Source organism: Vigna unguiculata, chromosome 8, assembly GCF_004118075.2.
Source record: "Vigna unguiculata cultivar IT97K-499-35 chromosome 8, ASM411807v1, whole genome shotgun sequence".
Classification (NCBI taxonomy): Eukaryota; Viridiplantae; Streptophyta; class Magnoliopsida; order Fabales; family Fabaceae; genus Vigna; species Vigna unguiculata.
The window spans coordinates 29,622,757-29,727,218 of NC_040286.1; the positions used below are offsets into that span (position 1 = coordinate 29,622,757).

Consider the following 104,462-nt stretch of genomic DNA (forward strand, 5'->3'; position numbering starts at 1 on the left):
CTTTTTTTAATTGAAAAAAAAAGTACAAGATATAAATTTTCTTATGTAAACACACGAAGTTCCACTAATATCATATACTGGATTTTTGTTATGTTTTGATACTTGTTCTAAGTCCTTATATTTTAGAATAATTGTTCAAAGTTCAGCATTGTTGGTAAGGATAACTACTTTTAATATATATATATATATATATATATATATATATATATATATATATTATTATAGAACCTTAGGATAAATTATAGGAAAAATGTTGTTTGACACTATTTGACGACCATTTGACAACTTGTATAAGGGTAAAAATACTATTAACAAAAGTTAACTTTTATATTTTTAGAAGAAAGAGAAAGTAAATAGTAGTGAGGGATAATGTCAAATGGTAGTAAAAAAAAAGAGTGATGTCAAAATACCAGTGTCCTAAATTATATGTCAAAGTAACTTGCTTATAGGATTTTAATTTATATGGTACAAAGATTGATTTGGAATAAGTAAAGAATGATATTTAAGCAAATTATGATTCGAAATAATCAATTAAGTTATTTATAAGTAGCATTATTAAATGTAGGTGAATATATGTGTTTTTTATAAAATCAAAATGAATATAAATTGTTCTCATATAGTCGAAATGCACACTCCTTATACATTACAAAAAGCTCCTATTCACACTCTTCGGTCTTCAAATCAAGATGTTCCTCCTTCGCTTTTAGGATATCCGAGATGTATCCAGACTTTAATGTCATCGACGTCTGAGATGGTGGTTTTCGTGCAAAAGGCACTTTGACGCTCAAGTTAGGTATATGTGTCAAACAATAATAAATGTTGCAATGAATGCATAGTATTTACTTTGTGAGCAGTGCTATTTATAGTGGGGTAATGAGTTTTTACCTAGTTGGACTTAACTGTCTAGATAATTACCTTTTTTGAGTTTTTTAGTGTTTCGCTAATCCATCCTATGCCTCTTGTTAGTTATGTTTTGATCCTCATTAACTTTTGTTGATATGTTAATCCTTACCAAACTTGGTCGAGATGGTGTCATACTATATTATTCGAGATGTTCTCAATCATATATGGTACATAAATAATTATATTTGATTAATTTTTTGTTTTATTTGAAGGAATTGTATTATATTGTTTTACGAGGCTTATTGAAAATTGATTGAACGTGTATGAATTTGAGGTCATAATTTAGGATGATGTTTGAATTGTTGTATTAAGTATTGACACCTACATTGTAACAAAAAATCCCTTATTTTTATTGTCAATCAAAGTCACGTAGATTATTATGTGATGAGAAATTGAGGAAAGTTCTTACCTACTACGACATGAGCAGTGTGTTGTATATGATTTGTAAGTTCATTTATAAGTGCTAGTATAAAATGAAATATACTTAATATGAATATTTCAAAATATATTAAAATATATTAGTAAATATCTTATTTATAAAATAATTTTTAACATAATATCTATATAACTTTTGCATGTTGTTAGTATTAGAAAATATATTATTTATGAAATTTTAATTAAGTTATTTTTTTTTATATTATTCTCTCGTATTAAAAATTTGTTTTCATTATATGTGAATAAGAGTATCACATAGAAGATACTAAAGACTTTTTTTGATATATATATATATATATATATATATATATATATATATATATATATATATATTATGTTATGTTATGGAATATTTGACACTATCATTTAAATTATGTTATTTTATATACTATTTTAACATGATACAATTGAATATGCAAATATTAAACACAAATGTATAATCATATAATGTTTTCGTTGACCCGCATTTAAAAAATAATATTTTTTCAATCCATCCTAATTTAAATTAAATTATAAGAATTTAAACTCATTTTTACATTCTGTCTGATTTTATTTGTATTCTCTTCAAGATGTTTCTTGAGAGGGTTTTAAATTTGTTATTTTATGACATGAAAAAGCATCATTCAATTAAAAATTATCACCATTATAATTTTATCCACTTAAAAGTAAATTTGAAAACCCACACTTATCTTTAAACACGAATAGTATTGTAAATACTTTTATGGTTTACATATTTATTTTTACACGTGCAAACACGGATGTCATTAAAAGAATGGTAGAATAATTATTGTTTTGTATGATAATAAAAACAAGGAAACATAGTTAAAAAGTCTGGTATAACTATTAAAATATGTAATAAAATTATAAAATATTTGACTTCTGTTAGATGGTTATAAACAAATGTGTAAGAGTAGGTTTTTTCACATAACTAACAAATTGGTTAACAAAGATAATAGGAAATTTTCCCTGTTATAAACATTTTTCAATTTTAATGATGTGGACTATTAAGAAATTATTTTTCTAAACAAAACCATTCTATTGTTCAAGTAAAATTTTCTTTTTTAATGACGAAATTCTCATCATATTTCTTCTTTTAATATGAGAAATTGTTTATTGTTGAAATTCTGTATCTAAATGGATATTTGATAACATATTTTTCTAGATGTATATTTATTTATAAAAAAATATTTTATTTAAAATTTATAATTTTTTAGTAATATATGTAAATATAAATTTAAAAATATATTTAATTTAATATTTATAAATTAGTTGGAAATAAAAATTTTAAAGAGTAATTGTAATAAATAAAATAATATAAGTATATTGTAATTATGTTAATAAAAAAATTATCATAATAAAATATAGTAATTATGATTGTCTTTTATAAAATTAATTTTAATAAATTTGTAGTTCTTTAAAATAATCTATGTAATATTTTTGTGTATTTTAGTTAGAACATAAAATTAAATAATAACATGAGATAAAACATTTAGGTTTATTTATAAAAAAAATATTTAAAGAACATATTAAAAAAGTATATAATTTTTATAAATTTATTTATATCTTTCTAATATTTTCTTTAACTTTCTTTTATAAATAAATTAAATATTTTATATTTATATTGCTCAATATTAACTTTACATCAATTTCATTTCAAAAATTTTCACCAATAACCATATTATTATGTAATTTTTTTTTCTAACTTATTAAAAAATTACTTAAATTATTTTAACCAAATAACTATACATTTATCTAATTTAATTTTAGAAAAAACAACCATAAATAAAATATTTTATTATGATAATATTTCTATTATTATAATTACAATATATTTAAATTATCTTATTTAGTATTTTTCCAAAATTTTAACTTCCAATTAATTTATGAATATTAAATTAAATTTATTTTTTAAATTTATATTCACATAACTTTATAAAAAGTTTTAAATGTTAAATAAATTAATTTATTATAAATAAATTTATTGCTATATATAAAATTAATAAGAAGTATTGCTAATAATTCAATCCACCAAAAATATAATTCCAATAGTAAACAATGCAAAATTATAAAAAGAAACCATTATCAGAACTTAGTCTATTGAAAAAGAAATTATCCTTAAATAGTAAAAAGATTTACTTTGATAAAAAAATTCTAATAATTTCCTTACATTAATTAAATCAAAAAATAATTTATAAGTCAAGATAATAGTACAAAGAGTTTCAAAAAAGGGAAAATATATAAAAATAAGTTATTAAAATCATTTATTACTATTAATCATTAGAAATGTTACATTTTCTTCTCATTATATGCCACTCAAATACATTATATATATCTTTTAAATATAATGGATTGATTTAGTTTGTTCGAAACTACATTTTTGTTTGATATTTGATTCGGGAAAACAATCAAAACACAAAGAATAAAATTATAAGAAACTAACAAATTGGTTAACAAAGATAATAGTACAAAAAGTTTTAAAAGAATAAAACAAAATATAAAAATTAGTTATTAAAATCATTTATTACTATTAATCATTAAAGACGTTAAATTTTCTTTTCATTAAATACCACTGAAATACAAATACATTATATATTTTTTAACATAATGGATTGATTTAGTTGTCAGAAATTACCTTGTAACATGTGATATTAGACACAACAATCAAAACATAAAGAATAAAATCATCATAAAATATATAAAAAAAAATTATACATTTTTTGACTTCTATTGATGGTTATAATTAAATCTAAATAATCGAACTAAAAATTGGTTAAAAAAGATAATAGTAAAAAAATGTTTTAAAAAAGGTAAAAAAAAAACAAGTTATTAAAATCATTTATTACTATTAATCATTAAAGGCGTTACATTTTTCTTTTCATTAAATATCACTCAAATACATTATATACATATTTTTAATTATAATGGATTGATTTAGTAGTTACATTGGTCGTAACCTTTATATTAGAAACAACATTCAAAACTTGAAGAAGAATAAAATCATAACTTGAAGAATAAAATAATAATAAAATATGTAACAAAATTATTAAATATTTTACTTATGTTGATGGTTATAATTAAATCTGTCTATGAGTAATTTATTTATACAAATAATCGAAACTAATAAACTGGTTATCAAATATAATAGTACAGAGAGTTTTAAAAAAGGTAAAAAAATATAAAAATAAGTGATTAAAATAATTTATTACTACTAATAATTAAAGACGTTATATTTTCTTTTCATTAAAAACCACTAAAATAAATTATATATTTTTTAAAATATAATGAATTGATTTAGTCGTTAGAAAGTACATTAATTGTAACATTTGATATTAGAATACGATTATAATAAAATATGTAACAAAATTATAAAATATTTTATTTTGTTGATGGTTATAATTAAATCTGTCTAGGAACAGCTTTTTTATATGAATAATCGAAACTAGCAAATTGATTAACAAAGGGTTTTAAAAAAGGTAAAAACAAATATAAAAATAAGTTATTAAAATCTTTTTTTACTATTAATCGTTAAACACGTTACATTTTATTTTTCATTAAATACCACTAAAATACATTATATATATATATATATATATATATATATATATATATATATATATATATATATATATATATATAATGGAATATTTAGTTGTCAGAAGCTTGATTGTAACATTTGATATTAGGACAAAAGAAAAATTATATATATCTTTATCATTCTCTTCAATTTATTCCTATCATGTTTTTTTGAGACATATATGTTAATGATAGCTACTAAATATGTAATAAACATTGTAAGATGATAAATTACGAAAATATTTTTCTCAAACAGGTGATGTTTTGTTATGAAAAGCTACACTAAGATGTTGTTGGAATCAACATTTTTAAAAATATTGTCATGATATTATAATTGATAATTAATAATTAATTTCCATAAATCAAAAGAACTTGGTTAAACATCTTGACCCAGGTATTGATAAGGAAGAACATGGGTGATTGAGTCATATGGTCGTGTTCTGTGTTCTTACTTGAAAATGGTCACTATTCTTGACCAATGGAGAGAGTGATGACTTGCCTCTGACCCATGGTAGAGTTAGTCAAGTTTTTTGTTTGTTTCTATGGTTTTATAGTTGCAGTAACTCGTGGATTAAACTAATCATACACACTTGGATTACGTTTGTCTTCAACATTGGAAGTGTAGTAGAAGCCTTAGACTAACCCATCTTGGTAATTTCAAACTCCAATAAAGAAACCAACACAGACACACTCTCTTGTGCTTCTCTACAACTTTTTCCCCCTCCTTTCCTCATGCATTCAGACCAAACAACACAACTCAAAGGATTCTAAACTCGTGGATCTGGCACAACAAAACTCGTATCAGTTTCTGACTCTGTCCTTCCTTTGACTGTGTTTTCTAAAACTTGAAACACAATGGGTTTTTCGGGTTACTCGTTTGTGGTAACATTTCAGTCTTGTGAGTTGTGAAAGCTTGTGTGAGTGTTGTTACTGTTTGTGGAAAGTTGGTTCTTGTTGTTTGTGGGATTCAGGAAGCAAATGGGTCCAAGTGGAACCATAGATTTTTCAAAGTGGTGGGTTAAGGAGAGTTCAAGTTCAAGAAAAGGGAACCCGGTTGTGGTGACCATGGAGAACCCCAATTACTCAGTGGTGGAAATTGATGCACCGGACTCAGCATTTCAGCCACTTGACAAGGAGAGAGGAAAGAATGCAAAACAGTTCACATGGCTTCTTCTTCTGAAGGCGCATAGAGTTGTCGGTGGCCTTGCTTGGCTTGGGAATTCCCTTTGTTCATTGCTCCATTCTGTGAAGAAAAGATTGTTCTTGGGGCACGTGGAGACTGAGATGTCTGCAAAGGCGAGGTTTTTGTTTCGGGTGATTCTCACTTTCCTCGTGATGGCTTTGGCATTCTTGTCCTTTGAGCTTGTTGCTCACTTCAAAGGGTGGCACTACTTTCAAAACCATAACTTGCACCTTCCAGAAGCTTCAGAGATCACAGGATGGTTTCACACTGCCTATGTTAGGTGGTTGGAGTTTCGAGCAGACTATGTTGCCCCCCCAATTCAATCTCTCTCAACCTTCTGCATTGTTCTGTTCTTGATTCAGTCTGTGGATCGAATACTTCTCTGCCTAGGTTGTTTCTGGATCAAATTCAAGAAGATTAAGCCTGTCATTGATGGAGACCCCCTCAGTTCACATGATTTGGAAGGATCCAACCAGGGATACCCTATGGTGCTCGTTCAAATTCCCATGTGCAATGAGAAAGAGGTGACACACTTCTCTTAATCCTACCCAATTAAATCTTGGTGCTTTCAAACAAAACAAAAAAAATTGTCGGTGCCAAAACAAATCAATTATGAAGTGGTTCCTTTGAACATACTATTATCATTATGATGATATGATTATTCGTCCCTCCCTCCTTAATTTTTCTTTTTGTTTTCATCATAAAGTTTGCTGTCTTGAGTTATAATACTAATGATGATGATGATGTTATTGTCCCGTTTTGATTATTTATCTGAAAGGTAGATTAGTGTGCTGATTTTAAGGATTGCAACTCTTGCTGATAATGATGTTGATGAGTTTGACATTAAGTGCATGTAGGTATATGAAGTATCGATTTCAGCAGCGAGCCAACTTGATTGGCCAAAAGATCGGTTGCTTATTCAAGTTCTGGATGACTCTGATGATGAGAGCATACAGTGGTTAATCAAGGGAGAAGTCTCTAAGTGGAGCCAAAGAGGTGTGAATATAATCTACCGTCACAGGAAGTTCAGAACTGGCTACAAAGCGGGTAATCTCAAGTCTGCAATGAGCTGTGATTACATCAAGGATTACGAGTTCGTTGCTATTTTTGATGCTGATTTCCAACCAAACCCAGATTTCCTCAAGCAAACTGTTCCACATTTTAAGGTGGTTAAATCTTTTCCCTGCTTCATTTCTTGTTATTCCAAATTATCTTTTTGTGCTTTAGTTTCCCATTTTTGATTCTTGTGTGTGTGTGTTCTGCAGGGTAATCCTGAGCTGGCATTGGTGCAGGCTCGGTGGGCTTTTGTGAACAAGGACGAGAATTTACTGACACGACTCCAAAATGTTAATCTATGCTTTCACTTTGAGGTTGAACAACAGGTGAATGGGGTCTTCCTTAATTTCTTTGGTTTTAATGGAACTGCTGGTGTTTGGAGAATAAAAGCACTTGAAGAATCTGGTGGCTGGCTTGAGCGAACAACTGTAGAAGACATGGATATAGCAGTTCGAGCCCATCTGAATGGTTGGAAATTTATCTTTCTCAATGACGTTAAGGTACATGTTCTGCTTTGTTTTATTTAGTTGTCTTTGGGGTTTTTAAATCAAGCTAATGCTATCAGTTTGAATCAATTTCTGTTTGCCTACAGCTGACAATAACACTTTTTGTATTTATTGATTTGGAAATGTGATATGAACTAGAATTGGATGAAGTAATTATCTGCAGTAACTCTTAAGACATGTTTCACTAATTTTTGGGGTGAAATAACAGTGAAAAACTGTTTATGTGAACAATTCAGTTGCAATTAGTCTAAATAACTTCTTTCAGGTGCTTTGTGAGCTTCCTGAATCATACGAAGCTTATAGGAAACAACAACATCGATGGCATTCTGGTCCTATGCAGCTCTTTCGTTTGTGCCTTCCAGCGATTATAACCTCAAAGGTGATGATGCATTTCCTGTTACTGTCCATGCACTGTTTTGTAGTAAAGTACAATCTAAACATGTTCTGATTTCTCAATTTCTCAACATTGCAGATTGCATTCTGGAAGAAAACCAACCTAATTTTTCTGTTCTTTCTTCTCAGAAAGCTAATCCTCCCATTCTATTCTTTCACATTGTTCTGCATCATTCTTCCTTTGACAATGTTTGTCCCAGAAGCCGAGCTTCCTATCTGGGTTATTTGTTACATTCCTGTATTCTTGTCCTTCTTGAACATTCTTCCTGCCCCAAAATCCTTTCCCTTCATTGTTCCTTACCTCCTCTTTGAGAACACAATGTCAGTAACCAAATTCAATGCCATGGTGTCCGGTTTGTTCCAGTTAGGAAGTTCATACGAATGGATCGTTACAAAAAAAGCCGGTCGGTCATCAGAGGCTGATCTATTAGCAGCTGAAGAAAGGGATTCAAAGGCCATGAGTCTCCAACTTCACAGAGGAGCTTCTGACAGTGGACTTTCTGAGCTTAACAAAATAAAGGAAAGCCAAGAAGCAGTTCCAAAACCCCCTGTGAAGAAAATGAACAAGATATATAAGAAAGAGCTTGCCCTTGCATTCTTACTGCTAACTGCTGCAGTTAGAAGCTTGTTATCAGCACAAGGCATGCACTTCTACTATTTACTGTTTCAAGGTGTTTCATTCCTCCTTGTAGGCCTGGATTTAATTGGAGAACAGATGAACTAGAGGATCAGAAAGGATGTGTAAAATAGAAAATTGATTGTTACAAACTTCAATAATTAAAGAAGCCAACCAATGTGGATTGCTACAAGACAAGTTGGTTTTCGCAGTTATATTCATGGTGCCTGAATAAGGCTCAGGTAACATGCTGAAAGCCACCGTGGGTCATATCATAAATAAGTGTTATTCTTCAAGGAATTTATAGATTTTTTTTTTCCTTTTTTTTTTCTTTCTCTTCCTCGTTTTACTTGTCCTTCTATTGTTATCTATCACAATACATTCATTTTTCTTTCCCTTTTCAGTTTTCTGTGACGTTGAGCTGATTCATTTTATGTCAGGATAACCCTGTTGCTTACATCACTTTTGATTCATATGTATGTATCTATCTGTTGAATGACACTGATATGTTACAACTCCCAACAAATACCTACTCCCTTCAATGCCAAGGTTTATATGTTTCTGGATCCATATTTCACTACATGAAATTAGTGTATTTGGTTTGTTGGTAAAAAACCACAAATCACCACAAAACTAGACATTTTATGCTTCAAAAAACATCAGGGAGTTTAACATACCTTACTCTACCAATATGCAACTTGTTTATTCATGCTATGAATGAAGTTATACTTTATTTACTTTCTGCTCTGGTGGCTATTTATTATCTCTATATCATGATTGTTTTTGTGAGATAAATGCTGAAAGTAGTTTAGAATGGTAAAAGAAAAGAAAATAGTGTCGGCAGGGGAATGTTTTCATTAGTAAGGATTTTGGACCTTGGATTTGGCCAGGGATGAGAATCGTGTGAGTGACCCACTTGGACCCATTTGTTTTAATTCAAGCTTTAACCATAACCAAAAAGATATTTTAGGTCATACTTAACTCCCAAATTGGACCCTTGTCAATCGCCATTTCAATAATTGTAGGGCACATGTGCACATACCTCTCAAGAAGGCTGGTGGACCCTGCTGTCTCAACAAAGCATTTTTTTTATGCTTTTGAAATACTTAAGTCTTGAATCCATCATAACAAACATGCTCTTTCTTCAGCACTTTACTAAGAGATTGTAGCCAAGATTCTAAACGAATTTAAAAGGGCAAATCTTTTTCCTCACAATAAAATTTTAAATAGTTCTACTGGTTTACATGATCTGGCCACTTTACCAACTAACACTGAATGTACTTTTACTTTCATCTTTCCATCTCTGACATAAGAAGTACATTTCATATTTGTTTTTATGTCATTCAATCTTTGATCTTAATGCTGTTGTTTTTAGATGCAAAAGAAAATAAAGATCCCCCACCTATCTTCTTCTGTGATTTTTATGACAAGAGAAAAAAACCATCGAAAGGTTTTAGTTACATCATACTTTTTTCAAGTAAAGAATCCTTTTTTTGGTATCAGTTTGATGTTTTTTAAGATTTGCACTTTTTTTTCAAGAAAGACTTGTGTGGGCAAACAATTTCTTCATTCTATATAGGTAGTAGGAAAGGAGTGCTAGATGTTTATTGACAGGACATTCAACAAAAAGCTAGTTACCATCTTTTGGTTCTGTGCTGTTGACCGTGTTCATCTATGGCACCTGATTCATAATCAACGCTCAAAGCGTACAATAATAGCGAAGGGAGTATCAGTGCTCGTGTGCTTCCTTCAACCTAATTGTAGTAAAGTGCAAATCTCAATTTTCTGATATTCAGAGGAGGAACAAAGAAGATAGCATATAAAACTAAGAAGGATGAACAAAAAATCAGTAACTTTCTTTACCAAACTATTTCTTTTATTATATTTAATGTCTAATACATTTATAACTCTTAAAAACGTGGACTTTATATCTAATTCAATTTTATAAAATCAACTTGTAAGAAGGAACAAGCTAAAAGGGATGAACAAAAATCGATAACTTTTATTGTCAAACTATTTTTTATTATATTTAATGTTTAACACAAATATAAATGTTAAAAAATAAATTTTAAATCTAACTTAATTTTACAAGATTTACTTGTAAGATTCAATTTGCATCGATTTATATATTTGTAAAATTAGATTTCTATCAATTTATATATTGTAAATTAGTCTTATCATAAGACTTTCAACAACATCAGTGATAAAACATTCCTCAACATTTCTTCGTTGTACTAAGATAAAGAGTGAAAATTACAAGTTGTTTTGGTTTATGCAGTGCTTAACACTGGACCTACAATACTTTACCGGCATATAATAATACCAGAGTAAGGTTGATAGAGAATTGGTTAAGGAAAAAGCTTGAATCTTGTAAGAATATGTTTTAAGAAACGTGTCTTTTTATGATTTAGGATTGAGTGGAATAGACGGCCATGTTGCCATACTGAAGGATCCTTGGACGTTACTGCTAATGCTGCCATAATCGTGCAATCTTTGGACCCTTCATTAAAGGTGACACCAAGCTTGGCCCGTATTGCCAAAAGCAATGTCCCTCTCCCTCTAACTCCAAGTGTCTTATGCACTCATTCTCCACCGACAATTCTGACCTTAAAAAAAACAAGGAAAAAAGACATTTCACCTTTTACGCATTTAATTTTACACCGTATGTTTGTGTTACTGGTTCATGTGAATCACGTTCGCTCGAGGTTTCTTGGAACAATTCGTAAAGCAGTCAAAAGTCATCTATCAACAGAGTTTTTAATTCATATGTTAGCTCATTCAACTCAAGGCAGACATAAAAAATTGTACAGTACCCTGTAATTAAAACTTTATAGTTGAGGAAAGGGAAATGCAATTTTTCTTCTACGCGACATCACCATGTGAGGATGTACTATGCTTGGATGTTACAAAAGAAAACAGTATTTCAACCGAAATATTTAATGTGTATGAAGTTCAAGCTATCTTGAGGTTGAATGAGGATATTAAACATTGCTCTGCTGAGAATGTAGCAGTAACTTCTCATTTCACCTTATCTCAGCTAAACATGTGACATTGCATCCAACGTACTATTCTCTTGACTACTTCTGCAATGAGTTCATCTATACAGAAACTGCAAACGTGGACACGAGTCATACTTCCGTCATATATGCCTTAGAAACTTGTCTGTTTGCACATCATTGATTTGGGCACAACTGTTAACCGAAGAGTCGTTTTAACTCTCTAAGGGAGCATAACCACTATCTTCATTGATCTTCTTGTAATGATGTGTAATCCTTCACCATTAAAATCTCCCCGCATAACTTTCGTGGGACTTGCTCCAGTTTTGTACCTTCTTGCCATGCTTGCCCTACTGAGACCCCAGGTCCTAGATGGCGAACATACACAACAATTTGATCGTTGAAAGGATAAGGATGCTTAGCTGCAAAAACAAAAGCCAATAAAATTGGGGTATACCGGGACTCTGAAAATTGACATGATCACCCAGCTTGATTCTAGTGTATTACAGAGAAAATAAATGAAGAGGTACAAATGTAACTAGAAAATAATGCAACAAGAATACACCATGCTGACATCTACCACAGAACTTAAATTTTAACATATACAAGTATAAATTCTTTAAACAATATAAGATGTGTACTTTCAGAACTGAGATTATCTCTTTACAAAAGAAATAAGTTGCTACCTGATCTTGGAAAGCCTGATGGGAGCTCTTTGATGTCATATAGTCCATCCCCGAATTCATATGCTAAATCGCATGGCTGTTCAGTTGACATCACTTCATTAAGTTGTCTCACCGCAAAATACAAAGGGGAGAAGGAGTCAGCAAATGCAGCCAAAAGTGATCCATCTGATAAGTTGTGGAATTAAAAATGTATAAGTTAATATTAAGGACAACCAGGATTTAAGCTTAAAACAATGAATCACAAAAACATAGAAGAAAAAAACCAAACCATGCAACAGAAATGAGTTCATAAAAAGTCCTTGATTAAATCACAATTATATCAACATATTAAGGAAAAACAGCAAGATTATACAACCAATTCATTCTTCTTGTATATCTCTATATAGGTTATCGAAGCATTAGGGCTCAGAAACCATGATTTAACAAATTACAGAGTGACTAAACAGGTAAAGATGTAAACAAACTATGAAAATGGACATGTACAGTATTTTTCGATCTACTGTTGGAAAACCATATATAAACTTATTTTCACGGTTTCATCCCTTGGTGAAAAGAAAAAGCGTACAAATTCAATGTTATGGATCAATTTGAAGAATTGTGTATGAGAAGAATAAATTACTTCTATTGCTAACCTTTTGCATGCAAAATGTGAGCGACTAAGTGTAGTCTATCTAAACAATATGAACAATCAAGTAACTATATAAACAATCAAGTAACTATATAAACATAATATTTGAATTTGGAGGTGATAAGAAATCATGGAGTTACATGCCCAACTGATGTATGTTTTATACATATGAAAAAGGGAACAGTACATTACAAGGAGAAGTTATATCCTATAAGGCTAGGTAGATACACCCAAAAAGCAGCTTTATAAATGTTGTACAATCCAATAACAATCATAATTTTAACACTTCCCTCAAAATGGAGGGTATAAATTATGTACCAATATATGTGTGTGTGAATTGCTATTAATACAACATGTGTGTAAATTGCTATTAATACAACATCTCAATTACATATTTCCAAAAGGGGACTAGTTACAGAAATTGTGAGCATAATAGTTCAGGACTCCTTAGAGATATTATCATTGTTCCGGAATATTAGGAATGATGAACCTTGCCCTCTAAAACTCACTATTATTTTGGGCATTTATACGGAAGTATTAGGAGCGACGAACCTTGCCCTCTAAAAGTCATTATTTTGGGCATTTATGCTCCATTATAGAACAGGGAACGTGACTTATATCAAGGCAGAGAACTATCCTATATATGGAGAAATTATCTATATATGTTTATGAAAAAAATTATCATTTTTATTATGAGAAACAATAAACATGAAATGAAGAGAGAACAAATATCATATAAATAAATTGAACAATACATAAGATAAATAAATACACACACATATCTCATGTATCCTTTGGTTTTCATGTAGTTATTTATGTTTTAAAACTTTAAATCATTTTTGTAGTAGCTAGTAGAGATAAGTGAGATTTACCAAGGAATACAAAATTATTTCGTCTAGTTCTTACTAATTTAAAAACCCATGGTCAAACCCCTACCTACAATTATTTAAATTCACATTATCCAAATAATGTTATGTTAAACATTCTTAATTATAAAATAAGGTTATACATATCTCAAATTACAATCCAACAACCAAGCACAATCTTCTACCGAGTCAGTCTTATCATTAACTTGCATTTCTCAAACCATGAAAAGTCAAACTTCATGGATTCTTGATTCAGATGCTTTTTCACATTTATGGTAATACTTCTATTTTCTCTTCTCTTTCTTCTTCCAAATTTTCCCATTTTATTATTACATTAGCCAATGAGCCCGAAGTGTGGCCAGACTAGTGATTATAACAAGAAGAACAAAATGCCCATCTTCCAATGTTGCAGAAATTTGAATTATGTGCTAGTATTCAGGTAAAGCATATAAGTATATAGTTGAATTTTTCTTTTACCCACATGTTATGTAATTGGAATTCACAGTGCATTCACAATTAGACTAACAATACAACCTTGATGTGCATATTTCACAAAGTGCCACTACATTTAAGATGAAAGAGCATATATTTCACTAAAATTATTAATTGTGTAAAGGTATGCATGCCATTCTATGCCAAAAACTGAGAAACTTACTTATGATTCGCCCGTAGGCCTCTCCATCCTTGCAGGTAAATATGGCCTTCAAAAGTATCAAAAGAGCCAATTCTTCAAATGAAAGTAGTAACTACTTAGTGTACAAGAGCAGAAAGGTAAAAAGGAGATGATGAATTTACCTTTCTAAAGGAATTTATCCAGGAAATTATCGTTGGTCCTATGTAACAAAAGTCGAATATTGACATTAGTTTTCAAACTTTAACATGCTAAAAGTGAGAAACTAATACATACGAAACCATGACAAATACTATCAACACAAAGACACGTTGAGGGCAGCAGAAGTATTGGAACATGAAAGAAAGTAGGTCAAATTTACAGGAAAATAAACATTTTCTAATTCAGATGAAAGGTATTTAAGAATCCAGTAAAATGAAGTAGGTCAAATTTACAGGAAAAAAAACATTTTCAGATGAAAGGTATTTAAGAATCCAGTAAAATGAAGTAGGAAAAATCATATACATATAAGAAGAGAGAAGGCACTTTGAGCACAAGGATTGAAACGTGCATGGTATTAGCAAGCAAAGTAGTCCATCCCTTCATGTGGGCGTGAGAAAAGAATGGGGCAATAGGAAACAGAACGCATTCATCATTGTATGATATGTAATGTAACCTAGACAACTCCCAAAGAACAACGATGAACAAATCAGTTCACCAACCTCCACTTGTTCTGCAGTTATAATATTCAACAACAACATCATCACTGTTGGAGCTGGACAACAGTGTAGATGCACTTTTCTTCACCAACTTGGGATCCTCATACCGTGTACCAGCTATCTGCCAAGCCATTGACACAAGTCTGCGCAAAAATTTCCAGTGCTAGGTAATGTAAATGCAGAACAAAAGCATTTAAAAGAAAGAAAAATAAGGAGTGAAAATACCTAGGTTTTAACAATCGCAGTAGTCGATGTCGCCTTTCCTCAGGAATATCTTCAATCTTTTTCCTGAACATAGAGAGTGGTTGTGTAACTGAGTGAGAATAAGAATTATAGTCGGAGCATGCATGCATGAGTTACCATAGGTATGCAGCAGCATTATAGGAAGATGGGTCCAAAGGAATCAAGTCCTTAGGAGGATCAATAAATGTCACCACGTCTTGTTCATCCAAGTAAGTCCTTTTACCACTTGGAAGAATTCGAAACGGTTTATCATCCCAAGGTGACACATTCAATCGATTGCTTCGAGAAGCAGCACCACAAGTAGCACCTAAAACCCCATTTCTGAACAATCCCGAACCTACAAAACCCAATCCAAATTAATTAATCACAATTCAATTTAGGGTTTAAGGTAAAACTGTCAAGTGATGCACCAACGCACCTCTCGACCGTGGAAGCATTCGGCAGGAAAAGGAACGAGGAATCGGACGGTGATGATGCCGCCACCGCCATCTCGGTGGTGTCAGTGTGAGTGTCGCCGCAGTTCCTGTCATCAAAGTCTAAACGCTAGCACGCTGCGTCTGGGTTTTGTGGATAAATAAAACGCACCAAAACGAAGTGTCGTTTAGTTACTGTGCTAGAAAAATGACATATTGCGGTCCTCTCTTCTTATCCTTCTTTTTACTTAGTTTTCTACTTGAGCACTGAGAGTGTCTGCGATCTATCTGAAGAAATGCTGCTTCAAATTCAAACGAGGCAATTCGGTGCAGCGTGTCCACGGGTGAAACTTGCACCCGCAAGCGCAACCAAGAGAAGTGGCTCTGTTTGGTTGAGAAGGAAGAACGGAGGACCGAAATGCTCGGTGGCGGCGGCGGCGTCGACGGCCCAATTGGAAGTGAAGAGTGAGAGCAAAACGAAGCCGTTTCCGGCGGAGGTATCGAGAACCCTAATGGAGTTGGCTAAGGTGGGGACGCTATGTACGTTGACCGAAGAGGGTTTGCCTCTGGGCACTGGGGTTCGATTCGCAGTTGAACCCGAACATGGCACTCCCTTGTTCTGCTTCAATTCCAGTGACAACAATAACATCCCTTCTTCTCTTCATGTTCAGGTACCTCATTTTCCCTCTCTTTCTCTGTCTGTCTCACTGCTAATTTATCTATTCGATAAGTTTTTTCATGTCTGTGTTTGTTTATCAGTTTGAACAATTCGGATTGCGCACTCCTCAATGCACTGTTCAAGGAACTCTTACCAAACCACAGGATCCAAAGGTAAGTGTAACTAGCTAGTTTTAGATAAGTTCCCTGTCAAATTAAATCAGGATCAGGATCATGATCATCAATCAAAGTTCACCATTGTGTGTGCATACGTGTATGCAGCGTTTTGTTTCTGTGTGGAGGAAGAGGTTTGGAGAAGACGTGGATCAAGATTCTATTTACATTATTGCAGTGGATCGGGTACTGCAATTGGAAGACATTCAGGAGGTAGACCTCATTACCTAACCCTGATCAAACATTGAAATGGAACTTAATTAGAGGGTGATTCTCTTCGTGAACACTTCTCGGAGAAGAAAATAAGATGAAAGATGAAATAAACTTCTCCATAAGTTAGATTAATTCATCCATAAGTTGAAATCATCTTCTACAGAAGTTATGAGATAGTTTTTACTAATTAACCTTTGCATAGGTTAATTCTAACTTATGGGAAGAAATCTTCCCATCAGCCCTTTAGTCTCTTATGCTCGTCAATGATGATTTGCATTGCAACTGTAGGATGGTGTTTGGGTAACCTCTTCAGATTACAGCAATGCTCAACCGGACCCTCTTCGAGACTCTGCACACAACTTAGTAACTGAGATCAACACCAACAACATGGAAGACATTACTCGCTTCTGCAATGTCTACGTTGATTTGGATTTCCTGGTTTGTCACCAACACTACTCTATCTATGTTTAATTTTCTTTTGAATAATGTCATCCAAAACCAAAACGCATTGCTTGTATTGACTTTGAATGTATGTGGAAGGTTTCGGAGGCAAAGATGATATGGGTTGATCGCTTGGGATTTGACATGCGGTTGTCATCCCCTCACAGAGGCGTGTTTGAGGTCCGCATTCCCTTCCCTAGAGAAGTCACGGATGAAAAAGGTGCCAAGTCTACGTTTAATTGTATGTCACAACTCGCTTGGGAGGTTGAAAAAAACTTCCAACATCCACACTTTCCAAAGGTTAAAGAGTTGAAGCCAGTCAGGTCCTCTTTGCTGTAACCCACGTACCAATTCTTCAATCTTTGTCAAACATCATCCATCCTAGCTTGTTTTTCAAAGAATAATATGACAATGTTTGTCGCACCTTCATTCAATAGCCTGCTCCATTGCATCTACCATTGTGTTTCAAAACTCAGGTTGAATACGCTCAATAGGCAATGATTTTGAGACTAAATCTGGGTCAAATGGACTAAAGTAGGCGTTTCCATATTCATTAATAAACTCATATATCTATAATTATGACATTTATTTTACCAGCAGTATACAGACATATACTAGCTAAATAAATTTATATATATATTTCCTTGAGAAGCATTTATTCATTTTAGGAAGTAAATAAGTCTTGTCTACCCTTTTTTTGAAAAAGATGGAACAGCCAAATTTGAAAAGCCAAAAGATAACATATTTACCAAAGTGAGTCATTTTTATTGAAAATAGTTAATTAAGCTGTAACAGTGATAACATACAAGTAACAGTGAAGGCCTACATCCAAATGGTTTGTAACTTTTTACACACACATCACCATAGAGTACATTAACATCCATTTTGGCAAGTACAAGAAAAAGAAATCATATAGCTGCTAGAGTTAAGCGAAACTGATGACTGAGACCTTTTATTTTACTAATCAAGTCTGCCTGTTTAATGCTACTACCCTTCCTCTGCTTGGTCTGAAACAGAGACCTAATCTTGTTCTCTAAACTCTCTGCTGAATATTTCATAAGTTTGTCAACCTTAGCATCATTTTCAGTTGTCAAACAATAGTTTTTGACATAGGCCCTGTAGATTGGTATAATACCTTTGGTCAAATGCTTGCATACATTTTCCCTAAGGATCTCGTCGGAGATTACCCAATCAGATTGCTTCTTGTATCTTTCCTCAAAAGCTAGATTAAAAGCAGTTAGTCTCTTTGCCAAGTCTTGGCATGTCACACTTGCACTGGAGGGTGAAAGTATGTCCTTTTGTACTACAAGAATAGACATTAGCTTTCCCCAGCTGTTCCTCAAATAAAGTGCTGCATAATAATCCCTATATTGTTCGTGTGCTCTTAACCAAGAATCTCCCATCATATTTCCCAGTACAGTACCCCTCAAATTGCAGAAATGACAGTGATTATTCATCATAAAAAGGTAGGACAGGGTGATATCTTCATAGGTCTTTGACCAAGCATCCAGATTAACCGCAACCTCCTTAATTGCGTTATACATTTGGCACAAAATAATACCCTCTTCGTAGGCTTCCTTTCTCCAACTAAGATGTATTCTCACAACCTGTGTCAAATGTGGCCTATAAGCATCCCCAAGCAGCTGATTGCAGTAATCCGTCACAAAGCTCACCAGCCTGGGAACGCTGCCATCAGGGGGAGGAGAAGTTGGCCTTTGCAACTTCACTTGTGCTGGAAGTTGCCAGAATATCTCATTGGCACCATTGACAACCTTTTTTATAAGATCCTCTATCACAGTTCTAATTTCTTTACAAGCTTTTGCACTGAAAAGTTGGTTGAATTTTAGCCTCAGATCATTTAAGACCCTGAATATGGACAGCAGGTTCAACAGCTTGAAGGGGTCATTTTTCCTCTCAGTAACAATCCTTCCAAATCGAATAAAAGAAAGAATTCCTGATTCAATGGCAATCTTTGCAAAACACCCCATGCCTGCTTCTGGACCAATTTTCTGAAAGACAGTAGTAGAAAACCTCCACTCAATGTCAAGAAGTTGCTTAGCAAACAACTCCAAATGGCAGCCCCATTGATCTATGTAACTCTCTATAGACTGGACACCCTCAATTTCAGTTGTTGGAATATCCAAGTAACTCAAATCTAAAGTCTTCAAACTTCTACGAGCATTCATGCCTCGAACTTCAACATATATGGATTGACACTTGTGTAGCCTGCCATTAGCATTTAATCTCTCTATGATGGAATGCAACTTCCCTGCCAAAGAACCTGTCAATGGCAAAATATGTTTGCCAATACTGGTTTGCTGGCCAGTGTGTGGTGATGTCAAAGAAACCAAAGAAAGAGGCACAGAGTTTGCTATCAGAAGCCTGTGGAACTCGAGCTCTAGTTTGTCAAAAGCAGTACTAAGAAGGCCTTCATCAAGACGAGCACCTTCCTCCTTGACCTGCAATTCTTGCAATATTCTGAGATATTTCTTCACCTTCAACACGCAAAGCTCATTGGTGATTGCTTTGTCTTGAAAGAGCTCATAAATGTCCTTCAGCCAGCCAACTGCTAACCTGCAATTGTCAGTGAGAAGCTTCAGTGCTTCCTCAAGCTTTTTTGTATCTGAGACATATGTGTCTAGATCAGAAGAGGGATCTGTTAAGAGAGATTGCTCCAACTGATGAACAGAGTCAAGAACCTTAAGGAGTGCCGCAGCAGAACATAGAACACTGTCTATACCGTGCTCAATGTTGACAAATGAGCACTTTTGCATTGAGATGGGTCTAAGGGAAGCTTGCAAACCCAGATATCTCTGGTTAAGTAGCTCCAATCTCGATCCAGATTCATCTAGTGCAGAGGCAATGGCGCTTGATGTTTCCAAACTAGCTGTCAAACACTTTCTGGCTGCTTCAAGATTCTCCTTGTTCTCCATATCAATGGAAAATCAAGTGCTGACCCGAAATGATTACTAGTTTGGCTTTTAGATTTACACTTCACATTAAGTTTGGTCCAACGAAAAAGATAATATTTGTTGGTTTCTTGTTCATCGTCCTACTCACATCCCTTCACCAAACTCAACAAACAAAGTAAAAGGGAGTTATGGCTAACTTCACTTACAATACAAAAAATGTCAGTAATGTCAACCACCAGGTGGTAGAACTTCCTTGAATTAGGGCACCATATGCACAACTAATTTCTCAAGCCATTGTTTATTATTCATTCCTCATCTTGTTTTGTGTTAGTCAATCCTAGCTTTGATGTTTCATTTGACGACCAATACCAGCTACTCTAAGTCTTCCTTCAACTGCCTCAACGATCAGTCTAAAACTTAAAACCGAATTCTTATTTTCGCTGCACTCAATTGCTATCGTCGAGTTTAAGTTCTCTTATAATAATCTTGAAGCAAATCTCGCAGTGATAAAGCAAATATGTGATGTGACCAAGTTGTTCTTATTTTGTCAAATTTGATCAACAAAGCCAACTCGGTTCAGGTCAAAAGTTTGATTACTTGTTTAACTTTAATTTTGGGTTAAGTCATTTTTTGTCCTTTAATTTATTTATTAGATTTAGTTCAGTTTCTTTATTTGGAAATATTTGACTAAATTGTTTGATTTTTAAAATGTCAATTTAGTCATTATTTTAATAGCGTTAATACAACAGGGAACTCATTTGATTTAAAAAAATATATTTGAAAGGATCAAATTGACTTTAATAAATACGTTGAAGAACATATAATTAAACCTAAAAGTTTATAATGGGTTTTTAACAAGTTCATCTAAATGACTAATTTGATTATAAAATGTGTGAAATGTTATCGAGTTAACTTTTGAAAAAAAGAAAATTGTTATTTAATCCTTGAATGTGTGTAAAAATTATATATATATATATATATATATGGGATTCATCTATTGTAAACAAACTAAGTTACTCTATATCTTAATCTTCCATTTTATTTCAAATTGACCACTAACATTAATTGATTACTTATTTTTAAAGGGACTAAAATGAAAAGATAACTTTTTTGTAATAATAAAAAAAAAAGTAAAAAATATTTATTGGACTAAAGTAAAAAAATAAATATATTTATTAAATCTTTAATGATATTTGCTTAAGTAGTATCTTCAACTAAAATTAAAAACTAATGATCAATAATATAAAATATAGTAAAGAATAAGAATCACCGATGATTTTTTAAGTATAAGAAAAACTAGGTATAACTGACTATTGTGACTTTTCAATAATAATAATAATTATTATTATTACATTTGACTGAGATAAGAAAGAGGAAAAGTATGTTAATAATAAATACCATTGTTTTCATAATTTTTTAAACTAGAGTTTGTAATTAACACGAATTCCTTCAAGTATTCAACAACCATAATTAATCTAGAAAAAATTAAATAAAAAAAAGTTCGAGCATGGGATACAATTGAAGTTAAATTGTCATTAATTTCCTAAAGAGTGGGTGATGAATAAGTGCTGCGTGAAAAATTATTAATGTTAATCAAAATTAACCATTTTCAAGTTATTTATCCTTATTTATCACTTAATTGATATATGATGCTTAAATATGTCTATGTAAATGTCACTTTTCGTTTTACTCTTTCCAGATACAATACCTTATGCTTTTTATTCTTGCAACGTTTTAAAGTCATAAAAATGTCACTTAAAATTTTAGCCATTACAAATACATCATTTGTTTAGACCTTGTAAATATGTTATTTTTTATTTTAGTTTCTACAATTATATTAATTTTCTTTTACTTATTACATTAGTAAATACGTTTAATTGATATAGTTAATGATGTAGACCTATATATAAAAGATTGAGAAAGAAAAATCAGACAATACGAAAAGCATGAATCAAAACAAAAACATCTTTATTGAGAAAAAGAAAAGTGTTAATTAAGTCAATCATAATAATATAGAGTGATCATAAAGGTCAAACTGAGATTCTTCAGATCCACAAGTAATCTATAAACCGACAAGATAAATGATGGTTTAATTTCAATAAAACAAAGTACATTAGTGATTTTTTATTTTTTCAAGCAGAGAAAATCAACGTCTGCATATCCTATTGATTTGTTCTGTATCCAGACAAGTAACAAAACGAAACAAAACACAATAACTAAATAAAAAGGGATTGAGCAGCAGCAGATTTGTGCTACAGTATCTCTCAAACTCTTGGTTCTTCTGGTCAAGGAGGGCAATGATAAAATAAGCATATGACATGGGAAGAAAATGTATGAAACAAAAAGAAAGGAAACCTCGGAAGAAGGGAAACCTAGAATGTAAAAGTATGAATGAAACTACAATTTATGATTATTATTATTCTAAGACATGCGCACATATGTATGTAAGGTCAAGCAGAAGAAACAGTTACTAGATTGATTCTCATATCAATATACGGTGTCCGTCCCCATGTGTAGAAAAATAAAAGATGGGAATATCCAAGGAAAGAATACAAACAAAATTGGAAATTCAAAGGGAAAAAAAAATTAATACTAACAAAGAGGGCAGCCACCAAAAGGTACATAATTTGGGTTGAAGTGAGAGCTGCCACCGGAAGCTACACAATGTTGATGGACATACAAGCTGGGAAACATTTGCTCCTATTAAGCGCTTCCCTTCTGTTTCAAAGTTATCTTATCCCCAAGACTCAGGGCAATTCCCTGAGTTTTACTTCTTATTCTGATGTATCCACTCAACTTCCCATCTGCTTGCTTCTCAATGCTCACATTCACCAAAGCATCTTCCCCAAAAACACTCTTAGCATATAGGTTTGCAGCAAGGAAACCACACTCCCCTTCCAAAGCAGATCTAAATAACACCAGATCATAATCAAATTATTATATGGAATCAGTCCCATCTAATCAAGATATAAATAACAATGTCGGATACTAATGACTAGTAAGAAACATGAATCGCTGAACCTTTTACTGTCTCACAATTATTGGTGTTTCAGATCTGAAGATACAGAGATAAGTAGCACAACAAAATGAAGATGCACAAAAATTCAGCATTTGAAAAAGAAAAAAAAATATGTCAAGCTTGAGTGTTTACACAATCAAACTATCAACTTCCACAAACACTTACTGAGAACTTTTTAATTGGATTTTTAGAAATTATAAAAAAATTCGGGATTCAAAAGATAATAAATCCAATTAATTATTTCTCATTCTAAAGGCCTCTATGGCAACTGATAGTTTGATATAACAGTCAAACTTGACAGAATTTTTTTTCAAATGCTGATCTTTTCGATGTTCGAATTTGTTTGGACTAATTTAGTCCTGTATCTTCCTTTTCGTTCTTAGAAAAATGTTGAAGAGCTAAAAAGTAAGGATGGAAAAGGATAAGGGCATTTGATGCGTCTAAAACATGTTCAGGGACAAAAATAGAAATCCTACAAGGTTTAGAGACTGAAAAAAAAAAATTTGAAGATTTCTAAGAAAAATGTTTTGAATTTTTTAGACATGCTTATTTATTTAATTTGAAAACATTCTTCATAGGAAAAGAAAAATTGTCAGAAGTTTTACCTCTTCGGGTATGTTAAAGTCGAGACAATATTTTATGCCTAAAATTATGTGTAAAAAAGGACCACAGCGGAGTCAGAGAACTTACGGTGGAGTCAGGCACTTCATATTTGTAGACTTGATAATGTGGGTCAGGAATTCCCTCTCATCTTGTAATACTGTATTTACAGCAACCTAAAACATAAAATTCATTAACATCGAATCATAAATATCTAGGTTAATACAGAAATACATTGCCTGAGTACATGAATCCCTATCACATTTGTGCTTCTGGATAAGTGATACCTTACCACCAACAGATATGCCAGTTTAGGCATCTTATCTGTATAATAAGTAAGTATATTTAGAAACATGAATGGGATCGGTGCAGCATGAACTCGTGATTATGTTTTTTTTTCTTCCACGCAGTTTTGCTGGATATGGCAACACGAGATAATCCAAAGTCATCCTTCCTTCACCCATGATTACAGCTTACATAGAAGACTCCAAAAATTACAGCGAGCAATGCTCAAATCTGTGATTTAGACATTTCAGGATGAATTGCATGACTGTTATCCCAATAGGTCACAAAATGACTGCCCTCCAGTCAGGTCAAGACAGATCCAAATTGGAAAGAAACTCGCCTAACTTTAAATTACAAATTTTAGGAAGCAGCTTCTGAAACTCTGTTCTCCATCTCCTTTTGTTCAATTTTTATAGTGTTAAGCATCACAGTACTTTTTTAACCTGCTTTATTGTATTTCCTTTAATATTTCATGTTTATGTTTACTTGAAATTAAGTTTTTTACATACATTTTTTTAGACATAATGTTTCAATGTCTAACTTCTGCTTCTTGTATGGTTACATTTCACTAAGCTGGCTTAAAGAAAATAGTTTTATTGTGTTATTATAGTGTCAGATATTGTTGTGTTGGATAGATATGTTTCACTAAGCTTGAAGTTATTATATTTTATTGGGTTAAACAATTTTAGATTATATTTTATTGAGTTAAAGAATTTTAGATCCCTATAAAATTTTAGAATTTTAGTTTCAGCCCTTCTTTTCATTTTGGACAATTTTAGTCTCACGTTTATTTTATCCATCAATTATTGTCCTAGTGTGTTTAAATGTTTGCTATTTTGTTGCCCACTTTTAGCCCCTATCAGGGACTAATAACCATAGCCATAAAGAAAAAATAAACATCGGACTAAAAATGGACAAAACAATTTTTAGGGACTAAAAATTTTACAGGGATAAAAAAATTACTTAACCCCAATCTATTTATTAATTGTGACTTTGAGAGTGATTACAGATTACTACAAGTTTTCCATGTATGAATATATTTTTTTAAAGAATTTATTTGATATTATAATATACCCCTTCATATCAATATCAATTTATACTAAATTGTGTAAATTATCCCAAATTAAATATCAAAGTGGGATATTCGACATAGCAGAATCATAGGTTATAGTTGCCACTCAAACTAAGAAACTAAAGAAAATTCAAAAATGGTGCCTAACTAAAATGAAATGGAAAGTACAAACCCCCAACCCCAGATCACCTACGAGAGCCGAACTACAGAAGAACCAACAGCCAGCATAAAGTATTCGTTGTTATCACCTGTCATCTATCATGCTAATTCATATTAAAATGGAACATAATGGAAGGGTAACACACTCATCAGAGAAATTAATATCATTATTCAGCATGTTACATTTAAGCACAATGAGAGGATGCGGAATCAAACATAGAAATTCTAATAAAGTATCCAAATCCTTCACAAATAGCCTACGTCTAGGAGCTTAATCAAATGGCGTGTTTCCTTATAAAGCATAATCTTATTATTACCAAATGTAAAGCAAAGAAAAGTTTTTATCAAACTTTCAACCTAACTACCATTGACAATAACCATGAAAGTATTAATATAAATAAATGAACTTCATCAAAAAATCATTATCTCAACATTCAAGATGCAAACCATGAATGAAAATTCTGTAGACAAGACATTTAAAACTAATTAAAAAGAGTATTCTATGACTATAACCGCAGAAGTACCAGAAAGTTTTCTCTCTCACAATTTGTTATAATGGAAGTGGGGTTGCTATGGGCAAAAAAAGTAGCCCCATGCTTTTTTACTGTTTGGTTAAAAGAAATTGGTATGAGAGAAAGAGAAAAGATACGTACCTTGTTTTCCCACTCAAACTCAGCCCACATAGTTCTGAATGCCACATCAGCACAAGATGCAGGAGAAATGTAATCCATGATATCAATGTGGATATCATTTAGAACAATAACTGTTCTCTCCAGAACATTAGAAGATGTCTCATAAACTATGTTACCAAATATAACTCCTGTTTCAGTTGATGAAACCTTAATGTTGGCCTTAATCTGTTTGCTTGATTCTGGAGCCAGAGTATAGTTTTGTGGACGCTCAACAAGTTTGAGATCACCCATGGTTGCCAACTCCAAACACAGATTCTGAAGAGTTTCCTTGGTTCGGTTGATGACAGTAACATCAAGTACGATGTCATAGTGATGCACTGTTACATATGCTTCAGCATAAACAGGATCACTGAATCCAGTCAGCTGAAGAATGCGATTGAGCTTATTTGCATCATCTCCATCCTTTGTAAACTCTCCAGTAGCACGTTTGAGATCATCTTGAACTTCATCTTCCAGCTCAAGTTGGCTCATACCCTGAAGAATTTAGAACAAAAGGATACAAAGAATGTACATTAGAGGAAACATCAGAAGAGCTAGTATATCCGCACATTAACAAATGTTGCAACGACGTTGATTAATAAATCACATCCAGGAATGACACCTTAGAGACACAAGAGCCGATTTAGCATCATGAATTCATGCAATGCATTTTGTCACAACTTAATATTTGCATAAATGTAACAATAATCACATCATGAAAAATGAAGAACTAAGCAATTATAATAAAAAAAGTAATTCAGTTAGAACCTTTTTAAAAGAAGAGAAAATAAAGGCAGCTACCATACCTTTCTGCTCTTCAAATGGTAAAAGTCAATAAGATCATCAGGCTGTGCATTAGAGATTTGAGCCTTAGCTTTAATCTCCTCAGTCTCGCGACGCTGCTTATCTGCAAGCATTTTCACAAAGCTCTGTCTGCAAGATTGCAGCCATATCTTCCTTATATCATCACCCGTATTGCACAGCAACCTAATGCAGAGAACAATCCTGTCATAAGAATCATTATCAATTGGATGGGGAAGAGCTGAAGACTGGCCCAGCTGCAGCATTGAAACAATGATCAACAAGGCCTGTGTAGTTGCCTTGTTAACTTCAACTTTTGAAGTCTGGACCTCTTCCAGCCTTAAGACAAGTTTTGTGAGTGTACACGCAACCACTGCCCCAAGAAAGAAATCACCCGAGAGAATGAGTGATCTCAAGTTTCCAACAGAAGACAGAGACCCCTGTACTAGGGTAGGTGGTGACATGGCAGTTTCCAGAGCAGCACTCTGGGTGGCATAGGTCCCATCCGCAAGGATGGCAGGCCTCCTAGAAGACACAGTGGTGGAGTTTACCTGCTGTATGGGTTTTGATGAGTCATGACCATCTCCTTCATCAGTAACCGTATAAAACGGAAGATCACCAAGACACTGCTTAATGGTTGCAATTCCACTCTCAACTTCCGAAAGTGACAGGCAATATTCCCCAATTATCCAGAGTGCACATGAACACACCCTGGCAGCACGGATTTGGTAGAAAGTGTCCAAAAGCCTGGTGATTATAGAAATCCTCAACTTGGGGTTGGTCTCGATGATCTCGCGCACAAAAACAACCACATCCATGGCAGAAGCCACATTGGTATCCCCCAAGAAGTCCATTAAGAGATGCACAACAGTGCTGGCCACCTCCGGGAACTTAATGGCACAAGTATGTATAGCCTGGACCAGCATCTGCCTATACTCCCCATTCTTCTCGTGCTCCCCACTCTGAGTCTTAACAACCTCTTTTTTAAGCATCATAACAACCTCATCAATGTTCCTGGGGGTTATCAGTTCGAGGGCAATATCGAGGGTCTTCCTCCTAATATCATGATTAGGAGTGGAAAGAGCCCGAAGGACATCCATGACCATCTCCACCATGATCTCCCTGTTGGAACTCTTGAGCTCGTTCAAACGATCAAGCACGATGAGCTTAACATTGTTGTCACTCTGAGAAAGCAAGAGCTGACAGTAAGTGCTAGCAGCAGCCCTAATGGCAGTGGGAGCAGAAGAGAGCGAAACAAGGGTGCTAGCACATTCATAGATAACAGCAGTTGAGGAAGCATTCAAAAGGGCTATAATAATCTTAATATACTTCCCCTTCTCCCCCTTGTTGCTCCGACAGACCTTTCTAATCAGCTCCAGCACCACCATCTGGAGCTGCTCCCCCCAGTCAATAATTCTATCTATGTTCGCAAACAGATAATTGATAGCACGGTCCTGCGCGCATGAGAAAAGCATAAGAAACGCGTTTCGCTTACTGGAAGGATCCTGTTCGGAGGAGAGGAATTTGTCGACGATCTCCGGTGCGCTGTCGAGCAGCTGCTCTCCCTGAGGAAGCTTGTAGACGGACATGACAGCGAGAACGGCGTTGCGGCGGACGAAGGGGTGGCGGTGCTCGAGGTTGGAGAGGATGGACGGGATGAGAGGCTCGATGATCTCAGACTCATTGAGGCGGCAGAGGAAACGGAGGGTGACGCCGCGGATGTACTCGTTGGGGTGCTGGAGGTTGTTGCGGAGGTTCTGGCAGATTAGGATCATCTCCGGGAGAACTTTGCCTCTGGAATCGGTCTTGTCAATGATCTCAAGGTAGAGGAGGAGGAGCTTCTGGATGGTGTGGTCCTCGGAGGGGAGAACGTAGCGAATGATGGTGATGAAGAGTTGTGGAATGGTTTCGCCGTTGAGGAGGAGCATGATCGCCTTCTTGAGCGCATCGATCTTCGCCGCCACGTCGTTTGCCTCGAGCGCCTCCTTGATCTCGTTGGCCAGCGCCGGCGTGCCCTTGTCGAAATGGACAATCAGAGTGCAGGACTTCTCCATTGCTCTGAAATGAAATGCAATTCTCTGAGACCAGATCTGATTTCGCAAATTCCAAATCACTCAGAAACTTCGCAATTGACCAAGATGAACAACACCAAGAAGACGAAGCGCAAGCAGATCTGTGGATCTGAGTGAGTGTAAGAAAGAACGAACACGCGAAAAAACACTCTCTTCAATGTCGTTGCTCGTTTTCAGTTTTTAAGACCATCCAATTAACTATCACTCGCTCCTTGGGCTTCCATGCCTTATGTGGGCCTCAACTTTTTTTTTTCTCTGGCTGCTTGTTCCTCCACCATTCTTTTATCTAACTGCACCCCATAAAACTCATAAATCTCAAATTATTTTTTATTAAAATTGTAATAAAATATAAAAATTATTCTGCACCTCTATGTTTTCAGCGTTACAATTCGAAAGGTAATTTCAAACTTAAAAATACAAATACATATTTCAGAATTTATTGCAATCTAAATCTAGAATACTTCTCGAATTATACAATTTAAGATACATTTAAAAAATTAATTTTACGATATACATAGAAATATATATGGGTTAGGTAGATAACCCCAATGTCACGAAGTTTCACTTAGGGATGTTAAAAAAAAATATATCTGCGAGTATTTACGGATAAAATCCACAATAGAAAACGAATATTAAAAATGGATATTCGTTATCTGTGGGTATGGGTATTTTTTATATCTGCATTTTAACGTGATGGATACGGATATCATAGTATCCGTATCCGTGGATACTCGTACCCGTTAAACTTTAATTCACAAAAATACCCTCATATATATATATATATATATATATATATATATATATATATATATATATATATATATATATATATATATATTAGTAAAAAAATATTATGACCTAATTTTTTCTTCTGTCTTCATTCTTCCACCTTCAAGTATTGTACATTGTCTTCTTCCAGGTATACTCGTTGACATTCTTCTCTTTCATTTCTTTGAAATTGGGCATATATATCAAACTGTATATAGATAGTGACTTTATGGTATGATTGTTGTCAAACGATGGAGTTAATAAAATAAAAATACTTGACACATGGCACGTCTAAGAATTGAAAAATATGGTTTCGTATGGGTTTTTCTTATTTAACTGATTTTCTGGTTTATTATTTTGATGTTTCATGAGTTTGTATGAATGAAAATTACTATCGTATGACTTCTATCATTTTAATAGCATCTTTATTTACTATTTTATTATTTCATGAGTTTCGTATGCATCGAAAACCACTAACGTATGAGTTTTATTATCATAATAATAGGGGACACAAATTTTGGTTTGTCAAGATTAATTACAGGTATAATTTATGTATACTCACTTTATACATCGTTTTTACAACCGATAAAATTTTTTATAGTAGAAACATTAAAAAGTCACAGGTTTTGTGTATTGGTAATATTTTAAATTAAAGATGTATACGAAATTATATAAGTTATCTAAATATGTATTAGTTTGTTGTTTAACATATTTACAAAAAAATATTATCTAATGTCGGTGAATCAAATGCAGGGGAATGAGATAATGTTCCTAGAGGTGATGAAGTTAGTAATTTTTTTAATATTTTATTCAAAAATAAACTACAATACAATTGTTAGTAATTTTGTTTTGTTTATTTTTTCAGAATAAACGTCATTTTATATATACTTTTATAATTATTTGGACATGTATGAACTTTATTTGAACTTTATTTAAAATTTATGACAATGATATATTTTATTTGAATTTATGATTAAATATTTATTTTTTAAATAGTTTATTAAATACCCGTGGATATCCACGGATATAAAAAAAGTAGACGAGTACCCGTATAACACATACCTGACAAATATAGGTATGGGTACAAAACAAATATTTATTCAACGGGAGGAATACTGGAGAGTTACTACGCCTACCCTACTCATCCTGTGACATCCCTAGTTCCACCTCAGTTGGAGATGCTCCGCTATTCTTGCCAGTACGATTGGGCGCAGGGACCGAAATAGAGGATACAATTGTATTTTCATCAAGTCCATTGGGGGTGTGAAAATAAAAAGGAAGTTGCAGGAAAAATAGCCTGTGTCACTACCACCACTAGGGGTGGCAATGCGGGCCGGCCCGCCCCGCCCCGCACATTTTATGCGGGCCGCATACTCTTGCCCGCCCCGCATAAAGGTTGGCCCGCGGGCCGGCCCACTTTTTATTTATTTATTTTTTTTATGATAAAATTTTCAATGTTTAAAAATTGGAAAACTTTAAGAAGTTCACAAAATTAAGTAAAGACTTTGGGGAATTAGATGATAAATTGATAATTCAACATTTTCATCATATTCATACTATGACATACACAATGTATTCTTTAAATTTTAGCACATTAAGAATTACATAATACTTGTCTTTTCCAGTTATACAAGAATTTGAAATGTTAATGCAAGAGTCCATAAAAGAAGTAATTAATATACATAAGTGCAAGTTTTTTTTCTTTTTTAAATTTTATGCAGGCTTGCGGGCCGGCCCGCGGGCCTATGCGGACCGAGCCCACGCGGGCCTGCGGGCTCACTATCCTGGCCCGCTCCGCGTTTTTTATGCGGACCTGCGGGCCGAGCCCGCGGGCCAGACCCTAATTGCCATCCCTAACCACCACCAAGAAATAAAGGCTTTTACGTCTTTCACTCTCACAATTTTTTCATTCATCTCCAATTTTTAAAATGATCATTTCACCTTCTGTAAAAGTGATTTTCGAAATATTCAAAAATTTATGGAACATGATTTATGAAACAAAGTTTTTGAAAAAAAAATTTCATAACAATGGTTAGAATACATGGAAATGGATTTCAAAATTCCAAAATAATCTTTTCAGAACAAAATTTCCGAAATAATTTTTTCAAAACATATATAATATCTTGTAAAATGAGTTTTTCAATAATACCCTTACATGAAATATATTTCACAAAGAGTTTCTAGGTAGAAGTTCTTTTCTGCATTTTTTTTGTCTTCTTCTTCCTTTTCTACAAGATGCAATCAGTAATTTTTGTGGTACAGAAAGTAATAGCTAGTAATAAAGAGATTTTGTTGCCCCTATTCGGCTTTTTGAAGGGCCTTTTGCTTCCCGCACCTCCAAGATTTATTAAGGAACTCCAAATTTTTAAATGACCAATTACCCTTATTATTTTATAATGATCATGACAATGGAGGTATCCGGTACTGATTTTTCAAAGTTTTTTCAAATTGTGAAATCACTAAATCTTTAGATTGAGCAATTTCAAATAATAATTTGAGTTGGTTATTAATTATAAATTATGTAACATTATAAATACTATAATCTTCCATTAAAACGAGATATGTTCCATGTATGAATTGTACAATATTTAATTAAAACCAGATATATTTTCAATTATGATTTGTACAGTTGGAACGATATACGTTTTATATTATGAATTATATAATCTTTACCGCTCTTGATTAAAACGATAATTATTTAAGTTATGAATCATATCTTCTTTAATTAAACTGAAATACGTTTCATAATGTTCAATGCAAACATTCAATTTTAAATTATACAATTTAGAATAATGATTTTTAAATATTAAATTAAGAAGTTTATAAATCATTTTCTTAATTTAGAAGTATAATTTTTGAATCAAGTGTTCCATAAACAACTTATAGATTTCTTAACCCTAAACCTAAAAGTATTATAGAAGATTACATAATTTAAAATTCATATTTTTTTCTCAGTCTAACTACTTGTTGCGAAGTTCACCTCTAATATTTCATAAACCATAATAATAATAATAATAATAATAATAATAATAATAATAATAATAATAATAAACCTCAAATCAATATTCCAAATTGTTGAATCGAAAGGAAAATGGTAAAATTTAAGAAACTTTCAATATCTTCATTGCAGGAATGTAAAATAATTTGTATATGCGATATTCATGGATAACTCGCAACATATCAAAAATTGATATTATAAATGGATATCTGCAAATAACGGATACAAATATTTTTTATACTCGTCGCATGTTAACGACGCCAGTACAAATATTATAGGAATATTATAGTATTTGTACATGTGGATACATGTACCCATTATACTCTACTTTAAATTAAAATAAAAAATAAAAAACAAAAAACATGATTAAAACATTAACTCATTGATTTTAACTGGATTATTTTGTATCAATTAGTTTTAAAAAATCTTCATTTATTTGTAAATTGTCATCCAACATTATTTTAATAAGTTATTTAAACGTTGTTTTTATTTGAAATTTATGAATGTTATACATTATATTTTTTATATAGGTACCCACATAACGGTTACCTGCACGAATGTGAATACGAATATGGAATGAAGATTTATTCAGTATATAGGGTACGGGGAAGGTATTACCCATACTCTATCAGTTGTTATAAAATAATAAAAGATATATATATATATATATATATATATATATATATATAGATAGATAGATACAAAAACTTAAAGCCTTTTCGGGGGAGATTTTTCCGTCCAATAACTATTTGTGTACAATTGCGGTCCAGTTCTGAAAAAGCCAACCCACTGTTGATAGAGATTGTTTGTTTCATTTCAGGGATTTAAAAGCGACCTTATAGAATATGAACATGAAAATATTACATTATTATAAACTTTCAAAAGTAATTGTTTCACACTGCGGTTGAAATAAAAGGACAAGGATTAATATTATGAACACATGTTAAAGTAAAAATCTAAATTTTTTATACTTTCTTCAATTATTTTTACTTAAATAGGAAAGTATAATGATTTCTTTTACATTTCTTGTAAAGTATATCAAAATTTTCAGATAGGTGAATTGCCCTCTCAAAATCATATGTACTAGACAATAGGGACGGATTGTCTAGCCTGTCTCTAGGCATGTAAGAAAAGTATGAAACGGGTATGGTTTTCAGGAAAATTATTTTTTAACAAATATTATTGATAATTTTTTTATAATGCATATGTGGTGACATTTTAATACATGAAAAAATGTTTAATATTATTTGAAAAGAAAAAAAAATGTTTAATGTGTATTGAAAAGTAAACATTGTTAAACTTAAAGAAAAGTTCATCAAAATATCATAGTCACAATTTTTAAGTTTGCTAACTCGCTTTAGTCCGTGTGGTATAATCTGCAACCCATGCAGATCAACAATGGAACGCAATAAGCTGACATGCATAATAATTTGCATAAATTTAAACTGCAAAAATGGTTGGATGTTTTTAATATTAAATGAAAAGAAAAATATTTCATTAAGAATGATTTATAATCATTAGGTGAATATAAATATAAAAGTTATTAATTAAACATTAAGTTAAATGTGTGAATCTAATTATTATGATTAATAATGTTCATAATTTTAATAAAAAAGTATTAATAGCAACAATCAAACAAATTAAGATTAAAAAATATAATTAGTATATTATTTTGAACGAATATTTTATTGATCACATCTAAACAACATTTTTTTGGATGTAATACATTAGGTTTGTTAATTCAAATTATAAAAATAAAAAATCTTTATTCGGGCCAACTCATAGACCCACAAAACAAATATTATATGTAAATGACTAGAAAAATGAGCTCACATATTTTTTTATGAGAGAGGCCAATCCAATTAACTTTTTGTAAACCAAATAGCAAATCGATCAAAAATATCATATTGATAAAAAATATCGTATTGTCACTCCTAAAATGCACTATAACTAATTAATTATTAGCTTTCCAAGATTGTTTATAAGAAAAATATATTTTAGTAACCATGAATTGATAAAATGTTTTAATAAATTGTGTAAATCTTAATAAACATTAATAAAACATAATTGTACCTTTTATTTATATCTATAATTTTGAATATGTTAATTAAAAAAATAATTCATATCGATCTCTTAAAATTTTCGTTTGGTATATTAAAAATATTACATCGAATGAAAATATGTCATATTATAATATGTAAATATAGTTAATGTCAAATTCGGCCCACTTCCTTGGCCCACACCTTTTTACGGTGTGCTTGAATAAAGAGTCCAAGCAGCTGTCCTGCCACTACACTACACGAACATCATCCAGGGGCTTCGTGAGAATAGAAGAGACTACCTCGTCTTAGGGTTCAGACACAAGAGCGCTTCCACCGTCACACTCCTCCTCTCTTTTCCACGGTCACACCGACAGCTAAGTTCTTCTCTTTCCACCTCTCTATTTTCTCACACGCGTATAACATACACACACACACACAATATGATATGGATGAAAACTGTAATTTTATTGACTCACTCAAATCGTTGTATGGGTACTCTTATATATAGGAGTACACCATTTTGTTCTGATACAAAAACAATTACAACTGAAACAAATTGAAAACAGAGTGTTATAGACTAGGGTTGGAATTAATTTCAACATCCTCCCTTAATTCCAACGCTGTAAACTCCTATTCGTTCTCTGAGCATCTTGAACCTCTCCTTCTTCAAAGGTTTGGTTAAGATATCAGCCATCTGTAGTTGTGTAGGGCAATGAATCAATTTCAGCTTTCCATTGTTCACCTGATCTCTTATGTAGTGAAATCGAGTCTCAATATGTTTACTTCTCCCATGTGAAACTGGGTTGTTGGCCAAATCTATTTCCGACTTGTTGTCTACCAAAAGCTCAATAGGTTTCTCCAATTCAATTCCCATTTCCTCCATAACCGAGTTCAGCCAAACAGCTTGGCAGGCTGCACTTGACCCTGCAATGTATTCAGCCTCACACGTAGATAGAGCCACCACTGACTGTTTCTTACTCCACCAAGAAATTGGTGCTCCCATGAACAAAAATATGCACCCAGTAGTACTCCTTCTATTTGTGCCATCTCCACACCAATCTGCATCTGAATAGCAGATCAACCTATTCTGTACTTGACTGGGTTTTGGGAATAAAATTCTAAAATCCAGAGTACCTTTAATGTATCTCATCACTCTTTTAGCTGCTAGCAAGTGTTTCTTATGCGGTTTCTGCATGAATCTGCTCAATACTCTAACTGCAAAACAAATATCAGGTCTGCTATTGCATAGATATCTAAGTGTTCCAATCACCTGTTTGTATAAGGTGCCATCCACACTCTTTTCACCTTCACCTTCTGCAGCGTCTGTAAACTTTCCCTCTGCTGGTGTAATAGCAGTGTTACATTCCTCCATGTCAAATCTGGCCAAAATCTCTGAAGTATACTTCTTTTGGTTTAGGATCAAGCCTTGTTCTGTTTCTACAAATTCCATTCCCAGAAAATATTTAAGTCTGCCTAGATTTGTCATCTCAAATTCTTTCATCAACAACTTCTTAAATTCTTCTATCTTATTGATATTGCTCCCAGTAATGAGCAAATCATCCACATATATGCACATCAACACCAATTCAGACTTCCTCCCATGTTTTACATAAACTCCATGCTCCACTAGACACTTCTTAAATTCATGACTCACCATAAACGAGTCAATTCTCTTATTCCAGGCCATGGGTGCCTGTTTAAGGCCATAAAGAGCCTTCCTTAGTCGATACACCTTATCCTCATCTCCTTTATTCTCAAAACCAGGTGGTTGAGAAACATACACTTCCTCCTCAAGTGGTCCATTTAGGAAAGCCGATTTGACATCCATTTGGAACATGGGCCACTTCCTCCCATTCGCCAATGCCACTACTGCTCGAATTGTTTCAATTCTTGCAACAGGAGCAAAGACTTCTGTATAATCCAATCCTTTCTTTTGTAAAAAACCTCTAACCACCAACCTTGCTTTCCTTTTATCTATACTGCCATTAGGATTCAATTTCAACTTGAACACCCACTTCAAATCTATACTTTTCTTGTTGTGTGGCAGATCTGTTAGCTCCCAGGTTTTTGTTCTTTCAATGGCACTCAACTTCTCTATCATAGCCTTCTTCCATTTCTCTTCTTTCATGGCTTCTTCATAACCAACTGGTTCAGCTTCTGCTATTAATGCAAAATGAACTAAATCTCCATCACTAGTTATTGCATCATCAGAATATACTTCAAAATCTACCAAGGATATTGGTTGCCTGCGCTGCCTAGTACCTCTGTGGGGTTGTGGCTCAATATGTTGATCTGCTTCATTTGTTACTACATCTGTAACTGTCCCCTCTTCTTCAAGATACTCCATTATCTTCTGTTTTGATCCTGTCTCATCCTCACTCCAGTTCCACGCTTCCTCTTCATCTACAACAACATCTCTGCTTATGCAGATTTGCTTTGTTACAAGATGATACAACCTGTATGCTCCAGTAGAATGATACCCAACTAGGATTATAGCTTCACTCTTATCTGCCAACTTTGTCCTCTTAATATCTGGCACATGTTTGTAACATTTCAACCCAAATATTTTTAGATGTTTAACCCCTGGCTTACTACCACTCCAAACCTCCTCTAGAACTTTGTTTTCTAGCTTCTGTGTAGGACACTTGTTCAACAAATAAACAACTGTTGAAATAGCTTTCCCCCATAACGAGTGAGGCAATTTCTTCTACTTTATCATACTTCTGACCATGTTCAGTATCATTCTATTTATTCTCTCTGCCATTCCATTATCTTGTGGAGTATATGGTGCTGTAACTTCATGTAGCACACCATTTTCACTGCAGTAAGCTTCAAACTCATTAGACAAATACTCCTTTCCCCATCTGTTCTTAAAATTTGCACCAATTTTCCACTCTGATTTTCTGTCATCAATTTAAACCTTTTGAAAACAGAAAACACCTCTAATTTTGCCTTTATTAGATACAACCAGATCATTCTGCTGTATTCATCAATAAATGTGACAAAATATTTATTTTGTCCAAGTGACAGTTCTTCAAATGGTCCGCAAACATTAGAATAAACCACTTGCAGCAAACCTTTGGCTCTCATGTGCATCTGCTTCTTAAAAGCATTCCTGGGTTGTTTACCCACCAAACAATCTTCACAAACCTTTCCTGGAACAGTTAGAGTTTCAGGCAGTCCAGTTACCATCCCTCTATCTGCTAATTTCTTCAAACTGGAGAAATTCAGATGACCATACCTCCTATGCCACAACCAACTCATATCCTCTGTTGTGGTTGCCTTTAAACATTGATTTTTTGGCAGAATAAGCCTTGTGTGAAATGTCCTGTTCTTCGCTAGGGGCGACTTCAGCACAAGTCATTTCCTTGCATCATAAACTTTCAACACTTCCTCCTTCATGGAGACTGAAAATCCTTTCTGCACCAGCTGTCCTACACTCAGCAGGTTACATTTCATTCCTGGTACATATAAAACATCCTCAATCACCATAGTTTCTTTTTCATCTTTCTTAATCACCACATTCCCGACTCCTTCAGCCTTAATCACATTATCATCTGTCAGTTTTATCTTGTTGGACCTGCTGATGTCTATGTTTGATAGCCATTCTTTATGACCAGTCATGTGATTCGAGCATCCAGTATCAAGAAACCAGTTTTCACATCCAAACTCCTCCTCACTGGTTGTCACCATTAGCACCACAGGTTCCTCTTCTGAATCATCTTGAGCCACATGAGCTTCAGCATCATCTGAGACCTTTTTCTGCTTCCCTCTTCCATGCCAACAATTTGCTGCATAATGGCCCCATTTTTCACAATTATAACACTGAATTTTCTTCATGTCAACATTCTTTCTTCCTCTTCTTCCTCTGTTCCTCCAAGATCTATGTCCACCCTGCACTTTCTATTCTGATTTCTCACCATAACCTGATTCTTGGACTGAGGAATGAGCACCTCTACCAAATTTGCCACCACCTCTATTACTTTTCCATTTGCCCCTGCCAGAACCTCTGTTCTTACTGATCTGGGCTTTTAAAGTCTGTTCTTCACCCTTTTTCTCTGAACTTCTTACTGAACGCTTCATCTCATGTGCTTCTAATGTGGCCTGCAGCTCCTCTATTGACAGAGTCTTCAAATCTCTGCCACACTCTTCAATGGTTGTAACCACGTTATCAAATTTATCACTCAGAGTGCGTAGAACCTTTTCCACCACACTGATCTCTGTGATAGCCTCCCCACAGCTCTTAATCTGATTCGCCAATAGTTGCAGTCTATTAAAATAGTCTGCTACCTTTTCTGAATCTTCCATTTCAGCCAACTCAAATTTCCTTCTTATACATTGCAGTCGTACTTTCTTGATTTTTTCAGCACCACCGTGAGCCCTCTGCAGGATTTCCCAACCTTCTTTTGCTGTCTTGGCCTTGGCAATCTTTTCAAAATTCACTGGATCTACACATTGATGCAAGAGACGTCGAGCCTTGCAATCTTTCTTCTTATTTGCGGCTTCGTCCTTCTCCTTAGCACCCTCCGTGACAACCTCCCACAATTCTTGATAACCAAGAATGGCCTCCATTCTTATGACCCAATGATCATAATTCTTTCCATCAAGAATAGGTAAGTTCGAAAAGAAACCCTCATTACCATTACCAGCAGCCATGCCTGCAGCTTCTCTTCCCAGAATTGAACCTTGCTCTTGATACCACTGTCAAATCCGGCCCAGTTCCTTGGCCCACACCTTTCTTCAGTAACCCACGTGCTTGAATAAAGAGTCCAAGCAGCTGTCCAACCACCACACTACACGAACATCATCCAGGGGCTTCGCGAGAATAGAAGAGACTACCTCGTCTTAGGGTTCAGACATAGGAGCGCTTCCACCGTCACACTCCTCTCTTTTCCACCATCACACTGACAACTAAGTTCTTCTCTTTCCACCTCTCTATTTTCTCACACGCGTATAACATACACACACCCACAGAGAGTATGATATGGATGAAAACTGTAATTTAATCGACTCACTCAAATCGTTGTATGGGTACTCTTATATATAGGAGTACACCATTTTGTTCTGATACAAAAACAGTTACAACTGAAACAAATCGAAAACAGAGTGTTATAGACTAGGGTTGGAATTAATTTCAACAATTAAATCATAAATAAGTTATGTAATGTTGAGTTAAGTTACACATAGCTCATTTATTAAGATAATGTAAAAATCAATTAAAATGTATCCTAATCAATTTTTTAAGACATGAACTCATTTATTTTTCTAGATAAAGTTTTTTTTTTCATATATCGAAAAAAAAAACGTTCCATTTGGTAAATTTAGAGAACTATAGCGAAAGTACAGAACAAAAAGAAAATTAATTAATTATGAAAAAAGTTGATTGGTTGAAAAAGAAATAAATAAAAAATGAGAAAAAATTATTTATTACTAATAAATTATTTTTCTTAATCTTCTTAAAAAATACATATTTAAACTAAATTTCGAACATGCATTGCAACATATTTCAGCTTGAAAAATCCTTTCTCTCTTATTTTCCTCTTTTCTTTATTCACATAGTCATCTTTCATATCTTTCCATTATCCATACCAAACCACACTCATGGCTATTTAAACGCCTTAACTACTTTCTAACACATAGCCAAATCACATATACTTCTTGTCTCTTCGTCTTTTTTTTTCCTTCACTTAAACAAAGAACTAAAATCTTCTTCACATACAAACAAATGACAACTGCTACACATGTCGTTTATTACTATCCACATTAAAATAATATTTCATTTGCATAATTTTATGCTATCCATGAATTTCATTTTGTATAAGCATACACCATTGTCTTTTATTGTCTTTTATTGTTACTGATGTACTTTTGTTCTTATATATATATATATATATATATATATATATATATATATATATATATATATATATATATATATATATATATATATATATATATATATATTGGCGGATTTTGATCAAGAGTTTTTGAGAGGCCAAGTAATATAATTCTTTGATTATTTGATTTTGATTTAAGCATTAGTATAATGCTTCAAAAAATGATTTCTCTAACTGAACAGTTGGATCATTAGTATAATGTTTCAAAATATGTGAAGAAGTAAAACTTATCTTATTTTTCATCTTCACATAGCTTCCTTTTATCACTTTTAAAAAATAAATTTATTATTTTTTTCTTAATCAATATACATTTTTTGAATATATTAAAAAATAATTTATTATAATCTAATAAAAGTTTGAGAGACGTAATTATTAAAAAAAAATTGTAGTCAAGTCACAATTAAAAATAAGTTATGAAAAAAATACATAATACATTATTTTTTACTTTTATAATCATAATAAATGAATATACAAGAGACTTATGGGATAAAAAATATAATCTTGATAACTATTAAAATAATATTTCATTATCAAGTGAGACAAGAGAGTTGCATCTTGTTCTTCAAGAAAGGAAGGAAACAAATAAGAAATAAGAACAAAAATAATGAGTATATGTCTAACTTTATTTTTCTTCAAAAAAAAAAAACAAAAACATGAGAGTGAAAAACTAAAAGGAAAATTATATTTTAACCCACCACTTCCATCACTCTTAGATCATTTATTTTAATTTTTTGTAGTGATGTGATGTGATGATCTAATGGTGATAAGAGTGGTGGGTTAAAAGTGAGTTAAAGTATGGCAATAAGAAAGAAAATAAAAAATATCTTAATAAATATTTGATTTAATTACTCTTTTGGTTACTGTTTCAAAATATGCAGGTCCTCCAATTCTTTTAGTTTCTTTGGTTCCAATTTTAGGTGAAAATGGAGATCAAAAGAGTAATTAAACATAAATATTTTATTCTTTGTTATATTTGATTTTACGTTTTATTATTTATCAACATTAAATATTGTGCTTTATACAAGAAATAAAAAGAACACAATTTAATTTCCATCAATTTCTATACTATATTATCTAGTTTAAAAATATTCAAAACTTTTACAAATTTCAAATATAAATATATATATATATATATATATATATATATATATATATATATATATATATATATATATATATGGAGTTTCTAAGGAGCTAGTTGGGGCATGATGACCCCTCTAGATATTTTTAATTTTTTTAAAATTATATATATATATATATATATATATATATATATATATATAAATTTTGATCGATGATTCTCGTAACAATCTTACATAAATAGAGAGTTCTATAAATAGGATATTAAATAAATTTAGAATTTGTTATCATTATTAAAAATAATATTAAAATGTCCAATAGTGAAAATAATATGTATCAATATTTTCCAGGTGATGAAACAAATGATAGGGAAAAACTTTAAGATTTTCTTTTTTCATATAGATTGAAGTCATGTGTAATAGTGTAACTTTCAATGAATTATAATTTATTTTTTTAACTAAATTATGTTTACAAATACAACTCAGTATTATATTAATAGGACTCTAAGAAGGAAAATATTTTTTTTTCGATCTCAAATGCAATGATAAAATTGTTGTTAATGTATATGAAATATTTTCCCTTTATAATTTGTGTTTAGTATTTTTCCATGAACTTTGACTAAGAACACCTAATAATGATCCAATCTATTTTAATCATATTTATTATCTTATTTAATATAATTAATTACTTAATTGGTTAATTTGGTTTGAACCATGGCTCGACAATCTCACCATTCGATATCATTTATATACTACTTTTTTCTTAATTTTATAATGAATTTACAAGCATTCCCACAATAAAAAAGCCTTAGAAAGATTTTCACAAAAGCAGAGTAGTTGTTAGAAGCAATATCTCCATAAATCAGATAGCTAGAAATCAAAATAAAGTAATAAGCTAGTACTTCTATATCTCTGAGTCATTATTTTTAACTTTTTTTTCCCATAAATATAAAAATTTCTCTCTCCATTAATAATCATCACAACTTACACAATCATGTGTACAAAATAAATAGCATTAATTGAGTGAAAGAAGAAGATATCATATATGACAAGTTCCACGCTTGATTCCTTTTTAATTTATTCGAGGTTGAATCTCTAATTTTTTATTCTCTCGTCTTAATATATATTTAGTCTCTTAGTTTTCTTTTATTTTTTTAAGAAAAAACAGCTAATTCTAAAACTGAATTGAATTAAAATTAAGAAAACCGTATAGAAAAAAAATAAAAATTAAACTAAGTTTTAGAGAAAATAGTAATAATAATAATAAGAAACACAAACGAGGATTTAGCGGGAGATTTTAAAGCCATGGTTTGAGGCGGATTAGTAGGGATTTGGAATATCTAATTCCTCTTATTCATTTAATTTTTGACTACAAACATTATAAATGAGGTCGTTTTTTAATCACATTCAAAAGATTTATGAAAAAGACACATAACTAATACTCAATGCAGCTTTGGTTGACCTCTCAAAACCATAACCCATTCTAAATTCTAATTACATTATACAATAATTAATTAATTAACAATTGCTTCTTTTAATGAACAGATAATGTTAAAAATGTTTTCCCAAATAATTTAATTGCAATTTCTTCTCTTCAGAGTTAGCAATGAACTAGTTTTTTTTTTAATTTTTTTTTATCATAATGGTATAAAGTAATGGACAAAATTGAGTTCAGCAGTGGATAAATATTTAGGATTATATGTATTTAAGTGTGAAAACAAATGTTTTTGAAAAACTACTGCACTAATTTAAAAGACCTGTAGTTTATAAAGTCTTTTGTAGTAATTAAATCCGTTTTGAAATTTTGGGAGTTACTGTTTAGTTTTTGTATTAATGATTTGCGTTTATCTCGGATAACAGGATCACCGTGTTTTTTGAAAAAATCATAATTTTTCTTTATTTAGGGCGCTGATTAGGTGGTTATAATTTTTTTTTTCCGATTTCATTTTTGAAATTAAACATGTTTTACGAAAATGGAATTATAGTTATTTCCATTATAATTTTAAAGTGTTCTTATATTGAATATTAAAAAAGGTAAGAAAAAAGAATTCGTGACATCGACCTATACTATAATACTATCACACGTGAGAACTACCATTAACATTTTTCTAATTAAGAAATTGTTTTGGTAACCTTTTCTTTTTTTTGATATAGTAATTATTTTCTACCATTTTATCCCATCGTTATACATTATTTTGGAATAATAATATTTTATATTAAGGTTGATAGTTTGTTAGTCTTGTGAGCGGAATAATGTTTGTTTATTTTCAACTATAAATACAATAATAATAAAAAAAAAATGCTCAAGTTGATTTTTATTATAGTTAGTTGGTTGGGTTGCTCCTCTCTCAACCAACAACCAATTGGCTACATAGTTTGAGTCTCTATATTATAAAATAATTTATATTTTATCTAATTAAGCTAGTATCGAGATTTAGTCAAACTTGATTAAGTTGGTTCGTCTAATTTTTAATTGAATTAATTATGAACAAATTTTTTTCGAGTCATTTCGGTCAAAATTCAGTCAAATTTGACCAAGTCAATCTCAACTAAAATTTAGCTGAATCAACCTTAATCGACCTTGAGTGCTTTTATTAAAAATCAAGACAAACATATTCAATCTGAAAGTTAAGACGAGTTGGCATAAGCCAAATATCTAATAATATATTTAAAAAAAAATAATATTTTTTCATGTTTAAAAAGGAAGTCTATGAGTTGATTCTGGTCCACAAATTTTTTGTCAACATTTTAACCTATAAACTTTTTTAACAGAGAATTTCTTGATTGTATGTGTTTTTTTTTACTCTAATTCACGTGGATCAGGATCAAATCCTATGGAATGAATCAAATTGACCTCTAATTATGAAAAGAAAAAAAATAATGAATCTAATCTAAAGATTAAAAATTATGAACAAATTTCATTTTTATACATAAATCATACTACATTGTTGATGAACCTTACCATAAACAATAATATATATATATATATATATATATATATATATATATATATTTTTTTTTTCATTTTCAATGTGAATAAAAAATAACTGAGAAAAATTTCCTAATAGAAAAACGAGCAGCCAACTTTTCTGACAGAATTAATCTTATAAAATGCTTCACATGAATAATAAAAGGATAAAAAAAAAGTTTATTTTGACAGGGTAACACATTTTGATTGGAATGATAAGTAGTTTTCAAAGTTGATATTTTACAATGTGTGGCCAATGACTTCGGATCTGGAGCTGAGACTGAACAACAACAATATAGAATTACATATTTGTTGTTATTAACGCCTCTTTCCTCAGCATGCTATGCCAAACTACTTCACCATCTCTGCGTTGGCATCAAGTATCATTCACATTTTTAAATACAATTCAATTTTTAAACACCTGTGTTCTTAAACTAACACCATCCTAAGGATCTTAATAATGCATATACTTTTGTGCTCACAGATCTCTTATATATCAAAATTATTGCATGTAATGATAATCATTAAAGCAAATATTACATTTAATTTGTTGCTAATAACCTTTTAAATTCATTACATCTTTTCATATCTAAAACATTTTAAAGTCTCATTCTTTCTTCTAAAAAATTTGAACTTGTGTGAACTTTATGATATGGGTTAATTTTGATATAGATAATTGAGCCACACCATAGGTAAATATATAAATCATTACAAAAAGATCTCCTTTCAACAGTCGATTTTTAATTTTTAAAAATATTAAATATGTATACTAATTTATAAAATAAAAAATAATTATTATTATATGAATAAAAAATTATAATTGTTACTATTTTAACAACTGATAATTTTTTATTTTGGAGAATAGTATCTACATTATCACATGACTAACAATTTGTTGTTATTAAAATTTATTGTTAACGAAGAGTTTTATAATATTAAATAATTTAACACAATTTTCTAAATAATTATTACTTTTTTATAACATCTAATTATACATAATTGACAGCTATATTTTTACGATTTAATTGTTGTGTTAAGTATATATATTAAAACGTATCTAAAAAATTAAAAGCATTTAATAGAATTTATTGAGTATTTTTTCATCAATACTTGATAGACGTTTGTCATAAATGGCTATGTTCCAAAAAGTTGATATTAATAAAATAACCCTAAAATATTATAACTCATAACACTAAATTATAAATTATATTTTTTTCTGTGAAAAAACGAAGTGAAAACATATATTGCAGTTTACACAAAAATATAGGAAAACAAAACACAAGTAAGATCTTAGGAAGAACATCATTGTCAGTAATAGTGTCGGTGATGAAGTGAGGGAAACACAAACTCTCACTCTCTCTCTCTCTTTCCCTCACTCATTAATATAATAGTTACTGCATCAACTTGGGTTTTTGTCTCAGTATCATACACTGTGTTCCCCACCTCCATGTGCTGCTAAAGCTGCTTCCTTTCTTCTGGGTCTTCATGTTTCACTTCCACTTTAAGTTCACTACTGATTCTCATTTCTGATCCTTCCCCATTTAGATATTTTTTCCAGATTCATTCAAAGACACCCTTTGCAGCACAAGAGCAGGTTCAGATCATGGGAGTGGATTTAAGGCAAGTGGTGGCGGGTGTGCTCACCCTCACAATGTTCGTCATGCTCATACACATGATCAAAAGGGACCATTTTGATGCTGTTGATGTAAGAATTTCTTGCTCCTTCTTTTTCATTGCTGTCTCTAGCATTACACACACCACTTCATTCCATAGGGTACTCTGAATTGTTATTGTCAAACAAGTACCCAGGGATCTGGGTTGGTACCACAATGAACTCAATGAAACTCAAGGATCAGGTGAAACCCATGTTGTGTTTGGTTTTGTAGAGATGATAGATCCTTAATTGTCAGGATTCATAAATTGAGAAAAAACATCTGTGGCCAGAGAGAGTGATTTCAGTTCAGTACATGTCCTAGTTCTTTTCTCATGCATATTTCTTTTGACTAATTATTCCTCTTGTGATTTCTCAGTATAATTACAATGAACTTATTTCAATGGTATTTTTTTTTACCTTTTGCTCTGTAGGATAAACAACCTGGAACAGAGGATTTCAGCTTTGAAAATACAAACTTTGAGACTACTCATGTTAGAAAGAACATAGGGATTTGGAAGGGAGATGGTGATGAGTTAAAGCCTTGTTGGGTTAAGCCATCTGAAGGTAAAGTTTGATTTTAAGGTCTTGCAAATATTCAAGGAACTTATGTCGTGTACTAGAAAGTGATACCTGTGAACCATCTTTTTGTCGGTATTAATTAATATTCTGGCAATGACTTTCAGACAGCAACAGCAACGTGGAGCAGACTGAGGGGTTTGTTACCTTTTCATTAACCAATGGCCCGGAGTACCATATATCTCAGGTAACATTCAACAATTGTTCTTGTCCCATTGAAGAGTTGCTTAATCTGTTGTTTAATCTTCAACAACTGTTCTTGTCTCATTGAAGAGTTGCTTAATCTGTTGTTTAATCTGCATATCATCTATAACTTTCCCTAAATGCCTAATATTGATTTCCATTTTTGATTTTGATTTTTCTTATTATCAACCTTCTTGCCTGCTGCTCTGTCAGTTCCCACAATATTGAGTGTTAGTTGTTAGTTCTATGCTATTGTTTCATAACTCTTAGTGAAGTTTGAAGTTTGATCATGAGCTATGTATGCGCGCTTCTTAATCCAAAATTTCAATTACTTCTTCCCACATTATGTAATTTTCTGTTAATTCCTTATTCAGATAGCAGATGCAGTGCTTGTTGCTCGTAGTCTTGGGGCAACACTTGTGATCCCTGACATCAGAGGAAGCCAACCTGGTGACAAGAGGTTAGTGCTGAGGAAATAAATGTTGATGCAAATTGCTTCTTCTATTTCAATTTCTACTATAGTTGGACAAATTAGTGAGTGAAAGGGGTGTGAGGAAATTTTGCATATTTTTTAAGAATAATCATAACAGTTTTTGTAGCTTGTTATGCTTTCTACTGTGATTGATGGTGATCTTATATTGCCAGATGATGGTAGAAAAGACCAGCCAAGTTTAAAGTTAAAAACTGGAAAAATGACTCAAGGTTCTATGCTTTTAACAGATGAAAAACACTTCTATACTTTGTTATTTTCATGCTCCATTCATATTCAAACTTGTTTTGGATGCAGCATAATTTGAAAATGCCACCTTCTGATGACATTGTGACATTGTTAGATACCTGTTCCACTCAATTTGAAATAAGTCTAACCTACTTTGCATATGGCTAATATAACTTATGTCTCAGGAACTTTGAGGACATTTATGATGTCGATGTGTTCATGAAGAGCATGGAAGGAGTGGTCAGAGTTGTGAAGGATCTTCCTTCTCGCGTGTCAAAGCATAAAATCGCAGCCGTGAAGGTTCCGAATCGGGTTACAGAAGACTACATAGCCAAACATGTTGAACCTATTTATAGATCAAAGGGGAGTGTGAGGCTTGCCACTTACTTTCCTTCAATAAACATGAGGAAGACAGGGGAAAAAAGCGATGCTGATTCTGTTGCATGCTTAGCAATGTACGGAAGCTTAGAGTTGCAGCAAGAAACACACGAGCTTGTTGACTCAATGGTCGAAAGACTTAAAACTTTAAGCCGAAAATTAGATGGCCAATTTATAGCTGTGGATTTGAGGGTTGAGATGTTGGATAAGAAGGGATGCCAAGGAAGTGATGGTGATAAAGAGAAGAGTTGCTTCAATGCACAAGAAGTTGCAATGTTTCTGAGAAAGATTGGTTTTGACAAGGATACTACTATCTATGTGACACAATCTAGGTGGGATGAGAGCCTTGATTCTCTTAAGGATTTGTTCCCTAGAACATATACAAAGGTGAGATTTTTGTTCTTACTTCACCTTCACATACACAAACTTTGTTTGTTTAATGTTCAGATATAAATTTCATAGTTTCTGTCAAATTGTTTCAGGAATCTATCATACCTGCAGATAAGAAGAAAAAGTTTCTGGATTCTGAAGATTCTGAGTTGGAGAAAGTGATTGACTTTTACATTAGTTCTGAGAGCAATGTTTTTGTACCAGCAATTTCAGGTCTATTCTATGCAAATGTAGCTGGTAAGAGAATTGGGTCTGGCAAATCACAGATACTGGTTCCAGCTTATATTCCAGATTCATCTGCTTCTGCCTCCAGTTTCTTGTCCCATTATGTCTCCAAGAAAAACCACTTTGCCTATTCTTGTTACTGTTAGTTCCAAGGGAAGACATTCTTAGTATCATGTAGCAAATGTTGTGTACCAATTCTCCTGAATGATGCTTTCCAAAATTTACCCTTTTGGGGAATTTCAGTGTTATGGCCTAAGGCTTTTTTGCTTGAGTTACTCTCATTTCACATGTACACAGGGCTTTCTCTGAACTGGTATTTAGTTTGTAAAATTATGGCTGCTACCATAGTTCATTTTCATAGCTGCTCAAACAATTGGTATTCCATTCATTGGATGTTTTAGGCACAGCATATAATATATTGTTTTGTTGGAGATTCACTGCAAATTAACTTGTTCAGTACCAAAAACAGAGAAACAAAGCATTTTTGTTCTGGTATGGTAAGAGTTCATTTTATTTTCTTCAAAAGATGGAGAAGAAAGATGTCTATTGAGATTAGATATTGAGTTATCAAGAGCTCTATCTATAATATTCTGTTGCAAGTTCCTACATTTTTTTACTATTCTCTGTTATAAATGGATTTATTCTAATTTTATAAGTCAATTTTACAAAATTGAGTTATAATTAAAATTCAATTCTTAACATCTTCTTATAACTTATATGAAAGGATAGATTTTATAGTAATAGCTGATATAGGGTCACAATTTATGTTCTTTGTTTGTTTTCCTTCTATCTTTATCTTCAGGTTGACAAATCTAGATATGTTTATGTTGCTGAAGTTTACATAAAACTCAAACCAAAAAGTTTTGTTTCAATAATTATTTGACTTTAAAGTATCTTTTTTAAGAAATAGTATGAAAGAGAAGACAAAACCACATATTGCATCAGCATTTAGGTAACTGAAATTCGATTTCGTGAATAATTTTGGAGTCATCATGATGTAAAGTATCCATTAATTACTTTTATATCAAGTCAATAATTAAGAAGGCTTTTCGCTAATAAATGTCCTAGAGATATTACTTAATCATAATTAATATAAATCGAATATCGTAAAATTTTATAGTTAATTGTGATAATAAATAATATTTGATTTAATAATTATTAATGCAGTTTTATTTTATTTAAAGGACAAAAATAAATTATGTGTTGCACAACTATATTTAATATCTTATTTATAGTTTATCCATAAAAATTAAAAAAACAAATTAAATAATAAAATAATTATATTTTAATATTGTTAAAAATTAAAATATAATTAAACATAAATAAAATTTAAATTAATATAAAAATCAACAAAAAATAATGTTAAACATTTTACAAGTTTATAAAAAAATAAATAAAATTAAAATATCAAGACTTTATTGAATTTCTTTTCTCTAACTTAATATTCTTTTGCTACATCATGTTAACTTAACAAATCCTTTGTATTAAACAAAAAATAATATTTTATGAAATTATTAATTATAAATATATAAATTTAGCAATATAAAAAAAATTAATTACCTAAATTTTTAATAAAAATTTTAAAAAGGACAATTTTATTTTTATAAAATTTATTATATGCATTTATATTATTTTAATTAATAAATTTAATTATTTTAACTTCACTGTAAAAATAATAAAATAAATTTACAGTAATTATTTCTTAACTAATGAGAATATCAATTTAAAAACTCTTAGGCGAAAGAGTATAATTGGGTCTATGTTATGCGTGTTTATTAATTTGTCCAGAATGTTTCATTAAAGCTACATGCACAAAGTTATTTGTGTTATTTAATATATTGATTTGTATAATATAATAAAATTAAAGCTATCCTCAGAATATAATACACCCTATTTGAAAAATAAGAATAGTATTTTTTTTTCTCAGTTCAAAGATCAATAATTTTGTTTTTAAAAAGAATAAATGATGACATAAATAACTATAATATATGGTAAAAAAAAATACAAAAATATCGGAGAAGTTGCCCAACAAATTACTAAAATCTCAAATTATCAAAAACCTTGATTATTCTATGGTCACACAAGGAAAACAATATTATGTCATACATAAATACAAATATAAAAGCCAAGGAAGGAATATGTTTTATGTACAACTATAATTGCTTAGTAATCATAATTTTTTACTCAATTTAGAGATTAAAAAAAAAAGATTAATTTCAATTTTAATTTCAATTTTATTATTAAATGTCTCAAAAGAAAAACATTACAAGCATTCAAATATAATATTAAAAACAAAATATTATTTTAAGTTGTTCAAATATAAGTTTTGATTAAGAAAAAATTTAAATATATTTTTTTTTTAAAAATTTGAATTATAAAAAATAATGATTCATATAAAAAAAATAAAACTAAAGATGAGTATGTTGATAAAGAAAAATAAAATGAAAACTTAGTCATTTTGTCTCAGATTCATAAAATTTTATAACTGACTCTGTGTACCTCAGTCAGGTCTTCTCCTCAAATCAATATTTACTGATTTTAATATTGTTCAATCTAATATAATATTACTTTTTTTTCTTATTTATTTTTTCCAAGATAACCCAAAGTGTGCACCTATAAAACATTATAGTAAACAAAGTTTTGTTGTTTTGACTTTTATGCTCAAATTTGACATTGAAACTGTTTTGTTAGAGTAAATCCTATTTTGGTCTTCTAAATTTATTCATGGATATATAATCACTTAATGTGATGATAACTCTTTTGAATATGCATTCATTTCTTTTTTTAATTTAAATTTAATGAAAATGTTTGTGAAAGCCACACGTTTTGTGTTTTAAAAAAAAAAACTGTGTATGTTTTCTACACTTCTTGACTTTTTTTAATTTCACAACCGTCATTATTGAAATAGTAAATGCACGCAATACTTTTGGACATTTATATAATGAGTGATTATGACTTAATTGATTTTTTTTTAATTCATTCAAAAGAGGAGAACTAAACGTATGTTGGATGATTGAACTTTCATGGAATACATTTCTTGTCCTTTGTCCTCATTTATTATTGTTTATTAGTGTTTAATTTTATTAAATGCTTGGTGACGTAAGCATCTAATGAGTCGTTATAGCTTAGCCGGTAGAGTGCATGCCTTTAAGCATGTGTTCGTGGGTTTAATTTTCAATGATTTATTTTGTGGAATTTTTATTATTATAATGTCTAACTTATATAAATAGAAAAATTAAGGTCTAATTATATGTTTGTCCTATTTTTTTAAAAATTTTAATTTAGTTTTTTTTTTTAGAAATCTCAATTAGGTATATAATGTTGTTAAAATCTATCATATATAAATGTCGTTAAGTAAATAGTGACCGGATATGGTTAGACAATGTTGAAATAGTTACAAAGGTCATAAATGTCAAAGTTATTAATGATGTGACAGACAAATAAAAATCTGATTTAATATTAAAAAGTAATTTTTGAAGTCATTAATTTATGAGTCTTTATCCTTATATAATACTCTACTTTCTCAACCCAAAACCTTAAGGCCATGAATTTATAGGTCTTTATCCTTATATAATACTCTACTTTCTCATTTCTAATCAATATGAGACTTGAACTCACACTTAAATTCCTAACAAGTAGTATGATATGTTTGGTGGAGGATTTAAGTGTTTGGTTCTTCCTCCCTTAACGGCTAGTTTTAAAGACCGGTTCCCCAAAATGTTTGGGTGCTTATCACAAGTCCAATCAAAAACACCAAAAAAATCTCCAGCAAGTTGTAATTGTATGCTAGAAAACATAAATGAAATAGTCACTTAACGTGAATATTGACATCATGAAAGCCTAATTTATAGCCTTGGGAAGATACATGTTTGAAGTAAAATTGCAAAGTCAAAACATGCTCCGGTTATTTATGATGATCTTCAAAATAAAAAAATGGTAAGTAATGTTTAATTACATAATAGAAGAGGCAACAAATTAAAGAAGACACAACTTGTCTCGCTCTAAAGGAATAATAGTAATTACAATTAATCCTTTTTCTCATCAACAACGACCTCCATGTGGAGAGTTATGTTGGTAAAAGAAAAAAACATTGTCTTGTGAAGTAACTACTTTCACATACTCAAATTCAACAATGCCCTTGCAGAATAAAAAAAACTATTAGAATAAATAAAAACAAAATTTTCATGAAGAAGATTTATTAGTAAAATTAAATTAGGCAACGGCATTTGAGTCCCTGAAAGTGTAATCTGCAAATCACTTTAGTCCATTATTAAAAAAGTTGTGACCTATATAGAAATATTACCTTATATGAGTAAGAACTGAAGTAATTATGGAGATCTATTTAACATTTTCAAGTCTCATTTGGGTGTGCTTAATTTGAGAGACTGTGGTATAGAATTTGAAAAATAATGTTTTACACAGACAGTGTAAACAAAAGGAAGAAACAAAAATCAAAATATCTTTTCTTTAACCCAAAATAATAAGATTTTAAATTATATATTTGTGCTTACTCGCTGGTGCTCATAAACCTTAATTTAAAAAATTATTTTTTAATATTAAATTAAATCACGTCATTAATAACTTTGACGTTTATGGTCCTTGTCACTGTTTTAGTATTGTCCAACCATGTCAGGTCACTATTAACTCAACAACGTTTACCACAAGGACATTTGTGATACATTTTAACAAAATTGGAGACCTAATTGAGACTTGTAAAAAAAGAGGGACCAAATTGAGATTTTAGAACGAAAATGGGAACCAAGGGCATAATTAAACAAAAAATTAACTATTTTATTTTATAGAAAATATCATTTTTTTAAAAATATCTATTTTCTTTCTTGTATATTCTTTTTAGGATTTTGATTGATTTACTCATTTGTTTAGAAATTTTGCATCCATGTGCTTGAGGGTCTTTGCATCTTGATGAAATGGCTTTAAAATGAATGTTTATGTAACAGTGGGCCGTCTTAGCTCAGTTGGTAGAGCGCATGGCTTTTAACCATGTGGTCGTGGGTTCGATTCCCACAGATGGCGTAATGATTTATTTTGTGGAATTTTTACTATTACAAGGTCTAACTTGTATAAATAGAAAAAATAACTATTTTATTTTATAGAAAATATCATTTTTAAAAAAAAATATCTATTTTCTTTCTTGTATGTTTATAATTTTTGCATGCATGTGCTCGGGGGCCTTTTCATCTCGATGAAATGGGTTTAAAATGAATATCTACTTAACTATGATTGATAAGATATGCTTATATTGTTTATCTAAATTTTTTATGTAGAGACAAAGTCTCGTGTAAATGTTAAAGTTATTTGAGCATAGTTGAGTACGAGACTTAGTCAAGGTAAGAGAAACTAACTTTTTTTTTATAGTATGCTAGGTTGGATGATTTAGTTGTAAAAATGATGTCGTATTCCTATTTATTTTGGTATAATTAATGAGCCGTCTTAGCTCAGTTGGTAGAGCGCATGGCTTTTAACCATGTGGTCGTGGGTTTGATTCCCATAGACGGTGTGATGGATTATCATTAATACCAATGATACCTATTGTGGATTTTTTCTATTACAAGGGCTCTCTTTATATAACTAGAGAAATTGAGTATTTTATTTTATAGAAAATACTATTTTTCTAAAAATATCTATTTTCTTTCTTGTATATTCTTTTTAGGATTTTGATTAATTTACTCATTTGTTTGAAGATCATAGGAGTATGAACATAAAATATTACAATCTCAGTTCATTAAAATTTATTTTGAGTAACTTTAATTTTACTCATTCTTTTGAGTCAATTTGTAGAAATTGTGCATGCATGTGCTAGAGGGCCTTTGCATCTCGATGAAATGGGTTCAAAATGAATATCTACTTAATTGTGATTGATAAGATATGTTTATAATGTTTATCTATTTTTTTTTATGTAGAGGCAAGGTCTCATGTGAATGTTAGAGTTCTTTGAGCATAGTTGAGTACGAAGCTTAGTCTAAGTAAGAGAAGCTAACTTATTTTGTTAATAGTACACTAGGTTGGATGATTTAGTTATGAAAATGATGGGGTATTCTTTTTTATTTTGGTATAATGAATGAGTCGTCTTACCTCAACTGGTAGAGCGCATGGCTTTTAACCATGTGGTCGTGTTCGATTCCCATAGATGGTGATTGATGACTATTCTAGATGCATGTCTACAATTTATAACCTAGGGAAATTTAGTCCTAGGTGATTCCTCTACTCTTGGTAGAATAAATTCAGCATCCCCTCTAGGTACCATTTAGGCACTAGTACATGTATGGCTTAACCAAGTTTTCTGGGCTCAACCACATGAACTTCTTTTCCGAGTTTCTCTGTTGTTTGTTGTCAGTCATATGAACTTCTTTTGTTATTATGATGCTTGAGGTATCACTTCACTTTCTATTCCATGTAATGCATTTCATAAATGGTTCAAGCTCATGTGTGTAGCTGAGCAACGCGTTTTAGGCCCAACCAAAGAATCCTTCTTATTGTTATGTATTTTCAACTATCATGGCTAAGCTCCTTCAATAGTGGCTTAGCTTAGTGTCTGATTCTCTCACTTTTCTCCTGCAAAACAATGTGATTTCATTAGTTTTCACATTTTTCATTCATCTAAGGATGATGTTCATTGATGTAAATAAAGAAGGATCTTTTTCCTTGATAAAAAAAGTTTAAGCCTTTAATAAGTGTCTAATTTAATATGTTTCTTGATGTTACGGAGACACTTATCGGTGATTGCAAAATTTTAGTTAAAGAATTTTACATGTTTTTCTCTAAATTATTTTATGGATTTATTATTTCGCGGCATACTTGTAATGGTCCCTTATATGGAATTTTTGTTTTACTTTGCTTCCATGTATATTTCTAATATGTTTAGATAAGATTTGATTATTTTACTATTAGGTCTAACTTATAAATAGAAAAATAAGTTAATTGGGCTTTATTTTATAGAAAATACTATTTTTCTAAAAATATCTATTTTCTTTCTTGTACACTCTTTTTAGGATTTTGATTGATCTACTCATTGTTTGAAGATTAGAGTCCATAAGAGGGGTATGGACATAAAATATTACAATCTTAGTTCATTAGAATTTTATTTTAAGTAAGTTTAATTTTACTCCTTCTTTTGAGTCAATTTTTAGAAATATGGCATGCCTGTGCTACAGGGCATTTGCATGTGGATGAAATGGGTTCAAAATGAATCTCTACTTAACCATGTTTCATATTGTTTATCTGAGTTTTTTTATGTAGAGGTAGAGTCTCATGTGAATGTTAGAGTTCTTGGAGCACAATTGAGTATGAGGATTAGTCTAGGTAAGAAAATGAGAGTACACTAGGTTGGACGATTTAGTTATGAAAATGATGTGGTGTTCTTATTTATTCTGGTACAATGAGATTTGTGGTGATGAATAGAGGTAACGTTGTTGTGTTTTAAATGTGAGAATGGTGTGATACCTGGGAAATGTATTTGTTTGTGTGAGTAGTGAAGTAAATTGATATATCATTCGACTCATGGTTTATTGAGAGGTTATTTTAATAAATATATCAATTTGGCAAGAGAAAGAATTTAAGGAGCTTAATTAAGACCAATTTGAGCTCTAATATATTCGCTGAGTATTTTTATTTATGCAAACTTGTTGGACGAATCATTATCTCGCTAAGTGAAATTAAATTCTTGAAAATGCTAAGAGTTCATATTTCATTTCTTGTTGGGTGAGCCAAACATTGGTTGGGTGAGCCTTTAATAACACTCTCAATGTTTTAGCTTGTTGGGTGAGCCAATATCTTGTTGGACAAAAAATAACTTTGTGAAAAACATGAGAGCTCAGATAGGATTGGTCTTTGGGAAAGTGAAGTTTTGGCGCAAGCCTATTCTAGTGGTTGGATCGTTGGACGAAACAATTTCCTCACTTGACGAGCTAGTTATGATAAGAACTTCTAAAGGTTGCTCGTTGGGTGAGTAGGGCCTCTAGCTAGGCAAGCAAGATTGAGGCCTAAGCTAAGCAGTGTTTCAAAATTTTGAAAATTTTGTTTTAAATGCTTTTAATTGTTAAAAGTTGTTGGTTTCCATTACATTGTTCTCTTTTGATAAATAATTGGGTTGAATTTTTTTCCAGGATGATTGGTGGTATTTGAAAATAAATTGAGATAAAAATGTATGATTTGTGTGAATGTATGTATGAATGTGTGTATGTATTTATATATGTATGTGTATGTGAAACTGAGTATATATATATATATATATATATATATATATATATATATATATATATATATATATATATATGTGTGTGTGTGTGTGTGTGTGTGTGTGTGTGTGAATGTATGTATGAATGTGTGTGCATGTATATGTGAAACTAATTATGTGTGTGTGTGTGTGTGAGAGAGAGAGAGAGAGTAGAGTTAGGGTAGTAGTCATAATCTATCGAGATATGCATTGAACTAAGATTTCTTGATGAAATTATCCTGATTCTAGTAATTATCAAATTCACATAAAGAAAGATATTAGATGGTGAAAGTCAATGGAGGTTCTAACCTAAATTGATGCAAAACAAAATACTTTCGAGTGTGTTATATTATATAAAATTTATCTTGTCATGAGTAGGAGGTAATATGGCACATGTACAAAATATTTTAGTAGAGGTTAATGTTTAATTTGAATGATATTTTAGTTGTTGGATTTGATGTGAAAAGATCTGATGTTTAAAGTTATTTGAATTATAAATAGTTGTATGTGTGTTTTCCAACTAGTATGTTACACAAAAAGAATAGAATGTTACATATAAAAGCACTCAAGAATGAGAAGGTAGACATATATATATATATATATATATATATATATATATATATATATATATATATATATATATTTGTTATTGAGATGTATAGTAATGATATAATTGCAAAAGTAGGGACGTTACAGCCAGATTCAATTAAATTGCTACGTTAGTTCGTCCGACAAAGGGCTGGTTTTTCTTCTTAATTTTTTGTCGTATAATTGCAGAGGTCATATTAATTTAAGTTTACGTGATATATATGAAACAAAAAACTACTTATATTATGAAAGTACTGAAAAAGAATGGGAATAATTGGAGGAACATTAACTCAATGAGTCAGTTTTTGCATTGTAAAATTTTGTATAGAAGAAATCATACTAACAACAAAATGTATATGAACAGGCTAAAAGCCTAAGTATGCTATTATTTCCTCTCGCTGTATGCGGAATCGAATCTTGCCACTGCTATAAAGTCAGGTTGAGAGCGTTTATAGCGGCAACTCTAACAGTATCTAGAGATGCTACAATGTACATTTGAACCAAAAACTTAAAAAAGTGAAATGAAGTTAAAAGTAAAAGGAATCACTTAATGATTGCTTTATGCTTAAACCCCTTCGGGATTTATTGAGTAAATATACATTACATTGGATTTGTAGAAGGTTGATTCAGCAATATGTAGTTATAATATACTGTATATTGTAGCTGGTGTGAAGTTAGCTTAATATGGTTATCCCCTGCAGGAAGCGGTGCCTATTGTGCAGCACGAGATCTAGACCTTCTTAATTTCATTAGTGGCTTCTTCAAGTAACGAGCCAATGGTGTTTTGGGAACTGGAATGAATTTTCCAGCTATGGCAAGGGGCCAGCTGGAAGATGCAAAAAGCAATAACTATGAGATAAGATTTGTTGCAAAATGCAGAAGCTTGTGTTTGAATCATACAGCGAAGCTAAAATATGTTTAAGCAAGAATTCAATAATATAGTGGTAGTGTTGTATGATGAATCATACAGAGGTCTTGAAATGTGAACAATGACCAAAGAGCGAGAATGCATGATTCATTGGCACTAACCTGACAAAGCCAATAACAAGGGAAGCAAGCCACAGCTTCCAATCAAGCCTCACTGTTGTGGTGAACTTTCCAAGGAACTCGATGATGATTATCTAACAATTTGAAGTAGAGTGAGAGAGCAAACAAATGTTAAGAAATAATAATAATAATAATAATAATTAAGAATACAATACAGCAGAGATGGTTATTCACCTGAAGTATAAAGGTTACTCCAACAATTCCCATGAAAAGTTTGTTCTTTGTCACTCCAAGGAAAACATTCATTTCCTCGGGTTTCCGAGCATTGAATTCATTGAATAACTGTAATTTGAAACAATTTAAATTGTTTCATAAGAATTGGCCGAATTAGTAAATTAAAAAGTCTTCCCATCAGTATAGTACTTTTAAACACATCACTCCACTGTTCTACACATTCAATAATTGAACATGGCCACTGTTCTACACATTCAATAATTGAACATGGCACTTGGTTTCTGCAAACGAACTGAAAGCTTAACACATTTATCTAAAATCATTATTGAAGTGCTTTTCAAATAGATTTGAAGTCCAGTTTAATCTAATTATTTTAATCAAGGGTATGCATGAAAAAAAATTACGAAACTTGAATTTTGTAAAACCTTAATCTTTTGAAAAGAAAAAATACTAGAACAACAATAGTTTTCTAGTACACCCTTCTTTTCAATATCGGACATTTGAGATTGTAATAAATTCAACAAGTAATTCATCTTTTGGCATGTCATCTATCTCTCTTGTTTATAACTAAATTTTACATAATATTTTTCTCTTTTCCTATAAGGACATAATTGAAAAAAATAGTATTTAATACCATCTTGAAATTCTAAAATCACAAATGAAAACAATCCTTTTCTTTGAAAGTAAAATTACAAGAGATCGCAGATTAACTAACGAGAATAAAGGGGTTCAGTCCATCGACAACGGAAAAATTCAACAAGCAAAGTATAAAAAATATATAAAAGGAAAAGAAAGGGGTAAAAGTAATTCTTCAGAGACAAAGACAAGCGTAATATCTCATTTTAAAATCACTTACTTGGCACAGGACGAACGCGTTGAATATTAAAGTATTCTTCACATTAAAGGAATCAGCTCTAGTATCTTGTTTGGGTAGAATACTTTCACCATGGAAATTAAGAACGAGAAGAACTGTGATTTGATAGGCAGCCTACGATGATAAATAAAAGCCATTAGAAAATAGGACCTAAATTAATAAATCTCTCCATAGAATGAACTAATTTAATTTACCTGTACAATCAGGTTTCTCCACATGATATTTGTTATAAGAGGTTCTCTGAAAGCCAAACATAAGTTCATAGTCAAAACGTGTATTTTAACTTAAAACCAACATCTACTACAGCACGCAAGAGCCTCAAACTTCTCCAATGCCACAAGTTTTACGAAATTATTCCCACACTTCCCAGTTCTGTTGAGTTAATCTATATCATTCTCGTCAATTTTGTATTTAATTTAAATTATGGCAATTGTAATTAGTTAGAATTGCACTTTATCCTCTGAAGTGCTACCCCGCACTTTATCCTCTTCCATTGTATCCTTATGTTACAGCAGAAAATAGATTTTTATGTGAAATTTAAATTAAGTTGAAAATGAAAACATCATCGTAAAAAAATTGTAGAACGTGACTCAAGCCAACAGTATGTTATGCCTTTCTCGTTGAAATTATGCATAAGAAAATCAGAAAACCTGTTCCTATAGACCGTGCCAGCATCAAGTGATAGAGTACTAAAATATTAAACTGCTGAATGAGAAAGCAAATAAATCCAAACCTTCGGCCAACTGGTGATCTGCGCATTAGGCTGTCTGTTGGCGGTTCAGTAGCCAGTGCAAGCGCCCCAAGTGTATCCATGATAAGGTTGACCCACAAAAGCTGCACCAAAGAGCATGTACATCAAAAACCAAAATTACAACATTTTTTCATTGACAACGATTTTAGGATATTTGGGATCTGCTTAGGGAACGTCAAACGTACATTTGGAGCAAAACTTTCGGTCAGAGACAACAAATGAGCTGCTTTTAAAGTAAAAATACTTTTAGTTTGTATATTTACAAAAGAAAGATAAGTAAAAGTATTTTTGATTGTTAGTATCCAATTAAATATTTTATCGACATACTTTTAATGCAAACTTATATTTACAAAGTTTAATTTAAACATGCATCTAATATGCTGCTCTCATCAGTCTTATTTCTTGATGACAAACACTAAACCCATGAGAAATATAATTCACCTAGGCGAACTAAACAAAAAGGAATAAGCTACTTCTACTCATCATCGTGGTTGGCAGCCCATCCAAAACAATAACTTTGAAGCAAGCTCAATCCGCTCGGTGTACATCTTACAAATATTATATTACAATAAATTAAAGAAAATCAGGAAGGCTTGTTTATATTTGATAAGATAAAGAAGGGCCCGCAATTTCATTGCCTCAAGATTTAGGCTGCGGTCCAAATCTTGATTGGATTGCGTATTATTTTTCACCTTCTTTCCGCTTTATTAGGTCTGCATTTTTTTAAACTGTTTAAAATATTTTTTTGACAAAAAGCAATGAATAATCTTATATTAAGAAAAAAAGAATAATAAAATTTACATTTTTAAGTAATATATAATTATTTTAATTAGTTTAAAAGAACCTTTTATACCATGCCTCTACTTTTTCACACTTTATCTTTCATTCAAACAAGCACAGAAATTTTTCTTCATTTCTTCTAATTTTTATGTTGTCCAAACAACATATCTTTTCTGTTTTATTTTCCTTCAATTTATACACCTGTATTATTTTCTTTTTCTTTTCCTCTCTGTTTGACACCTCATCCAAGCAGAGATTAGGGTGTAAATGTAGGTGACTGAAAAAGAGAGATGAGGAGATACGTACTTGTACTGCATTGAGAGGAACATCGCCAGAAGTTATGGCTGCCACAACATTTATTACAAGAGCAGCAACATTAACTGTAAGCTGGAACTGAATAAATTTTTGAATATTTGCATATACAGAGCGACCCCAGCGGACAACCTGTACAAAAAATGAAATAGACTCATACACAAAGTATAGGCTGACCAATCCATTGGACACCTGTATCTTGGTGAAATAAATCACTCCTTAAGTAACAAAATTGCTTGTTTCTCAGCCATGCTAAATTCATAGCCACTTGGTTTAAGTCAGAAGGGCCAAAAAGGAAAATGTCAAAATAAAAGCCTAACAAAACAAAACAATGGCAAACGAAAAAGAAATAACTTTCTCTAGAATATATTATGTAATTACTAGGCAAAGTCGCGGGAAAAATAAGACAGTACCATACCAAAGCCTGTGAATATATTAAAGAGAACACCTACCTTTACTACTGATGCAAAGTTATCATCTAGGATTATAATATCTGAGCTTTCTTTTGCAACTTCAGTTCCTTGGATGCCCATAGAAAGACCAATGTCTGCCTAAAAATACAAAATAGTAAAGCACGAGATTAACGATAACAAGGTTTTTTTTAGTTAACAGGAATTATTTTAATAATAAGAAATGGAGGCACAACAAGCACGAAGAAAACTACGGCACAGGAATTATCCAAGGCATCTCTATGTTAATTGTAACAAATATGTTGCTAGAAATGCATTAAATTTAAGGCCAAAAAACGAGAAAGAAATGCATTCAACTTAATGCTCTTGCGGAGAAAAACACTTCGCTGACAAATAATGGCATTCTTTCGGTTTTAGAAAACATTTTCTGTTTTTACTTCCTTTTTCATAAAATATTACAACAGTATCAACTTATTTTCACTTAGTAGTTAATTTTGTTTTCAAATATATGCAAAAAACTATTTGTGAAATCAAGAAATGAAAGAAGAAAACATTTTATTAAACCAAACAGCCCTTAATATTTCCTTAAAAAGCACACAATGAGACTGGCCTTTTCTCCATTCTCTCTTCATTTCTTCCTCCTCTCTCCAACTTTTCAAATGTTATTCAAGCACATTAAGCTGGTTTATTTTTAGAATGTACTATTAGAAGGCAGCAGCTATTGTTTTCATGATAGAAAAAGCTTTTTGTTCATAGAAAAAATATCTCAAATCACCACTGATTGCATTTGTATTCCAAAAGTTATATCGGAAGTAATTATTGTTACATCCGGAATGGTGTTGATAGCAGCAAACTTTTGACATTCATTAGGCTTTTGGCATTCAACTGCAACTACATAAATCCTACGTGAATACATTAGAAAAACTCCCTACTAAAGAATTTCATGTCTATCAGAAGAATTTTAACGAGAAAAGTTTATGCAAGTCATGCCAATCATATACGGATGCTCCATGACATAATGTTCAAATGTGTTCACAGTGAAATATATATGGTTTTCAGTCAAAGGGATGCATCCAAAGAAAGTGACAGACCTCATGAAGTGCAGGAGCATCATTGGTACCGTCTCCTGTGACAGCAACAACTTCCCCTCCTTTACGTAGGGCTTGCACAAGCAAAAGCTTGTCAGTAGGAGAAGACCTCCCCATGACCTATAATTATTCATTTTAATAGTCAGAAGAAAATTACATAATTAAGTCGGATGTAATCTGTGGCTAGAGTTCTTAACACAACAGCATTTCCTTGTACAAGATTAAAAATGGAGGACAAAAAAATCCATCTATCAATATCAGATAATGCATATAACAAAAAAAATCACAACATCCACCCAAAAAAGTGAATACACCAAAAACAGAAGTAGAAATCACAATGAAAGAAACATACAGTTATTTTCTTGGCATAATCTTCTCTTTCCTTTTCAGATAGTTCACGGAATTTCTTTCCTTCAATTATAGTTGGCTCAACGGCTTCTTCACTTGAAGCCAGTATTCCACACTCCAAAGCTATTGCCTTAGCTGTTTGGAGGTTGTCTCCGGTAACCATGCGTACCTGTAAAATCGAAACGACAGAATGTGTTGGGTTCCCATATTACATTTTGGGGTAACACCCTTGCCATAGTAAAGAAAAAAATTACAATCAATATGACACAGCACGCCTAAACCATAACCAACAAACATAAAACGCATTACCTTAACACCGGCATCAGAGCAAAGTCTTACAGCATCTTTGACACCAGGGCGACAAGGATCCTGAAGATACAGATTAGTTTTAACTTAATAAAGAATAAAGGATTGCAGGGTAATTTGAACGCGATAAGGACCAAGCCATCTCTAATCTCAGCAACAAATAGTAGGATTAGGGGTTTAAGAATATAACTATGAATATGCCAGAATGCAACTCATTTGTACATAAAATGGCAGTAATGAGACGTGTCAAGACAATGAACCAAGAAATCTACCCTTGCAGTTTACCTTTATTCCAACAATAGCAAGCAAAACAAGTTCATGTTCCGGTAAGGACCATTGGTCTAAGTCCTGTTCACTAGATGGAACTTTGTCTAGTTCATATGACCTGTATGCAATGGCTACACAACGCAAGCTGCGAGCAGCCATGTCATCAATAGATTGCTTGAAAAAAACCTGCAAAGGGATTTTAAAAAATATATCAAAATAGTTAGGAAATTGCCAAAAAAATGGTCACCTGCTCACTGTTGTGATAATTTTTCAGGTCAAGGGCTATATTACCATATTACATAATGGCTTTATTCTACATCAGAGTAATTTCAAATGACACTATAATCACATTGATAAGAAAAATAGATATGGTGGTAACCTTAGTCCATGTATTTTTCCTTCATTTCTGATCGTTTATAAACCAAAAGAAATTACATCTCCAATGTTTAACTTAATGAATTTCATTCCATCAGGAAAACTCTGTAGGACTTTTTTTTTTTTGAGAAAGTAAACTCTCTAGGACCTCAAACTACATTTACTAACCTTCTTCTCTTCAATGGATTGCAATTGACCATCTGAATCAAGATATTGAGTGCATGCTCCAAGAACTATCTCTGCAGCTCCTTTCCAATGTATATGTACTTCAGAACCCCCCTGACACGAAAATTACATAAGTATATCTGATTAGCGTAGAAAAGACCCTAGAAAATTAATGTAAATGAATGAAACATGCAACCATGCATGTTACGAATTGAAACACATGGATGAATAAATATCTTGAGCTAGTTCACAGATTGCTCCAAATGAGAAGGTGCATCATTAAATATTTTTGTCAAATGATTACCAGCTTCAAAGCAACACCACCTCGCTTTTTCTCAGAATTGAAGGGGAACACATGGAGAACTTTTGAATTTGATCTGGTAACATCAAAATTCATTCCCAGCTGCCAAATTCAAATTAGTTCATCATCAAAATCAACAGATTAGAAGGAGGGTGGGGGGGAGTGATCAAGAAAAACATAATACACAAAAAAAAAAAAAAAAAAAATCAGTATGGGCACTACCTTTAATGCCCATGAAAGAATTGCCTTTTCTGTAGGAGATCCAGTCACCTCTGTCTCTCCACCGTCCTACCAAATCAAATACAGCAGCAAATTTAATTCTTTGTAGGCACAAGAAATAGTAATCCGAAGTTTTCATAAAGTTAGAACGATGGTAGTGACATTTAAAGAGGAAGATAATAGGTTAATAAAGAATTTTCTATTAGTTTTTATGCCACTAACATTGACAACAAGACCAGCATAATCGCATACCCGTAAATAAAAAACCAATTAACAAAGTACTCTTCCTCCTAAATAAAAATCCAATCAAGACCATGAACAAATCCTTGAGTTAATTTAGCACTGCAAATCATAAAAGGGAATTCGAGTTACAATTGTTCAAATCATGTATAAAAGGTAAACCTTGGGAACAAAAACATTTCCGGTTGTATTCTGTGCAATGCCCTCATTTATCAGAGACAAAGCTTTTGTATGCAACTTTGATGAGTCGTCTGGTGGATTTGCTTTTGTGCTCCCAACATATGCCTCAACTACAGTCATCTGTAATGTCATAAAGTAAACATCATAGTAATTTAAGTATTCAAATTAAATGAAGATATTTTTTATACTTAACGGTTAAAGCATAAAATAATAGGCTAAAAAAATGTGAAAATCAAAATGGGATATTTTTTTATTCAGAGATTATACATAAATTAAAAGCTGTAGTCATAATTCCCTCTAGATTGTCCAAGCCTCATATAATGAAACTCACCTGATTTAAGGTCAATGTTCCAGTCTTATCACTGCAAATTGTTGTGGCAGAGCCCATAGTTTCACAGGCGGATAGCCGCCGTACCTGCACATTTTTTGGTTGCCAAAGATGATGCTTTACAACTAAAAATAACATAAAAGACTGATGCGTAAAATGGTACTTACCAAGGCCTTGTCAGCCATCATTTTCCGCATTGAGTATGCCAAGCTAGTGTGAAAGAGGCACAGGAATAACCCACATTAGAAGCAAATAATATCAGTGGCCCAGTTTTGGCCATATCTGTGTTGCATAACGAAAATATGAAATAAACTAGGCACTTGTACTTACGTTAAGGTAACTGCCAAAGGTAGACCTTCAGGCACTGCAACAACCACAATTGTGACCTGCACGGCATGTATTTGGTTATAAACTACTAAAATATATATATATATATATATATATGTGTGTGTGTGTGTGTGTGTGTGTAAAATACTTCAAAACTCGCACTTACTGCAATGGTAAAAATTTTGATGACCCCATCTACTGCATTGCTGGCACTAGTCTTTCCGGCAACAAATTCAACTTGTCCATCTACATCTTTGGTATGGCCGGAAAAGTATCTACAATTTCAGAGTCAAAATATAGCATTTCAAAAAGGTACAAAACCGGTTTCATGAGTTAAAACATAAAAAAGGAAAAGAAAATATAGAGCAATTCTAGATTACCTTCCCAATAGGACAGCAAGCACTAAAACAGCTACACTAAGCCCAACTACACCAATAAAAGTTGCTACTCCATTCAAGCGTACCTATTACATATCAAATAAAGCAATCGCACTTTTAACATATATGTTTCCATTAAGCTACAGCTAAAGTAACAGCCTTCCTTTTTTTTTGTTTTGGAGGGAATAGGGGGAACCTGTAACGGAGTTTCTTCTCCATTGTCCTCTGAGATACTTGCCATCAACAATCCCCATTCGGTATTTATACCAACGCCAGTTACCTACAACGAATGGCAGTCTAAAATGTGACTTCTAGTGGTGGCATTCTGTATACTTGATTTATTTCTTTAAAGATCACTACAAGCATAACAACACAGGAGTATTTTGGGCACTTTTGCATGGAGAAGAAGAACGCCAGTTAACGACAATGAAGACCAGAATGATAATAAAAATTCAACAAAAATAATTGTTGAAAGAATCAAATTCATAGCATTAGAAAGACACATGTAAATTATTATAATTAATAATTAAAAAGAATAACTCATCGAAAAAATAGTATAGTAAAGGCAGTTTATTATTACAAACGAAAAAATAATTTCACATTTCCAATCTGAAAAAGAGATAGGATTAAGCTATCCAGTTCAAAATATTTTAATTGATTGACAAGGGAATGGATCCCCTATGTACATGAACACCAATTCTAATTTTGTGCCTAGAACCATAATGCAACAAACTTCATAAGCCAGAGCTTTATGCACTAAAACAATTCAAAACCCTAAATAATTTTTTGTCAACAATAGTATCTATTTTATTAAGAAATTTCTTGTGAAAAACAGTTATAAATCCCAAATAACCAATCATAGTTGGGGGGGGGGGGGGGGAGAGAAGCAAGATTGAAAGGTAAATGTTCCAAAATGCAACTAACTGTTTTAATTTTTCTTTCTGTGAGTTGTTTCACAAAATACATTTATACACCATATAGCATTTTTCGTATTAACAAAAGCATAAGATGATAAAATATCATGCCATACCAGCATAACACCAACTCCATCCGCTACTTTGCAACCAGACATCAAAAATGGTGATTTGTGATCTTTATGAACCTACACAACACTAATTTCATTAAAAGTCATAAGAATTAATAACCAAAAATCTGATTAATAAAAGTAAATAAAACATACGATCTTGCTTTCACCAGTCATACTGGATTCATCAATTGCAAGTGAATGGCCCGTGATTAGTACTCCATCAGCAGGAACCTGAGTATGGCATATAGTATAATCAGTGAACAAAGAAAACTGCTCAATTTCCAGAAAAAACTCAAAAGTACCAGACAAGCTCACCTGATCTCCTATTTTAAGGGGTACAACATCACCAACAACAATATCAAATATCGACATTTTAATTGTTCTCCCACCTCTAATAACCTGTAACAAGTTCAATACAATAAAATATAGTTGCCCAATGTTAATTTCTAATAATAGAATCTTACACATTAAGTTCAACTAATACAATGTTACACACCTCCAATTGTATGTTTTGTTTTTCTGAATTCAAATTCTGAAACTGCAGAGATTGCCTATAATCGCTGACAGCTGATAGACAAAAAGGAAAAGCAATAGCATAAATTCAGTCTTCGAAATGAATTGATACAGCTTGTAGTAGAGTGACTAATATTCCAGAAAGAGTATATAACTTTGGTCACGGGCCAAGTTTCGACATATCTCCCCTATAGACATGGATAGATATTTTGATGGAAGGAAATTTCATTGATTATTTATCTAAAAAATTTATATAATATATGCAATATGAAATACCTGTAACTACAATGACAAGCAAAACTGCAAAAGCAATGCTTCCCCCATCATACCATCCTTCAGCCAAACCCTATCAATTACAAATAAAGGGAAGGATAAACTTTCGAGAAAGATGACTTTGCCAATTCATAGAAAATACCCAACAAATATATTCAACTAACATGAATAATCACAAGGGTCAGTACCAAGCACCATGTATCAACAGGCATATAAATAGAACAGAGGGGTCCCAAAATAAAACGCAAAGGGTAAACTGTTAAAATTTAGTAATGTCAGAAAACACCATAAGACATCATGAAGTGAATATTGACTGTATGTAAATGGGACATGGTGATTTCATTTTATTTTATCCTGTATGATGTACTCAAGTATCAATAATATAAAATTAATGATGCAGGCCAGCAATAGCTCTGAAATATATATTTCCAGAAAAACCTAGTATTACACTTCTATTTTAATTTTTGATTAAAACATCACATTTATGTTGTTACTGAAGAAATAGTAGATTGTTAAGAAATAATTCCCACAAGTTATTTTCTTAGTATTATCGAATCTCAGTGTTCCTGATCCTGTGAAACAATTCCTCGTCTGAAAGAAATTATTCAAATCAAATTCAACCCCGTAGGTTTATCTTAGTATTTTTTGAAATATATCTTCTATAAAGAAAGGCAAAAGCCAGCGGTTCAGTAAAACATAAGTATGAAATATATTAGCAATTATGAGAGCTGATTGCACCTCTGTTTTTATTCCGAGTACCAATGACACCGCAGCAGCTATTATCAATATTATGAGAGTCAAATCTTGCCAAGCTTCCCATAAAAACCTCTGAAACAATCACAGAGAATTCATGCTAGTATAACAATTAACTCACCAATTATGATTTTAGAAAAATATGTGGAGTGATAAGGTCATCAAGAACATACCCAGAAACTTCTTCCCTTTTTCCGAGGATATGTATTAGTTCCAAACGCATTTTTCCTTTTTGACAGATCAGCGTCATCTCCACTAATACCTTTATCCGGATTAGATTTTATTAAATTTGATAAGCCTCTAATCTGGATAAGATATCACTAGATTGTGTTAGCAAAGCACATAACTTCAACATTTCTATAAGCAACCAAACAAAACGTTTTTTAGACTTGCCCCTCCATATTGCTGAAAAGCAGAAATATTCTGATCCTTAGACATTGAAACAAGTTGTTCGAGCCCGATATCATAATCACCCGCTGGAGTTGGGGGCGACACTGCTGAACTTATCACTGGATGATTCAAAATATATATTGAAAGACCATGATAAGTAACTAGAAATGAAGTTTGCAATTCGAAATGTAATAATCTTTGAGCACGTGAAGTTTGCGCATTTGTTATTATAGTTCACAAAAAACAAAGGTTGTACATTCCAAAAGCCGATTATTAATTGAAGGCTTCAACCAGGATTCACGCTACAAAATACATATTGATTTATAAATAATGAATTAAGAAATCCAAGTTGGACTAGATATTGAAAGGCAATTTAGATTGGAACAGTTCTAGCCGAAAGTATTACTTTCCCCGGTTAAATTTTCTGTCTAAGTTTAGCAGATACACCAGAAAATTTAAATGATGGTACACAAAAACAAATATTTTAATGATTTTCCTAACCATTATCAATAATCTGCCACTAGCTCCGTGTGTAGTACTGTAACATCAATGCCAAACTGTTTCTCGTTTTCAGATTTTGTGCCAATAGTTTACCACTCTGATTACTTTCTATTGATATCTACATTTACATTATAAACTTACCATTGCCACAAATATGTGATATGTTGTTAATTATGTGTTAGTGGTGGTAGGATAATGACAAATCAAAAACTTTATTTCCTAAAGTTTATGTAAAGCAAAGATGACATTCATCAGAATCATTATAAGATGAAGAGGAAAAACTTAGTAAGTTTACCTAGTTCACGTTCACCGGCCAATCTGAAAAGCAGAGCTGCCTAATAAAACAATAACTCAGATTAGGAAAGTCAAAGATACATAGAAATAATGAACTAGTTCACGTTTGTCGTCTCGAATATTACTCTTATGACTTGTGCATGGGCTCTAATCAAGTGTTTCTTTTGCTCTTTCTCTTCTTCCTTTTTCAAGTCCAAAGTATATCTAAAACGCCTGGACGCATTGAGCACGAGCGCTGCTTGCTGTAAACGGATGACACTTCAGTTAGATGCCTGGCAAAAGCAGATACAATGCCACACTAATCCTCCTCGTCAAAATTAGACTAGCTTAAACCACAATCCAGATTTTAAAATAATTACATAAATGGCACCAATTGGTAAATTCTCCACAAATACGATTCAGAAACAAAAACTGCAATTTCTATGTTCATTTAAATATGACAAGAGAATAGCTTGATGCTGTCCACTATTGCTTAAAGAATACCTCAATTAGCCGTTCTGAATATGATCAATTAAATCTGAAAGCTAACCCTCCAGCATGCACCGAAGAAGAATCCTAGAGTTTTCATTCTTTCAATTTTTAATAATAATAATTAGTACACATTTTGTTTGGGTTTTCTTTTTCCATATTTTAAATTTTGGACAAAACATACATTACAATATTGAGTTTGATTTGAGAAGAGTGCCGACGAGTCTTGTTTAGATTGCAGTTAAAAGACTTTGAAAGTACTTTTATTCTAAAAAGAAACATTCCCCTCCTTCTTCTCTGAATTCAAAATTGATAAAAGTGTTTTTTCTAACTTCCAGTCAAACATAACATCAATCTCCTTCTGTATCCCCGTTAAAAACCACATTCCACACCAATCCACAAATTCCCTTCAGTCACATTGAGATGCATCGAACGCCGTGCATCCTGCTATTCAAACACTTCAACTACGCCAATGATACAAATTTCTCATTCTCGACTTGACGTGTATCTATACATACATTTACACATACTACTATATTAACTTAAATAAACATAAATGTACGTTGATTTATGCCGTGAATAAACGCGCACTATTGAATTGATTGATGATGCATGAGAAAACAGAGGCAAAAATGCAGAGCAGAATAACAGAGATTATGAAATAGAAAGAGAATGATTACTCTCCAACGGCGAAGCGTGTCGTGCGAGGCGTTCTTCGTTTGAGTAATGTCGAAAGGATCGTCGGGATCCACGAGTTCTTCGTCGTCATCTTCACGGTGGTTGTTGTTGTCGTCGCCGTCGGCGGAGGAGGAGGGAGGATGGAAGGCGTTGCTGTCGTCGCCGTCGTCGTTAGGGTTGTTGTTGCTGTTACCGATGTTTACGGTATGGTGGCCGTGGCCATTCATGGTGATGGTTGCTGCCTTTGCGTCCTCCAAACCACAACAGCGATTTCAAATGCTCACTGCGTGGGAAATGCAAAGGGCTGGGCCACAGACACGCATCAATTCCAACCAAAACGTCAACAAAAGGAAAAGGAAAATAATAATCCGTAATAATAATAAAATAATTCAAAACAAAATATATTATTCGTCAAAATAACAAAATTATGAGGGCATTCTGCGTCCAGTGTTATTGTGTGGCCATGCTACAGTGTCGCTACGGTTCGTTATCTTTTTGTGGACAATAATAATATCCTTCCTTGCTCTTCTCATTTTTTCTAAAAATAACAGAATTTCTAACCAGCTTCACCGGCACATGCATGTGTTCACTCTGTAACTGAGGTGTCATGTGGCAGGGTGCAAAATACAGAACAAATGAGTGAGAAAATTACAAGCGTCATACTTACGGTTAAGGTTTATTCAGTCGGATATTACTCGTTTTTGTTTAGATATGCCAGTTTGGTATCCGTTTTTAAAAATTTTAAAAATATGTCAATCTAATCTTAATTTTTGACAAAAATTACTAAAGTTATTAACTTAATTCATCACTTTTACTACTAAATTTTAATATAAATATCAATACTTAATTTTATAAATCATTTTAAATATGTGTTAATAATTTTGTTAAAAATGACCTAATTAAGACATCTTTTCAGAAGTTGAGACTCAATTAACACTTCTTTAAAAGCGAATACCAAACTAACACATCTAAATAAAAGTGGATATAATTCGACTAATTAAACCAGAATTAACCATTAAAGATATGTTTAGGTAAAGTTAGCGTGTTGATCATAAATTTGGAATAATATAACTTCATAAATTAGTTAATAAACTAATTAATAAATATGAAAGGACTTACAAGATATAACTATATAAGTTTCTTTACATAAATAAAATTTATATTTATATTTATATTTACAAACAAAAGTATATTATTATGTAATTGTAGTTTTATATTTTTTTTCAACAGTTAATTTTTTATTAAACTTTTTAATATTTTTAGTTATGTTTTATAATTATTTTATTTAGACAAATAAGTTTATTTAAATAAATTGATGTAAAAAATATTAACCAAAATAAACTTTTATTTTGTGTTTGAAGAATTTTTTTTTGTTCTCAAACCAAATTAAAGTTTTTTATAATGATTTTCATTATGAGTAATCAATAAAACGCCATTTACTTTAATTTGTAATGATAACTTTTTTAATTTAATTGCATAAAAAATTAAAAATTAATCTTATAAATATTTTAAAAAATTATTAAAATATAAGAGATATAAATAATAAATTTCATCTCAAATTTAAGAGACACAAAAATTTTCTATTTTGGAAAAAAAATGGACGAAATTGAATTAAAAACACATATATAGGAGGATAATGATATTTTAACCCACTTCTTTTGACCTATTTTTAACTCACTACTTTAATCACCTTTCAATTATCTATTTTGATTTTTTTTTTAGTGTTGTAATGTGATAATCTATTGAAATGAAATGAAAACATTAAAATAAAATGACACTCATTGGTGACGTTGACATCTAACACCACCTTGTCACATTACAATGACAATGTCGTGTGTCGCACCAAGGACTTGACACATGACAATATTTTTTACAAAAATTAAAAAAAATGAAAAAAAATCACATATTGACACATGGTATGCCATTAACATTGTTAACAAAAAATTGAAAATAACCTAATTGAAATATTTTTTAAAATCCCGATACGTAATTAATACATTTTTTAACAGTAGAGACCAAACTGACACATCAAACAAAAGTAGATATCAATAAACTCATTAAACCTTTCATTTATTTTACGATAATTGTAACCCTCCTCCCACTCACGTAATTTTCCCATAATTAATTTTTTATCTCTCTCTGCCAAGTTACAAAAAAAGCATTGATGAAGGGAAATAATAGTATTAAATAGGTTAAATGATCTCATCCGTTTCCATTTTGTAGGAAAATCTCACATCGGTATCTTTTTCTATGAAAGTCCAAATTCAGTTCTTAAGAAATTGAATATAATAAAATCATTTGAATTAATAACGTTAGAGAGGTATCATATATCACTTCATGATTTTATTTTTATTTAAAAAAAAGTTGACACGAGTCAAGCTGACAATATGATAGTGACAATATAACATGACACTGACATGTGTGAGTGTCATATAAGTGTCATGTGTGAGTGTCATATCAAGTGTCATATCAAATATCATTGTCTTAGTTTAGTTCTTGTATTTTTATTTTGTCTCAATTGAATACCAATTTATTTTAAATTTAAGCTATTTCATTACTTTCCAAATTAAAAACAAGTGTAATTTTTTTATAATTTTTATACAAATATTTTTATTAAATATTTTTAACAAAATTAAATTTATTTATATTTTATATTGAACTTTATTCAAAAATATTTTTTATTTTAAAATTTATTTGTTTTAAATTGTTATAAAATTATTTAAAATAATTTTCAAATTTTTATATTTTAATTTGTAAAAGTTTTATCTTTAAATCAACTCAACCGTTTCTATATAAATTATTAAGTTTTACGTATTTGAAAATATACAATTATTTAAAAGAATTAAAAATTTTGATAAATTTATTCTATTTTATGAAATGCAATGGATATAAAAAAGTTTATCATATTTTTGTTAGTTCAAATTAATTTTGAATTTTTTCTATTGACATTAATTTTTATTAATAATTTTAATAAAATTTATTGTAAAATATAAATTTAATCATGTTGAAAGTATTTAACAAAATATCAATTTAAAAAATTGTATGACATTTTAGAAAAAATAAATTTGATTTCAATTTCAAGAGGGACAAAATTGTTTAATTATAAAAATATTGCGACTGGTTCGAGACAAAATAAAAAACACAAAAACCAACTTGAGACTGAGGTAATGACACTTGACGTACTATCACATCACATTGTCATTGTCATGTGGCACATTAGTTTGACACGTGATAATTTTTAATTAATAAAAAATTTTAAAACAAAATGTGAACTAACATGTGACACTCATTTAATGTTGTTAGTGCAGTACTCACATAAACGACTTGATTGCAACAAATTTTTCAAAATAGAAAACAAATTGAGATGCATAAAAAAGGGATTGATTTGAAATTTTCCTACAAAAATAGGGACAAATTACATGATTTAACTTGTTAAGTTCAAAAGGAGACTAGGTGAGAGAGAAGGAAGAAAGAAACTTACGTCTCAGCATACGTTCTTTTTCTCAGTTTTAATTTTTTCTAGCCAAACCTTATCTTCCTTTCACTTTCAATTATCTTCCTAATCCACATCTATTCTAAATTATGATCGTACCATTTGAAATTGGGAAGTTAAGGACTATTTTAGATCGATTGGATTTCAAAATAGAGTAAGTTTAATTTCTATCATTTTTTCTTCAATCATTCTGGTTTTCGTCTTACATGTGGCTTTTTTTTCGTTGCATGTGGCTATTTTCTGTTGCGTGTGGATTTCCTACACTCCAAACAAAGTTTTATCTATTAGTGATCACAAAGTCATGCTTACATCGTTGATTGGCTTTTCTTTATGTAGATAGGGTTATTTTATGCTATGAAGCTATGTAGGAAAAACATAACATTAAGGGTCTAGCTTAAGATAATGGAAGCTAGAAGTAGAGTTGTCAAAACGGATAACCTCGCCCACCACGGGTTGGCCACTTAATGAGTCAATCCAACTCGGCTTACTTATTAGTGAGCCAAAAAATTTTGAACCCGACCCAACTTACCACGGGTTTGTAGGTGAAACGGGTTGACTCACTAGCTCACTTAATTAAAAAAAATACATTTTTTCTTCAGTCTGAAAAATACTAAATTATAATTATGATTAAAATCTAAATAAACTTCAATAAAATTCAAATACAATTCAAAAGGATGTTAAAGTTCAAATACAAACTAAAATCATAAAAATACAAATTACCAATGTGTTAGCTAAAAAAAGCAACCTAACCTGGCTCAAATGCAGAGTCCAACATAATAAAAAAGACTTGTGTGACCCTTTACTTGTGAATTGGTGAGTCAACTCGACTCACCACGAGTTTAACCCAAGCGAGTCGGGTTCTAAGTGAATCGGTTCAAGAATTAATTGTGTAATTTTATGAATCTTTTTGTGTCAAGATATCTTTATATTAAGATACTCCAAAGGTTCTGTTTAAAAAATATGGTTTGGGTTATAAACTTATGTTTTAGTATAAAAAGAATGGGAGCAATTAGACAAATCAATGGGAGTGTCTTGATGTACAAAAATCATCCCTTCTGATCCCCACCAAACCAATCTTATTTCTCCATATGAGGGATCGAACCCACGATTTCCCCCCTCTTCCCTTCTTTCTAACCATTAGTCTGCCTTATCACTCCAAATGTATTAAGACTATATTGACTCTACTAAGTGTTAAACTCATATAGAGAAAAATACTTAAAGTAAGAATTAAGAGGTCATCGCATGTGAAGTCATCTTCATGATTGAACTTACATACGGATGATTTACCCTCTTAGGCTATTTTGACTGAGGTATGACCATGGGATGCCAAAGAAAATCATGAAAATGGAATATGAGTATAACATTTGTATAGTCCTAAAGTTTAATTAATATATTAAGTCTCTGTAAGTTAGAATGTCTTTGAAAGGTTGAATATATGTGATGTGAAACAATGATATAGTCAAAAGAGGGGCGCAAATAGTAAAATATACTTATGTTAGATTCTTAATATTGCATTGAGTTGCTCTTTTAATTATTTTAGTATTTTCCTTTTTTTCATGTAAATTATTGAAGAATATTGCAATGCATGGAGCATATTTATGTAAATTTTCCGGTTAATCCAAATTATGTGATGCTTTAATTAGTAGAAAATATTTACCGATAGAGATGTTACAAATATAGACAAAAATTAAAAATGTTATTAAAGTTTATACTGAAATTATAAAATATTTTGTAATAATACTTACTATAAAACATTTTTTTAGTAATTTTTATAGTTAAAAATATATAACAAAAATATTTGTATCCTTTCATCAAAATAAAAAGTGTAAATATAATAATTCAATATTCATTATTAATTATTTTAGATGTTATGAATTAATTAATAAAGTAACTACTTTCGATATATTTGCACATTATTTCTTTATAAAAAAACATAGTAAATTTTTTCCTAAACTAAAGTTACCCATTGGACAAATTAAAAACGAGAATTTTGAAAAATACAATAGTACATATTTACAAATTATTTTAATTGTCTGTTTGGATAATTTTTTCCATAAAGCTCACTTTCTGTTTTTAAGTTTTGGGTCCAACTTGGTAAAAGGCCTTAAGTCAGCTCATTTGTTTCCACTTTATGACACCCCTTTCATCTTTCCCATTTAGCACTTTATTATTTTTTCATGCATCCAACTCTTTCCTCTCCTTTGAAGCAAAAAGTTAAGCTAGGGCACTGCAAAACTTCCCTCCGAGCTTACTGAACGTTCCTCCTCCATGTTCATTTTCCATGTAAGTTGAACAAAACCTTCGTTCCTTCTTATGTTTTGTTTCTGTTTCTAAGCTCTAGTTTCACGTGATCATTGTCAATGTCTCATTTTTTTTCATTCCCTTATGTTTTGTTTCTAGCTCCTTAAGTTGTTTCAGGGGCTTTTTCATATTTTGGGATTCATTTGATCTCAAATTTGTAAAAAAGGGTCCGTTGAATATTTTTTTGCAAAATAGGGTTAAGTCGTCAGAGTGGAGAAAGACATTACACATGAAGTCGTCCTCCACCCTGCCGGTTTGTTTTTTTTTAAAGAAAATAAAATAAGTGAAGTCGAACTATGAAAGGTCGGTTTCTATTCACATTAAAGTGAAGTCGTCATCGTACATAACGACTTCACTTTTCATGTTTTTTTTATTAAGTTTGTTTTTAACGTTAAAGTTTTATATTTTTTTATAACATTGTGGTTTTATGTTTTCTCTCTATGATGGAGTGTACTCACGGGAATGGTTTACAAAAATATCCAACCATAATGGCCTGGAAATTCATGAATGAAATTAAATTCATTTAGGAAACACAGTTCAGGTTTAGGGGCTTTATATATATATATATAAATTGTATTTAATTAAAAAAATAAAAAGTGAAGTCGTCATGTACGAAGACGACTTTACTTTTTTACGTGAATAGAAACTGGTCATTCATAATACGACTTCACTTTTTAAAAATAAAAAAAGGAAACCAATAGGGTGGAGGACGACTTCACCTGTTGACGACTTAACCCTATTTTGCAAAAAAATATTCAACGGACCCTTTTTACAAATTTGAGAACAAATGAACCCCAAAATACAAAAAATCATGTTTCAGGTTTAGGTGCTTTCCCACTAGGGCCTTTATCCTCCTTAAGTTTAGCTCCACTCAGGTAAGGGAAGCTAGTGTATTTCACATTTTTGAAGTATCTTATATGTTTTTGGGGTGTGAATCATGTTTATGATATTTGCTTGTTGTTCTGGTTGCCTGGAAATGTTTGAAATGTTGTTTGGTTTTGAATATCTTATGTTGCATACAAAAGCAGGGGGAGGAACCTGTTGTTTTCGCCTAAGCCAGTAACCCACGCCTAGGCGAGAATAACATAAACTCACTCAGGTTTCTACTTGAGTTGTCACTCGGGCGACGAGCTCCAGTTTTGAGCGAGAGTAATCTCGCTCAGGCAAGGAGGTCTCGCTTAAGCGAGAACTCGCCGTAGGAACCTTGCAGTACTCACTATTCGAGCTCTCACCCAAGCAAGAATGCCTAACTTAGGAGAGAACACTTTGTCGCCTAAGCGAGGGTTTTTAGCTTGAGCGAGACTGGTGCAAGGATGCATTTCCTAAATTGATTTTTGTTGTTATATGTTGTTTTGCTTTTTGAAATGTATTACGTATAGTGTCGTGCCTGTGTATGAGATATTTTGAACTAAAATTGTTGTGCTTAGTATGAAGTGAATCATGAATGGGTTGGTTGATTATGTATTGGCATGAGATTATGATGTTTTGAGATAACATGTGGATTTGGTGTGAGAAATATGGATATGGAATGAGTTAGACGTAATTTCATGAGACTCTTGGTGATATTTCATGGTGGTGTTGTAGTGTATATAATCATATAAGGATTCAAGCAAGGTTGCATCATGAAACTTTAAAAAATAAGTCAGACTCACATAGAGTATACTAGTTAAAGTGGTGAGAGTACAAAGAGATCCTAGTCTTTGGTAGGATAATGGCTCTAGATGATAATGTACTAACATTGTGTGTGATAGGGTGAAACCCATTGGCAATAGCTTTACAGAGCAGTAGAGACCACCACAAGTGTAAACATCTAGTGAATCCGATATCATTATATGTATCCAAATAATTGAGTCAGATGGCTTGCTCAATTATATGTTAAAAAATATTTTATTTCCTTTAGCTTACTCTTTCTCTTTGCCTTGTGTTCTGTTTGATTTTCCTTTTTGCGATGATCACCAATATTTGGTGTGAATAGATGTGGAAGTTCCTGGTGATTGTGCAGATAGTGGAGATGCAGTTGTTTAGTTTGGTTGTTGTAGCTCTTCGAGCACCTTTTAAGAACTGCTTTATTTTATTTTTCCTACTATGTGAGCATATCTTTTGAACAACTGTTCTAGTGTTTAAATTTTGTTCATGGCGTTGTTCTGTGCCATTGATTTTCCTTTCCAGTATAAGTTGGAATCCTTTATACTTTATGTCTTGTGTTCTAATTATTTATAATTATGTGATGTTTTGTTTATTAGAATTATTCTATTAAATTGAAATATCACAAATAACATATGTTACAATTCAATATTCTCTCTTTTCTCTTCTTCCCATTGATACATATTTATATAACTTATGTTAAAAAGAAATATGGAAAGCAACAAAATATTGAAAATATACAATTATGTAAGAAATACACTAAAAATTTTAGGCTCAATGAAGTTTAAGTTTATAATAAATATGAATACTTTCAATTGAACTCTATAAGTTTTGGTAGTTTATTGATAACTTAACAAAATTTATAAATTTATATTTTTCTACGATTACTACAATTCCTCCTTTTCTTTACAACCCAACGTCAATAATCCTCAATCTCACCTATAATTTTTTACCACAAATGTTCTAGATCACCTCTCATTAGACTGAGAATTGATAAAGAAATTTCTAGAAAGGTTAAGAGAATTTTCAACGAAATCGTCGCACATGTCAACCATGAGGAAAGCGTGAACAATGTGATTACTTTTAACATTCAAAGTCTTCAAAACATTCTCGCATTTCCTACTTCGAAGGATTAAATCTGAGCTTCATGATTCACATGTGTTGCATAACATGGATGTGGAGACAAAACTAGAAAGTTGGTTTCACAAAAGCACATGAAGTTTCAACATAGTTCTTATCTTATCGTGAAAAGAAGAACTTCAGTGATACTGGTATCCTCCACAATGAGGTATACCAGATAAGAACAATTTACAATAGCTTAAGGTAGGGTTACGTGAATGCACATGAAGTCTAACTAGAGAGATGCATATTTTGAAGTGTTTTCTACTAAAGTTGTTGTAAGATAGGTTGATGAGTTGAAACATGAGTTTTGGATTAAAAGTTTGGTTGAAATTCACCTTAAAAGGCGTTGTCAAAGATGTCTACAAAATGTAGAGAGGCAAAAAGGTGGTTGAAGATTTTTTTTTAAAAGATCGAGGATTTATTGACGATGGGTTAAAAAAAGAAAAGAAAGTCTGTAGGTGTTGAAATTGACCATCAAAATTGTAATATAACTCACAGTTATAATTTTATAAATTTATAAAATTATAACATTATAAAACTATAATATAAATTTTTAAATTAAACAAATTATAGAATAACATATGACGACAATTAAGTGACAAGGCTAGATAACACTACTCATGTCATGAGTTAACAGAAAAATTAAATGACAAGAATTCAATTTTTTGTATAAACATTCAATAAATTAAGAATTTAAGAGAACTTAAGTGAGCATACACAAAAATTATCAAGAATTTATAATTAATTAAGTCAATATTATATTACATAGAAAAATAAAAGGTTCAAGGAAGAAACATGTTAAATAATCTTCCTTTTCTTTACTTAGTAATTTTTTTTATATAATTTTTTTCATTCACATCTCACAAATTTTTCTGATATTTTTTGTTATCATTCTTTAATGAATAATTTACTTCACTCTTCTACTACTGAGTAATAACTCAAACAATACATGTAAACCTACCAAATTTCAATAATTAAGGAAAATATATATATATATATATATATATATATATATATATATATATATATATATATATATATATATATATATATATATATATATATATATTCTGTTTATATAACATACATAAACCATATTTTGTTATCCATAATTTTTTTTGAAGTTCTATTATTTTGACCATATTTTTCACATTTGTGACATATTTTTCATATTTTTTTACTGATAACTTATCGAGTGATATTTCAAAAATACTTTTAAATTTACCATTTTGAGTCACTTTTTCTTCATTGTATATTCTTCTCCTTCCCTTTATTTGTGATATACGTGGATCTTCAACACTTCAATGCGACTCTTCACCTACTTCTTTCAATGTGAATTTAGATACTCAACGTTTAGAGTCAAACTCTATTCCAACACATATTCAATGTTAAACAGGTTGCTCTATTAGTGGATATAACCTCTTAAAAGAAAATTTTTATTTTCTTACGTCTTCTAAAGTCTATTGGTATAAAATCAGAAAAAACTTCTAAACTTGTAACGGAAGTAAAAAATCTGCATATGTGACATAAAATTATAATATATGTTTATTCATAATTTTTTTTTTTAATTGAGGTGATATTTTTTAGATACTTTTTCATTTTTTTTTGTATATTTTAAAACTAATTAGATATTGTCAAAATTTAGTTTTCTAAAATAATATTATCCAAAATTACCGTATGTGTTTTCATACCTATTCTTTTTGGGTACATATTATATAATATAATATAATATAATATGTTATTTCTTTCGTTAAATAAAAATCCAATACACTAATTAATGTTAAGCAATCTAAACTATTAATTTAAAATTAAACTAAAAACTTAGACTAAGAGTAAGTCATTCTATTTACTTTATAACCACTTTTTCTCTATATATATAATTGAGTATGGTGTATTCCTATTCCTATGAGGCCCAAACATTGCTTACAATATAGAATCTACAAAGGGAGAAATAAATCACCATCAACAAGAAAAAACTCTTGAAATTTTATAACAGTTATAATTACCTGTGGGGTGAGAACGATGATGAATCTGGATAAGAGAAGGAGTTCATATATATTATCACTGCCAAAACCAGAAATAAACTTGTCTTGGCGTGGAAAACTGATGATTCTGCTGTAAAGGAAAATGCGTAGAAGAGCATCATAAACGATAACAGCAAAAGTCGAAAACAAAATCTTGAAAAGAAGAGTATAAGAAAGAAGATGATGTACTATTGTGCATGAAGGCAGATTCAGCAATGGATGTGGAATCTGCAGAGGAGATTTAGATCCCATTGAATGAGTTTGTGAAGTGTGAAGAAGGTGACAAGATGCAGTAGTTGTGTTTTGTTTGGTTTCATTGGAGATGAAAAAAAGGATGAGAAGATTGACCTGATAGAAAGAAGAAGACTTGTGAGGTTTGGAAAGAAGGTATACACGAAATTTCGTGGAAACTTCCTAAGGCATCATGGTGGGGGTACACTAATGCACCAACCAAACATGTTATTGTTATGTTCTCTATTATATAAAATTGACATGGATGCAAGTACAATTCTGCTGCAATAATTTTTTTTTTTATTTTGTAAAAAGAGAATTATTAATTTTTTTAAAGTTGTATTGATTTTGATTATACATATATATATATATATTTATGTATATTATCATGTATTGATTTAATGTAAAGTTTAGAATTCCACATAGAGGGATAGATGAATTGCAGTGGGATGGTTTATGATTTTATTGAATAAAAAAATATAATTACTCATTTGATACTCTGATTTTCTGATTTAATTTAATTTAATTCTTTTATTATTGGTTGATTTAATTTAGTACTTTAATTATTTAAAAAAGTTCAATTTGATATTTTTTGTTAAGTTAGAATTAACTCTAGATAGGACACAAATCAAGTTGTAGAATTTTTTTTATTTTTTATTTTTTTAAATTATAATCTGTCACATGTTAGGTTATTTTTATATCACGTGGCAGTTTACCGTCATGACACGTGAGAGTGGTAATAGTTGTTTTCAATTTAGTCATTTTAAATTTTTTAACAATTCTGCTACAATAATTTTATTTTTATTTTATAAAAGGAGAATTATTAATTGTTTATTAAATTGTATTGATTTTGATTGTATATATTTATGTATATTAGCATGTATTGATTTGATTTAATGTAAAGTTTAGAATTCCAGAGGGATAGATGAATTGCACCGGGAATGGTTTATGATTTTATTTTATTTAATAAAAAAAAATATAATTCCTGATTTGGTATCCTAATCTTTTGGTTTAGTTTAATTTAGTTTTCTTATTATTGATTGATTCAGTTTAGTAACTCAATTATTTAAAAGGGTTCAATTTGGTACTTTCCGTTAAGTTGGAGTTAATCTCGTGTCCGGATAGAATACATGTTAAGTCATGAAATTTTTTAATTTTTTAATTTTAAAAAAATTATAATCAACCAGATGTCAATTTACTGTCATGTTACATGACAATTCACCGTCACGTGAGAGTAATAATAGTTGTTTTCAATTTAGTCCTCTATTTAAATTTTTGGTTCAATTTAGTGTCCCTATTTTTTAAAATGATCAAATTTTGTTCTCTCCAATTTAAGACCAAATTAGTAAATTAACTTAATTACAACTTATATCTACATGATACAATAATTTTTTTTTTAATATATACATCAAATCATTTCACCTAAATACTCAAATAATTTAATTTTTTTATATTTTTACCTTTGTAACTTTTTACACTTGAAATTTTTTATAGTTATAAAAAATAAAATAATTTGAATATTTATGTGTAGTGATTAGATGTATAAATTCAAAACAATTATTTTCACATGTATATATAAGTTAAAATTAAACTTATATACTAATTTGGTCTCAAATTGTAAAGGAGGAGATTGGATCATTTTAAAGAATTGAGGTACTGAATTAAATAAAAAATTAAAATAGATGACTAAATTGAAAACAATTATTACCAGTGCCATGTGGCATAACGATAACTTAACACATGATAATTTATAATTAAAAAAACATTAAAAATTATATGATTTGACACGTGTCTTATACGGACACGATATTATCTCCAACTTAATATAGAATACCAAATTGAATCATTTTTAAAATTGAGATACTAAATTGAACCAACCAATAATATGAGATACTAAATTGAACCAACCAATAATAAGAGGATCAAATTGAACAAAACCAAAAAATTAGGTGACCAAATAATTATTTATACAAAAAAAATTATAATCATGAAACCTCTTTCGCAAGTTGGTTTTTTATGTTGGGTTTGTCCATCAATTTACTATTTAAGATAATACTTTCAGTGAGGATTTTTAAGTCTATCATCAGTCGATATCTTGTGTGTATGGATAAATTTTTATTTTTATTATATTATTTTATATGAAAATTATAAAAGAAATTCTTTCAGGTTTAAAACATAGAAATGTAATTATGTTTTTCCGATTATAACTTTTTTACTAATTTTTTGATTGCAATATTTTATTTTGTTTTGGATTCAATATTCACTTCATAAATTGTAAATGAATAGATAAAAAAAACTAACATATAAAAATACAATGTGTTTATATATAGATATGATTAAATATTTTTTTTCTAGAAAAAAAATTGTTGTTAAAAAGGAAATGAAATTATTATAATCAGATGATGGTCTATTAATAAAATTTAACTTAGTATACAAATAGGAAAGATTCGATTAAATAGAAAATTTTGTAGATAGCTATAAATAAAAATAAAAATAAAAATTAAGTCTACAAACATAATTTTTTCGACGTCCGCAGTTTACCAATTTATATTTTCATCAAATAACAAAAATATTTTTATTTACTAAATGTCATATTATTTGGTTAAAAATATATAAAAAAATAGTCTACAAAAAAGTAAACATTTTTCTGTATAATAAGGATGTTGATAAAAAAAAGTAGGTAAATTGAGTATTTTTAAAGAAGGAAAATACAAATTTTAAAATAAATAACGGAATCGAAAAGTAAGAAAACTTGCTATTTGTAACATGTATCACAAAAGTAATAAAAAAATTGTCTCAAAGACAAAAACCGGCACATATTTGGGCCTATTGGGGTGTCTAAAGGATTTCGGGCCTGATCCAACAGTGGGCTCATTTTCATGTGAGAAGCCCAGGACTGAACTACTACAAAACCCTACTTCTTCTCATTTTACATAGTTGTCAGCCTCTCGGAGAAAACCCTAATTCGCAGTCGCAGAGCCAAATCTGAGGTTTGTTGTCTCATTCCATTTTCATTCTTCGTTCTTCCATTGTTGATTCTTCCATAAACGTGACTTTGTTTTTCAACTTTTAGTCTCATGTGTGATTTTGCTTTGAAAAGGACAGAGATGGGTGAAGAAGCGAAGACAATTGTTCCAGAGTCCGTTCTGAAGAAGCGTAAGAGAGAAGAGGAGTGGGCTTTGGCAAAGAAACAGGCGCTCGAAGCTGCGAAGAAAAAGAGAGCCGAGAGCCGCAAACTCATCTACAACAGAGCCAAACAGTATGCGAAGGAGTACGATCAGCAGGTACACTCAGCTAATCTTCTCTTGACTTTGATGCACTAATTTTGTCTGGATTATTGCGTTTTGGTTTTCGTTCTATCTTGGTTTTGAACATTTTGTGTCTTGCGGTCCTTTTTAACAGGAGAAGGATTTGATTCGGTTGAAGCGTGAGGCAAAACTCAAAGGTGGATTTTATGTGGATCCAGAGGCTAAGCTCTTGTTTATCATTCGCATTCGTGGGTGTGTATTTGTTTTTTGTTTATTTTATCTAGTATTTTAGAATGTTCATGTTGGTCTAATGTATGCAATTGCATTTTTTAAGTATCAATGCGATGGACCCCAAGTCAAGGAAGATTCTGCAGCTGTTGCGATTGAGACAGGTATTATTTGTGTATATGTAGTTACATAATGAATCTATATGTGTATGATGCTTTGTTGTTTTCCATGCCTTGCTGTGTTTCTAAAGTGAACTTAATACTAGTAGTAGGATATTTTAGCCCAGAGGTTTTGAGTATGTTTTCTTGGAGAAGTAAGTGATCGAGAGCAATTTCAAATTAGTAGTAGTTATGGAAATCCTGTAGTTTGTGAGATTTCTTGTGTTCCAATGGTTTTATGTTTTATCATTGGACTTTGGTAGTTCTATGATATTTTGCTTATTATTTAATATTGGATTATCATAAAATAACTTTCTTTTGAGGGCAAGAAGTTGTAAAGCTTTAGATCCTCGAGTGCCTTTTATGATTGTTTTTTGTGTTGGTGCAAATTTGTTGCTACATGAGTTATATGTATTATATGACATACATTAGTGCGTTCTCAATTAGTTATACCTCATATCTTTATTCTCAATATTATGTATGAAATTCTGTGATACTTATATTTAGCTTATTGTGGAACAGATATTCAATGGTGTATTTCTCAAGGTTAACAAAGCCACCGTGAACATGCTGCACAGAGTTGAACCTTATGTTACTTATGGGTATGCGGGTTACCTTTTTATACTTTGAATATTAAGATTGGTTTTGTCTACCAACTAAATAGACTTTTGCTCTTGTTGTAGATACCCAAATCTTAAGAGTGTGAAAGAACTTATTTACAAGAGAGGGTATGGAAAACTCAACAAGCAGAGGACTGCTCTAACTGACAACGCCATCATTGAGCAGGTGTGTTGGTGTTAATTTACAATTTCGTCATTACTAATTTGTTTTAATCAATTAATTTCTGCTGACTTGTTTTGTTGACAGGCACTGGGCAAATACGGAATCATCTCAACTGAGGATCTTATCCACGAGATCATAACTGTTGGACCTCACTTTAAGGAGGCTAACAACTTCCTGTGGCCATTTAAGCTGAAGGCTCCTTTGGGTGGTTTGAAAAAGAAGAGAAACCACTATGTTGAAGGAGGTGATGCTGGAAACCGGGAGAATTACATCAATGAGCTAATCAGGAGAATGAATTGAGCTGTGGCACTGTTCAATCTTCACTAGTTGAATCATTGTTTTCTTGTTGGCTTAGATCAAGACAATTTTCGTATCTGAAATTTTGAGAATAGCACATTTTATGACTTTGGAAAATCTTTTTATAAGTTTGAATGTTTTTCGTTTTAAGTATGCTTGGTATTTTTAATTCTAAATATTCCTATTCATATGCACATGCGTACTTGAGATTTCTGTTCTGCTCTATCTATGATAGGCCGTGTTTGAATTTGAGATAGTAAGTTGAGCTCCTCATTCTTAGTTTTCTTAGTAGGTCTATTCACGTAACTCGATTAAACCGTGTTTGAATTTGAGATAGTAAGTTGAGTTCCTCATTCTTAGTTTTCTTAGTAGGTCTATTCACGTAACTCGACGTTAATTTGGATTTAACGTAACAAAACTATATTTAGTATTTTAACAGTTTTTTTTACTTGATTTTTTAGTTTTTATGTACTCTAAATATTCCGGTGTTTTGCGTTATATATTGTATTTTATATAAAATTATTTTTCATAGGACTTTATTTAATGTGTGAAGTTTTGAATGACAACTCCTTAGTATTTTTTTTCTTATTTTATTTACAGCGGATTAGAAATTTAATTAAAATATACTAACGCTTATTATAGCCTGGTGTTTGGGTGAAATAAGAGCTAATTATCCTTACATTTTCCCCATGATGTTGTAGCTAGTGTCAAAGGGGTGAAATCTAGCTACATGTCGAAATTGCAGCGACGAATGTATTATTATTTTATCTAAAATCTCTTGTCACTAAGACAAGATATGTGAAATGTCTAATTTTAAGGCAAAGATCAAGAAACGTGAAATGTCTAATTTTAAGGCAAAAATCAAGAAACTCTCACTATTTTTAAACAACTTTTTGGAATTAGATTGTCTTTTCACATTTTTTACGGATATAAAAACTCTTGAAAAAGTTATATTCGATTGTCACCTACCTTATAGGAGAAATTCGTAGTCTATGAAAATGTTGTAGACAAATTCGTAGTCTATGAAAATGTTGTAGACTTTGTAGTAAATTGCTTACTAATATTTTGATATTTTATGGTTAATATTGAAGTTACTAATTGATATTTTGAAGACTTCTTTTATCATGTTAGGTTTTGTTATGATGCCTAGTCGATGAAGGCATCTCAAATCAGTGTATTATATTAAGCATCTTGGTATCCTAAGATGATGTTTGATCTGATCACGCTAGTTTGCTAGTTGGCTTTATTTGTTGGTCTTCTGGTGACTTGAAGAATGGCCGTCTGATTTGACTAGCAATAGCTTTATTGTCCAAATTTGCAAATTCTGTTTTATTCTTTCTAAAGTTATTATTTTTGTAAATTCTAGGGTTTTAGGGACATTATTTTCGTATAGATAGTAAGTGCCATTTCGACTAAGATTAATCGAAGGTTTAAAAACACTGGTTCACCTTAAGTTGGACCTATAGATTATTCAGAAACTTATTTGATCGGATTAGCCCAAATAAAGGAGCACTTTCTTTTTTCATTGTTATCGTGTCGGTCTTGTAATAATTCAGTCTTATGGTGAACTACCTTACTAATAATTTCTCATAACCAAGAGATACATCGAAGTTCAGTTTGGCCCCCAACATGTGCTACCGAGATGGCAGTTGTATCCTATTCTTTTGTATTTATCCTAAGCAAGCAAACTACTCTCACCAGGCCAGCCAAGTGTCAAGCTGCCAGAAAGATCATCACAATACCTCGATGTAGTAATAGGAACACTCATGGTTTGTCTGTCTAAGGCAAAGGCTATGCTACCATTCAAATGAAATTTCATGCAACCAACTTTCTCCACCATCATTCTTACTACATTCTTAATTATTAACTAAAGACTCACCATATTATAACACTAATTGATTAAACAGTGGCATATATAATATTATGATATTGACATTAATTGATTAAACACTCGCCATATTATAACACAAAATAAATTTCAACTAATAATAAAGGGTCAAAAATAATATATTAAAGAATGCGTTAATAACATACCTCAATTACTTTTTACTAAGAACTATGAAACTTGCTGCGAGTGACAGAAACCGCGGAACACAAAAATGTTACCGTTTCTACTTACTCATTGAACACTAATGTATATTACATGCCTTGTGGTCTTTCAGATTCGAGGTTGCTTACTTGTGCACTAATGTATCAAGAGTTCTCCAACTTGAGGCATGTAACTCAGCAACATCCTTCAGAACTATTTGATAGAGCCAAATCAATTTTTCATAAATACTTTTTGATGATATAAATGAATAAGAATAGGGTGTCGAATTTATTGAATCTCTGTTGGAGGATTGTGGGCCTCGATATCAACATGCCGAATACCCGGCACAAGATTCTGGATCTCCTTCTCTAACCTATCTACTTCACTTCCTAAAGCTGTAACTACTTCCTCACCTGTCACATCTTACAACTGTAAGCATGCAATTACTTCATCAGTAAGACTATAAATATCAAGTTTACTGGTGCATACCATAATCTGACATAATATTCATCAGGGCAGTGTCATCCTTCTTCTTTGCAGCTTCACGAAACTGTCAATAAACTTGGCTGTTATGAAACTCATATATCTAAAGATTATAAACCACACAATGACAGGGAAACCGCACGATAGAACTATTGTTGAATGATTCAGAAAGCTGCAAGGGGGAGGTAACCTATACTAGTCATGCCCAAAGAGCCAGAACACATAATTGTTTTAAATGTGAACTAATGCCCTAGGATAGTTTTCTTTTCATGTAGGGTAAGAGCAAAAACATTCTTGTTTTGCTAGCATGTAATACAAAGCAGCAGAACACAGCAGTATATTCTCAGAGGTTTTATATGATCATTATAAAAGCATATCTACCTGTCTTGCCCACTCTCCACGTCCAGTCCGTTTAAGATAATTTTGCACCACCATCTCTCCGTTAAAATCTGTTTTAACAAGAATGATCAGATTAACATCATCATTCTTAATTATTAATATTAACTGAATTGACATGCTTATGATTTGAATTCATTATATAGAAATCTCCAATTTCAAGTCTGTTTGTTTGTGCTATTAATTTAAAAAGTAATATTTTTTCTAATTATAAATAGATAAATACTTGATTAAATTAGTTTTGGAAGTAAAGAAAAAAAATATCCTCAAAGGCAGTTTTAATGCCTTCGTCATAAATTATAAAGAGTAGCTTTCGAAAAAAGCTACACCATAAAAGCTTTTTTCCCCATCAAAGTGTAATCTTACCCTGCAGTTTTGACTTATAGATAGCAACAATAGAAACATTGAGAGCACATAAATAGCAGGATATATATGTTGAATCCGAGAAGGCTGAGATGAAATGGAGTAGAATAGAACATAATGGAATGAAAAATCCATTGCATTGTTGGGACTTCTGATATCTTACGATGGAATGAAACAAAATTTCCATTGCATCTCATTCTTCCCAAATTAAGAAGAAAAAGGAAGGTAAACAATGGGATAAAGTCCAAACTAATTTCTATTGTATTCCAATGTCATTTTACCAACCCAAACAAAGGACCATAATGCCACTATATTTCATTTCCCTCCTCTCCATCAACCCAAACATACATGTCAATAGCTGTCGAGTCGAGACCATGCATGGTAAATTTTCTTTGAAAAGTTAAATAAATATAATAAATTATTTTAACATATCATTCAATTAAAAAAGTGCCTTTTCATTTTACAAAAAAACACAAAGAGGCCATATTTTAAACATAGGATTTTTAGAATTATATCCCACAATTATTTTTTGATGCAAGAAATCACAACCTAAAACACAAAAAATAGCAACAAAGTTGAGAAAGGTAACCTATTTCTGCTTTAAATCTGAAGAATCCAGGTCCAATAACTTCACTTTTGCAATCATAGAGGGAATCCACAACCTGATGCACAAAAGTTAACTTAGTCAAATGAATGATATAAAGTTATTATGTGATTCCAGTAGAAACTAGGAAAAATCTTGTACCGGGTCATTTTTCAAGAAATGAAGTACTTTCTCCATATCATGGTCATCCATAGCTCTACCAATCAAAGCATGTCGGTTTCTCTGGATAAGAAATATGGCTACCTGCATGGTTAATGCAGCATGGAATTAAAATAAAACAGATACCACTCCTAATGCCTGTGGAATTTTTGCTGATTTCTGAGCCCTTTTTACCATTCCAAGTAAGTTGCCAACTACAATGGAACCTATGGGATCATAAATGGCATTTCCAGTAACATTAACTGCAACCAATGATGCCCCAGCAATTAAAAGGCCAGTGACTGCAGCACCATCCTGCATATTTTGCCACCATATATGAGAATGATAAACCAGACAAATTTTAAATTTTTTAATAGAGGGGTTTTAAGAGAGAAATATGCAACTCCTTTCAGGAATACAAGATTTAAGTCGCTCTTCCCAGTTTCTTTTTCTGATGCAAAAAGACAACAAAGATAGATACTCTTTAACATGACCCTTGGGTTGAATAAAAGTTGAAGTTCCATTTAATAAATAAAAACATACCAAGTTTCAAAATAGCTGTTTCTGAGCACAAATGCAGCCAAATATGTAAGGAAAAAAGCAATGCAATCTATCCAGAATCTTATTTCTAAAAGTGAGCCCCCTCCCCCCTTAAAACAAGATCCATCAGCCATTCTTGTTTAAACCAAATACACCTGAACATGCTTGGGAACTAAATATGAGTAAGTACAACATGTTATCACCTCTGTCATAACAGCTACCGATGTAGGATCATGGCCACGCCAAATATAGTCTCTTAATTTCATTCCTTCTGAGGCTGCACCTTTCTTAACAGCTTGTATGGCGACAACAAGTGAAGCACCTAACAAAAAATGCCCATTGAAAAAGGAAAGGACAGAAATAGACAAAGGAGAATAGTGCACCCAGATTGAATTGCAGACAGCATACCTTCAATGACAAATGAACCACATATAACCAAAGCTGCATATTGCATATTCTCAGGGGGCTGAAAAAGAAAGTCACAAAAGTCAATAACTTAAATAAGAGATAATTCACAGAAGAATAAAACAAGCAAACTGACTAGTACGTATAATGAAAGTTGAATTTTCTATTTTAAATATCCAATTTGGCTAAATACCTGTGCAATCCACAAGTTCTGAACTCCATTAACAACTGTGGCACCGGAACCAAGACAAAATATCCCGACAGCAGATATTAAGGACCAAACAAATCTTTCCTTGGAATAGCCATAACTACAGAAATAGAAGAGACAAACATCCATTTAACACACCGATAAAAATCCAAATCAAAGCCCATGAAATACAAATGAATGGCACAGTAAACTATCATATTTTCAGTCTAGCTAGATTTTGCACCATTAGTGATTGAAGGATTGTTCGCAGAAACCATATTAAACTGCTAACCAATAACCACAAACTCATATTTCATCAATTACATGCACAATAGTTCCTGAATCATAGAGCATGTATGTGAAGACAATGCATACTCAATATCAGAAATAATCTCCATATTGAGTACAAAACAAACAAATAAATAAGGAGGCAGTGGCGACAAATATAATCAACAGTATTTAACTCACGGATGAATAGCATCCGGTGCACGTCTTGAGCTACTCAGACCATAAGCAAGTAGCGCCTACAAAATAAGTTATTAAGAACACATCAGATTGTCGTTTTTTTAAGCATCACACACACTCCAATGTGAAACTCCCTTGGCCATGTTTCAATACGTTTCTCCATATGAAGAAAAAAAAAAACTGAACAAGTTTTTCTCGTAATCATCCATAGACTAATAAGCAAAAATGATGTTTATAACAAAAACCATACCTGGTTTGCAAAATCGGCAACTGAGTGGACGACTTCAGCTAACATAACATGACTAGAGGAAGCTAACCATACTCCAAACTTGAGTGAAAAAACAAGAAAGTTACACCACAATGCAGTTTTAACAGCTCGCTGACTGCAGTAACACAACGAACAGAATCAAGTGCGGCCAAATTAGGGAAGCATTACCGTGACAAACTAAATGAAATTAAAAACAATTAAATAAACCAAAGGAACCTGTGGCGATCGTTGAATTCGATCTTCTGAGCTGCTTTAGCTCTGGTGAAGAAACCTAGAAAAGCAGAAAAACGTGAACGAACGAAATAATTCATATAAGATAAGATAACGAAACTATGAAAAGTACAATGACAAGAGAAGTAAACATACTGCGATGACAGGGAAAGCGATGATCATTGAAGGCGAGAAGAACAAACTGTTTTGGTTTCGAAGGATGCGGAAATGAAGGAACGACAGGCGGCGGATGGTGGTCCGGTTTCGCGAATACGACGGAGAGGGAACGGTAGGCGGCGGCGTGGTAGTGGCAGCGGCGGAAGCGGGAGCGAAGGAGATTGTAGGATGTTCGCATTAATTCACAATGATTGATGGAACCCAGCGCAGTGGCAGTGAACGATGATCGAATTTCGAAACTAATTATGGCAAAATGAAAATGAAAATGAAACGAAACTAGGGCTTTAAGCTACTGTATCATTATCTAGTGTTGTTGCGTGTGAATGAGAAGTGAATTAGCACAATGAAGTGAAGGAGAAGAAGAAGGAACAAAAATGTTCTTGCGCCAATTATTTATAGCTCTTCTTCTTCTCTCCGTTTTCAACTACTGCAACTCTGAAACGAACACACCATCACACCCAAATCAGTGTTTTCTTCATAACAAGTTTTTTGGGGAAAGGTTTTTCAGTTCGGGTAAAGAGTAACTTTAATTCTGAAAAATATACAGCATTATCATTTAGGTTATTAGAATTAAAAAAACTATGTAATTTTTCTATGCTTAAATTTAGTTACTTACTATTACTATTTTAGTTTTAACCTTTTCTTTTTACATGACATTTTCATATCTACTCAATTTGAATTAATTTTATTTTAAATTGATTTTTTTAGTACGAGAAATTAAACTTAATAACTTTTATTTTTTAATTGAATAAAATGCAATAAGTAATAGTTAAACAGTAATAAAACAAATAATTGAAATATTAAATAATTATTAAAAAATAAAAATATTAGCATTGATAAAATTTTATGGTTATGTGCATAAATAACATTAATTGATATTGCTTTTTATTGAAGTTCATTACAATTATTTTACGTCGGATTAAGTAATTTTAGGACATTGATTCCAATAAAATATGTTTAATTAATAATTCGAATCAAGTGATTAATATTTCTAAATAAAGTAAATTGAATCTTTAATTGACGTTTTAGAAAAATATTTATCAGTTTACGAATTAATATAAAAGTAACAGCTAAAAATGAGAACGATAAATTCCGAAGACAAGGATAACAGTAGTCTTATCATGGAAAATGAGATTTTGACAAAAAAATGTTTTGACAAATTTGACAAACTTTTTATAAATAGGATTAAAATAATTTTATTTTAATTTTTTAATAAAAAATCATAATAAAAATAGTAATTTTTTTATCATATTTAATAGTTAGTCAAATTTTGTTACAAAAAAAGTTGTTAATGTGTTATTTTTCTCTTATCATAACATAAAAAAATTTGTAATAGGAGAATTATGTAAGGCCCATTAAAGTTTGGCTAGACATTTCTGTCCTAAAGTTAAGGGTTGTCCTCTTGTGTTTGGGCCTAGGGCTGACCCAATTGATAAAACTCTCTTCAGGTTGTCCTAACTCGCACTTCCGACTCTTGCAGAAAACTCAGCAGTCGTCACCTCTCCTTTCCGCACCAAACGCTCTGCTAGGGTTCGTCCTAAGGTTCACTTGAGCTAACTTCAAATCCAGTTCCTACTCCACGTAAGTCACTCCTCAGCTCATGCTTCTTATTTTCATGGTCTGTGTTCACTGTTACCGTTAGGGTTTGATAATAACCCGCCCCTTCCCTCTGTTTTACTGTTCGTTCCAGCCTGCTGACCATCCTAGGAACAGTTTTGCTTTCTGTGTGCGGGTCGAAGCGTTCCGCTAGCTTGATTTCCAGGTACGGGAAGTTAGGATTTCGAGTTTTGTTGCTTGTGGCTTGGTCTTGAGCTTGCTGATTGTGTGTATGGATAAATTACTGTTTTGGTGCGTGTGGTGCTTGATTTTTGCTTTGTTGAATTGGAAAAAACGCATATGTTGCAAGTGAATCAGGGCGAGGACTGTTAATCTCGCCCAGGCGAGTCGGACTCGCCTAAACGAGTCTGACGAAGGCTCTCCCACACCAGTTTGCGCAAAAGGTCGCCTAGGCGACCCACTCAAATTTTTGAGCGAGCAAACAACTCGCCCTGTTCCATTTTGAGCCCTCGCCTAGGCGGGTCCCCCTCCGCCTAGGCGAGGGCTCAAAATGGAACAGGACAGCAACGCGGGATCTCGCTTAGGCGAGACCCCTCTCGCCTAGGCGAGTTGTTTGCTCGCTCAAAAATTTGAGCGGGTCGCCTGGGCGACCTTTCGCGCAAACTGGTGTGGGAGAGCCTTCGTCAGACTCGCTTAGGCGAGTCCGACTCGCCTGGGCGAGATTAATAGTCCTCGCCCTGATTCACCTGCAACATATGCGTTTTTTCCAATTCAACAAAGCAAAAATCAAGCACCACACGCACCAGAACAGTAATTTATCCATACACACAATCAGCAAGCTCAAGACCAAGCCACAAGCAACAAAACTCGAAACCCTAACTTCCCGTACCTGGAAATCAAGCTAGCGGAACGCTCCGACCCGCAAACAGAAAGCAAAACTGTTCCTAGGATGGTCAGCAGGCTGGAATGAACGGTAAAACAGAGGGAAGGGGCGGGTTATTATCAAACCCTAACGGTAACAGTGAACACAAACCATGAAAATAAGAAGCATGAGCTGAGGAGTGACTTACGTGGAGTAGGAACTGGATTTGAAGTTAGCTCAAGTGAACCTTAGGACGAACCCTAGCAGAGCGTTTAGTGCGGAAAGGAGAGGTGACGGCTGCTGAGTTTTCTGCAAGAGTGGGAAGTGCGAGTTAGGGCAACCTGAAGAGTGTTTTATCAATTGGGCCAGCCTTAGGCCCAAACACAAGAGGGCAGCCCTTAACTTTAGGGCAGAAATGGCCAGCCAAACTTTAATGGGCCTTACATACTCCCCAACAACAAAAATTTTCGACCTCAAAAATAAAGACTCACCTAGTAAAAAGATGTGGATGTGATTTCCTCATATCCTCCTCTAACTCCCAAATTGAGTCACCCGTCCTCCACCTTGCTATCCTCTAAAGCGATGGGTGGTACTTCCACCGTGAGATCCTCTCTGATCTGTATATCCTCAGCTTCCAATACGTGGGCCGGATTGAATACATACTTCCTCAGCTGTGACACATGAAACACCAGATGAAGGTTCGCCAACTACGGGGGTAAAGCCATCTCATAAGCCACCGGTCCAATCCTTCTCGTGATCTGATATGGGCCAAGAAATTTAGGAGAAAGTTTCCTTGAGCGGAGAGCCCTTCCCACACCAGTGGTTCGGGTCACCCTCAAGAACACATGATCGCCGGCTGCGAACTCTAAGGGCCTCCTCCTACTGCCTGCATAGGCCTTCTGCCTACTCTAAGAAGCCTGCATCCTATCTCTCACCATTCTCACCTTCTCGGTGGTCTGCTCTAACAACTCCGGTCTAACCAACACCGTTTCTCCATCCTGATACCAGCAAAGAGGAGTCCTACACCTCCTGCCATAAAGAGCCTCGTATGGCGCCATGTCAATGCTCGCATGAAAGCTGTTGTTGTAGGTAAACTCGATCAAGGGCAACACCTCATCCCAAGCCCCCAGATGATCCAATATGAAAGTCCTAACCAAATCCTCTAATGACTGAATCGTTCTCTCAGACTGGCCATCGGTCTGATGGTGATAAGCCGAGCTCATAGTCAACTTGGTCCCTAAGGCTTCCTGCAAGGTTTGCCAGAACTGGGATGTAAACCGTGGGTCCCTGTCGGAAACTATGCTCGAAGGTACTCCATGCAACCTCACAATCTCCTTAACATATAGCTGGGCCAACTTGGCCATGGACATCCTTAAGTTCATTGCCAAGAAGTGGGCACTCTTGGTCAATCGATCCACTATCACCCACATGGTGTCATGTCCCCTAAAAGTTCATGGAAGATGAGTCAAAGTCCATGGAGATGTTGTCCCATTTACACACGGGTATCTCCAAAGGCTGTAGAATTCTCCCGGGTCTCTGGTGCTCCACCTTCGCCTTTTGACAAGTCAGACAGGCGGATACAAACTGTGCCACATCCTTCTTCATTCCCTGCCACCAGAAGTTTTCCTTGAGATCCTAGTACATCTTAGTCATGCCAGGGTGTAGACTAAGACGACTCTTGTGTCCTTCCTCCAGAATTAACTTCTTCACCTCAACATCATCAGGTACACATACCCTACCCTGAAACCGCAATATACCATCATCACCCAAAGTAAAATCTCTCACCTCATCTGACTCGAGCTGTTCTTTAACTCTGTTCAGACCGGCATCCAACAACTGCCTCTCTCTGATCGAGTCCAAGAAGTCACTAGATATAGTAAGGGTACTACACCTAATGGACTCGGACCCTAACTCCACCTATATCCTCATGTCTCTGAACTTCTCTAGTAGTTCTACCTCTTTTATCATGAGATGTGTCGTGTGCACCGTCTTCCTACTCAGAGCATCTGCCACCACATTTGCCTTCCCTGGATGATATAGAAGCTCAAAGTCATAATCCTTCAAAAATTCCATCCATCTTCTCTGTCTTATGTTCAGCTCCTTCTGGTCAAACAATTACTTGAGGCTCTTATGATCGCTGAACACTTGGAACTGAGCACCATAAAGATAGTGCCTCCAGATTTTCAAGGCAAAAACTATAGCCGCCAACTCCAGGTCATGAGTGGGATAGTTGCGCTCATGCACCTTAAGCTGTCTCGAGGCATACGCCACCGCCTTTTTTTCTTGCATCAAAACACAACCAAGTCCAAGATGAGAGGCGTCACAAAAGACCTCAAAAGGCTTCCCCACGTCTGGGATCACTAATATTGGGGCACTGGCCAGTCTCCTCTTCAGTTCCTGGAAACTCTCCTCACACTTATCCGTCCAGGTGAAGGGTTGGTCCTTCCGGGTAAGCAAGGTCAAAGGTGCCACTATCTTGGAGAATCCCTCTATGAACCTCCTATAGTAGCCTGCTAACCCCACAAAGCTCCTAATCTCTGTGGCCGACTTAGGGCTTTCCCACTTTATCACTACCTCGACCTTTGTTGGGTCCACCGCAATCCCCTGAGCAGATATTACATGCCCCAAGAACTGAACCTTATCCATCCAGAACTCACACTTAGACAACTTGGCGTACAACTGTTTCTCTCTCAAAACACCAAGCACCAACCTCAGGTGTTCTGCATGTTCCTTCTGAGTCCTAGAGTAGATAAGGATGTCGTATATGAAGACCACGACAAACTTATCTAGGAAGGACCGGAAGATCATGTTCATGTAGTCCATGAACACTGTCGGAGTGTTGGTCACGCCAAATGGCATAACCACATACTCATAGTGGCCATATCTGGATCTGAAGGCTGTCTTCTGCACATCATCAGCCTTCACTAAAATCTGGTGGTAACCCGATCTTAGATCTATCTTCGAGAATACCGATGACCCATGTAGCTGGTCCATCAAGTCGTCGATTCTCGGGAGCGGATACTTATTCTTGATCGTCATCTTGTTCAGTTGCCTATAGTCCACACACAAGCGCGAACTCCCATCTTTCTTCTTTACTAACAACACTGGTGCTCCCCACGGCGAAGTACTGGATCGAATAAACTGCTTCTCCATCAGCTCTTCTATCTGTTTCTTGAGTTCCACTAACTCTGCCGAAGCCATGCGTTATGGAGCCATCGATACCGGACCCGTCCCTAGTACCAGGTCGATAAAGAACTCCACTTCTCTACTGGGAGGCAACCCTGGTACTTCATCCAGAAATACGTCTTCAAACTCATGTACCACAGGTATGACTGATGGTCTCTCTCTCTCTCTCCCACCTCCATACGAGCGAAGATTATGAAGCACTGCGCGCCACTCTGAATCTCCCTCATCGCCCCCTGAGGGGACACCAACTCGAGCTCCTCTAAATCGGGAAACAACAACCTCTTCTCCCGGCAGTCTATAAGGACGCGATTGGCAGAGAGCCAATCCATCCCTAAGATCACTTCCAAGTCTTGCAGATTCACCTTGTACCTGCGTCCCTCTACCTCCACTGGACACCTAGCACACAAAGACGACGTCGTGACCAATCCCGACGCCGGAGTAGACACTGCAAGCTCGCACTGTAGCTCGCATACTGGCAAACCCAGACGTTTCACACAATTATCTGACACAAAGGAGTGTGTCGCTCCAGAGTCATATAACACACAGCAAGACACACTAGCTATCAAGCAACAACCCATAACCAAGTTACCAGAACCAGTCGCCTATGCTTCTATCTTAACATACACCCTGCCTGTCGCCTGAGGCCTGTTGCCTTTGTCCCTCCTTTGATGCTGATGGGGAGTCTGAACTGGAAGGCATGTTGCTGCCCTGGCAAGGTTGGGACAATCCTTCCCAAAGTGGCCTTCCTTGCCACAATTGTTGCACCGACGGTAACCCTCCATACGCGGGCAGGCACTCCTCAGATGAGGGCCCCCACATATATAGCACTGCACTCGACCCTGCTGGGGAGGAAGACCCCTAGACCCCTGAGGCTGATGAGGAGGTCTGTCATACGTTCTCCTCCGCTCATCTTGTCTGGGCTTGGACCCAGATGGTCCACCAATCTTCTGAGGCCGCTGACCCTCTACCTCATTCTTCATCTTCTCCATTACCCTGGTCTTCTCCACCAGAGCGGCAAAATCCTTGATGGACAAGGGTGCCACCATCAAGCGAATGTCACCGCGGAGTCCATTCTCGAACTTGCGACATCTCCACTCCTCATCGAGTGGCAAGGTGTAGAAACGGCTGAGATGCTTGAACTTCTCAGCATAATCAGCTACTGACTTCCCTCCCTGTGTGAGCTGGAGGAATTCCACCTCCTTGGCGTATCTGTCGCTGTCAGGGAAATACTCTGAGAGGAACTTTCCCTGGAAGGCCTCCCAAGTGACTGGCTCTCCCCTCTCCTCCATGATAGATTTGGTGCTGGTCCACCAATGTTCGACCTCCCTAATGAGCATGTACACTGTGAAAGCCAACCTGTTCTCCGCTGGACATGTTTTTGCATCAAAGATCCTCTCTAGATCCTTCAACCACTGATCTGTTGTGTCAGGGCTCGTCTTCTCGTTGAACTTCACGGGATGGTGTTTCAGGAAGTCTTCCAGACTCCACTCCCTGACTGGTGGTCGTGGCTCAGGGCCAAACACAGGGGCAGCCGCCCTGTTCTCCTCCAGCTGGCGGAGGGCTTCCATATGCTGCCGATGAGCATCCTCGGCAGCCACCCTTGCAGCTTCCATTTGCTGCATCACCAACTGCTGCTGCTCTAGCGACGCTGCATAGATGCCTCGTGCTGCTGCATCATCGTTGTACTTTGCTGCGTCATGGCAGCTACCATTGCCTCGATAGCCCTGGCGATATCGAGCACGTCACCCTGGGACGATTGCGAAGTCCTACGAGGAGGTGCCATAGTTCACTAGCACACAGAAAATCACTTGGTTAGGCTTGATAAAGGCAAGAATTTTAACTAAGTACTCAGAGACACACAGAGAAAGCTAAGCGGATACCCAAGTCCACAGACCTAAGGAATGACCGTTCTGATACCATAAATATAACGCCCCATTTAATTTAAAGCGCAAAATTAAAGGAAACGTCACACAGAGATAACAATGTAGCGTAGTCTTGGGGTCCTTAACACAACCTCTACAAACCGAGCACACCACGATGCCAAGGGAACACCAAATAAAGTCTAACAAAAGAGAAATGGGTAGCAAGGCGTAAACAATACATAGGCCATAGCCCTAACGAAAATCATGAAGGAAAGAAATATAAAATCCAGCCCCGATGGCTAAGCAGCGGAATCGCCATTTCCTTGTTGACCGTGGGAATCTCGCCCATCTGCTCCCATCAATTAGATTGATGATCATCGCAAGAAAGAACAGCCACATACAATACAACCATACAAAAAAACGGGTAAGCTAGAGCCAATAACATATGCATCATACAGTCAATTATATTTTCTTCATCCCATACCCACACAACAACCAAGAATGTCATGACTCTTCATTCAATACACTATGACTCAACTTGACTCATCCGGATACGTATAACCTGGTCGGATTCAGCGGATGCCCGCACTTGTGGTGGATACCTCTGCTCACCCCCGAGCTGCTCACCCCCGAGCAAAGTGTTACAAGTGTTACGATGGATCAATTTTCCCTCACCACAAGGTTAGCCCTTAATGAATTTCAGGCCTCCTGCTACTCTCACCACAGGAGTCAGTCCGCTCTAAGTGAGACTAACTGGCTCCTTAGAGTGTCGGGATGCAACCTTAACTTGAATCCTTACCTAGTTATACAGATGGGGCACCACCATGGACACCCACTAACAGGGGCCATGGAATTACGTCCCGACCACTAAAGCGCGAGCGAGACCCCTCAACTTGAGCGAGGTGCTGGGCGAGACAGTGCTATGATTGGATGGTTGTTTGTTTCTGGATGATCTGTTTTGGTTGGGTATGAATGTATGATGAGGGACATGTATATAATGGAGTATGATGTATACGTAGCATGATTCATGAATTATAAATGATGGGTTTGGTATGAAAGTTGGCATGTGAACTAAGTTAATTGGTCATTGTTAAAGTGGCATGAAAATGTGATGAATGGAAATCCTATGAAAATGGATGGTTTATGATGAGTTGAAACGGGTTGGGCCTAGAACATGAAAGACTTTGACTTTAAAGGTTGGTACAATTAATGTATGCTTATGCATGGTGAATATTCTTTGGTTGTGTGAATGTGGTTGGTAAGTGTCAGTGCATAATTCCTTGGAGTCTCTAGGTGAGACTTTCAGGGTCGCGCTTTAGTGGTCGGGACGTAATTCCATGGCCCCTGTTAGTGGGTGCCCATGGTGGTGCCCCATTGTATAACTAGGTAAGGATTCAAGTTAAGGTTGCATCCCGACACTCTAAGGAGCCAGTTAGTCTCACTTAGAGCGGACTGACTCTTGTGGTGAGAGTAGCAGGAGGCCTGAAATTCATTAAGGGCTAACCTTGTGGTGATGGAAAATTGATCCATCGTAACACTTGTAACACTTTGCTCGGGGGTGAGCAGCTCGGGGGTGAGCAGAGGTATCCACCACAAGTGCGGGCATCCGCTGAATCCGACCAGGTTATACGTATCCGGATGAGTCAAGTCGAGTCGTAGTGTATTGAATGAAGAGTCATGACATTCTTGGTTGTTGTGTGGGTATGGGATGAAGAAAATATAATTGACTGTATGATGCATATGTTATTGGCTCTAACTTACCCGTTTTGTTGTATGGTTGTATTGTATGTGGCTGTTCTTTCTTACGATGATCATCAATCTAATTGATGGGAGCAGATGGGTGAGATTCCCGCGGTCAACAAGGAAATGGCGATTTCGCTACTTAGCCATCGGGGCTGGATTTTATATTTCTTTCCTTCATGATTTTCGTTAGGGCTATGGCCCATGTATTGTTTACGCCTTGCTACCCATTTCTCTTTTGTTAGACTTTATTTGGTGTTCCCTTGGCATCGTGGTGCGCCCGGTTTGTAGGGATTGTGTTAAGGACCCCAAGACTACGCTACATTGTTATCTCTGTGTGACGTTTCCTTTAATTTTGCGCTTTAAATTAAATGGGGCGTTACAAATTACAATTTTGAGATGTCAAAAATATTGTATCTATTGCAAAATAGTTATTACTTTTAGATATTTATTTTAATATCTATTTATAAACAGAACAGTTGTGAGTATCATTATTGTTATTGTAAAAAAATAAAAAATATATATTTTTTATTAAATTAAATTTAATTAAAATTAAAAATATAATTTATATTTTATTAAATTAAATTAAATTAAATTTATATTATATTTTTTATGTTTTATAATTTTATTTAAAAAATTTATATTTTTTTAAATATTTATATGTATGCATGCATTTACGTGTATCTGCAAATTTTAAAAAAGTTCATTAATATTTTTCAAACAGATATTTAACCAATAAATGAATGGGTAGTAGATGAATTTTTTTTTCTTCACGGACATCAAGTTTCAAACAAATTTCTAACGAATAAACAGGTGAATAACAGATGAATTTTTTTTGTAAGTCAGGTAAGATAGCATGTAAAAAATACTTTTTTAGAACCCAACCCCATTGATATCCCTATCTACCGTCACGTACAAAATACACTAGTAATTTCTTTATAAGTTTTCACGCTTTGGTTAAGCTCAATTTTTAAACATTTTTCCCATTCACTTAAAAACTTCGTTCAAAATCTTATATTATTCTTCTTGAAGTAACCAAATACGCTCAACTTATATTTAAATTATGAAAAAAGTTATTGGACACCATTTAACAACTTTTATAAAATAAAAATTAATTTTTATATTAAAAAAAAAAAGAATGAATAGTAATAAAAAATAGTATCCAATAGTAGTAAAAAAGATATAATGTCAAAATATCAGGATGCTTAAATTAAAACGCCTCATAAACTAAACTCGTTTTCAAATCAAGGCTATAAATGTCCTTGCATTTCCATTTTCTACACTTCAGAAAAATAAATCTCAAAATAATTTCATTTTGTAATATTCCAAAATCTATATTATAAACTTAAAACTAACATTTGACAAAGTTATGGTATTGAAACATTATGTATGTATTGAAACATTTAAAATTATGGTACTTCTCACTTTGAATTATCAGTTGTTTTCGAATAGGGTTAAATATGATTTTGATTCTTTAATTTTCATTGAATTTTAGAATTAATCAATTTCAAAATTTTAAACCAATTTAATTTTTCATCTTTCAAAATACATGAATTTAATCAAATTTTGTTAAATTGATTTGATATTTCGTACGTATTTTAAGATTGTATTTATGTTATTTATACTGTTTGACACATTTTTACTTTAATGTTAAGTCAAATACTCTTATGAAACGTGCTTGAAATGTCAAATAAACTTAACAAAATTTGATTAAAAAGACTAAATTCACGTATTTCGAAAGATGAAGAACTAAATTAGTTTAAAGTTTTGAAATGGACTAATTCCAAAATTCACACAAAAAACATATTTAATCCTTAATTATATTATGCATTTACTATGGAGTAGGAGTAAAATAAAGTCCACAACTATTTTATCGTAATAAACACATTAAATTTTATAAACTTCACCAAGAAATCTTCGGGGACAGATTAAAGGGAACTGAGAATTACTTTGTGGAGGGAATGGAATATAATTATGAAAGTAAAGTAGATTCAAGCCATTCAAAAGTGTAATTTACTTTTCTTTTTATACAGATAAATGCAAATTCTCGACTCTTGTAGTAGATTTTGTTCCTACATTTAATTTTCTTAGAAAAA

The 104,462-nt window shown here is 32.6% G+C and overlaps 13 protein-coding genes and 2 non-coding genes across 21 annotated transcripts; 6 read left to right on the forward strand and 9 right to left on the reverse strand.

Annotated features, from left to right (window-relative positions):
• The first annotated feature begins 5,446 nt into the window (after positions 1–5,446).
• Positions 5,447–9,221, forward strand: LOC114194613 (probable xyloglucan glycosyltransferase 5). The gene is made up of 5 exons (XM_028084950.1): positions 5,447–6,618; positions 6,952–7,260; positions 7,360–7,650; positions 7,922–8,035; positions 8,129–9,221. Exons 1-5 carry the CDS (start codon positions 5,890–5,892, stop codon positions 8,771–8,773), a joined length of 2,088 nt encoding a protein of 695 aa, XP_027940751.1. The 5' UTR covers positions 5,447–5,889; the 3' UTR covers positions 8,774–9,221.
• A 2,235-nt stretch (positions 9,222–11,456) lies between these two features.
• On the reverse strand, positions 11,457–16,060 carry LOC114194022. Its single transcript, XM_028084052.1, has 8 exons — positions 15,832–16,060; positions 15,531–15,750; positions 15,396–15,458; positions 15,174–15,313; positions 14,637–14,674; positions 14,497–14,542; positions 12,348–12,512; positions 11,457–12,083 (listed from the first exon to the last, which is right to left on the reverse strand). The coding sequence occupies exons 1-8, from the start codon at positions 15,941–15,943 to the stop codon at positions 11,908–11,910; spliced, it is 960 nt and encodes a 319-aa protein (XP_027939853.1). The 5' UTR covers positions 15,944–16,060; the 3' UTR covers positions 11,457–11,907.
• Positions 16,043–17,904, forward strand: LOC114194023 (glutamyl-tRNA reductase-binding protein, chloroplastic). The gene is made up of 5 exons (XM_028084053.1): positions 16,043–16,497; positions 16,586–16,657; positions 16,766–16,870; positions 17,159–17,308; positions 17,411–17,904. Exons 1-5 carry the CDS (start codon positions 16,123–16,125, stop codon positions 17,648–17,650), a joined length of 942 nt encoding a protein of 313 aa, XP_027939854.1. The 5' UTR covers positions 16,043–16,122; the 3' UTR covers positions 17,651–17,904.
• A 221-nt stretch (positions 17,905–18,125) lies between these two features.
• On the reverse strand, positions 18,126–20,269 carry LOC114194021 (exocyst complex component EXO70A1). Its single transcript, XM_028084050.1, has one exon. It carries the CDS (start codon positions 20,242–20,244, stop codon positions 18,220–18,222), a length of 2,025 nt encoding a protein of 674 aa, XP_027939851.1. The 5' UTR covers positions 20,245–20,269; the 3' UTR covers positions 18,126–18,219.
• Positions 20,270–22,664: 2,395 nt separating this feature from the next.
• LOC114194507 (coatomer subunit beta-1-like) lies at positions 22,665–29,071 on the reverse strand. The gene is made up of 4 exons (XM_028084778.1): positions 26,836–29,071; positions 26,012–26,524; positions 23,933–24,018; positions 22,665–23,131 (listed from the first exon to the last, which is right to left on the reverse strand). The coding sequence occupies exons 1-4, from the start codon at positions 28,882–28,884 to the stop codon at positions 22,927–22,929; spliced, it is 2,853 nt and encodes a 950-aa protein (XP_027940579.1). The 5' UTR covers positions 28,885–29,071; the 3' UTR covers positions 22,665–22,926.
• An 8,999-nt stretch (positions 29,072–38,070) lies between these two features.
• LOC114195080 lies at positions 38,071–38,550 on the reverse strand. The gene has a single exon (XM_028085475.1). The coding sequence runs from the start codon at positions 38,548–38,550 to the stop codon at positions 38,071–38,073; it is 480 nt and encodes a 159-aa protein (XP_027941276.1).
• Positions 38,551–38,613: 63 nt separating this feature from the next.
• LOC114195081 lies at positions 38,614–39,366 on the reverse strand. The gene has a single exon (XM_028085476.1). The coding sequence runs from the start codon at positions 39,364–39,366 to the stop codon at positions 38,614–38,616; it is 753 nt and encodes a 250-aa protein (XP_027941277.1).
• Positions 39,367–45,988: 6,622 nt separating this feature from the next.
• Positions 45,989–49,222, forward strand: LOC114194653 (protein MANNAN SYNTHESIS-RELATED 1-like). Its single transcript, XM_028085007.1, has 6 exons — positions 45,989–46,359; positions 46,740–46,872; positions 46,992–47,071; positions 47,442–47,527; positions 47,971–48,550; positions 48,646–49,222. The coding sequence occupies exons 1-6, from the start codon at positions 46,258–46,260 to the stop codon at positions 48,922–48,924; spliced, it is 1,260 nt and encodes a 419-aa protein (XP_027940808.1). The 5' UTR covers positions 45,989–46,257; the 3' UTR covers positions 48,925–49,222.
• A 4,517-nt stretch (positions 49,223–53,739) lies between these two features.
• TRNAK-UUU lies at positions 53,740–53,812 on the forward strand. Its single transcript has one exon. It is a non-coding gene; the product is annotated as a tRNA-Lys (tRNA).
• A 411-nt stretch (positions 53,813–54,223) lies between these two features.
• On the forward strand, positions 54,224–54,296 carry TRNAK-UUU. The gene has a single exon. It is a non-coding gene; the product is annotated as a tRNA-Lys (tRNA).
• Positions 54,297–57,901: 3,605 nt separating this feature from the next.
• Positions 57,902–82,390, reverse strand: LOC114194012 (calcium-transporting ATPase 9, plasma membrane-type). 6 transcript variants are annotated; one of them, XM_028084038.1, is made up of 36 exons: positions 82,139–82,390; positions 81,932–82,040; positions 81,151–81,243; positions 71,368–71,669; positions 70,345–70,461; positions 70,221–70,260; positions 69,428–69,543; positions 69,208–69,339; positions 69,020–69,109; positions 68,285–68,354; positions 67,992–68,062; positions 67,811–67,894; positions 67,649–67,726; positions 67,499–67,570; positions 66,665–66,748; positions 66,472–66,554; positions 66,258–66,366; positions 66,095–66,150; positions 65,932–65,974; positions 65,768–65,851; positions 65,419–65,556; positions 65,020–65,085; positions 64,801–64,899; positions 64,500–64,610; positions 63,975–64,142; positions 63,693–63,752; positions 63,388–63,552; positions 63,039–63,155; positions 61,990–62,088; positions 61,532–61,669; positions 60,428–60,528; positions 59,889–59,934; positions 59,677–59,808; positions 58,821–58,928; positions 58,629–58,720; positions 57,902–58,425 (listed from the first exon to the last, which is right to left on the reverse strand). In XM_028084038.1, the coding sequence occupies exons 4-36, from the start codon at positions 71,590–71,592 to the stop codon at positions 58,311–58,313; spliced, it is 3,309 nt and encodes a 1,102-aa protein (XP_027939839.1). In that variant the 5' UTR covers positions 71,593–71,669; positions 81,151–81,243; positions 81,932–82,040; positions 82,139–82,390; the 3' UTR covers positions 57,902–58,310. The 6 variants fall into 6 exon arrangements, with proteins under 6 accessions (XP_027939839.1, XP_027939841.1, XP_027939840.1 ...); XM_028084040.1 differs by having other exon boundaries at positions 81,151–81,246; XM_028084039.1 differs by having other exon boundaries at positions 81,151–81,249.
• A 2,676-nt stretch (positions 82,391–85,066) lies between these two features.
• On the forward strand, positions 85,067–87,088 carry LOC114195289 (60S ribosomal protein L7-4). Of its 2 annotated transcripts, none has more exons than XM_028085708.1 (7): positions 85,067–85,170; positions 85,286–85,464; positions 85,583–85,680; positions 85,763–85,820; positions 86,337–86,416; positions 86,498–86,600; positions 86,682–87,088. In XM_028085708.1, the coding sequence occupies exons 2-7, from the start codon at positions 85,288–85,290 to the stop codon at positions 86,895–86,897; spliced, it is 732 nt and encodes a 243-aa protein (XP_027941509.1). In that variant the 5' UTR covers positions 85,067–85,170; positions 85,286–85,287; the 3' UTR covers positions 86,898–87,088. The 2 variants fall into 2 exon arrangements, with proteins under 2 accessions (XP_027941509.1, XP_027941508.1); XM_028085707.1 differs by having other exon boundaries at positions 85,068–85,170; positions 85,281–85,464.
• Positions 87,089–88,870: 1,782 nt separating this feature from the next.
• LOC114193081 (metal tolerance protein C4) lies at positions 88,871–93,670 on the reverse strand. The gene is made up of 13 exons (XM_028082777.1): positions 93,139–93,670; positions 92,989–93,043; positions 92,755–92,887; positions 92,508–92,563; positions 92,046–92,160; positions 91,856–91,913; positions 91,651–91,769; positions 91,103–91,222; positions 90,911–91,012; positions 90,755–90,827; positions 89,788–89,855; positions 89,413–89,473; positions 88,871–89,336 (listed from the first exon to the last, which is right to left on the reverse strand). Exons 1-13 carry the CDS (start codon positions 93,335–93,337, stop codon positions 89,212–89,214), a joined length of 1,284 nt encoding a protein of 427 aa, XP_027938578.1. The 5' UTR covers positions 93,338–93,670; the 3' UTR covers positions 88,871–89,211.
• A 5,141-nt stretch (positions 93,671–98,811) lies between these two features.
• LOC114195082 lies at positions 98,812–99,342 on the reverse strand. Its single transcript, XM_028085477.1, has one exon. The coding sequence runs from the start codon at positions 99,340–99,342 to the stop codon at positions 98,812–98,814; it is 531 nt and encodes a 176-aa protein (XP_027941278.1).
• A 24-nt stretch (positions 99,343–99,366) lies between these two features.
• LOC114195083 lies at positions 99,367–100,547 on the reverse strand. Its single transcript, XM_028085478.1, has 3 exons — positions 100,425–100,547; positions 99,925–100,212; positions 99,367–99,858 (listed from the first exon to the last, which is right to left on the reverse strand). Exons 1-3 carry the CDS (start codon positions 100,545–100,547, stop codon positions 99,367–99,369), a joined length of 903 nt encoding a protein of 300 aa, XP_027941279.1.
• Between the last annotated feature and the right edge of the window lie 3,915 nt (positions 100,548–104,462).

Coding starts and splice junctions, on each gene's coding strand:
- LOC114194613 (XM_028084950.1), top strand. CDS start 5,890: ATGGGTCCAAGTGGAACCATAGATTTTTCAAAGTGGTGGGTTAAGGAG. Junction 7,261..7,359: donor AAACTGTTCCACATTTTAAG/GTGGTTAAATCT, acceptor TGTGTTCTGCAG/GGTAATCCTGAGCTGGCATT. Junction 7,651..7,921: donor TCTTTCTCAATGACGTTAAG/GTACATGTTCTG, acceptor AACTTCTTTCAG/GTGCTTTGTGAGCTTCCTGA.
- LOC114194022 (XM_028084052.1), bottom strand. CDS start 15,943: ATGACAGGAACTGCGGCGACACTCACACTGACACCACCGAGATGGCGG. Junction 15,751..15,831: donor AATGCTTCCACGGTCGAGAG/GTGCGTTGGTGC, acceptor TGGGTTTTGTAG/GTTCGGGATTGTTCAGAAAT. Junction 15,314..15,395: donor CTGCGATTGTTAAAACCTAG/GTATTTTCACTC, acceptor ATTTTTGCGCAG/ACTTGTGTCAATGGCTTGGC.
- LOC114194023 (XM_028084053.1), top strand. CDS start 16,123: ATGCTGCTTCAAATTCAAACGAGGCAATTCGGTGCAGCGTGTCCACGG. Junction 16,498..16,585: donor CTTCTTCTCTTCATGTTCAG/GTACCTCATTTT, acceptor TTTGTTTATCAG/TTTGAACAATTCGGATTGCG. Junction 16,871..17,158: donor AATTGGAAGACATTCAGGAG/GTAGACCTCATT, acceptor TTGCAACTGTAG/GATGGTGTTTGGGTAACCTC.
- LOC114194021 (XM_028084050.1), bottom strand. CDS start 20,244: ATGGAGAACAAGGAGAATCTTGAAGCAGCCAGAAAGTGTTTGACAGCT.
- LOC114194507 (XM_028084778.1), bottom strand. CDS start 28,884: ATGGAGAAGTCCTGCACTCTGATTGTCCATTTCGACAAGGGCACGCCG. Junction 24,019..26,011: donor AGTTTGAGTGGGAAAACAAG/GTACGTATCTTT, acceptor TTTATGTTTTAG/GTTGCTGTAAATACAGTATT. Junction 23,132..23,932: donor ATGAAGTGCCTGACTCCACC/GTAAGTTCTCTG, acceptor GGTGTTATTTAG/ATCTGCTTTGGAAGGGGAGT.
- LOC114195080 (XM_028085475.1), bottom strand. CDS start 38,550: ATGAAGAAAATTCAGTGTTATAATTGTGAAAAATGGGGCCATTATGCA.
- LOC114195081 (XM_028085476.1), bottom strand. CDS start 39,366: ATGGCTGCTGGTAATGGTAATGAGGGTTTCTTTTCGAACTTACCTATT.
- LOC114194653 (XM_028085007.1), top strand. CDS start 46,258: ATGGGAGTGGATTTAAGGCAAGTGGTGGCGGGTGTGCTCACCCTCACA. Junction 46,873..46,991: donor TTGGGTTAAGCCATCTGAAG/GTAAAGTTTGAT, acceptor AATGACTTTCAG/ACAGCAACAGCAACGTGGAG. Junction 48,551..48,645: donor TCCCTAGAACATATACAAAG/GTGAGATTTTTG, acceptor AAATTGTTTCAG/GAATCTATCATACCTGCAGA.
- LOC114194012 (XM_028084036.1), bottom strand. CDS start 71,592: ATGAATGGCCACGGCCACCATACCGTAAACATCGGTAACAGCAACAAC. Junction 64,611..64,800: donor GTGGTGTTGCTTTGAAGCTG/GTAATCATTTGA, acceptor TTTTCGTGTCAG/GGGGGTTCTGAAGTACATAT. Junction 63,553..63,692: donor GCTCTGATGCCGGTGTTAAG/GTAATGCGTTTT, acceptor TCGATTTTACAG/GTACGCATGGTTACCGGAGA.
- LOC114195289 (XM_028085708.1), top strand. CDS start 85,288: ATGGGTGAAGAAGCGAAGACAATTGTTCCAGAGTCCGTTCTGAAGAAG. Junction 85,465..85,582: donor CGAAGGAGTACGATCAGCAG/GTACACTCAGCT, acceptor CCTTTTTAACAG/GAGAAGGATTTGATTCGGTT. Junction 86,417..86,497: donor GAACCTTATGTTACTTATGG/GTATGCGGGTTA, acceptor CTCTTGTTGTAG/ATACCCAAATCTTAAGAGTG.
- LOC114193081 (XM_028082777.1), bottom strand. CDS start 93,337: ATGCGAACATCCTACAATCTCCTTCGCTCCCGCTTCCGCCGCTGCCAC. Junction 91,914..92,045: donor AGAACTTGTGGATTGCACAG/GTATTTAGCCAA, acceptor TTTCTTTTTCAG/CCCCCTGAGAATATGCAATA. Junction 91,223..91,650: donor CGGTAGCTGTTATGACAGAG/GTGATAACATGT, acceptor CAAAATATGCAG/GATGGTGCTGCAGTCACTGG.
- LOC114195082 (XM_028085477.1), bottom strand. CDS start 99,342: ATGGGTTGTTGCTTGATAGCTAGTGTGTCTTGCTGTGTGTTATATGAC.
- LOC114195083 (XM_028085478.1), bottom strand. CDS start 100,547: ATGGCACCTCCTCGTAGGACTTCGCAATCGTCCCAGGGTGACGTGCTC. Junction 100,213..100,424: donor CGATGATGCAGCAGCACGAG/GCATCTATGCAG, acceptor CATCCCGTGAAG/TTCAACGAGAAGACGAGCCC. Junction 99,859..99,924: donor TCACACAGGGAGGGAAGTCA/GTAGCTGATTAT, acceptor CTCGATGAGGAG/TGGAGATGTCGCAAGTTCGA.